At 42.4% G+C, this 144,179-nt stretch overlaps 1 protein-coding gene and 1 pseudogene across 2 annotated transcripts; both read right to left on the bottom strand.

The window, feature by feature from the left end:
• Nucleotides 1-900: 900 nt before the first annotated feature.
• On the bottom strand, nt 901-72,937 carry RAB2A (RAB2A, member RAS oncogene family). 2 transcript variants are annotated; one of them, XM_070382364.1, is made up of 9 exons: nt 72,613-72,937; nt 60,438-60,493; nt 45,387-45,458; nt 36,043-36,110; nt 29,045-29,127; nt 28,524-28,616; nt 22,382-22,493; nt 4,233-4,301; nt 901-2,223 (listed from the first exon to the last, which is right to left on the bottom strand). In XM_070382364.1, exons 2-9 carry the CDS (start codon nt 60,454-60,456, stop codon nt 2,128-2,130), a joined length of 612 nt encoding a protein of 203 aa, XP_070238465.1. In that variant the 5' UTR covers nt 60,457-60,493; nt 72,613-72,937; the 3' UTR covers nt 901-2,127. The 2 variants fall into 2 exon arrangements, with proteins under 2 accessions (XP_070238465.1, XP_070238463.1); XM_070382362.1 differs by lacking the exon at nt 60,438-60,493 and having other exon boundaries at nt 72,613-72,936.
• Nucleotides 72,938-79,868: 6,931 nt separating this feature from the next.
• LOC102282603 (elongation factor 2-like) lies at nt 79,869-82,922 on the bottom strand (annotated as a pseudogene).
• Nucleotides 82,923-144,179: the final 61,257 nt, after the last annotated feature.

Below are 144,179 nucleotides of genomic sequence, written 5' to 3' on the forward strand. Positions count from 1 at the left end.
AGGGGTTGCATTTGAGGGCTCCAGCTCTTCTTAGGGCTTTCCTGGTGGCTCAGATGGTAAAGAACTCGCGTGTAATGCAGCAGACTTGGGTTCAATCCCTGGGTCAGGAAGATCCCCTGGAGAAGGGAATGGCAATCCACTCCAGTATTCTTGCCTAGAAAATCAGAGGAGCCTGGTGGGCTAGTCCATAGGGTCACAAAAGTCGGATGTGACTGAGCGCACATGCACGCTCTTCTTAGGTTATTAAAATACATGTGCTTTGTTGTTGTTTTTTACCATTACTTTCTGTTTTTATACTTGATTTATAGAAGAATTAGAGGAGACAGTGTGGAAAAGGAATATGTTAAGCTTCTGGAAAAATTAATGGCAGCTGAAGAATCATCCTCTTCCTGGTTGAGGGGAACAAGTCCTCATTGTTTCAACTAGTCCTGCCCACCACCGATGAGTGAATGGGAAGACTGGGAATTTGGTAAGACCACTTTCAGGGAAAAACAAGCATAGTAAGAATACTCAGGAACCTCGATTTCCCCTCACCTTCCCCTCTGCCCTCGAGGAGCTCGTTAAAACTAAGATAGCATTAGGTGACTTCTCTGAAGAGCAATGTCAAAGCTTTGACAGAGCATTGCTGAATCTTCCAGAAAGATGGGCAGAAAGCTGAACTCAGTGAGTAGATTGAAAGTAGCTGGTTTCATTCTTAAAAATACTTGCTTATATACGTCATCAATGACAATGAATTTCAATACTGTTGAAAAGATTTTTATCACATTCTAGCAAAATTTTTAAAAAGGGTAGTGTTAAAACATTCTGACCCTTTTAAAAAATATGCTTAAATACACATCAAAGCTGTGGATGGACTAAAAAATTAACTTCTAAAAAAGGATGTGGTCGTAATAAAAAAAAGAACATTTTTATACATAGGATTTTATTTTGCACTGCTATAACAATTTCATTATAGACCAAGGGAGATAAAAGAAAAAGGGTAAAACCACCACACTGAGTAAATTACTAAAGCTTTTCTACATTTAACAGGATTTTCCATCTGGTAGATTTATTGTCATATCCCCTTCAAAACAGACAAGATGCTTACCATATTTTAAAGATTATAGGTTGCCACTGAAAGAAAAATTTTACACAGTTCACTGTACATCAAGGTTGAAAAACTGTCCTGCATGAAAAATAGAAATCATGTGAATAAAAGGAAAAGAAAACATTATTGTTGAAAGAAAGATTAAAGTCCTCGAAACGTGCCATCTACACGTGGACGCTCGATCCTCCTGGAGTCACTCGGTGGAGGAGTCCTTGCTTCTGCCCAGCTCTCTCATCATACTGTGTTTCTACCCAATGGGATACATTAAGGCAAACAAATCCTTCTCTGAAGAGGTCTTACAGAAACTGTGGACAAATAGCAAACTTTTGGCATTAAACAGGTTAACACACACACAGCCTTTAGTAATAATGTACATTTAAGCATATTTCTCTTGGACTAGTGACAAGGAAAAATGAACATGCTTGTTAACAATGTCAAAAAGTTTTAAAATCAGTGTCCAAGCAATTCCTAATGATGCTTCTGTAGCTTTAAGCTCTAAACAGTATAGAATTTATGCAAATGCATTAAAGAATTCAAGCTTGGCAAATTACACCCAAGCAGGTTATTAAACTATATATACAGAAAGTAAATGATAAATACAGAATTAAAAGAGTCCTTCTGTTTTCCTTAGAGCCTTGAAAACTGACAAACTTTTGAGGACAGTTCTATAATATTAAACATTAGGTAACCACGCGTGTGGGGAAACCTAACTCCACAAACTGATTTAAAATACTCAGTATGACTCTGTAGTGTTTCATACAATTCAGTTCGTTGGTAGGGGCACGAGACAACATTTAACAAAAATAATCACATCAATTGACCTAGAAATCAAATGCAAATAGATATGAATACAATCTCCAAAATCTGTCTTTTTAAGTGAACATTAACCATTTATTCAAAGTTATACAAGAATTTGAAGGATTAAAGTCTTCTGTGACATAAAGCCATTTCAAACAGTTTCATGTCTCAGCGGAGCAGGAGGAGAGGGTGGAAGGATAGGTGAGAAGCCCCTTTCGGGCAGCAAGGCGAGACAAACAGACTCAACAGCAGCCGCCCCCGGCCTGCTGTCCTCCCTGGCTGCCTGCGTGTGTGGCATTGGTAGCAGCATGCTGAGGGCCAATTTTAATGCCGTTTGCCTGCAATAAAAGAGAAAATGATAATATAAAGGTCGAGTTTAAGAAATCCTCTGGTTTCTTAATGATACAATATTACCAAACAACTAAAATATATTTTTAAAACACATCTATTAAGCAAATTTTTGGCAACAATTAAGACAGTATCTCTCAGGGAATGTTTCTTTCTTTTAAAGTAATACTGTGGAAATATTCCTGAAGACAATTCCTTATCATGGTCAGGTACTAGGTTAACAAAAACCGGAGTGCTGCTTTTAAGGGAATTCTCACAATGGAGAAACTGTTTAAAACAAAAGCATTAAAGGAGGAAAATGTGCAAATCTTATGCCGCTCTCACACAGCGGACAACCTTTCCTCTAGACAGCGTTTCTGCTCCATGTTGAATCAGCTGTACAGGCTAAGGGCACATGAGTGTTCTGTGTCATCAATAATTTCTATGATCCCCAAAGACATGGCAGCTTGCCAGGAACCCACACACAGAGTGGTTCTTTCATTCATCAAACTCACACTTATGTCTTAACCCTCACTCCCTCAAGTGGATTTTACCTAAAAATACAACGCACGGAGAAAAGTAATACAGTAGCTTCAGAAATTAAGCTCTTAAGGAAACTTGACGTCACAGTAAATCTCAGATTTATAGTGCTTGGCAGTTGTTCTGCAACAGTAGTAGCCTTGGGGTTTCTGGCACTGGCTCAGTATTGACAGCAGCTGATGTGGTTTCTTTTCGCTCTTTTGACTCCTCTTTAATAAAAAGCATGCCCTATGGCTCATTGGTTTTGCCCCCTCTGGGCTGGTAGCAACTTCTTGAGGAATCAAGGAGTCAGACTTGGCAGTAGGCCAAATAAATCGCACGGCCTGTTGGCTCCTGACAGCACGTTACAATCAAAGCCGCACCAGGCACAGTAAAGCAGTCAGCTACTATATGAAACCAGACAGACACGATGAACGTGCCCTTTTTCATAGAGGCCCAATTACTGTTCAATTTATACGGCATTAGTCTCCGAACGGTGTTGCCGCGAAATTAACTCAAGCTCTACTGCCATAGAAACTTTATCACTACAGATTAAACTTTATCACTACAGATTAAAAGAAATTGAAAAATCAAGTACTTTTTGGAAACCTTGGGTGAACTGTTGCTTGTTTTAGCAAAGAATATTGAGGCAAATAAAAAGAGCCTCTTGTGTCCTGGCCAGGAGAGACACACATATAATGTCCTTCCAACACAGGGCCTTCCTCACTGCACCTGGGGGAGGTAGAAGGGGTTTTCTCTCAGAAGCAAGAAATCCTAACATGGACTGGCAAAAACATTTATGTAAAAGTAATATACCCTGTTCACATAAAAATTCTAAAATAAATAAGGATAAATGCACAGTGGGGATTTAGGTCAAAATGATGGCTTCTGGTAAACACTCTGAATTATTTGCTTCAAATTTTTATATTTTATCCTAATCATGTTGATCAAATCGGGCTCAGAATATTTTACAAAAAGAGAGAAGAAAAGCTACCCACAAAAACCAAACAACCAGCGCCAACTGCCAATTACATGTATTAACTCGGTCTCCTGAAAACACGCTATGCTGAACTGGGAGTAATTTCCAAATTGGGCATCTCCCTCTTCCGCACCAGACACCAGAGAGCATCCTGCACTAGGAACACTGCACATGCACATTTACACACTAGGAAATTATTCCCCAAAGCAGGTGACACCACATGGATGTGTGGATCAAAGTGGATTTTCTTCTCTTTGGAGGATTTCTATTATTTTGCACTGCTTGCAAAAAATGGATAGGGTCACTTACTTTAATCTGTTTTCATAGATAAACTGATGCTTTACAAAACATAAAGATTCAGCTATTAAACAACATACAACAAACTTTCAGTTACATGATGATAAACTAATGTTTAAATGACAGCATAGATCCATTTTAGGAATTTTTAAAAATATAAATTCTTGACTCCAAGTAATTAAAATTAAATTCTAGATTAATTATTAGCCAATTATATGTTTATACCTCATTATTAATGTCAAAGACTCCTTCTTGGATTTTTTCATAAATTTCTTTTGCTGTATTAATAAATGCCTGAAATATAAGATAGAGAAGTTAATTTAAATTATTTAAAACCACATAGTAAAAGAACATTATATAAAAAGGTCTATAAAATATCACAATGTTCAACATAAGAAAATCAACCAATGTAACACATCATATTAATAGAATAAAGGACAAAAATCATATGGTTGTTTTAATAGATGCAGAAAAAGCATTTGACAAAATCCAACACCTTTTCACAATAAAAGCATTCAACAAACTAGATATTGAAGGGGACTTCCTCAACCCGATAAGCCACATCTAAGAAAACCCAGAGCCAGTATCAGACCCAGTGGTGAAGTGTGAAAGCCTCGCCTAAGATTCAGAACAAGACGAGGATGTGTGGGAACCAACACAATCAGTCATAAAGTGGAAACAATACACCTGTTCACCAGCTGGTGAATGAAAACAAAATGTGGTGCAACTCATACAACGGAATAATATTCAGCCCTAAAAATATAAAGCGCTGATTCATGAGACAAGGTGGATGAACTCTGTGAAGTAAAGTAAGCCAGGTATGAGGGGTCACACAGTACGATTCCATTTACGTCAAACGTGCAGACGAGGTCAACCCACAAAAGGAAAATAATTATTGGCTGCCAGGGATTACACGAAGGGAGGAATGGAGTGATGAAAATATTCTGGAAGACAGTGGAGATGGTCGCAGGACTCTGAACATACTAAAATCCACTGAATCATACCCTTTAAAAAAGGGTGAATTTTATGATATGTGAATTATATTTCAAAAGAAAAAAAATCATGGCTGGGGAAAGGGGAGACCAAAACATAAGAACAGCACACATGTGAAAAACACATCAACTAGGTAAGCTGCATAGACACCCATGATGTAACTAGCTTATTCCTGGAGGTCACCGTTCCACATAGTATGCTGTTTGCCAGACAACGTGTTACTTAACATACAGTTCAGGGGGGAAAGGATCAAAGGGTGCTTATTAGAAAGAGATAAAGGCAGTTCAACTTCTATGTCATGTTGAATCAAGTTTCATCCTTTTGCCATGTAGCATACTACCAAATTAATTCAGAAACAGTTTATATTTATGTTAAGATAATAAGATATTTTACACATTATTCCCAGTGCTACAGAAGATGTATATAAACTCAGCTTTTAAACCACCAGATTTGAGAGATAATAGTGTTAATATTATATTCAATTAGCAGTCTATGAAAACTCATAAAAGAAGGTTGTTCTCCACTACTACTGATACAGACAATTCAAAATTTAAAAAGTAAACAGGTCCACGGAGCAGAACACATCATACCTTCCATCTTTTCTACACTGGAAACAACTGACTGCTGAACTTGCCACCAGAGCTTTTGTTTCCTAATTAACAGGACTGATATGTTTTCACCTTTAAAGGCCTTACAGCTCCCCAGAGTAATCAATCTCCTGCAGCTCAATTACTGCACCAAGAACACACCAGTCGGTGCCGGGACGTGCGCGACAGTGGCGGGGGCACAGAGGTATGAATATGCATCAGCTCTAAGTGGCTGATCGAATCATCAGAGAGGGTCATGAGAACTTGCAGCAAAATAATGAGAAGAATTAATCACTGCAGATTCACAAGGCACTCAGGAAACCAATGTGCTTTTCATGTGTGCACATTGGAGTTAAAGTGAAGGAGAAATTGGCTTTCAGCCAACTATGAATTGATTCACATTCCTCAAAATGGAGGTTATCCTTATAAGTAAGGGAAAACCTAACTCTATTTCCAATAACATGTCAATTACAGTGATGGCGGGGCTAACCAAACATTGAAAGTCAACAGATTCATAAATTCACAGGGTTGGAATCCTTTTCAGGGGCACCCACACTGTGTACGTTTCATTAGAACATCAGACAGAATTACAAGGTCACATAAATGAGCTATAACTTCATATAAACAAGGATTTTTATTATGAAGATCATTACACATGCCGATGGATGTAAATACATTGACTTTTTTGCCAATCTATTGATCAATTACTTAAAAAACTGGCTTAAGATAGCTACATTTTTATTTATGCTAAATTTTCTAAATCACTATTAATTTTATCACTTAAACAGTACGTTAAGCAAGCACCTTCAAGAACAGTTGTACCCAGTGGACGTAGGATGTATTTTATATCTGAAAGATATGCAGTTAACTCAATTATAATTAAATATAACAGTTATCTTTTATAATTCCCATCATCTCAATGAAATACTATTTGGACAATACAACATTTACTTGTCATCCAACTCTGATTACATATTAAAAACACTGAAATAATATTTTCCACTTCTTTCAGCACATTATAGAGAGCATACTATATAAATGGATTGGTTCATTTACATCATAGCAATGATTAATAGTTAATATATATTACTAAGTGATTAATGATTAATTTTAACGATACCTTAAGAGTTTAAAATCAATGTAACAGATGTAGGCAGTAGTATACTCTTTTATGCACTGAAATTGAGTTCCCAAATATAATGACACATTAACCAAATACTGTTAAGGTTTAGTAGAGACAAAACAAAACTTCTAAGAGAAGAGCCTTGTCTGTCACAGACAGTAACTGTCCACTAAAGCTGCAAAGCATTTCAAAACTCAGGAAGACAAGAGATACATATCTGTTATAATAATTGACTAGAATTTTCTTTCATTGCTCATTTCACTCCAGTCACTAAAAATCAATCTCCACATATATTTTCCTTTTTTTACTGGAGGATAATTGCTTTACACTGCTTCTGCTGTACAGCAGCGTGAATCAGCTGTATGTATACACATACCTTCTCCCTCATGAACCTCCCTCCATCCCTCATCCCACCCCTTCATATATATTTTTTAAGGAACAGATGTAATAGTCTGAAATACCTCTAGAACACAGAAAAAAAAAAATCGAAGTAATTAACATAAAATCATTACAAAGCCTTTACACCAGGCTCATGTTTTGCCTTTTATTTTTTTTTCAGTTGCACTGCATAGCATGCACAATCTTAGTTTCCTGACCAGGGATTGAACCCGGGGCCCCGGCAGTGAGCGCGCCAAATCCTAACCATTGGTCCACCAGGGAACTCCCTAAAGCTTATGCTTTAATAGGACAGTCTTAAATTGAAATTCCTTCCAATTTTAGACATCATTTTAACTAGTTTTACTTTTTCTATTCCCCAGGCTACTGAAGCAAATTATGAAAAGGAGGGGAAAGAAGACTGGCAAAGTGAGTGAGTGAGAAGGGTGTGTCTTGAGTGGCCGGTGGGGATGCGCATGCACAACATTGGGGACCAAGCCGCACTCTGGATTGGCTGCGGAGCCATGGGCCTGTGCAGACCAGGCTCACAGCTCCTGATGGAAGAGGATACCTGTTGACCAAGATGGCCCAAGTCATCAAGGAGAAAGAAGCTCAGGATTTAACATAAAACAAAACACATTTTTGAAATACCTTCATCATTCTTACAGATTTCAATGTTACCAGGAAAAGACTGTGTAACAATTAACTTATCTGGAATAGTTATTTCCTTACGCTCAGAAAAATGAAGCAAGATGATGGCAGAACTCCAGAAATTTTTCAGCACTGGTTAATTAACATAATACTTTGAAAACATGACATCCTAAAGATCATTGCAGCTTTCTGTGACACATTAAGTCAGAACCACAAATGTTACATTCATCTCTATTCCATGTTTCAAATAGTCGAATATGAATAAATAGGTTACAAGATAGGAAAAAAAAACCAGCTGAGAAACTGATGTGAAAGGATTTCATTAGGCCTGTGAGACAATCCAGGCACATCCATGGTTAAGAAGTATAAACAGATTTCCTTGCAGCCAACCTACCCTGGCGAGGCCTGGCCTCCCATGCAGCGCCCATGCCGGCACCTGAAGCCCAACTCTCTCCGTTTCCCATTAGCTCTCTGCTCTGCTCTCTGATTAACTGCCGTGTCCAGTTCCTTACCTTTATTAGCCATTAACTGCCTTCCACTTCAGACACTAATCTTTCAACCCCTGGCAGTAGTTACCTGAGTGATGCTTGATAATACCTTGCCTTACTGAGGTTAAGTTTTCAGGGACTTCTATAGCACAAATTAAAATATACATAACCACAAGAAATAAAGTGTATATCCCACCGACCACCTGGCCTTTATCCAAGGGTGAAAGTGAAAGTGAAGTCGCTCAGTCGTGTCCGACTCTTTGCGACCCCATGGACTGTAGCCTACCAGGCTCCTCCGTCCATGGGATTTTCCAGGCAAGAATACTGGAATGGGTTGCCATTTCCTTCTCCAAATTATCCAAGGGTACCTACTCCATTGTTGACTGAGCTGGTACTTCTCGGGGTATGGATGAAAAGGTTCGGGGATAAGGATGATGTAGATAGATACTACTGCTGCTGAACTGAACCAGGTTAGTCAAAAGGATCTCAGCACGAGTGCTGATATTTCAGCTGCAGATGCAGGAAACGTAAATGCTCTGCCCTGACTGACAGAGGGAGGGTGTGTGCAGGGCAGGACGGGGGCAGGGCCGGCTGTGGACAGTGCGCCCAGAGTGCCTTCTCAGCCAACAAGAGGGAGCACAGACAAAGGGGAACACGGAATCATGGTTTGTTTTCATTAGGGGTTTTACAGTTTTTAAGGCAAAATATTGAAAATAAATTGTCTATAACAGTAACATTTAAATTATTTCCTTGTGTAACATGCTGCCACCTGGTGGCTAGATAAAAGTTACAGCATCTGTTAGGTGAGAATTCAAAATAAATAGAAGTATCTCAGTGGAAACAGTGTCAGACTATTTTTTTGGGCTCCAAAATCACTGCAGATGGTGACTGCAGCCATGAAATTAAAAGACACTTACTCCTTGGAAGGAAAGTTATGACCAACCTAGACAGCATATTCAAAAGCAGAGACATTACTTTGCCAACAAAGGTTCGTCTAGTCAGGGCTATGGTTTTTCCAGTAGTCATGTATGGATGTGAGAGTTGGACTGTGAAGAAAGCTGAGCACCAAAGAATTGATGCTTTTGAACTGTGGTGTTGGAGAAGACTCTTGAGAGTCCCTTGGACTGCAAGGAGATCCAACCAGTTCATTCTAAAGGAGATCAGTCCTGGGTGTTCTTTGGAAGGAATGATGTTAAAGCTGAAACTCCAGTACTTTGGCCACTTCATGCAAAGAGCTGACTTGTTGGAAAAGACTCTGATGCTGGGAGGGATTGGGGGCAGGAGGAGAAGGGGATGACAGAGGATGAGATGGCTGGATGGCATCACCGACTCGATGGACGTGGATTTGGGTGAACTCTGGGAGTTGGTGATGGACAAGGAGGCCTGGCGTGCTGTGATTCATGGGGTCGCAAAGAGTTGGACACGACTGAGTGACTGAACTGAACTGAACTGATCTCAGTTTTACTTAGACATCCAGAATAGATGTTGAAGGGCAAAGTGCCCTGTAAAATAAGCGACTCTTTGGTTCTCCCTGAGAACTGGGAAAAGGAACTAGAGTGTTGCTAAATTCTCATCTCCATTGCTTAATCAATGCCATGGACAATACTGGTGTTCATTTGCCAAAGCTTATATTAACCCATATTTACCAAGTATTTACTGTATGGGTCGGTAACTATGCTAAGTGATTTACACAGGTTCTCATTATTTCTGAAAAGAAGTTCAAAATATGTGTAAAAATGAGGAAGTTAATTTTGTGGGTTGAATCTGTACCTGTAAGCTTGTTAGCAGAACAGAAGGTGGGGCTCTGAAGCAGGCTTGGGGATGGGTGTCAAAGGCCAGTGTCGCCTCTTACCACATGCGACCTCTCTGTAAAACGGGGGCCACGACGATGCCTATGCCACAGACTTGTTGGAAGAAGAAGGTTAAGCACTGAGACCAGCGCCTGGCTTGTAGGCAGACCTTGGCGCAGCTCCCACCACCACAAGGATATGAGGGCAAGATAGCTATGGGAACCACAGGAACAGCAGGTACATAGCAGCAGAACCCCTGGTGAATTAAAACATCCTGATTAAATAAAACTAAGTATCGAAAGGTAAACTAGCAACACATAATGTGTACACAGTGAGCCCTCAAGAAGAAAGTGCACTGAGATAAGACTCTGGTATTATGCAGAGATAGGACAGTCTTGTGAAAAGGATATCAGACTAGAATTCAAGATGGGGCAGTTTACACACGAAGCTTCTTCAAATCCTGTGACTGATTCTGTCTGCTTTCGCTTCAAGGCGAGAGGCCTCCCACACACAATGACTCCTGTGTTTCACAGACACCCCCCGCAGGGGCCACCCCTCGGGGGATGAGTGAGGAAGGAGGCGGCCACTGGCAGGAGAACCAGGGCACAGCCCCCATTCCACAGTAGAGCCATTCTGCTCTTCTTTCCTTCATCTAGTTTCCTCTGTTCTATTAGAAGAGAGAACAGCTGCTGGATCTACTGACCTGTAATGATTCTCACTGTACAAACACCACAGACTGAGCTGCAAAAGGAGAAACGACTTGCCCAAGAACAGGCAGGCAACACTGGAACAGAAGCAGGATGAAGATCCTGCCCACATTTATCCTCTTTTTATTACGATTTCTTATCTTCACTACAACTCAAAGGAATTTTCATTTATTTTGCTTACATGGCCATTAAAACTAAACATAAAAAGCACACACTTCTCATATCCTTAAAAAAACCTTCTAGCTAGCTAGAAGTTGTTTTGGATGGCTAAGTTTGTTTCTGTGTTACTTATAACACAGAAATATATTTAATTCTGTGGTTAATTTAGTTCTTCCATTCAACAAGCATGCTGAACACCTGAATTATACCAGGCACTGAGCATGCAGTCGCATCCTCAGGTACATGCACGTTTTGATCTCAAGGATGTGGTAACACAGGACAGATGTAAACCCAAGATTGGAACACAGCACAGGAACTTCCACAACAGTTGTTCAGAAGGGTAATGTGGCATGACTGCTTCTACTGGTTAAAAAAAAACAAAAACAAAAAACTGTCCAGAGAGAAAGCCCTTTGAACGAAGGCCTGAAGGATAAGTAAGCTCCCACTCATTTTTTAGAAAAATCAGGGGAGGAAAGACCACGCTGGACAGAGGGGCAGATTTTAAGCTTAGTTAACGTGGAAGCTGGGGACAGTGAGCCATGGGAGATGAGGATAAAGAGGTACCCAGGGAACTCTTAAAAGTGAAGAAGTCTGGGGACAAAATCAGAGGGTAATTTAGAGGAGGAGTTAAGAGGAGGCAAGGCTGGTGACAGGAAGGCCAGTAAGGAGTTTAGGACAATAATCAAGGTAAGAGGCGAAGGCCTGACAAATTGTAACAGCGGCAACCAGAATAGAAAGCAAAGATCAAACTTAATATCTTCTCTTGAGAAATTAATAGGACTTGATAAAGAACAGGAATAAGATGATAAGATGTTTAAGGATGACTCCATTTTGGCTTAAGTGACTGAGATGGAAGGGTATATCGTGAATCAGGTTTTAAGGAGGGAATGCAAAGTGTATTTTAGACACATGGAACTCTACCGCTGATGGGAAAGCCTTGAGAGCTGGTGATCTATAGAGTTGTGTGAATGTGTAAGTGTGTGACATGCACATAGCAGCATGACTGTCTTCAGAAATGTCTAGCTCCCCTGGTTTAGAAGTAGAGAAATTGGATGTAACTTTGAAAAGTTAGTCTGGTTCTGATCATTCCTGAAGTTCCCTAGGATGATGGCCAAACAGGGGGGTGAGGGGTGGGGGGAGTGGGGGAAAGAGGAGAAACCTTCTAATCTTTGGAAGGGAGCAGTAAACATTTATTACACTAAACCCCCCTAGAACGATGCTGGAAACTTGCTAAGGTCAGGTCAGATTTACAGTGAAAAGCCCTATGGAGAGTACATCATTCGAAGTGCCAGGCTGGATGAAGCACAAGCTGGAATCAAGATTGCTGGGAGAACTATCAATAACCTCAGATTCGCAGATGACAACACCCTTATGGCAGAAGCGAAGAAGAATTAAAGAGCCTCTTGACGAAAGTGAAAGAGGAGAGTGAAAAAGTTGGCTTAAAGCTCAACATTCAGAAAACTAAGATCATGGCATCCAGCCCCATCACTTCATGGCAATCAGATGGGGAAACAGTGAGAGACTTTATTTGGGGGGGAGGGGTGTCCAAAATCACTGCAGATGGTGACTGCAGCCAGGAAATTAAAAGACACTTGCTCCTTGGAAGAAAAGCTATGACCAACCTAGACAGCATATTAAGAAGTAAGACACTATTTTGCCAACAACGGTCTGTCTAGTCAAAGCTATGGTTTTTCCAGTAGTCATGTCATTGATGTGAGAGTTGGATTATAAAGAAAGCTGAGCGCGAAAGAATTGATGCTTTTGAACTGTAGTGTTGGAGAAGACTCTTGAGAGTCCCGTGGACTGCAAGGAGATTAAACCAGTCAATCCGAAAGGAAATCAGTCCTGAATATTCACTGGAAGGACTGATGCTGAAGCTGAAACTTCAATACTTTGGCAACCTGATGCGAAGAACTGACTCACTGGAAAAGACCTTGATGCTGGGAAAGACTGAAGGCAGGAGGAGAAGGGGACAAGAGAGGATGAGATGGTCAGATGGCATCACTGACTCAATGGACATGAATCTGAGTAAGCTCTGGGAGTTGGTGATGGATAGGGAAGCCTGGTGTGCTGCAGTCCATGGGGTCGAAAACAGTCGGACATGACTGAGCGACTGAAGTGAACTGAACGACCCTGTAGAACTCACGACACTGAGTACAGGCCTAAGGGGACAGCAAACCCCTCAGTTTACACCCACATTCCAGCTCTACGAAACACCTGTTCTGCCACTTGCAACACAGCCCAAGGCAAGGAAGGTGTCATCTCATTTGGAATTCAGTCTGTAGATCTCCAAGTACCAGGAGCAGACACCAGTATTAACAAGAGGCCTTGAAACTGGTCTTCTTGGTTACTGAAGTCTTATCGTCACATGCTTCCCCCCAAGACACAGAAATCCACTGATCCTTCAGGTTAGATGTCCTGGCAGATTACTACAACCTGTCTCTGGGTTAGCATGCCGTGTTTTCAGTTATCATCTTGGCTCTTATCTTTAGTACTTTAGCAGCTAAGTCAGGAATTTCCAGCCCTGATTTTTCAATAGTTTAAGATATTTTTAATTACTAAATTTTTGCCTCAATTTTTTTCACATTTATGTATTTTTCCTGGTTTCCCACAAATTTCCAATCTTAACTTTAAGCAAAACTGATGAATATAGGGAAAAATCACCCATCAAATGTCTAAGAGACTGGGAAGAATATCTGACACAGTGACAACAGTTTGACAATATTTCATTGACAACACCATCACCTTTGGGTCCTAGAGGGAATGCAATAATGTCAAGTTTTGGTAATTACAACTCTGAGAAAAATAAATTTTAGTGTAGAGAGGAAATACAATGAGAAAAACAAGGTAGGAATTAACAGAAACAAATATATCTTTTTCTTCTAGAGCATTTGGACATCTTTAGAAAGTTGGCCTGCTGCTTCTGGGAAGGGGTACTTTCTCTCGCCTGCTGTAATCTTTGAGGCAGTTATTCCTGGGTCTATAAAAAACCCTTTCAAACCACAAAGACTCCAGGTAACTACCAGAGGGAGCTCCCAATCGAACGATAAGCCAGTCTATTCATCAGTGTTTTCAAGAATCTCACAGGTTTTAGAACACTTAGGGCAAAGAAGGTTTTGGACAGAATTCCATCTACAGATTAACAAGTGGGACCAAAGCAGAAGTTGACTAAAGACTGCAGTGAGAGGAGAAGGGCTAAAGAAATTAAGGAAATACTTAACCATCCACATTTACCTACTGTGTGGGGAAAAGTCTGTGCTAGATATCTGGAGATGCCAAGATAAAAAGATGGTCTAGGTTTTCAAGGAATTCTGTCCTTATGTTGACCCAGTGTGAAAAACAAGAGTCATGACAGAGTCATGAGAGTGTGAAGATAAAGCCATGACCAGAATGACACAGGAATGAATAAGCACAGAGAAACAAGCACATAAGAGGGACTGTGTGGATGGTGGGTGATGGTGGAAGGGGCGGGGGGTGTGTGTGTGTCCTGTGTCACAGCATTCCATGAGGGGCAAGGAGACTCGATGACATAATTGAAGGCTCAGGTTGGCAAGAGGGCATTTCAAGTGCTGAGAAAACTTTCTGTGGATGCACTCCCACTTTAACATGAAGAGCGAGGAGGGAAGGACTGGCAAATGAAGGGCCTGTCTTCCAAGCCAAGGAGTTTGATTCTGAAGTGGTGGGGAACCACTGGAGGGTTTTAATAAAGCTGGAGGGTGACATTCAATTTTCCTTTTTTAGAAAGGTGTTACAGGCAAGAGTGTGAAGGACTGAAAAATGAAGATGGGGAGTCCAGTTAGTAAGCGATCATAGAAGAGGACAGTGTGGAGAGATACTTAAATTAACAGGCAGAAATAGTAATACACATGTGGAGAGCAACACATAGTAACTGAGTGTGAAGAGGCAGGGAAGGGGGGTGCTCTGGGATACAGGAAAGCAGACTTCACAGACTAGAGGAGAGAAGGGGCAGCAGCGGTCAAAGTGGAGCTGGACACACAGTCTAAGAAGGGTATTCCTGGATTCAGGTGATAATTTCAACATGGAAATAACAGACAGTAAAGGAGTCTGGGAGGCACAGATAAAAAGAAGATTATGATATCATGAGCTAAGAAAAAAGAAAGTTTACAGAAGACTGAGTGGTCGGAAGTACCACATACCCTTCAGGGACTGTTAAAGGTAAGAAGAAAAAGGAGTTGTTAGGTGAGGCAACTAGGAGGTCCCAGCAAGACCCCGGGTGTGATGGCTGAAGTCAGATTGGGAATCTAGCTCTGAAAAAGAATGAGGCAACAGAGTGTGGTGCGCAGGCTGCTCACCGCAGTGGCTTCTCTGTGGCAGAGCACAGGGTCTAGGCCCATGGGCTTCAGCAGTTGCAGCTCTCGGGCTCCGGAACACAGGCTCAATAGTTGGGGTACACAGACTTAATTGCTCCATGGCACATGCAATCTTCCCAGACCAGGGATCAAATCTGTGTCCCCTGTATTGGCAGGTGGATTCTTATCCACTGTGTCTCCAGAGAAGACCCCTTTTTGTGTGACTATAGATGATACTGTATTTTAAATTTTGGTGTTCACTGTAGATATATGGAAATACAGTAGATTTTATTTATTTATTTATTTTTATTAGTAATACCACATCTGAATTTATTCCATAATTATTTACTTGCATACAGGCAAAATGCCAGATGTACAAGGTACTTCATTGTAACACTGTTACAAAAATGAAAAAACAGAAACAAGTCAACAGAGAACTGGTTAAATAAATTATCAAAGGGAAATCATACAAAACAAAAACTATATACTGGAAAATGAAACAAAACTACTCTACAGGGAGATCTTCTGTAAAGATCTCCATTGTTAAGTAAAAAACACAACATACAAAGGGAAGGGTCGATTGTTAAGTAAAAAACACAATGTACAAAGGAAAGGGTAAGAAGACCAATCTGCAGATCAACAGGTGTAACACCGTACTTTTGGAATCGGTGACCTTTTTGGATAGACAGGAAAAAGTGTCTCTATTTTTATTGCCTTTATTTATATATAGAAATTCTAGAAGACTACATTGCTAACTGATTAAGTCACTTCAGTCGTATCCGACTCTGTGCGACCCCATAGACGGAAGCCCACCAGGCTCCCCTGCCCTGGGATTCTCCAGGCAAGAACACTGGAGTGGGTTTACAGTAGATTTTAAAAATATGCCTTGTATACTATCAAATCAGATCAGATCAGATCAGTCGCTCAGTCGTGTCCGACTCTTTGCGACCCCATGAACTGCAGCACGCCAGGCCTCCCTGTCCATCACCATCTCCCAGAGTTCACCCAGACTCACGTCCATCTAGTCAGTGATGCCATCCAGCCATCTCATTCTCTGTCATCCCCTCCTCCTCCTGCCCCCAATTCCTCCCAGCATCAGAGTCTTTTCCAATGAGTCAACTCTTCGCATGAGGTGGCCAAAATACTGGAGTTTCAGCTTTAGCATCATTCCTTCAAAAGAAACCCCAGGGCTGATCTCCTTCAGAATGGACTGGTTGGATCTCCTTGCAGTCCAAAGGACTCTCAAGAGTCTTCTCCAACACCACAGTTCAAAAGCATCAATTCTTCAGTGCTCAGCCTTCTTCACAGTCCAACTCTTACATCCATACATGACCACAGGAAAAACCATAGCCTTGACTAGATGAACCTTTGTTGGCAAAGTAATGTCTCTGCTTTTGAATATGCTATCTAGGTGGGTCATAACTTTCCTTCCAAGGAGTAAGCGTCTTTTAATTTCATGGCTGCAGTCACCATCTGTAGTGATTTTGGAGCCCAGAAAAATAAAGTCTGACACTGTTTCCACCGTTTCCCCATCTATTTCCCATGAAGTGGTGGGACCGGATGCCATGATCTTCGTTTTCTGAATGTTGAGCTTTAAGCCAACTTTTTCACTCTCCACTTTCACTTTCATCAAGAGGCTTTTTAGTGCCTCTTCACTTTCTGCCATAAGGGTGGTGTCATCTGCATATCTGAGGTTATTGATATTTCTCCCGGCAATCTTGATTCCAGCTTGTGCTTCTTCCAGTCCAGTGTTTCTCATGATGTACTCTGCATATAAGTTAAATAAACAGGGTGACAATATATGGCCTTGACAAACTCCTTTTCCTATTTGGAACCAGTCTGTTGTTTCATGTCCAGTTCTAACTGTTGCTTCCTGACCTGCATACAAATTTCTCAAGAGGCAGGTCAGGTGGTCTGGTATTCCCATCTCTTTCAGAATTTTCCACAGTTTATTGTGATCCACACAGTCAAAGGCTTTGGCATAGTCAATAAAGCAGAAATAGATGTTTTTCTGGAACTCTCTTGCTTTTTCCATGATCCAGCAGATGTTGGCAATTTGATCTCTGGTTCCTCTGCCTTTTCTAAAACCAGCTTGAACATCAGGAAGTTCACGGTTCACATATTGCTGAAGCCTGGCTTGGAGAATTTTGAGCATTACTTTACTAGCGTGTGAGATGAGTGCAATTGTGCGGTAGTTTGAGCATTCTTTGGCATTGCCTTTCTTTGGGATTGGAATGAAAACTGACCTTTTCCAGTCCTGTGGCCACTGCTGAGTTTTCCAAATTTGCTGGCATATTGAGTGCAGCACTTTTACAGCATCATCTTTCAGGATTTGGAATAGCTCAACTGGAATTCCATCACCTCCACTAGCTTTGTTCGTAGTGATGCTTTCTAAGGCCCACTTGACTTCACGTTCCAGGATGTCTGGCTCTAGGTCAGTGATCACACCATCGTGATTATCTGGGTCATGAAGATCTTTTTTGTACAGTTCTTCTGTGTATTCTTGCCACCTCTTCTTAATATCTTCTGCTTCTGTTAGGTTCATACCATTTCTGTCCTTTATCGAGCTCATCTTTGCATGAAATGTTCCTTTGGTGTCTCTGATTTTCTTGAAGAGATCCCTAGTCTTTCCCATTCTGTTGTTTTCCTCTATTTCTTTGCATTGATCGCTGAAGAAGGCTTTCTTATCTCTTCTTGCTATTCTTTGGAACTCTGCATTCAGATGTTTATATCTTTCCTTTTCTCCTTTGCTTTTCGCTTCTCTCCTTTTTACAGCTATTTGTAAGGCCTCCCCAGACAGCCATTTTGCTTTTTTGCATTTCTTTTCTATGGGAATGGTCTTGATCCCTGTCTCCTGTACAGTGTCACGAACCTCATTCCATAGTTCATCAGGCACTCTATCTATCAGATCTAGGCCCTTAAATCTATTTCTCACTTCCACTGTATAATCATAAGGGATTTGATTTAGGTCATACCCGAGTGGTCTAGTGGTTTTCCCTACTTTCTTCAATTTAAGCCTGAATTTGGCAATAAGGAGTTCATGATCTGAGCCACAGTCAGCTCCCAGTCTTGTTTTTGTTGACTGTACAGAGCTTCTCCATCTTTGGCTGCAAAGAATATAATCAATCTGATTCGGTGTTGACCATCTGGTGATGTCCATGTGTAAAGTCTTCTCTTGTGTTGTTGGAAGAGGGTGTTTGTTATGACCAGTGCATTTTCTTGGCAAAACTCTATTAGTCTTTGCCCTGCTTCATTCCGTATTCCAAGGCCAAATTTGCCTGTTACTCCAGGTGTTTCTTGACTTCCTACTTTTGCATTCCAGTCCCCTATAATGAAAAGGACATCTTTTTTGGGTGTTAGTTCTAAAAGGTCTTGTAGGTCTTCATAGAACCAGTCAACTTCAGCTTCTTCAGCATTACTGGTTGGGCATAGACTTGGATTACTAGACCCAGCGTTTGAGGCCAGGGGCAGTGGCCGGGAGGAGCTACCCAACGTCCCCAAGCCCGAGGCCAAGGGCGGCAGCGCGAAGGAGCAACCCCACGTCCAAGGAGCCATGGCTGCACGGGCGCAGGAGGGCCTAGAGGAGCTATCCCACATTGAAGGTCAGGAAGTGGGGTGGTGAGGAGATACCCCTCGTCCAAGGTAAGGAGCAATGGCTGCACTTGCTGGAGCAGCCGTGAAGAGATACCCCACGCCCAAGGTAAGAAAAACCCAAGTAAGACGGTAGGTGTTGCAAGAGGGCATCAGAGGGCAGACACACTGAAACCATAATCACAGAAAACTAGTCAATCTAATCACACTAGGACCACAGCCTTGTCTAACTCAATGAAACTAAACCATGCCCGTGGGGCAACCCAAGACAGGTGGGTAATGGTGGAGAGATTTGACAGAATGTGGTCCACTGGAGAAGGGAATGGCAAACCACTTCAGTATTCTTGCCTTAAGAACCCCATGAACAGTATGAAAAGGCAAAGTGATAGGATACTGAAAGAGAAACTCCCCAGGTCAGTAGGTGCCCAATATGCTACTGGAGATCAGTGGAGAAATAACTCCAGAAAGAATGAAGGGATGGAGCCAAAGCAAAAACAATACCCAGCTGTGGATGTGACTGGTGATAGAAGCAAGGTCCAATGCTGTAAAGAGCAATATTGCATAGGAACCTGGAATGTCAGGTCCATGAATCAAGGCAAATTGGAAGTGCCATCTCTAAACAAGAGATGGCAAGAGTGAATGTCGACATTCTAGGAATCAGAGAACTGAAATGGACTGGAATGGGTAAATTTAACTCAGATGACCATTATATCTACTACTGCGGGCAGGAATCCCTTAGAAGAAATGGAGTGGCCATCATGGTCAACAAAAGAGTTTGAGATGCAGTACTTGTATACTATGAACTTGCTGAACTAACTTACTAGCTCTAATTTATTTTGTAAATCCCTTGGCCAGAGGACTGGAAAAGGTTAGTTTTCATCCCAATCCCAAAGAAGGGCAATGTCAAAGAATGTTCAAACTACCACCCAAGTGTATTCATTTCACATGCTAGCAAGGTAATGCTAAAAATCCTTCAAGCTAGACTTCAACAGTACATGAACAGAGAACTTCCAGATGTACAAGCTGGATTTAGAAAAAGCAGAGGAACCAGAGCTACCAGAGATCAAATTGCCAACATCTGTTGGATCACAGAAAGCAAGGGAATTACAGACAAACACGTACTTCTGCTTCACTGACTATGCTAAAGCCTCTGACTGTGGAAAACTCCTAAAGAGACAGGAATACCAGACCATCTTACCTGCTTCCTGAGAAACCTGTATGCAGGTCAAGAAACAACAGTTAGAACCAGACATGTAACAATGGACAGGTGAAGGCAGGAGAAGGGGATGAGCAGGAGATAGTTGGATGGCATCAATGAAAAAAGGGACATGAGTCTGAGCAAATTCAGGGAGATAGTGAAGGACAAGGGAACCTGGCATGCTGCAGTCCAGGGGGTCACAAAGAATCGGACACGACTGAGAGACTGAACAAGAACAAATTCCTGGGATTTCTACAGAGATAATCATATCGTCCACAAATATAAACAACTTATTCCTTCCTTTGTGAGCTGTATGCCTTTATGCCATGTACTTACATCTTCTGGAAGGAACAAAACAGAAAAACAACACAACTTTCTGGATTGCCACTTACTCTCGAACCCAATCTGAGGTATATGAGGCAAAAATAAACCAAGGGAACCCCTGCTGCATCATTCCTCAGATCCCAGGGTCTCTAGCTGGTTGGCCTTCTTCTTGCCACCCTTCTGTCTTCTTATAATTGTTTTACATATAATGCTCAGAGTTTTAGTCGTACTCATTAGGAAAAGCAGGTGGGAAGTCAGTCTACTCCATGTTCCCAGATGCAGGAGTCCTTTGGTTATTATTTCCATGTTCAATTAGTTTCTAAGTTGTGTACAGATTCAAGTTTGATTTCCTTTGGATCATAGAATGGACTTCCATCTTCTTATTTTGTCATGAAACATTTTTAGCTTTTAGGTAAGATCTCACATGTTATATTATGCAATGCTTATCTATGAATCCTTTAAAAATGGAATTTAAAAAGATTATCTCTTAATATCCTTTGCTTCTGAGAGGCAAATTAATTTACGTGATTAAGAAAAGTGCTGTTCTCTCAAGAGTATGGACAATTCCTGCCCTGATCAAATTTAAACAATTATTTTCATTATTAACCACAGATACAGAATTTTTGTAATAATGCTGCCAAAACATTAATGAAATATACTTCATTTAAATGTTCAGTCAAATGAACAGTAATTTTTTACTTATAAATAAATACCTACTGTGACTTGTTAAAAATAAGAAAATGAACACAAAGGCTTCAGAGTTAAAACGAGAAATTCATAATTACTTTCCGGTAGTGGCTGTCTTGTCATTTGACTTCATAGGACAGCTCTTTCATAAAATACAGATAGTTCTGGTTTTAAGGTTCTCAAAATCAACAGAAAATACACTGTTAATAATCAATAAGGACATGTTTCATATGTCTTGAAACCACCACAACACACTAACCCCTCCAGTTTCAAATCCAACACCTCTAGGAAAGGAATGCATCACTGAAACAGGCAACTTTCTATTTTAAGTTAAACAAGAGGACAGAATGGATTTCTCTCTGGGTTTGCTGTGTAAAGTAAAACATTTTCATATGTCTTCAAGTTGCAATTAATTGGTAACACAGGTAAAGCATTAGCTGGAGCCTGTAAGAAACATATTAAGGACAATCACAGAGCACCTCACTAAGTGGAGATGAACAGGATATCTTACCCAAGAATTCTTCAGTGAAAATACCAATGCTGCTGAACTACTATGGTCAACTTCCGAGTTCAACAGGTAATTAGACGAGTATTATTCCTAATCAATATGTACTCACTGTTTACTATGTGGAAGGCACAGTGCTAGCTGTGGCCTAGGACCCCTATCCTTAAAGCAAGTGCTTCTCCAATCATTTGCAGAATCCCTTTCTGCAGCTGCTTTTAAAATTCTTATGCAGAAGGCGGAAACTGCAGCATTACTCTGTACAAACTACATATTTTCTTAAGTCTCATTTCTCCTTTTTATGAACTAGAGTGTAGTCATACATTTACCTTAGAGAGGATTAACTGCCTACTCCTGCATGTGTAGTAAATAAATGCCATATCCCACATACACAAAGCACAGAAAAATATGGTGTGTTCAGAAAACTTCCACAGTTCAGGCTGACAACAGAAATAATTGAGATACCACAAATCTTAGTTATTAAATATGGCAGAATTCCCATGTTGTATATAATGTTACATAGCAATAATGCTTCCTCTATTTAAGCGGAAGTGGATGCAAACAGCTACAAATGTTTAGTGTCTTGAAACACTTCCAAATTTCATTACTGTTCTTTTTTTCCCCTCTTCAGCCACATTAAAGAAGATTTTAGGGAAAGTATATACAAAGTATATATCTGTTAAATCATTCTGACTTCAAGAGAAGGGTCAGAATATAATTTAAGAATCTGATATAACATGAATGTTACAAGGTATTTCAAAGGAAAGAAATTTTCTACTTTCAACAACTATCTGTGTGTAAAAAGCTTATGGGGTATAACCAACAAATGATTAACAAATGATTGCTATTATGTAGAATGATAAACATTTTTAAAAGGCCTTTTATTTACCTCTTCTACATTAGAAGCAGTCTTAGCAGAAGTTTCCATGAAGATAAGTCCGTGTTCTCGTGCAAAAGCTTCACCTTCTTCTTTTTTTACTTCTCTTCTAGATTCTAAATCACTGAACATGGGAAAGAAAGGGCTCAGTTATCAACCATCACAGTACAATTAGACTCAAAGTTATGCTGACCATTTTTCCAATTAATTTTTCCACACATTAATAATCAACTGCATTATCCTTCATATTATGAAAGTCAAAGTGCACACTGCTGAGCTTCAAAGAACTAACAATCCAAGCAGAAAGATTCTAAGTTAGAGTCCTAGAATGCTAAAACCAGAGAAACTCAAAGGGAACATCAAGCCTCAAATCCCACCTTTGAGTACAGCAGGTTCCGAAAGAAGGGAACTGTCTTACTCAACATAATGAGAGAGCAAAATTACACTAGACTCCTCATCCTTCAGCCAGACTCAGAGTCTGAATATGATTAAAAATTAGTCACACAATCCTCAGAAACTACAGAAAGTTGACTGATAAAATTCAAAGTACTACTGAAACATTAATTATTTATCCTAGTTGGTTTAATTCCCAATAAAACTGTTAATGAAAGAAGAGAGAGAAAAATAGAAGTCTAATTTAGAAATTTTGGACAAAAGTACGGTATTCATTTTTATCATACTGGAATTGTATTATTAGTTAAGGCAGGGGTAAAAAGTAGCTGTCTCTTCTTCAAGTATGTTTTATTGTTAAAAAAAAAAATTAAACTCAGTCTGAATAACTGGATGAAGATAATCTATCTAACTGAAATCTGGGGCCCTCCTGTGTGCGAAGCCATTTCCAGGATATGGGGACAGACCACTCATCAAATCAGACATAAAACACTTCCCCCCGACCCACCCCGGCCACCTCATGGAGCTTATATTCTAGCAGGAATAAAAAATAACGGTTGGGGTACACCCTCAACAGTGATACGGCCATGTGCTACTGAAATTCAGCTCCCTTATCTGACAATCATCCTTAAGACTCTTGTTATCTGAAATTAGCCTTAAATTACACAAAATCTTCAAGCAAATACTTTCCCTTAACTGCCCTTCATCCCATTTTATGTGTATCAGTTCAGTTCAGTTGCTCAGTCGTGTCCTACTCGTGCGATCTCATGAACCGCAGCACGCCAGGCCTCCCTGTCCATCACCAACTCCCAGAGTCCCCCCAAACCCATGTCCATTAAGTCGGTGATGCCATCCAGCCATCTCATCCTCTGTCGTCCCCTTCTCCTCCTGCCCTCAATCTTTCCCAGCATCAGGGTCTTTTCCAATGAGTCAGCTCTTCGCTTCAGGTGGCCAAGGTATTGGAGTTTCAGCTTCAACATCAGTCCTTCCAATGAACATCCAAGACTGATCTCCTTTAGGATGGACTGGTGGGATCAAAAGGGACTCTCAAGAGTCTTTTCCAACACCACAGTTCAAAAGCATCAATTCTTCGGTGATCAGCTTTCTTTATAGTCCAACTCTCACATCCATACATGACCACTGGAAAAACCATAGCCTTGACTAGATGGACCTTTGTTGGCAAAGTAATGTCTCTGCTTTTTAATATGTTGTCGAGGTTGGTCATAACTTTCCTTCCAAGGAGTAAGCGTCTTTTAATTTCATGGCTGCAATCACCATCTGCAGTGATTTTGGAGCCCAGAAAAATAAAGTCAGCCACTGTTTCCCCATCTATTTGCCATGAAGTGATGGGACCGGATGCCATGATCTTACGTTTCTGAATGTTTGTATATGCCACGTTTCATTTAAATAATCCCTTATTTGGGGATATTTCAAGTTACTCACAAGTTTTCCCTACCAGTATCTCTGATGATGTCTACATTTACAAATATTATATTAGCAGAGGGTTAAGGATGTGTACATATAAGAGGTTGTTGGAACGAAAGAAAGTGGCACTTCAGTGTTCAGTTCTGTTTTAGCACTCATTTCTTCAGTTTTCCAGGCATAAAATCATCTTGTTGTCTTCGACTTTTCATCCCATTAAACCCACTCAAATCACTTTTACTACTTAAGTATCTTTGTTTCCTAAACCATTTTCTTAATTTATGCTTTCTTGTTTAGGGTATTCTAATCCTTTAACTATTAAAAACTTTCATCTTTATACTCTGCTTTCTAATTTCTTGTATAATCAATGTCAAATGTCATCTGTCATTCTGACTAGGTCACTATCTCTCTCAAATGGTTCCACTGGCTCCCTACAGCTTAATTCACCTAACTCAAAAATGGCTTACTCTCTGTCTCCAGGTTTACCCCAATTCCCCTTATCTGATAATAATCCCATTTATCTCTGTTCATTGCCCATTCACTCTTTAAATGTCATACTTTTTTTTTTCTTAGTTTCTTCCCTAAAATGTCTTTCCATAGCTAGTGTATCCTAAAGAACTACCCTTCTACAATCATTAGAAACATGTTTGGTATACACTATATTTTGCTCTTGCTTTTCACAACTCAACTACAGGCAGCAACCAAATTTAAGCCACCTAAGTGGCTTCCCCGGTGGCTCAGTGGTAAAAAGCTGGCCTGCCAATGCAGGGTTCGCTCCCTGGGTTGGGAAGATCCCCTGGAGAAGGAAATAGCAACCCACTCCAGTGTTCTTGCCTGGCAAATCCCATGGACAGAGGAGCCTGGTGGGCTATAGTCCATGGGGTCCCAAGAGAGTTGGACATGACTTACTAACTAAACAACAAGCTGCCCCAGTCTCGTTTTAGACACAAGAAAAACACTGGTAAGATAAAAGTGTGAAAATTTTCTTTGTTCCTCAAATATTCTCCTCTTATTATTTCACACATCACCACTGAATGGTAGTATGAATACTTCCATATTACTGAATACAAAGACCAAAGCTTCCCTCCAATAGCCTTAATCTTAAAAGAATTTTGATATTTGAGGGGAATGACAGAATCAATCCCCCATGGATACGGAGGGACAACTGTATGTTCTCTTAACAGCAAACCTCAATTAAAATAACACTAAAAAAATTTAATCTACTCAGTATAATATTTACTTGTTATGTTACTTTTTTAAAAACAGCTTTATAGCAATATAACTAACATTAAAAAAACACACATTTAATAGAAAACTTGATGAGTTTGATATGTGTATACCCTGTGAAGCCACCATTCCCCACTGTAATTCACCTTTTCCTTCCCCTGTGCCCTAAGCAACTAATGATCTGCTTTCTGCTACTAAAGAATAGTCTGCATCTGCTAGGGTTTTATATAAATGGAACAACATAACATGTCTCCTTTTTCATCTTTTTTCTCGGGTAAATACTTAAGAGTGAAATGGCTAAGTGGTATAACAAATGTGTGTTTATTTTCTAAAGAAACTCCTAAATTGTTTTGCAAAATCATTGTATGATTTTATTTTCCCACCAGCAGTAAGAGAGTTTCAATTTCCTCTAAATCCTTGACAATACTTGTTAAGTTGATCATTCTCTATGTAAGTAATGTTTGACAAAATCAGAATCCCTAAAATTTCTATGCTTTCTTCTAGAGTTTTTTTTTTTTTTAATACCTTTAGCTCTTACATTGAGGTCTATAATCCATTTCCAGTTAATTTTTGTATATGGTGTGAGGTAAGGATCAAGGTTAATTTTTTGCACATGGCTATACAATTGTTCCAGCACCATTTGAAGAAAAGATTACCTCTTCCCCTACTGAACCATGGCATCTTTATCAAAAAACAAACTATATACATATAGATTGACTTCTGATTTCTCACTGTTTCACTGATCTATGTCTATCTATGCCAATATCAGACTTATTACAGTAGTTTTACAATAAATCTTGAAGTCACTTTACTGAAACCAGCAAATCCTCCAATATTAGCTATTCTATGACCTTCACATTTTCAAAAAAATTTTTAAATCAGCTTGTCAATTTCTACCTGCTTAAAAAAGACTGAAGCATTTTGATTGGGATTACAATGAATCTGCAGATCAATTTGGGAAAAGCTGACATCTTAAAAATATTTATTTTCCAATCCATGAACATGGTATATCTCTCCATTTATTTAGATTTATTTTTTGGACTAAAAGATTCTACAGATAAGAAAGCAGTCATCTAATAGAGGAAGTTTACAAAGACTATGGTAACTACAGTTAGAACTGGGAAATCAAACAGCTGTGAAAAAAATATATTTTTTAAATTGTTTAGGGATTACTTATTTTTTGAGACACAGCTGACTTATAACACTGTAAGTTTAAGGGACACAATGTGTTGATTTGAAGCATTTATATAACACAATATGACTACCACTGTAGCATCAGCTAACACTTCCATCACATCATGTATCATTTTATTTTATGCTAAGAATGTTTAAGATCTCCTTTCACAGCACCTGGTACACAGTGCAGTACTGTTAACTATAATCACAGTGCTGTACATGAGGAACCCAGAACTTACTCATCTTCTAACTACAAGTCTGCACTCCTTTGACCAACATCTCCCCAGTCCATTTGTTTACACTACTCTCTCACTATCCCTTTAATATCTAAAGGATCTGTGGTGATGATACTCTTTTATTCCCAATATTAATAATGTATGTCTTCTTTTCTCAGTCTTCTCAAGAGCTAGCTTTTAGTTTTACTGGTTTTCTTTTTATTAACCTCCTTATTTATTTTTGTTTACCTTAGGCTTAAATTGCTCTTATCTTTCTAGTTTTAATCTTAAGGTAAAGTTCAGGTTTCTGATTTGAAACTCTTCCCTAATACAAGTGTTTTGTGTTATAATCTCCCTCTAAGCACTGCTTTAACTGCACCCCTCAAGTTTTCAAGGATTGTAGATATAGTAAAGAGAAACTAACTTATGAAAAACAGATACTAATGCAAGTAATTCTTGTCCATGGACATGCAAGCTGAGCCCTGGTGGAATACAGCTATCAGTCTGTGAATTTTGTTCAGTTTTGTATCCATCTGTAAATTCATTTCAGCATTCCTTATTTGATTATCAACGTGTGGTATTTTGAGTTCTCTTTCGAAACAACTGTATTATCTTACTGGTTCCCTCATTAATGGATGAAATAAATAAAAGCTTTGTTGTGTTCATTACCATATAACAGTCATGCTTTTACTTTTCTTAAAATATTATCTTTTAATACTATTTTATAAACCTGAAGAATGAATGAATTCTGTATCTGCCAATTTAAAAATACTAGTTTTAATTGTTACCACTGTAATTTTCTACTAAATTAGTGAAAACTTTCCTATACTCTTAAACTTTATAGAAACTATGGTCAAGAAACTTTTCTGATGTATTATACTATCATTTAAAACATAAACCCAAGGACATTCACTGCAATTACAATATCTAGAAATATAAAGTAAAATAAGATTGTAAAAACAATATTAAGATGACACTAATATGTAAGTCCTAGAGGTAAGCTTAAAAGTACTAAATATGGTATCTATTAAACAATATTATTAATAAAAGTGCTTCGGCCTTCAAGTAGAAATACACCTGATTAATCCATGTATTGCATTAATTCATATAATACATATTAAATAATTGAAAAAGGGAAAAATGTTTTTCTGGGTTCTGCATAGAGTCTTATTTCCACTGCCAAGTATTTTGGATAATAATGAACCTAGCCACCAAACAAATCAGTGGGTTTTATTTTAAATTACTTATCAGATCTGGTGGCTCAGACGGTAAAGCATCTGCCTACAATTCAGGAGACCCAGGTTCAATCCCTGGGTCTGGAAGATCTCCTGGAGAAGGAAATGGCAACCCACTCCAGTATTCTTGACTGAAAATCCATGGACAGAGAAGCGTAAAAGGCTACAGTCCATGGTGTTGCAAAGAGTCGGGCACAACTGAGTGGATTCACTTTCACTTTCAATCAGATAAAATGCCATAAAAATATTCTTTAAAATACAGCTTCCAACAAAAACTATTTCAAATAATAATAAATTCCAATAAAGCTTATGATCTGTATTTTAAAAACCAAAAGAAACCTCTTAATATTCTAAAAATTTCATAATTTAAGAAATCAATAACTTACATTTTGGACAATGTACAAGACAGGCACTTTAACAGTTACCACATAAACAGCTATCCAGTCTTCACAATTATGCAATAAAGATTTAAAGATATAGTCTTTTTACCTTTTATTTCCAATAAGCATAATGACCATGTTGGAATTGGAATGCTGGCGGGCATCTTCTAACCAGGTTGTCAAGTGGTTGAATGTGTCTCTCCTAAACATAAGTGATAATCCGATGACTATTTTCAAAGTATTTTCCCTAGTGCTGTACAATGAACAGTATACATTCCATTAAAGATTATTTTTAGCCATATGCAATGAAACAAGAAACAGATTTTAAGTACAATATCTGGAGTCACAGCTCAATGACTATAGTTCAGTTTAAGAATTAAATGTAACCTCACTTAAGGAAATTCCAATGTATAAATATCATTACCAACCAAACTGATCAACTTGGGATGCTTATTTATATAAGAGAGAAACTCAGTTACAGATTTCTGTAGGAAATTTAAATTTAATTCAAGATACACAGGTTTTAAAGGCAAGCAGTCAGGACATAAAGGCAAAGTTATACTTTTACTACTGATACTTAGAAAAATTCTCTGCATTGACCACTGAGCCAAACAATCTGCAAGTTCTCACCTTGTAATATCATACACTAGCAAAGCCCCTGCTGCTCCTCTGTAATATGACCGTGTGATGGAACGGAAGGACTCTTGCCCTGCCTGTGAGGAGAGAAGAAAAGGTTGAGAGTTCCCTTTAATAAGCAGTCCTCTCTACGTTTTCTTATTATTCATATGTGGAATATATGGACAGGGAGAGAATGAGTACATTAAGGAAAAGAAGAAATCCTAACTTCACCAGTCTTAGGAAAAAGTCACATTAATACCACTACTGCTCAAGTCAACCAGACGCACATGCAATCCACACCCCCCACCCCCCAAAACAAGACCTCGAAACCTTTTTTGGCAATCCCTGACAACCCAATTTACTGAATGGCTTCACAATACATGAATCATTATTAGAACACAGAATGGACTCCTAGCAACTAAGCTCTGAAGACAAATTTGAAAGGAAGCAAATAACCCAGAGCCTCACATTTGAATTCAATAACCCACTCCCTGGGGCAGCTGTTGACACTAGAATAAATAAAGTCCATTGTAAATAAATGATGAATGACATCTTTACGCCCACCATCTGCTGGTGTAAAGGTTGTTGGAAGGCCAAGGATGCAGATTTTATCAGTTATATCATAAACTGCAGTGAGCTTTCAACAATGATCAGATGGAATTCTTTGAGCAATCATTTTATTATGAAAAACAGAAAATGGCTCGGAATTTATGAAATTCTTTTCTCTACACTTAATCAATTTTCTCTGTATTTGATATATAATGCTTGTCAAAAGGCAAGAGGACATGAAAGTCATCTTAACACCCACTTGTGAAAACAGACCTCAGAGATACAGTTAATCTCTCTCCGCTACTAGTGGCACTAGTGTTCTGCTCTTTAAGAGGCTGGTGTGGGATATGCCTTTTGCCTCTGGGTTTAAAACTGAGGCAGTTCTTATCGAAAATAATTTTTCATTTTTAATCATTTCAACCTTTGAGAAAAAAATGGCATGTAAATTAAGTACACAACAAAGGCTGTTTACATAATTTTTTAATTAAAAATCTACTAACTCCTTGCATTCTGAGTTCTGATCTTCCAGCGTAAATATTCAGTCCTTCCCACCCTCAGAATGCACACAGACAGCTCAGGTTCTGCCCTGTTCTAGTAGTAATACTCAAGTGCTGTTACTGTGGTTCTTCCTATCCTCCCAGGGCCTAGCACTGGGTCTGGCACACACCAGACATGCAGAGAAAGCTGAATTCTAATGTCTCAGGCAAATGCACCAAACGATTATCACTCTATCCTGCTGTCACATCCATACTGATGTCCACCTAAATGAGTGGACATCAGTAGGTCTTGACATACTAAGATGCAGTAAAAAAGAACTCCTCCCAGTGGAAACTAAAGAATGAGACCTTCTTTTGGTAACTTGAAAGTAATTCTGGCACTATGTCTTGTGATAAATTAGATACTGAGAAAGCCATCACATCAAAGGGCTGTAAAAAGAGCCAGCTCATTTCACAGAGTTTGAGGTTAAAACACTAGATACTAGCTGGAAGTATGAAACTACTTATAATTATTTTTACATAATTTATTGGGACACAGCTTTCAAAAAAAAATTCTCTCAAATCCAAGTTCAAAAGGCAAACCTTATGGGAATTTCCTCTTTAACTGCTTAGCATGGGAAAACTAAGGACTAGATTTTTAACAGATTTACTTCACTGTGAATGATATATACCAAGGAAGGATTATGTGGTAAACAATACAAAAAAGGTAAGTATTTTATGTGTTCAAGACAAAAATCACATTTAGAGCTCTTCTATCTCCCAAGTCTATACAAAGAGCAAACGTAAAAGTTCTTTAAACTGATCTTGGTGGGATCTTTTGTGGGATGAATTAAAATGAATATAGTTGACCCCTGAACAACATGGTTTTGAACTGTGTGGGTCCACTTATATGTGGAATAGTCTGAGGTTGGTTAAATCCACAGACATGGAAGAACCAGGGATAGGAAGAACCATGGAGAAGGGCCAACTATATATCCAGATTTTTGACCGTGGAGGGTTGTCAACCCTAACCCCACACTGTTCAAGGGTTAACTGTGCATTGCTACAGACCATACAGAAGAACTTTTCTAAGATCTAAAACTTCAGGGTTTATAGTTCAAATAAGAAATAGTAAAATGGAAACAAACTTAGGAAAGGCACATATCTGTATATCATTCCCATTCCTCCTGAATTGTTTTACAAAGAACAAACATGTTGCAATATGGAAATAATGTATATTATGCATCACTTTATACTAAATCCACTGAATCTGGATCTTGCCATAATTACAAAATCAAACAAAAATTCAAGCAAAAAAACGACAACATTCCAAGTGATTGTTATGAGCACAGCTATGCATCTTAAAATCTATGATTACTTTGTAATAAGCAAAGATCAGTATTCAGAAGTTTTTTGAGACCTGACTTGTAGGAACAACATTCCATACTCTGGCCTACTAAACAACTAATTGCAGAAAGCTAGCCCAATAGTTAATTATCTTGATCATACTGAAGCAAAATAATCTAGTCTTTAAAAAACACTTTAAGATAAACCTGTTCGAACTATGATCAACTGATATGTTTTAAGTGAAAAGAAAATCAATTTATGATATATAGATATTTTTCATCCTCTTCACTATAAGATGGTGGCTTAAAGAGATTTTAGAAGTTTGAAACTGAACAAGATATAGCATTATTTGTAGAAAGGGACTCCTAATAGCAGCTAAGGATATAAAGATTCCCCCAAATTGGCTTCTCTATGTGCCTTTCCATTGATAACAATTTTTGTAGTAACCCGTTTGGTAATTTAACTCCTCCTCCTCTTTTTCTTTTAATTAATTAATTTATTTTTTAAATTTTATTTTTAAACTTTACATAATTGTATTAGTTTTGCCAAATATCAAAATGAATCCGCCACAGGTATACATGTGTTCCCCATCCTGAACCCTCCTCCCTCCTCCCTCCCCATACCATCCCTCTGGGTCGGCCCAGTGCACTAGCCCCAAGCATCCAGTATCCTGCATCGAACCTGGACTGGCATCTAGTTTCATGCATGATATTTTACATGTTTCAATGCCATTCTCCCAAATCTTCCCACCCTCTCCCTCTCCCACAGAGTCCATAAGACTGTTCTATACATCAGTGTCTCTTTTGCTGTCTCGTACACAGGGTTATTGTTACCATCTTTCTAAATTCCATATATATGCGTTAGTATACTGTATTGGTGTTTTTCCTTCTGGCTTACTTCACTCTGTATAAAAGGCTCCAGTTTAGCAAGGTGAAAAGACAGCCTTCAGAATGGGAGAAAATAATAGCAAATGAAGCAACTGACAAACAACTAATCTCAAAAATATACAAGCAACTCCTACAGCTCAACTCCAGAAAAATAAATGACCCAATCAAAAAATGGGCCAAAGAACTAAATAGACATTTCTCCAAAGAAGACATACAGATGGCTAACAAACACATGAAAAGATGCTCAACATCACTCATTATCAGAGAAATGCAAATCAAAACCTCCTCCTCTTCTGTTACCTCCATTAATATACAACTCTACACGCATCAAGCTAGTATTATTCAAAAATCTTTACCCTGAATGTAAATCCTAACCTCTTGGGCATCTGATTTCTATTTGTTTCTCTAGAGTTTTATATTATTATTCAATAAAAGTCTTACAGCCATTTTTTTTCCTACTGGTATTCTATCCATATTCTGAATATTCCTGCTTCTGTGCCTCTGTTTTAACTCTTTGTCTGAAAATTTTTCTCCTCTTTCTACTTCCCCAATATCTATTCCCTCTGAGGACCAGTTCAAGCTCCATAATCCTCTCACAAGCTAGCAAGCTTGTCCACCAGAACCTATACTTAGCCTTTTCCCCTCACAAATCCAAAAGCAACTTCATGTGATCATTTGGGTCTAATACTATTGATTAGATAGAATGAACACACTACTCACATGCTTATCTTTTTCTCCTCCTTAGATCTCCTTGAGGGATAGCCCAATTCAGAATACTGAAGTTTACTTATAGCAGACACTCAAATACGTCACCTTGAATGATCCCAAACAGCCAATAAAGTTAGAAAATTAAAATTTGTGAGAATCAATACTACAGTAATACCTTTTAGTTTCACTGTTAGTCATTTATCTTACAACTCTAGTTACATGGAACACAGCTGAGAGCCAAAAAGAAAAAAGGATTTCTAAGTAGCCAACTGAGCTGTCCAGGGCCCAAACATGGAATCTCAGGTACTTTACTCAACTTAAAAATCTAGACCTATGATCAAGGACTGCTGTTATCAAGGAAAAAGATTCTGAAGTTTACATGCAAGAGGAAGACTACTGGTTTGGATGACGGCAGGATTAACAAGCATCACAGTAATTTTTCGGCTGTCTTAGTGTCAACAGCAAGGATGGAGAAAAAGTCAACCAGGACTATTTAATTCTAGGTTTTTTAAGGGAATTTCATATAGAAACTTAAGAAGATTCTGAGAAGAAAAACAAAGGTTGCAAAGATCTAGGAAAGAAGAGATGTTGGATGCTTTAACAAATCTAAGCATATTTACTTTGCAAAAAGACTTAAGAGGATGTAAGTGCTGACTTCAGATTCTTTTAACACTGTCATGTAAGAAAAACGGGAGACACAGGTGGGAGGGAGACATTAATGTAGAGTGACCTCAAGCAAAGCATTTATGCAAGGCACAATGTATGAAAAACATATTAAAGAATAGTAAATAGTTTAGTTCACACTACAGTGAAGGATTTGGGTTGCACAAAAATGTTTTATTAGCTAAGGAAGCCAACTGGTTTCTGTAAAACAATCACTTCTGGAAAAGAAGAGAAACTATTAATACAGAAGTAGAAAAATTTCCTTTTGGTTAGAGATCATTAATTAAAATCTCTAGGAAAGAAGGGAGTTTTCATATTTTACTTTCTTTTTTCTATGCAGTTTTGAAGTCTCGTTGCTTGACAGAACATAAATCCTGAAAGTTATGAGATGCTACAGGTTGGGGGTGGGGGAAACACTAAGAAATGGTGAATGCATAAATTTGCACTGCAGAAAGAGGAAACAAGAAAGCATAAAAACACAGAGTCCCATGTATGATTCTGGAACAGAGCAAGACAGATTTAGGGTTTCCCATTTTGGGATGACTGTGTGGCACACAGGAAACATGAGGAAACCTAGGTCTCACAACAGCCTTCAGAAATTCGCTCAGCATTCTTGAGAATCCAGTCTGTGAGACTGAATATTCTTCAAGGTACCTTCCTTCAGTAATGGCATTAAAGGTGACAGGTGAGACAGTAAGACTGCAAGATTAGGAAGAAAAAAAAAGACCAGAGGCACGTGGCAGTAAAATTCCCTGTATTTTCCATTTCATTTACTAGTTTAGAGTTATGCTGTTTGTCGTCCTAAACCTTTTGGGTTTTCTCAACTGGGGTTCAGTGAAGAATTAAGTCCTAATTGCCCTAAGGTAGTGGTGCTTACACTGACCTGGACCCCTGGGAGTCCCTGAGACTCCTGAAGGGTCCATGAGGTCCTCCATTCCCCAACTATCTGTGTGAGGTTGTATTCTCTTCATCAGTTCAGTTCAGTCGCTCAGCTGTGTCTGACTCTTTGCGATCCCATGGACTGCAGCACGCCAGGCCTCCCTGTCCATCACCAACTCCCAGAGTTTACTCAAGCTCATGCCCATCGAGTTGGTGAGGCCGTCCAGTAGCATACTAGGCACCTACCGACCTGGGGAGTTCATATTTCAGTGTCCTATCTTTTTGCCTTTTCATACTGTTCATGGGGTTCTCAAGGCAAGAATACTGAAGTGGTTTCCATTCCCTTCTCCAGTGGACCACATTTTGTCAGAACTCTCCACCATGACCCATTCATCTTGGGTAGCCCTACATGGCATGGCTCATAGTTTCATTGAGTTAGACAAGGCTGTGGTCCATGTGATTAGATTGGTTAGTTTTCTGTGACTGTGGTTTTCAGTCTGTCTGCCCTCTGATGGAGAAGGATAAGAGGCTTATGGAAGCTTCCTGATGGGAGGGACTGACTGGGGGGAAACTGGTTCTTGTTCTGATGGGCAGGGTCATTCTCTTCATAGACTTCAAGAAAACAACACACAAAAGACTTGATGCAGAGGGCGACACAAGAATCCAGCTGTCTTCTACTAAGCAGAGTGTAAAAATTTTCAAAATGTAACAAAATGACACTCTTCACACTGGAAAATAGCTTTTTGTCTTGGGAAAACGGTCAATTTCCATAAAAATTGCATTGTTTATGCTAATATACAATGAGTTTATCAGGGTTATTCTACAATCAATTAATAATGAACTGTTTAATAAGTTTCTCAGCTTTAATCTCTAGTGATAAGCCACATAAGCAAAGGCTCTTTGAGGTCTCTACATATCAAATGTATACAATTAAGTACTTATCTTTTATGCAGAAGATGGGAAAATAAAGAAAAATAGTCATGCAAATAACTTTCCGTGGTTCAGATGAGAAACTGCCATTAAAATCTATGTGACAGGATACTGAACTGGCATTCGATGAACGTAAACGACAGGATCGGGAGCAAGGTAGCGTCAAGTGCTCAGGACTAAATCATACTTTTAGAATAAACTAATAAACTATCAGATCAAGTGACTATGGTATTGACATTCATATATTTTAATTCACATGTATACTTTAGACATACTGCTTGTTTTTCTTAAAAACATAGTTTCTGGAGCATTTCTATTTAGATCCCATAGCCTGAGAATTTGCTCAAATATGTTCCCCTACACCTGACACCTAGGGTACCTCTGCTGAAAATACTGCATGATAAAAATGAATCTTTTCTGTTACCACATTTTATGTCATGGTTGCAAGAACGTCAGTGTCTAACAAACCATAACAGTCATAAGATAACAATAAAACTGCACACACACACAACAATGTACTTTTATAAAATGACTTTACTGAGGTCATACAAGGTATTTTCGCTATACTTACCGTATCCCATATCTGAAGTTTTATCTGTTTTCCATCAATAGTTATCATTCGAGCACCAAACTCAACACCTGAATAAAACAGAAAGTGTTTTGTTAGGCACATTAGTGGGAATATACTTCACATTTAAGGATTTTTTTTAAAAAGGGTATTTCTAGGACATGCTATGCCAAATAATACACAGATTAACAAATACAGCTCCCATCCTTAGAAAATGTATAAGGCAGAGATATTCATAAGACACAGGCTAAGAATATAATTAAACACTAAGATATCTGAGTCTTGTGTAGTCAAGACATCAACTGTGCCCTTCATGTTTTGCAGGCTCAATAATATTAAAAATAATTAGAAATGAGATTCAAGAACCAATTTCTTAAAAACTGTTAATGTGGTTTAACAATCACTAAAATGGACAGATGAATTTCAACATCATAGTCTTAGTTCCATCATGGGTTATCAACTAGGAAAGAAATCTCCAAGTTCATTCACTAGAGATGACCACTGTTTAAATATATTTTCAGAAATCTCACCATGAATAAATACACATAGAAGCATACAGTTTTATATAAATGGGAATACACAAATGCTGTCCTGCAATTTTTCAGTCACTATGTCATAAACATTATTCCATACCACTAAGTACTTTTTCAATAAAAAAATTATATAAAACTATACTATTATTTTTAATGGCCACATAATAGTCCTGTGTGTTATGTATCTTTAGATATACATGCATTTTATTAAGCTGGTACTCTACTGCTACAAATTTTGGTTGTTTCCAAATCTTCACTAAGTAGTTAATGCTGAAATGAATTTTCTGCATATATTTTTCAACTTATGATTATGATTTTTGGCAAATTACAGGAGACAGGATTGCAGGTTAAGGGAATACAAACTTTACACTTATCAGCTAGCTTACAACTTTGGCTTTTTCCCTTGCATTTACCATCTTTTGAAAATACTCATTCAATCATCAAAATAGGAGGAGGAGAAAAAGAGGGTATAATTTCAGAAGAGCAAACAGCTGTGAAGGAGACTCTGCAAGAAGTCTATCACTTACATTACACCAAATCATTACTGCTTGGAGTGTGTTCTTTCAGTATTTAGATCAGAGTCAGGGTGACGGGGAGACACACATGGTCCCCAGAAACCAGATGTCATCCTGGCAGAAAAACAGCTTTTAGTTGCCCAGGGAAGGGCACATTGCCCAGTGCCAGAATTTCACTTCAGCATCTCCTATAATTCCCCCAACTGTGATCAGGAAGGTGAGATAGAAAGGTGATTTACCCTTTCAGGATATGTAACTTGATTGAGTTTTTATTCTGTATTTTATTATTTATTCCATACTAGGGGCAAAGTCAATACAAAGAAACTAATGGTATGTTTCTCAGACTCAGAAATACAGGAAAAGCACAGAGAGAAGACCTAGGAGTCAGGATGTACTAGAAAGAAAAATGCAAAATTGTACAATTAACCTCATAAAAAACCACTACAGTGTTTACACATCTACCTATCTATATGCATATAGTCATATACCGTCTATGCCACAGGGTGGGGGGATACCCAAAACAACAGTCCACCAGCTTACTCAGTGACATGAAAATGAGTGGCTGAGGAAAGAAACTAGCAGCTAAGGACAGTACAAATGCTCTTGGAAATGCCCACTATTTAAAAGGAATGTCCTAAAGTATAAAATTCTACAAATCAGCAAGATAGTTGACAAATTGGAAGCCTTTTCAAGAATCTATTGTAGCCACAGAGAGAAATCCTGTTTTACCTCCCATTGTCATGGAAAAGCTTTTAACCACAATCCAAAAACATCTGCATTGCTCAGTGGGATTTAAGATTTCTTAAATCCAATATGTAACGTCAAATTTGATGAAAAACAATGGCAAATTAGAAACAGACCCTTGACCGACACCATGGATGGGTAGGCAAGCCAAGCAAGGACCAGCACCCTGAGCAGAGGGATGAAGGTACTCAAACTGACTGGCAAACCATTCCGTCCTTTGACGGGAGGATGGCTGTTATGTTTTCTGCTTTCCAGCCTCTTAGGATGCTTCACTCCTGCCCATTTCCAAGTCCACGTCCCCACCCTCTTGTGGAGTCTACATAAAACTCCAGACACTCTAATATCCCTAATAATCAAGACACTCTAATAACCCCCTTTGCTTAACTTAACCCACAGTTGAGTTTTGGCATATTTAGCCCTTTATTCAAAGTATATAGACAGAGACTCAGTTCAGTTCAGTTCAGTCACTCAGTCCTGTCCGACTCTTTGTGACCCCATGAATCGCAGCACGCCAGGCCTCCCTGTCCATCACCATCTCCCAGAGTTCACTCAAACTCACATCCATCGAGTCGGTGATGCCATCCAGCCATCTCATCCTCTGCCGTCCCCTTCTCCTCCTGCCCCCAATCCCTCCCAGCATCAGAATCTTTTCCAATGAGTCAACTCTTCGCATGAGGTGGCCAAAGTACTGGAGTTTCAGCTTTAGCATCATTCCTTCCAAAGAACACCCAGGGCTGATCTCCTTCAGAATGGACTGGTTGGATCTCCTTGCAGTCCAAGGGACTCTCAAGAGTCTTCTCCAACACCACAGTTCAAAAGCATCAGTTCTTCAGCACTCAGCTTTCCCCACAGTCCAACTCTCACATCCATACGTGACCACTGGAAAAACCAAAGCCTTGACTAGACGGACCTTTGTTGGCGACCTTTGTTGGCAAAATAATGTCTCTGCTTTTGAATATGCTATCTAGGTTGGTCATAACTTTTCTTCCAAGGAGTAAGCATCTTTTAATTTCATGGCTGCAATCACCATCTGCAGTGATTTTGGAGCCCAGAAAAATAAAGTCTGACAGTTTCCACTGTTTCCTCATCTATTTCCCATGAAGTTATGGGACCAGATGCCATGATCTTCATTTTCTGAAATGTTGAGCTTTAAGCCAACTTTTTCACTCTCCACTTTCACTTTCATCAAGAGGCTTTTTAGTTCCTCCTCACTTTCTGCCATAAGGGTGGTGTCATCTGCATATCTGAGGTGATTGATATTTCTCCCGGCAATCTTGATTCCAGCTTGTGCTTTTTCCAGCCCAGTGTTTCTCATGATGTACTCTGCATATAAGTTAAATAAGCAGGGTGACAATATACAGACTTGACGGACTCCTTTTCCTATTTGGAACCAGTCTGTTGTTCCATGTCCAGTTCTAACTGTTGCTTCCTGACCTGCATACAAATTTCTCAAGAGGCAGGTCAGGTGGTCTGGTACTCCCATCTCTTTCAGAATTTTCCACAGTTTATTGTGATCCACACAGTCAAAGGCTTTGGCATAGTCAATAAAGCAGAAATAGATGTTTTTCTGGAACTCTCTTGCTTTTTCGATGATCCAGCGGATGTTGGCAATTTGGTCTCTGGTTCCTCTGCCTTTTCTAAAACCAGCTTGAACATGTGGAAGCTCATGGTTCACGTATTGCTGAAGCCAGGCTTGCAGAATTTTGAGCATTACTTTACTAGCGTGTGAGATGAGTGCGATTATGTGGTAGTTTGAGCATTTTGAGCATTCTTTGGGATTGGAATGCCTTTCTTTGGGATTGAATTTGAAAAGGAGACTGAATTCCATCACCCTTTTCCAGTCCTGAGGCTTAAAAAGTCTTCAAAGATTTTGCCTCTAAAAACATACCTAATTTGAAAACCATGTTATATGAAAATCAAGACTGTTTTACAAATTTTTTAACTTCACTTATTAATAGGATCAGGACAGAGAACAAAAACCATCTCTAAAATTTCTTCAAGATTAACAGTTATTTGAAAAACCATGATTTCTGTTTTCCTATGGAAATAGAAAAGAAATGATTTAAACTTCAAAAATGAACTTATTTATAAAAATGGAAATACAGACAAAAGAAAATGCTGAAAGCTGAAGTGTCCTAGAAATTTTAGAAACAAACAAAAACCCAAAACCTTACACATCTCCACTGGACTGTAAAAATTTTAAATTGTTTTAGTTAAGCATATATTTGTACATGTGTTATAAAAGTTTATTTAGAAAGGGGATGGGCTCTCTTCCCAGATACATTTTCAATTAACATAAATTAGAGTCTGGGATAAACATTTACAGACATTGTCTACTCAAATATTTGAACCTTCCAGGACAAAAATAGGTAAACTAAAACAGAGACCTACTGTAGTAAACATTTATTTAGTATTTAACAATTGATACCAACAGTACTTCAAGATCTTGTAATAACTTCTATAATGGAAAAGAATCTGAGAAAAGAACATTATTTGTATAAGTCTGGGATTCACTACTATTTAAAATGTAAACAACACTTGAAACTAACCTATAATAACATTAGAAAATTAGTTATACTAACTTAACAATAAATTAGTTAAAATAAAAAGTTATCACGTGCCTTAGTTACCATCTACTTACTTCCTGGCACACAGTTAAGTATTTTTATGGATCCATTATTATTTCATACTATACTCCAAGATTTCTAACTAATGATGACACGTCACTCATGAGGTGACTACTGATGGCAATCCCAATGAGAAGGGGCCCACTGCCAGAGCCAGGGCACGTGGAGGTGCAGAGGCAGGGTGAGGCTGCTCCCCCGAGATGGCACTGCCAAAGCAGACAGCAGGGCTGGTATCAAGTTAACAGCCATAAGGAGCCCTCCTTAGACCGTCTTGAGAAAAAAAAAGGATCTACTCCTGGAACTCAGAAACTGCAGAAGTTCAAAACAGAGACTGGTGGGGAAGAAGGCTGATACTCCTAGAAACAAAACTATAGATACCAGCAAAAACAAAAGGTATAGATATTAGCTAAGAAAATATTATGACTTACAGATAAGGCCAAAATGTCTACCTAGAATATGCAAAATGATTAAACAATAATAATGGTGGGAAAAACCTGTTTACAATAGCAACAAAATCCATAAAATACAAAAATAATGTAAAAGCACAAGACCTTATGTAAAACTTTACTGAAGAGCATTTTAAAAGCTGGAATAAAAGAAAACATCTTATGTGTATGAATAGCTAATCTTTATATGGTAAAAACATAAACTGTCTCCAAACTAGTCCATAAATTAATATATTTCCTACCAAATTTTAAAAGCCTCACTAAAACTTTTGCAATTTGGCAAAGAGACTAAAGTTCAACTGGAGAACAAATACACAAAAATACTTAAGAAATTCAGAAAATTTTTTAGAAATTCAGAAAATTTTTAGAAAAGGAAAACCGTCAACCACACATTAAGTAATTAGAAAGTGACTGTAAATGCCAGTATGATACTGCCTCATGAAATAGGAAAAAAAAAAAAAGGAACAGAGAGTCCCCAAACAGGCTGATATATATACAGAGATTTAGCAGATAAGAAAGGCTAAATCAAATAGGAAAGAAAGAATGGCTTATTTAATTAATGGTGTGGGGCCACAAGTTATGTAGGGATTAAAGAAAATAACCTACATGGCCATATACCAGATGAAGTATAAATTTATAGTATGAAAAGAATATTTTAAAGAATATGTATATAATTCATACACACTAAAGGGGATCCCTTCTTTAGTAAGACTTGAAAGTCATTACAAAAAGCATCAATGAATTTGACTAAAGAAAACTATTAGTGGAGAGGGCAAAGATAAAAACACATAATTCAAAGCAAAGACACAGAATGTTTCTTAAACATATTTTTAAAAGTTCAGCCGTACTTAAAACTAAAGAGTTAAAAAGTCAAATAGCGACTTTTCTCCCTCCAATTCACAAATATTAACGTCATTCACAAGCCGCAGTCAAGGCAAAGGTAAGAAAGAACAGGTACTTTAGTATATCTGAGGAGGAAAAGCAAATGAGAACAGTTTTACATGTGTGTTTATAATATATTTAAAAACTCTAGAAGGTGATACACATACCAAATTCTTCACAGTGGTTGCTGGAGGGCCAAAGGCAAGTTTACATGGGGAATTTAACTTTCTTTGGATTTTTACAGTGTTTTCATAACAATCACATGGAGAAGGCAATGGCAACCCACTCCAGTGTTCTTGCCTGGAGAATCCCAGGGACGGAGGAGCCTGGTAGGCTGCCGTCTATCGGGTTGCACAGAGTCGAACACGATTGATGCGACTTAGCAGAAGCAGCATTAACAATCACAACCTGTCAGGAAAGTATGCTTATGTTCTAAGATCAGGAAAAGGGTCTTTGTGAGATCTGAACCGGATGTTTCACAAGGTCTTTTAAGCTATCTTCCTAGTTCTCGGCAATGACATTCTAAATAACTTTATCAGAAAGGTGAACCCCAAATAAATGAGGCATGCTTTTAATTGATCTCTTGTGGGGCACGTGATATGGGAAACAACACCACCTTTTCTCCAAGAGTATACTTTCACTTTCAGCAGTCACTTCTTAGAGGCTGATGGTTTAAAGTGGGGGAGAGAGGAAGCAAGGTGTAATGAACATGTAAATAGCCTAGCTTCTGGATCAGTATTTGTCAAATTGTCCACTAGTAGGAAGTAAAATAAACACAGTGGGAATGAGTGGGCTATAACTAAGAGCGGGGACAAGGCAGCTGAGGGTATACACAGGAGTAATTATAATGACATAACTATAAGGCTTAGAATTAAAGCTGGGTAAGGGGAGAAGTAAGAAAGCAAGAGAGGTGAGAGTACAAAGATGGCAGAATCAATGGATTTTACACCTGATAGGGTAAATAAACTTTTAGCATTAGGAACCAGGTGTGTGAGCTGAAAGGATGGCAGGGGTGGTCAGATAGCCAGTCACATGAATCCAAGACTCTGGAGTAGTTCCAGACTCTGGTGACAGGTCCTGGGCAGGACTGTGCAGGTGAGGAGCTGAGTGGAAGCAGGATCTCAGAAGAAGTGCAAGTAAAGGAAGTGAGGGGCCAGGATGTGTGTGGGCGTGTGCACAGGGTCAACAATATGAAGCCTATTTCCACCTGGGGAATCCACATACATACTCACAAAAGCCATTGATCCAGTGATTCTCAGCCTTGAAGGTTCATGTGAATCACCCGGAGACCCTGTTGAGCTGCAGAATGGGAGCCAGTAGATTCTATAACAACTCCCACACAATGCTGATGCTGCTGGTCCAGAGGAACAGCCCCTGAGCCATCCTCTGGATGGCAAGGCTGGAGTCTGGATCCTCAGTGAAATTGTGCCCAGGAAGCTATTTATAGATGGCTCTTTGATTCCCAGCATAACAATTCTCACTGAGATAGCAGGCAAAGGGTAAGGAACATTTTATACAGTCTTCCCTTGCCTTTTATTTCCTCTTTGCTATCAGTTAATAATTCTTCCTCACGACCCAAACTTAACCTTGTCACCTTCCTCTATTCATCAAGCAAAAGGCAAGTGTGCAGCAGGATCAAGACACTGCCTCATGCCTACTTTAGCAATCATTCTACACTCCTAGAAAAAGTATGTACTAAGGACCTTCTAAATGATTTCTATGTCAGAAAAATAAATTCTTGTGATGGGTGTCTTGAGTATAGTAGTTGGCATCCAACCAGAAAAATAGAAACCATACTTAAGCATTTAAAACAGAGGGGATTTAAAGTGGGGAACTGGTTAAGTTGAAGGCAGGGCTGAGAAACCCAAGGAGCAGAAGGTAACGCAACCCAGAGATCAGCAACAGCCGGAAGCTGCTGCTGTTCCCAAGCCGGAGGGCAGAGAGAGAAACCAGGATTTCCAGAGCCCAGGAACCCGACCACCAGTGACTCTGACAGGCAGGGGCTTGTACTGAAGCCATGGAGGACACACAGTAAACCCTGGCAGAGAGGGGAGAAGACCCTCGGCTTTTTTGCTTTTCTCCTCTGAACTCCCAGGGCCTCCCATCAGCGAGCCCAGAGGAAAGCCGGCCGGTGCAGTTACATGAGTTATGGTTTGCTGAGAACTCCCTCCGACCTACTTCCCCATCTCTCTTCGCAGCAGAGCCTATCCTCTGACAGCAGCGAGGCTCAGGCCTATCCTCCCTACAGGGTGCTTCAATGAAAAGGAAGACGCTTTTGACAGCACCCTATAAAAAAAACCACCGGCCAGCTGTCTCAAGACCGAGTCATGCCTAAGAGGTGGCCTCAAGGTGCAGACCTATTAAAGAACAGATTCTACAAAAAAGGAGCTCACCCAAGTTAAAACTTGAGTATCATGAGAACCAGCATGAAAGAGCAACACCTGCCCTACCCATCATTAGCAGATATAATTAAAATTACCAAGATGAAAATGGAATCTGCATGTTCTTACTATAAGTAGCCAGTAAGGAAAGATGTTTAATATATGCACAAAGTACATTAGGCTTGGGTGAATACCATCAACTGATCTAATAATCTGATTTATAAACTGTATCTTCGATTTGGTACTTTAAAAATACACAGGACATGAGAATCAATTTGTTATGAATAGTGAGTTAATGATACCTATAGAAAACAAGCAGACACTGGCTGAAAATACACATTAAGCTATCAGTTGCAAACTTTAACTGGATTTCCAATTACCTTATTTATACACGGTTGACTAATCTCTATTGCAGCCATAGAAGAAGAAATCTAGACTCTTTAGCTTTTGGGGTGTAATTTTTTAAAAACAGATTAAGAACCCTGAAAGAGCACACTTACTTAAAGTTTTTAGTTTTTCACTTAATTTTATACTTTTGCATATTAATGAATAATATCACTAAAAACAACCAGTAGAGCTAACAGTAATAATAGCTAAAATTTGTTGACCATCTCTTACCAGGAACTCTCATTTATTCCTCATTTCACAATTGAGGAAACTAAAAATTGCTTGATGGTAGTTTTTCTGGGTTAATAATTACAGGCAGCCCTGGAGCACTTACCACACTGCTAGGCACTGTTTCAATGCATCACATTTATTAACTCACTTACTGTTCTTAACGATTTTGTGAGATGGTCCTACTACTTTTCTCATTTTACAGACAAAGAAGCCGAGGCATGGAGTGGGGAAGGGGTGTGTCCAGCTAGTGGCAGAGCCCTGATCAGAACTCCAACAAACCGGTCCACAGTCTCTGCTGTTACCCACCCGTCTTGAGATACACTGAGATACACTGTCTCTCAATCTTCTGTTCCATCGTCAAATACAATCAAGATAAGTATGACTGTCTGCTGCATTCCAACCACTCTTATAGAGTTGTGTAGTATTATTTTTACTGTAGATACAGTTATTTTAAACCCAGTGATGGAGACTAGACTCCAGTACAGCAACAGATCTAGCTTCACTGATTTCTGACTCCTTACTAATGCAATGAGCCCTCTAGCATATTCCATGTCCACTACCCCAAACTTGTGAATGCATCTCATCTCTTTACAACACTTACCAATAGTAAGGTCATGCACTGGCTGAAACCTCTTGTCTGTAAACTGTAGCAATAAGCATGATTTACCAACACCTGAAAAAAAAAAAAAAAAAAAAGTTAAGAGAAAAATTCACAGAAATTAAGAAATATTTCATAAAAGCACTTGGAAGAGAGACATTCAGGGTTCCCAGTGCTCTGAGAGCAACGTGCCATGCTTTCTTAGTGCTCTACCACTGATCTGAGTGAAAGGTGGTGACCAATCCAGAACAGCCTTTGCATCCTTCATGTTCATTCAGCATTTCAACCTGAAAGATGGGAGTGGCAGGAACTCCCGGAAGACAACCAAGCAGCCCCTACCCCAGGATTCATGCAGGGAAGTGTTCCTGCACTCTTGCTTTTTCTGTAGTAGTGAATACATTTAAAAAACACAGCACTTTCCTCTTTTTATAGTTTATTTTACCTTGGTCTCGGAAAACAAGAAACAAGAAGTAAGTGTCTGGGATCTACTTTAGTGGGAAAAGCTGCTTGTTCTACCTTCTGGCTGATTCACTTTGAAAGTGAAAGTCGCTCAGTCGGGTCCAACTCTTTGCAACCCCATGGACTACACATTCCATGGAATCCTCCAGGCCAGAATACTGGAGTAAGTGGCCTTTCCCTTCTCCAGGGGATCTTCCCAACCCAGGTCTCCCACATTATGGTGGATAGATTCTTTACCAGCTGAGCCACTAGGGAAGCGCTGATTCACTTTGGAATCGACTTTAATCTGAATGGCATTCCTTCACTCTTATCATTGAAGTCTTGAATAACTTCTCAATTTTCAAATTAAAGGCAAAATTTCTATATATATATGTTACTTGCCCTCTGAAGAGAACTGAATTTCACACCACTTCCTACTCATTTTCAGGCCTATAACCTTACAGGAGACCAAATCTGCTTACTTGGTAGCATAGTGCACTTATGAAACACAAAGGCAGTCATCATTCATTCATCCATTCACTTATTCAAAAAGTCACTGCTGAATGCTAACTATGCACATGGAAAACTGATTCGCTTGCTTCCTTACAGTCTAGCACAGGGAGAGAAATCAAGCAGAACAAATGCCCAAATAATCTGTATGAACCGTAACTTAGAATAATCATAATAACTGCCATCTGAAAGAAAAAAATAAAGTACTATGAAGAAGAGTAACAGAACAGACTTCATTTAGACTGAAGGGCTGAAGAAGGTCTTTTTTAAGTGACAAACTGAATGGTTCAATGTCTTCTATGTTATTCACTCAATGAGAGAAGGACAATGAATACCTTGTCACTTGCTACCTGTCTTAAGGCAGAGAGAAGTCACTCAATTATTTTGCTGAATGACTGGCCCTAGTGTCAAGTGTCAAAATGAACACTAACAAATCAAAGATAAATTCTGTGTGTGTGTAAGTTATATAAGTTCTGTGTGTGTGTGTGTGTGTGTGTGTGTGTGTGTATAGTGCCTTTTTTTTTTTTTTTTTTTTAACTTTTGTTTCTTTTAAAAACTGTTTTGGCCTTAAGGGGCAGCATATGAGATCTCAGTTCCCCTTGCGGTGGAAGCACGAATTCTTAACCGCTGGACCACCAGAGAAGTGCCCCATGTGGCTGTGTTTTAGGAAGTATTTTATTTGTTCAAAGTTTTTTGAATCTTTTAAGATTCTAGTTAACTGAAAATAAGTTGGAATTTCAAAACACTTGACTTTTTTTCTCTTGTATTCACAATTTCTCTTTTACATTACAGAAGGCACAAACCCATCAGATTTCTAATACCGCTTCAACAGCCTTGCAGGTCTAGGAGAGAAAGGAAAATTAGTAAGTATTAAAGTACAAAATAGGTGAGCAACTGAGATATGAATCTTCCGTTCTGCTTTTAAAAAGAGACTTTATTTTTAGGAGCAGTTTTAGGTTCATAGCGAAACTGAGCACGAAGTACAGCAAGATCCCATAGCCTCCCTCCCCACGGGAGCACAGCCCCCTTCACTACCAGCCTCCTGCACCAGAGCGGTAACACTTGTCACAACTGATGAACCTGCCTTGACATACCGTCACTCAAAGTCCACAGTTCCTATCTGGGTTCATTCTCGGTGTTCTCCACCCTATGGATTTTGACAAATGTATCATGTATTCACGGTTACAGTGTCACACAGAACTTTCACTGCCCTAAAAATCCCCAATGCTGCATCAGTCCTGCCCCCATACCACTCATCTTTTTACTGCTCCATAGTCCTGCCTCTCTCTGACTGTCGTATGGCTGGAATCATACGGTATGTAGCTTTTCCAGATTGGCTTCTTTCACTTAGCAATATGCACTTAAGATTCTTCTTTTTTCTTCATTTCTATTTTTAGCATTCAAAATTTCCCCATATGGTAGAGAAAAAAGTTATAATTAGAAATCACAGATTTTATTACTGAGGGAGCTCAAGAATCATCTCACAGTCTGGTAATTACTTCAGTGATAGAAGAACCTGAAACCTTCTTCTTATCTCACAACAGAGTATGGACTGCTCTGGTAATAGCAATACCACTTACTCTGGCCAAGTACTGACGTCACTTTTAAGACACCACATTCTTTCTTCAGGTAATCAAAGGATCTTTTAAAGCAGAGAATATATCCAAGTGCCACTATGGTGTTTCCCAGGTCTCCTTAGTCACCCACCTATTGATCATTTGTCAGGATCAGTTAAGTTTCCAGATAGCTTATCTTATTCAATATATGTTGACTTATACTATTTTAATTCTGGATAAAATACTTGGGGGTTCTGGCTCACAATCACGAACACTTTTCTAAACTGCCAATTTGAATTAGCTAGGCTTTTTCTCAGTTCTCATTTATTTGACCCAGAAACATGATCTATTTATGCCATAAAATATTTCTATAAAATTTATCTACCTACAACCTTCTTAAAAATGACCACTTCTGGCTTTTTCAGGCTGTAATCATCTCCTTGGTCACTTAATTCTGTGACAACTGCTCCTCTTCTTAAATACTGGAGGTTTCACAACCATTTCATCTTTGGTTATCTTTTCTCTTCAACTGACAGAACTAACCCAGTCCTATAGGCCCAACATACATCTATAAATTAGTGATTACCAATTGGAAGTGGACAAACAGGAGATGGCAAGAGTGAACGTTGACATTCTAGGAATCAGCAAACTAAAATGGACTGGAATGGGTGAATTTAACTCAGATGACCATTATATCTACTACTGCGGGCATGAATCCCTTAGAAGAAATGGAGTAGCCATCATGGTCAACAAGAGTCGAAATGCAGTACCTGGATGCAATCTCAAAAACCACAGAATGATCTCTGTTCGTTTCCAAGGCAAACCATTCAATATCACAGTAATCCAAGTCTATGCCCCAACAAGTAATGCTGAAGAAGCTGAAGTTGAACGGTTCTATGAAGACCTACAAGACCTTTTAGAACTAACACCCAAAAAAGAGGTCCTTTTCATTATAGGGGACTGGAATGCAAAAGTAGGAAGTCAAGAAACACCTGGAGTAACAGGCAAATTTGGCCTTGGAATACGGAATGAAGCAGGGCAAAGACTAATAGAGTTTTGCCAATACAATGCACTGGTCATAGCAAACACCCTCTTCCAACAACACAAGAGAAGACTTTACACATGGACATCACCAGATGGTCAACACCGAATCAGATTGATTATATTCTTTGCAGCCAAAGATGGAGAAGCTCTATACAGTCAACAAAAACAAGACCGCGAACTGACTGTGGCTCAGATCATGAACTACTTATTGCCAAATTCAGGCTTAAATTGAAGAAAGTAGGGAAAACCACTAGACCACTCAGGTATGACCTAAATCAAATCCCTTATGATTATACAGTGGAAGTGAGAAATAGATTTAAGGGCCTAGATCTGATAGAGTGCCCGATGAACTATGGAATGAGGTTCGTGACACTGTACAGGAGACAGGGATCAAGACCATCCCCATGGAAAAGAAATGCAAAAAAGCAAAATGGCTGTCTGAGGAGGCCTTACAAACAGCTATGAAAATAAGAGAAGCGAAAAGCAAAGGAGAAAAGGAAAGATATAAGCACCTGAATGCAGAGGTCCAAAGAATAGCAAGAAGAGATAAGAAAGACTTCCTCAGCAATCAATGCAAAGAAATAAAGGAAAACAACAGAATGGGAAAGACTAGAGATCTCTTCAAGAAAATTAGAGATACCAAGGGAACATTTCATGCGAAGATGGGCTAGATAAAGGACAGAAATGGTATGGACCTAACAGAAGCAGAAGATATTAAGTAGAAGTGGCAAGAATACACATAAGAACTGTACAAAAAAGATCTTCATGACCCAGATAATCACAATGGTGTGATCACTGACCTAGAGCCAGACATCCTGGAATGTGAAGTCAAGTGGGCCTTAGAAAGCATCACTACGAACAAAGCTAGTGGAGGTGATGGAATTCCAGTTGAGCTATTTCAAATCCTGAAAGATGATGCTGTGAAAGTGCTACACTCAATATGCCAGCAAATTTGGAAAACTCAGCAGTGGCCACAGGACTGGAAAAGGTCAGTTTTCATTCCAATCCCAAAGAAAGGCAACGCCAAAGAATGCTCAAACTACCACATAATCGCACTCATCTCACACGCTAGTAAAGTAATGCTCAAAATTCTCCAAGCCAGGCTTCAACAGTACATGAACCGTGAACTTCCAGATGTTCAAGCTGGTTTTAGAAAAGGCAGAGGAACCAGAGACCAAATTGCCAACATCCGCTGGATCATCGAAAAAGCAAGAGAGTTCCAGAAAAACATCTATTTCTGCTTTGTTGACTATGCCAAAGCCTTTGACTGTGTGGATCACAATAAACTGTGGAAAATTCTGAAAGAGATGGGAATACCAGACCACCTGACCTGCCTCTTGAGAAACCTGTATGCAGGTCAGGAAGCAACAGTTAGAACTGGACATGGAACAACAGACTGGTTCCAAATAGGAAAAGGAGTCCATCAAGGCTGTATATTGTCACCCTGCTTATTTAACTTATATGCAGAGTACATCATGAGAAACACTGGGCTGGAAAAAGCACAAGCTGGAATCAAGATTGCCGGGAGAAATATCAATAACCTCAGATATGCAGACATACACCACCCTTATGGCACAAAGTGAGGAGGAACTAAAAAGCCTCTTGATGAAAGTGAAAGTGAAGAGTGAAAAAGTTGGCTTAAAGCTCAACATTCAGAAAACGAAGATCATGGCATCTGATCCCATCACTTCATGGGAAATAGATGGGGAAACAGTGGAAACAGTGTCAAGACTTTATTTTTCTGGGCTCCAAAATCACTGCAGATGGTGACTGCAGCCATGAAATTAAAAGACTCTTACTCCTTGGAAAAAAAGTTATGACCAACCTAGATAGCATACTGAAAAGCAGAGATACTACTTTGCCAACAAAGGTCCGTCTAGTCAAGGCTATGGTTTTTCCTGTGGTCATGTATGGATGTGAGAGTTGGACTGTGAAGAAGGCTGAGTGCCGAAGAAAGATGCTTTTGAACTGTGGTGTTGGAGAAGACTCTTGAGAGTCCCTTGGACTGCAAGGAGATCCAACCAGTCCATTCTGAAGGAGATCAGCCCTGGGTGTTCTTTGGAAGGAATGATGCTAAGGCTGAAACTCCAGTACTTTGGCCACCTCATGCAAAGAGTTGACTCACTGGAAACACTCTGATGCTGGGAGGGATTGGGGGCAAGAGGAGAAGGGGATGACAGAGGATGAGATGGTTGGATGGCATCACTGACTCGATGGATGTGAGTCTAAGTGAACTCCGGGAGTTGGTGATGGACAGGGAGGCCTGGCGTGCTGCGATTCACGGGGTTGCAAAGAGTTGGACACGACTGAGCTACTGAACTGAACTGAAACCCATCTCTCTAGCCACCATCTTAATTAATTTCATTCTCATTATATCCAACTGCCTTCTGAACATGTCCACTTTAACTCTTTCAGGTTGGGAATGCAAACTTGTAAAACCTAATCCATTCTGTTTCATGTTCCTGCCTACCATTTTCCCAACAACTCAAAGAGTCACCTTCAGTATTTCTTTATCTCTGAAGTTGGTTCCCAATGGATCACATCAACAAGAAAATCTCGTAATTCCTTTTCTTCCTACAGCTAATGGCTCACAAATCTCATCAGTTTCCTCAGAAATACCTTGAATTCCATGCTTTTCCCTCTTAATCCTCAGTGCTCCAGTTCTGGCTCTCAATAAGATATGGTCTTTCTGCCTTCAACCTTTGCCTCAAATCTATTTGTATAAACCTCTGAAAATTTTTGCTAAAATGCACATATATAAAATTTAAGATGTCCGAAATAGTAAACAACGTTCTTTGAGAAATTGTTATCCTAACAGATCATATTATCACACCACGGTCTAGAGAGCCTGTGGTGAAGCACAACACATCACCTTCTGTCCTCTGAAATGACACCACATTCTTCCTCTGGCATCTCTTACCAAGGAACTTGTCACTCCTTGGCAACTCTAAACTCATGCTTAGAGATTCCAATGCTTTCTTCACTAAAGCCTTCCTGTTCCAAAGATGCTATCAATCCCCATGCAGAATTAATGTGGGGATTAGTTCCTTGGGTTTCCATAGTATTTCCTTTATGCCTCAAAACCATGGTTAGAATCCTAGTTCTGTCACTTATGAGCTGTAACATGGAGCAAGGAAATTGACCTTTCTGGGCTTCAAAATTCTATCTATAAAATTGGGGAAATTCCTATACTATTTTTGGTGCACTGTTACAAGAATCAGATGAAATAAATGTAAGAGGGCTCCTGTATAGTAAGAGTTACCTGTGTCCAGTTTACAAACCTTCTCTGAGCTATATATTTAGGACATGTGCCTTTTTCTATAAGTACAATATACTTCAATAAAAATGAAAACACTGTGATGGGTCTTTCTGATGCATCAGCTTGACTAGGCCCCTTCCAATTACTGGGTGCTGCTGTGAAGGCATTTGGTTAAGATATAATTATAAGTCCACCCTCAGTTTCATATGGTGTAAGTTTCACTCTTCTGTATGTGGCTGTCCAGTCTTCCCAACATCATTTAATGAAGATTGTCCTTTCCCTACTGTATATTCTGGCCTTCTTTGTCATAAATTAATTGACCACATATGTATGTGTTTACCCCTGGGTTCTTTATTCTGTTCCATTGACCTATGTCTATGCCAATACTAATACCATACTGTTTTGAGTACAACAGCTTTCTAATATAGCTTGAACTCAGGGAGCATGGTGCCTCCAAATTTGTTCTTCTTTCTAAAGACTGCTTTAGCTACTCAACCACTCTTTAATAGAAACTGCTGCACTTAACAGCTGTTAAGAGTTTCTACTGTGAAGTCACCTTACCTTCTTCCTTTACTCAGGGTCCAATACACTGTCCTCAGTAGGCCTAAGTGTTGTGGTGAGAACTGACTACCTGATTACCACATTAATACCAAACAATTACAAGTAACACTCATTAAAAATGTAGATTCCTAAAACCTCACCCCAAAAATTCTGATTCAGTCTTTGGTTAGGCCCAAGAATCTAATTAATACACCGCCAGCGATGTTTTTAGGCAATGGCGCCTTCTCCACAAGGAGTATTGGTATGCTGCTGCTGCTGCTGCTGCTAAGTTGCTTCAGTCGTGTCAGACTCTGTGCGATCCCGTAGACGGCAGCCCACGAGGCTCCCCCGTCCCTGGGATTCTCCAGGCAAGAACACTGGAGTGGGTTGCCATTTCCTTCTCCAATGCATGAAAATGAAAAGTGAAAGTGAAGTCGCTCAGTTGTGCCCGACTCTCAGCGACCCCATGGACTGCAGCCTACAAGGCTCCTCCATCCATGGGATTTTCCAGGCAAGAGTACTGGAGTGGGGTGCCACTGCATTCCCCGAGAGAGATGGCAATGTGGTATAAATTATTTGTGGCTTATTTTGCAAAGAGAAAATTTTATTCTTCATGTTCACATTCCAAACCAAGAAACCCGTGAAACATGACAAAACAATGAGGTCTGCTCTTTTAAATAGAAAATTAATAAACTCAGCAAGATACGTTAAAAAGAATATAAACTTTACAGTTGTGACACCAGTGTTCATCTGTATTATTTCATAACTTGTAACCTCAGACAAAATTTATTATAGAAACTAAGCTCCGTTTCCACATTTGTAAAATGGGAAAAAGAAAAACATGGCATTTCTACTTCACAGGAATATCATAAGGTTCAAATTCCAAAATTTTGAGTTTTGCATATTCAAAATTTTTAATGAAAACTTTAGAGGATTCTTCAAGATGAATACAGTTGAGGAGCAAAATCTCCAACCAAACTGATCTGACCTTGAGTTCACATTTTTAAATATCTAGTTTCTACAACTGCAGAAAATATTCACAATCTATAATTATCTTTTAAATAAAATGACTTCAGAGTTGTTTCCATGCTGCTGGTTTCCCACACATCATCCCCCTTGCATCTGAGACAGCAATCCTCTCATTTACTGCGATTAGATACTCATCTGTTGCTGACTGGAGTGGGTTAAAGAGACACGTCTAAATCCCAACTCCTGGAACTTCTGAATGTGACCTAACTTGGAAAAAGATCTCTGCAGGTATAATTAAGGGTTCTGAGATGTGATCAGCCTGCATTCAGGTTGGGCCTAATTCCAGTGATAAATGGATACACAGGGGAGAAGGTTGTCTGAAGACAAAGGAGACTAGACTTGCACTGCCACAAAGCAGGAGCCCCCGAAGCCACCAGAAGCTGGAAGAGCAGCAAGGATTTTCCTTGGAGCCTTCAGAGGCCCTGCCCATCCCTAGATTTTGGACTGCTGACCTCCAGAACTGTGAGAGAATAGGTTTTTGTTGTTTTGAGCTCTGAGACAAGTTTCTTAAAATTATTAAGCAGTCCAAGAAAACCTACAAAAATGCACTTGTGAGGAGCAATTTTTCCTTCCTCCTTTTCCTTGGACTCATTGGTCTCTCAGTCTTGTTGACTCTGTCTCTAATGATTCCTACTGTAATCAGTAAAAAATAAAGAGACTCAAACACCAGAAATATTAAAATAAGGGAAGAGGAAACAAGGAAGACAGAGCATTTATTTGAGAAACCTCTCAGTGAAGGCTATGAGGGCAGGGAGGAAAACACTCTGGACCCTTCTATGAAATGGCCAAGCCTTCTCCATCTCCAGAGCTCTGATGGATTCTACCAGCACTGCCAGACCAGCAACCCCTAAGCACAGGAACACATCTAATTCACTTTTGAAATTCTTCTCAGAAATGTGCTTTATATTTGGTAAACTTTCACCATTGCAGCCTCCTGTATTTCAATGTACACCACCAATTTAAGAGAGAAACACTGGACTATATTTGGATCCCATGTGTGACAATGGTAGAAAAAGTTGTTTCAGGTCTCAAGGCCTTGGTTGCTTATTGTATCACAGTAATCATACATTCACTTTACTCAGAAGGCTACTGCAAGGAATAAAAGAAACGGCATGTAAAGAATAAAAGGTAAAAAACACATCTATGCTTCCTTCCCTTTCCTGGCACAAAGTCAGACTAACACTTCATTGCACACTTCGGCCATAGTGCTCTCTACACACTTCATTAAGCACCTCTTGTATCATACTTCTGTTATCAATTCACACATCTACCTGCCTCCCTTAGGAGCAATAACATTCTGCATTTAGAAAACCACTCTGCTCTGTGGCCTGGCTTAGAATTAATAGATGCTCAGTGAATGCAGAATTTATGTACTGAATGCTTGCTGAAAAGATCTAACAGTGACACACTTGTATTTTCTATATAATGACAAACAAGTCTACATTTTAAAAAGTCAATTTCTCAAAAAAATTTTTATTCCCAACAGTGGGTTTTTCAGGTAGAAAAATGATGTTGAAGAATGAAATCATGACCACGTGACATTAAGAACTGCGTCTCTGACACTATCGGCCCCTGATTTAAGTGTAATTTCCCTCTGAAAACGTTAAGTCTCCAGGGAGTGTTCCTTCCTTCCACATTCTGCCTCTGTCTTAGGGACAGTGGCTGGGCCCTCCACCTGCTGTTCTGTATTCTTTAGAATACTCTTAGTCCACTTCCCCATTACTCTAACCCCACATCAGAGTCAGTGGTTCTTTACACCAGACTTTCCCTGTTCAAACTTCTGTTTCTCATTTCCATCTCCTACCTGGACTCTTAGAACTAGTGTGATGAATACATTCTTCATTAGAAGAAAAATTTAATTCGGTGAAGCTGAGGGTTTTTTAATATAAGCTGAGTTTAGATATTCTTAAGAAAGACCTAGCTTGTACAGTATTTTCACGAAAACAAAGCTAGGTGCAATTCATAACTTTTTAAAATTTAAAAAATAAAATGGAGCACTACCTAATTTACATAGAGAATAAATGACAGAATATTAAATTTAATAGCAAGTAACATAGCAGAAATGTGGTTAAAAATAGCATCTCTTTCCTTTTTCTCCTCCCATTCTTGGGATTTTCTCGAACTAGTTTGTTTTAATGGTGGAAAATGGCTGAGAGTGAGAAGAATCAGAATGAAGGAAACTGAAGTATACCTCTCAGAATCTTAGGAAGTCACAGTACGTAGGAAGCAAAGGGGTCCTCTGCGCAATGTTCTCTAAACAGTAGGCTGTAACCAGTGAAATCAATTTACTCGGTTACAACTAGCATTAAAAAAATGAACTAGAACAAAATAGCAAATACTAGACTGCAGGGACTCAATAAAGATAGGACAAGTGCTATATGCAAGCTATTGCCTTACACACACACACACACACACACACACACACACACGTATGCACTTACATACATATTTAAACCCTGGGCTGCAATGTAAGAAGATGTACCTATTATTGTGCTGATAAGACACAAATTTGGAAATTATTCTCCAGAATCTCATCCAATTACACACCCAGTGAAAGAACCCATCCACATCATTTATGCTAGGATTCACGGCAAACAAATCAGCTAAAGAATCTAGAACACTTCTGTTCTCTTTTAATGAATATTTACAAGGACAGGGATCAAGGAAAAAACCAGACTAAATCATCACAGTTGGGAATTTAACATAAAAATCAATCAACCAACCAACCAACCAGCCAACCAGCCAACCAACCTTGGGTACCCTGAGTCATCTGCTAGGTGACAATTCTATTGCATAACCCTCTTTGTAAAATGATTTTTCGAATAGGTAAAATGAGGATGACACTGTATCCTGGTTTGCCAGGGACAGGCTTAGTTATCCCTGGTGTCCTGATGAATTAGGGATCACCCTGGATGATGAATTACACGCCTTCACTAAAGCGCTGATTCTCTAAAGTGTGCTCTCCAGAACAGCAACATCAGCAGTACCTGGAAACTTTTAGAACGCAAATTATCAGCTCCACCCCAAACTTAATGAGTCAGAAACTCTGGGGTGGAGTCCTTAAATCAGTATTTCACCAAGCTCTTCAGGTGATCCTCATGTGCCCTGCCTGAAGTCTGAGAATCACTGGCCTAGCTATAGTCGACTAAAATGCTGGTCTCATTCTCCGATCCTCTTTAGTCTTCCAGCTACAACTAATATGACACCATTACCTGCTTGGTGTAACAGATAAGTAACAGAAAACAGTGAAGATGTGCTGCTGCACCTCGGTACAGGTTAAGTTCAAAACACGGTTATCCTGGTTTCCACTTAGAATCTCTGGCGATCACTGAGCTTAGAATAGTGAGACTACCTGATACCTGCCTAATACCCAAAGGACCCACTTCAGTATGAACAAGTAGTTTTTACTGCAGCTATGGACTTCTATAATTGAGTTCAAGCTAACACACTCGTCTTATGTAAAATATATGCATGACTTTTGACATTTTGAAGGTGAAAACAAGCTCTCTCTTCACATACAATCTTATTTGACCATAACAGTAAGCCTATGACATCAGTAAAGCAGGAATGATAATCTCATTTTTTTTTTTGCCACACCACACAGCTTGTGGGATCTTAGTTCCCCAAAAAGGGATTGAACCCAGGCCACAGCAGTGAAAGTACTGAGTTCTAATCATGGACTGCCAGGGAATTCCTGATAACCTTATTTTAAAGATGAAGGAACGGAGGCTTAAATGACATGCCTCAAGTTAAAACACAGTGAGAAGCAGAATTGAAACTCAAAATAAGGTTTTTAAATTTACAATATAAGTCATATTTTTCCACTGTACCACCCAACCTCCTGAGTTTGTTCTTCTCAGATACATATTACTACTTGCAAACAATACCTCCCCTAACTAAAAAGAAGCTATCTCACTTACCACGTATTAGCATCAACAGTAAGATAAAGAAAAGAAATATTCTATAAGCTTAAAGACTCTGACGGAGCAGAAATTTAACAAACGAAGGTTTTAAAAAAATAATAGATCAGGTGTGTCAACATATTTTAACCTGACCATTTTCCTGACTGTTTCATAAAGATTCCAAATAAGAACTTAGCATCTCACAAGTAAATTTCAATGAAGTAGCTTGAAGAGGATACTTTCTCAGGATGTTATAAAAGGAAGAAGGTGTCTGGATATAAACATACACTATAATCACCATACAGTAAGTTTACTGCACATGATGTCTAAGTAGTATGTTATGATGTAAATGAGTATCAAAATCAAAGACTGTAAGCAGAACGATCCATTTCTTGCAGTGCTAGGTTAATAAGAAGTACATGATAACAGTAACTAAATCAAGCTCCTTAAATCCCTGAAGACTTGGTATCAGTCAACACAGACAATGTTAAGACTAGCCTGTTGAATTTAAGTATTGATACATGAATACTTAAATTCACAATTAAATACTAATATTCTTTCTAAATTCCTATTCTTAATGGAAGATGATTTATGACATTCCATTGTGGTCACATTTGACCTCGGCTGAACCAATCAGATGCGCCTGTTCAGAATTTGGAATCTTGAAGGAATGCGTCAATATCAGGAACCAGAAAGAATCCACAGTGGCTACAGGGGAGGTGCCGGACGACTGGCGTGCACCAGCATCTGCTTCAGCAGGTTGTACTGACAGCAGGAGTCTGGCTGTGTCTTGCCTTCTGTGGTTTTGCCATTTTCAAGCTTGATTATACTGCCTTCCTATCAGTTCTATGGAGCATCCTATCTTTACAATAAAACGCTGCTCTGCTTAAGTTGACCACAGCAGGTTTCTGCTGTCTGCTAGCACAGATCAGGACTAAGAAAACTGAGGACTGACTGAAGTACTAATGGTTCAGCTATGCAGATTTTTTAAAAGAATGAGATAGATTTATTTGTGATATGTTAAGACACCCAAGATTTACCCTTAAGCGAAAAAAAGGTGAAGAACAGCAATCATATTGGTGGGGCTGGGACGGATGGACACACACACACATACATGTTTAAAGATGCACAGAAAATTTCCAGAAGGATACACAAATCATTACTATACTATGTAAAATGGTGGAGTATTTAAATTTTCATTTTTCACCATAAACATTCATCATTTTTATAAAAAAAAAAATCTGAGTTTTTCAAAAGATCTATTTTAACATCAAATACTATATAAGCAATACTTTCACTAGCCCCATCCAACAACCTCCAGTGTGATGTGGCATTTAAATAACTAGCAAAACTTCTAGTGTGATTATAAATAGTCACATTAAATACTGGTCTGCTAAGAAAATTAGAAGCCTGAAAGTAAAATAATGCGTTGTGAAACTGAAGATTTTTATTTCCTTTTTTAACTCCTTAAAGCCACTAAAGAATAACTAATCAGTAGTACTTTTAAATGGAGAAGGCAATGGCACCCCACTTCAGTACTCTTGCCTGGAAAATCCCACAGTGGAGGAGCCTGGTGGGTTGCAGTCCATGGAGTCGCTAAGAGTTGGACACGACTGAGCGACTTCACTTTCACTTTTCACTTTAATGCACTGGAGAAGGAAATGGCAACCCACTCCAGTGTTCTTTCCTGGAGAATCCCAGGGACAGCGGAGCCTGGTGGGCTGCCGCCTATGGAGTTGCACAAAGTCGGACACAACTGAAGCGACTTAGTAGCAGCAGCAGCAGTACTTTTAACAAGACTTACTTTATGGCTAAGGCTCAACATTCACAGATTCACATTCAAATCCAATATGATTTTTCCATTTCTTGGGTAAATTCTCCAAGAAAGGAAACTGTAAGCCAAAATGGATGGGGGGGGGGTGGGGAGATTAAGAAAGAAAAAAAGGTTAAATGGTGGAAAGGCCTCAATAACTCCTGTCAGAAGTCTGAGTGAAGAGTTAGTTATCCCATTCAGAGATGGGGAATAAAGCTTCTTTTATGAAGCTGTAACCACAGCATATGAAACCAACTCTTTATACCACACAATGCTCTTCATAGTGTGGTCCCAAGATTCCTGTATTCCTGAGCCTCCACAAATCCCAACAAAAAACTCCATAGGACCACACTCTGCAGAACATTCCTGATATAAAGTCATCCCACCTTCCTGGCAAAATCAAAGACTGAGGAGCTCAGTTCCATTCTCTGTTCTCCATACACAACAAATACCCAAACAGAGGCAAAAGCACAAACTGATTCTACAGGATTATCAGGTGGGGAAGTTCTCAAAGCGTCTGATCGTGTCACATCTGATCTATCATTTGTAAAACGGGGTCAAGAGCTATCTAGGACTACTGCTAGAAATGTATGAAAGCTATAGCACAGTCCTCAGCATACAGTGGGTCCTCAATAAACGTTTACTGAAAATCTGAATGTCATGAGCTGTTCACTCCAGGTAGAATGAATGAGTCTTCTCCATGCTCCTTCAGTACTCTGCATAGACAAGTCTCTATTACACCATCTTGTCATTGTGGCAAACTTGTCTCCCCCTTAGGGTAGGGCAGTCCTGCTCATTTTTCTTAACTCCAGCACCGGGAATGCCCACATAATACCTTAACTTTCTTTAAAAAGAAAAAAATATTTGAATCCAATCCCCTACTGGTTGCATAAATTTCATCTTCCATGTCCTAATGTGTCAATCAAACCTCTGCCTGAACACCCCAGTAACCGACCTACTCACCACTTAATACTCTTTCCATTTCACAGCGAGTCGTCTACTTGTAGTCCTGATTCTGTCTGCAAAAAGCCACAAAGGGTAAGTTGAAGCCCCCTTTTAATATGACAGTCACCTAAGTATTTGAGGTCATTGTTATATTCTCCTTTAAGTCTTTTTTTGTTAAAATGTTTCAGTTATTCTTCCTTTCCTAAATATGTTGGGAAATATGGTTGACACACCTTTGTACCACCCTGACTGGTCTCTGAGCACAGATTCCAATGCGCAGATGTCCCTCTGAAACAAGTTCCCATAACTGAACTGCAGTTGAGTCCTGACTAAGCACAACTACTACCTGCCTTGTTTGTACATTACACTTTTACTGAGAGTCACATTTCTTCCTTTGTGGACTCCTACTGGACTTAGTTATGTAAAACTTCTAAGTTTTTAGACATGTGTTGCTATTTAACCAGCTACCCATCCATCTTATATATATATATATATTTTTTTTTTTTTTTTAAAAAAAGTAAATATAGGGCTTTCACTTCATTTTTTATTAAACTCCACTTTGCTAAATTTAGTCAGCCATTCTGGATTCTGTCTGGTGTAATCCACACATTAGCTCTTTCAACCAAAGTGGAGTTTATCCAAGTTGTTGCCAATATAAAATGTAAAAATCTAGGATTGAATATAGCAGCATGCTCTCTCCAGGTGGCCTACATGGACAGTACTTAAGTTATTCAACCAGTTAAAAATCCACTTAGCTGCAAAACCAGAAGAAATTCTTCACCCCATACCAAAGGTCATCTGGGAAAAGTGTAACAAATATTTTTCTTAAAGGATTGGTCAATTATCTCACCAGGCAAACAACTACTACTGCTTCAGTTTATAACCTAGTAACTAATTTCCCTATTTATTAATATTTCTATCAAGTAAAGCATTTAACATAAGTAGTTGTGGACAAATGTACTTTTACTTTGCCCTTTGAAACGGTTAAAACTGAACCAACAATACTTGGGCCAAACAGAGAAGATAACTTTTGATCAATAGATTCATTTATACTGAAGACTCCTGCAGATCTATAGAACCGCCTCTTTCCAAAGGGGTTCAAAATTAAGAGAAACTTTGGCAAGGAACCTGAAGACACCATGAGTGAGTATAGGAAACAACTCTCCGTCTTACAACCTCTTTTCTGGAGACCAGTGAAAAAGAGCACCTCCTACCCAATATTCTTCTCATCCGAGTCTGGAAAAGACTTTTTCTTTTATAGAGTCCAGAGAGAATTTCAAGATCAAAGAACTGCCATTTTGCAGGTTAACATGTTGTTTTGCTTCTTTCAACTCAAGTAATTATAGTTTTAAAGTCAGCATAGTGAATACCTTTTTCCATAAGCAAAAAACCACCCCCGTCCAAACCCGCAACTTAATTTTAGGATACTCAACATATAAGAAAAATTATCTCTAAAATACTGCATTAATAAAGCACCCTGCAGCTTCAAAACATCTGTGTACAATGTTTGTTTCAAGCTAACAAAAATCCTGTGAGGTAGGTAACTTAGTACTACTGACATTTTCTAGATGAGAAAACTGAAGCTAAAGATGTCTGAACTTTACCAAAGCAATGAGTAAGCAGGAGCCACCATGCCAATCCAGATATTTTTCTAATCACAAACAGCAGGCCCTTAAGAAATTTTCAAGAATGCAGTCTAAGCTAAAATACCCAAGAGAACTTAGAATAACGTATTATTTGCCTCCTAGATGCATAGTAGTTACTGCTGCTGCTGCTAAGTTGCTTCAGTCGTGTCCGACTCTGTGCGACCCCAAAGACGGCAGCCCACCAGGCTCTGCCGTCTCTGGGATTCTCCAGGCAAGAACACTGGAGTGGGTTGCCATTTCCTTCTCCAATGCATGAAAGTGAAAAGTGAAAGTGAAGTCGCTCAGTCGTGTCCGACTCTCAGCGACCCCCCGGACTGCAGCCTACCAGGCTCCTCCGTCCATGGGATTCTCCAGGCAAGAGTACTGGAGTGGGGTGCCATTGCCTTCTCCGAGTAGTTACTGCTAAAGGTGGACCAATGTTAAGGGGGAGCTATCCATCAATGTTAATAATGCCAGAGGTTGCAGAGCAGGTACAAATGCACCACTTACACTGGTTTATCAACTGTACATAAATGAAGGGAAACAAACTACTGACACTTGAGTTTCAAAGACAGCTCCAAAGTTAGAGGAAAAAAACCCCAAAACTTACAACACTGGTGGACACCTCTATAGAGTGCACTAAGCCAGAGTACTACACACATCTTACAGAGAGAAAACGCAGGAATTTAAATGAATTGTTCATTTGCACAAGTAACTTATGGGCAGGCATGCTCTTTCAGATTGTCCTATAAGGACACTACACAAGCCTGGGAGATCTGTCTACCATACTGCTTCCTGTGTGGGACAAGTGTGCCTCCCCAGGAAGTCCAGAGTAAAGGGACAACCTGGGACCTAGGCCTTGACCCCTGCTCATGACTGAACTAGGCCGGTGCCAGATGGCAGGAAAAAATTCAAATTCACTAATGATTACATTCTCCTGGTAAAAGACAGCCTCTCAGATTGAATTTAAAAAAAAAAAAAAATAAGAGTACTGGGCTGTACAAAAAATAGACTTCAAAAAAAGTGACACAGTAGGGCTGAAACAAAGATGAGAGTTGCCGGATAACCACTCTGGAGAAATGAGAGTCAAAGATGGCAGACTCTTTCAAGTTATCAACTGGCCATAAATGAGCAAGCTACACAAGAAAGTGAAGAAAAAAAAAAAAAATCAACATATTAACATATTAGTTCACACGGAGGGTGAAAGAAATGATTTTTGCTATGAACAGCATAATTCAAACACTATATAGCATTGGTCAAGTTTGGTTTAGTTTTTCAAATGCATATGGGGAAATTCTTGAAGACATTCAAAGAAGTATAAAAATGATAAAAAAGATAAAAAAAGAACATGAATTATTAACCATTTATTTAGTCACACATAAAATCTCACTTATTTATTCCATTTTATAGATGAAGACACTGAGATTCAGAGACTGAAGAGGCTGCCCAAGCTCTCAGAGCTGCTGAGGAGCAGTAAACAAGACTATCCTTGTTTTATTGATAGAATATTTCTGCTCAGTTTTGCAGAGTGGAGGTAGTTTCTGTTTTAGTAGAAAAGCGAACTGAGGGACTGTGTACTTCCACATCAACTCCACAGACCAAGCAGCTGATAAGCCAACACAAGAGGTATGATATGGAATATGTGGGAATTAAGAAATGTGTATGACATGGGAGAGAGAGCATGGCCTTTGGAGTCAGAAAGATCTGGGCTCAAATTCCAGCTTGGTCAGTTAACTAGCTGTGTGATGTGACAATCAGTCCACCTTCCTTCACTGTAAAGTAGAGCCTTCCTCATGGATATAATTGTTCAGATTCAATGAGTTATACCCCTAGAAAAGGCCCCATATGTTCAAATATGCGTGTGTGCATGCTAAGTCACTTCAGTTGTGTCTGACTCTGTGAGATACTATGGACGGTAGCCCGCCAGGCTCCTGTGTTCATGGGGATTCTCCAGGCAAGAATACTGGAGTGGGTTCCATGCCCTCCTCCAGGGGATCTTCCCACCCAAGGATCCAACCAGCATCTCTTATGTCTCTTGCATTGGGAGGCAGTTCTTTAACCTTAGTGCCACCTGGGAAGCTCATGTTCAAATATACTACTTGTATATTTACATTTTTCACCATACTATATTTTTTTTAAGGGAACCAGAAGAAAATGTCTTTCAAGACTCAATTAAGGAATAAGTATATGAGTACACATACTTTTAAAAAATTGATCATTACTGTAAGTAAGTAGATGAGAGAGAGTTCTCTGCAGTGCAGTTTAGTTTAGCCCCCCAGTTGTGTCCGATTCTGTGACCCAATGGACTGCAGCACGCCAGGCCTCCCTGTCCCTCACCATCTCCCGTAGTTTGCCCAAGTTCACATCTATTGCATCGGTGATGCTGTCCAACCATCTCATCCTCTGACATCCTCTTCTCCTTCTGCAGTGGTGCTAAATACAGTGTCCACTTCAAAAAAGTGTACACAGCATGGATATTAATGCTATTTCTGACTTCAATTTATTGTTTCTACCTACTGCTTCTCCTCAGCCTGCTGTGGTAGGGAGGATAAACTCCCCCACTGACCTGCTTCAAGATACACACACTCTAATCAATCCCTAGAACCTATGGGTATGCTACCCTACAAGGCAAGGCGGCCCATGCAGATGTGATTAAGATTACAGACCTTGAGATGAGGAGATTATCCTTGATTATCCAGGTAAACCCAATCTAATTATGTAAGTCTTTAAAACATAAAACCTTTCCCGGCTTCAATGAGAGATTGGATGATTCAAGAAGAGTCAGAAACACACAGAAGAACCTAACCCACTTTTGCTTTGAAGATGAAGGAAGGGGGCCAAATCACATGACTAGGTGGGTAGACTCAGGAAGCCAGGAACTGATGACACCAGCAAGAAAATGGAGACCTCAGCACGGAACTATTCCACCAACAACCTGAATGAGCATGGACCCTCCAGAAGGGAACCCAACCTGCCAAGAACTTGATGATAGCGCACTGAGACATACATCGGACTTCAGACATGTAATGCCATGTACATGAACTTATGCAGAACTTCAGAACTCTAAGATTTGCATTGCTGGAGCTGCTAAGAATATGGTGGTTTATGTTAGCAACATAAACTAATACACTCTCTCTTACTTGCATTTAAAACTGTAGAAAATTTGTATGTGAAGTCACTCAGTCGTGTCTGACTCTTTGTGACCCCATGGACTATAGCCTATCAGGTTCCTCCGTCCATGGGATTTTCCAGGCAAGAGTGCTGGAGTGGGTTGCCATTTCCTTCTCCAGAGGATCTTCCCAACCCAGGAATCGAACCTGGGTCTCCCGCATTGCAGGCCAACGCTTTACCATCTGAGCCACCAGGGAAGCCCAATTAAATCCTTTTTGAAAGGAGAAATAAACTGGTCAATGCGTGCAGCCTAACCAGCAGAGGCTACCTAGTGTACATTCATCATGTTCTGAGGCACTAACTCTGTGCCTTCAAGAACTTCACTCATCATCCATCAACATTCATTTTCTTGTTTTTTCCCTCAGATTGGACCAGTAACATAGTAACAGTCAGCTACCCCTGAAAATGGCAACACTTTCAAGAAAGAACTGGAGAAACTTAGAGGTACATCATAGCTATGAAAAGTAGAAGAGCTTGTGGGAGAGAAGAAATAGTTTTTCCCAAAGGACACAGCTCAGTTTCTTCATTTATGAAATGGTTACTTCCCACAAACCAGTTAAAGGATTAAAAGCTTTCCATATCGCAGATGAACTACAAAAAGTGTGGAAAATTCTTCCTAAGAATCCACTAGGTAGACAGAGTGCCAAAAACTAATGTGATAGAGATTTCTGTATAAATTCACCCAGGATATGCCTTAGTAGAAGTAGTGTTAGTCGCTGAGTCATGTCTGACTCTCTGTGACCCCACAGACTGTAGCCCACCAGGCTCCTCTGTCCATGCGCCAAGTAAGAATACCAGAGTGGGTTCCATTCCCTTCTCCAGGGGATCTTCCCAACCCAGGGATTAAACCTGGATATGAAGGAGAGTTGGGCTGTGAAGAAAGCTGAGTGCCAAAGAACTGATCCTTTTGAACTGTGGTGTTGGAGAAGACTCTTGAGAGTCCCTTGGACTGCAAGGAGATCCAACCAGTCCATTCTAAAGGAGATCAGCCCTGGGTGTTCTTTGGAAGGAATGATGCTAAGGCTGAAACTCCAGTACTTTGGCCACCTCATGCGAAGAGCTGACTCATTGGAAAAGACTCTGATGCTGGGAGGGATTGGGGGCAGGAGGAGAAGGGGATGACAGAGGATGAGATGGCTGGATGGCATCACTGACTCAATGGACGTGAGTCTGGGTGAACTCCGGGAGTTGGTGATGGACAGAGAGGCCTGGCGTGCTGCAATTCATGGGGTCGCAAAGAGTCGGACACAACTGAGCGACTGAACTGAACTGAACTGAACTGCTGCCTCAGCAATTACTTAAAATCCCAGAGAGCAGAAAACCTGAAAGCAGGAAAGAATTAATTTTAGAAAAAGTCAGGCAGAGAGCCCACAACTGACATGGAGGGGAGTGCCACACACCACTGCAAAGGATGTTTTTTAAAAAATACAGATGTCCAGGACTCGCTGCAGATCCACTAAAACAGTATCTCCAAAGGTGAGACCCAAGTTGTCTGAGTTGAGGAACACTGCATGCATTAAAGGAGAAGGCAATGGCAACCCACTCCAGTGATCTTGCCTGGAGAATTCCAGGGACGGGGGAGCCTGGTGGGCTGCCGTCTATGGGGTCGAACAGAGTCGGACACGACTGAAGTGACTTAGCAGCAGCAGGCATTAAAAAGGGTGCCTATGGGGATCCCCTGGTAGCTCAGACGGTAAAGCGTCTACCTACAATGCCGGAGACCCGGGTTTGATCCCTGGGTCAAGAAGATCCCCTGGAGAAAGAAACAGCAACCCACTCCAGTATTCATGCCTGGAAAATCCCATGGACCGAGGAGCCTGGTGGGCTACAATCCATGGAGTCGCAAAGGGTCGGACATGACTGAGCGACTTCGGTGTGTATGAGTGTATGACAGCAGAGGGAACTCTGCATCTCTTTGCTGGGTGTCCTTTACTTACAAGTGAGGAATAACAGCTAGAATGTGGAGTATTTTAAAACCTGCAAATGAATGCGACTGATGAAAACAAATGGGGAAGTGTCACAGAAAATGAGAAGTCTGAGAGAGGGACGGGGGCAGTCAGTACGCGGTTGTATCTTTTGTGGCAAAAGGACACAGCCTCCCAGACTGAAGATGAGCACAGAATAACAAAATGCAGCAAGCACAGCTGGGCCAGAGTGAGAGGGAAAAACAGCTGAGCTGGCAAAATTAGGATCTGCTCAAGTCAAACATCAAAACGACAGGCTAAGAGGAGGAGAGCTGTGGAGATAACATGGGGGAGGGGGAGCAGGGGGAGAGATAAAGGAGAAAATTAATTTCATGTTGGAGTGGGAGCAGCAATGGAGTGGGGACAGAAAGGACATGAGCACCAGAGAGAAGAGTGGGGCATGATTGGAGATGAGGAGGCAGTTTCACCAGGAGAGGAGAAAGGGGCAAAGGGATGAGAAACCCAGGGCCGCGGCCTCTGTGGCTCAAAAGGCAGTCTCAGGACCAATATAAATATTAGGGGAAGCAGGCAGCAAATACTCTGGCTGGGATGGAAAGGGGAAGGGGAGTCAAAAATCCTGAAGGACAGGAAATAACATGCAGAAAGCGAAAACTTCAAGTAAATTCTGGGTGACATTAAAAGATATGTTTCAGGAACATAGCTCTCTCATTTAATAAAACAACTAAACACATCCAAAAATGGGCAGAACTAGGCACTGTAGTTCAGGGATGTGTTAGGTGAGACGTCTATGAAGAAAAGCTAAGGAAGGACTAATACAGAATTCAGGTGAGAGAAAGCCTTGTGGAGACTCAAGTGATGAGGCTCTGTATTTCTCTCACATGGGTTATTTGATTCAACTCTATTCCTTAAACTGTGTTAACATATACATTTGAATTTGTTTTACATGAATGATATATCTTATAATTTTTAAAAAGTTAATGGAATTTTTCTACCTCCCAACTTCCCAGTTTGTTTTCCTACTGTGTGTTTTCCGAAACAGTCTAACAAACTTGCTCATATAATTATATAAAATGATCATTGTTTCTGGCCTTAGGTTTTGCAACATGAAGCTCCACTTCAGATCGAGTGACTCAAAATCACTGAGGGTTAGGCCCTCAGTGAATCTTTAAAAGAAAAAAAAAAAAAAAACACCAAAAAACCAATACACCAGGTGACTCATAAGAATGTAAAGAAACTCAAATTAGAGTGTCCCAGAGGAAGAAGTCTTCCAGCTGTTACAGTTCCAAACCTACAGAGAATCAAATGCTGTTCTTTCCCGGAATCCTCTGGGATTTAGCCCCTGCCCTTTCTCTAGTAATTTCAAACTTTCGACCTCAAGTCTCCCCTATCCTAATACACACACACACACCAGCCAACTTGATCTTGCAATCAACTTTAAACTTCTCACTCTCTCCTTCTCTTTCACATGCAAAGTCTTCAATAAAATGGCCCATGGTACAGCTCTGTTTTCAACTTGCCAGTATCACAGGGAGGTCTGGCGTGCTGCAGTCCATGGAGACACAAAGAGTCAGACAACAAATGTCACTATGTTTTAAAAACATCAACGACTGAGCTACAAACATGTACTTGCAATTATCTACTAGATATTTCCCCTTTGCCCACCTGGCAAATCAAGTATTATCTTCCAGGTAGTGCAGCACCTCCCCCAAGAGCCCATCCACTTATCTATTGAACATGTCTGATACTGAATGCCTACCCTCACTTTTAAAACAAAGTCAAAACCATTCCAAACAAACAAAAAGATTATTTAAGAGGCTGTACTAAAGGTGATCAAAAAGTACAAACTTCTAGCTATAAGTCCTAGGGATGTAATGTACAGCATGATGAATATAGTCATCAACACTGTATGGAACAGCTGAAAGTTAGGAGAGTGTATCTTAAAAGGTCTCATCACAAGGAAAGAACAACTTTCTTGCTATGTGTGGTGATGGATGTTAACGAAACTTATTGTGGTAATCATTTCACAACATATTTACTTACCAAATCACTTACTTACCAAATCATATGCCTGAAACTAAAACAGTGTTATACGTCAATCATATCTCAAATAAAAAAATACATTCAGATGTTAGGATAACGTGTGTTCAGCCTTGTCTTGTTTATTTCAACTCCACTGACTGTACCCACCAGGCTCCTCTGTCCATGGAATTCTCCAGGCAGGAATACTGGAGTGGGTTGTCATTCCCTTCTCCAGGGGATATTCCCGACCCAGGAACTGAACCCAGGTCTCCGGCATTGCAGGCAGATTCTTTAATAACTAAGCTACGAGGGAATCCCTTCTCATACAACACTTGTCCTTCAAAGTTTTTAAGCAAAAAACAGGCAAACCAAACTGTGGGGGTGGTTAAATAAAGAAAGAAGAGAGGAGGAAACTAGTACAGGGAGCTAGGCAAGGGTGGGGTTTGTTATCACCTTGAAAAAATGAATGAATGAACAGGAGCTGCTAAGGTAATCAAAAACTCTGACCTGATTTTCACTTTGGCCGGAGTGGGATTTTGGGGAGTGGTGCTCAGAAGAAAGGGTATTTCAGATAGAACACAACTAGGTTTGTGCTTCTGTATACCAAGATGAGAGGCAGGAAACGAGAAGGAGGGCAGTGATGAGATTAAATGGGAGGCAGATGCCAGAATTTAGAAGCAACAATTATAGTTTTATTATAATTTTTCTCTCCTTCTGCATTTGATAATTATCTGCTTATGATATTAGTCCAGGCTTGTTAAAAACCAATTTCCACTTTATATCTAGGTTTAAATGACACATTTTCCTAAATGATTTTTCAGGAATAAGACATTACCCATGAAAAATTTTAAAGCTATATTTTAACTGCACTTGGCCATATAGTAAGAAAAGGAACATTTCAGCAGTATCTTGATCACGTGCAGTGTTTTTATATCTGTCCTTACTTAATCTCACTATGGGGGGGGGGGGGCACGCTAATAATGACTGTTTCAATAGGTAGGAAAACTGAAAACCAGGAAAAGGAGTGATTTTCTTCATTTTAAAAATGCATGTTTTCCACACTATGACGTTAAAAAAAAAAATTAGGATGGCTCTCCCACTATTGATTTACTATCATTCTTGCATGTGTGGGGAGGGCACATTAAGTGGGTCTACTTTGAATTAAGAAAACATGGCAAAGGGGTCTGGTCAAAGTTGATATCAATAGAAAGTGGCAGAACTCGGCTAAAAAATTCTTCTGTCAAGTTATCAATGTATACTAATAGGAACATTATGGCCTGTTTGGCTATTCTTTCAATAATGTAATTAAGTATCGGGGCCTACCTTCTACTAAGATCTTCCTGGCATACAAAACCATGCAAAAACACCTTTTCTGCCCATAAAAGATAAGTAATTAAACACAAATGCCCACCCAAGTATCTACAAAACAGGAATTAATACAAAGGGGGATACATCCAGATAAGGAGGTGTAGTCACTTCCAGTTGGGATACCAGGAATGCTTAACACATCAAAAGAACTTAATAAACGCTGACTGTGAAACCATTATGGAAGACTCTAGTCAAACTTTGAGGACAGACAAATTTGGACAGAGAGACACTCCAAACAGAGTGCAGGAGCAGCAGTGACCAGGTAAAAGCACAGGGCCTCAGCGGCAGGAGGAAGGCAGGGACTAGTGACAGTGGGAAAGAAGACCAGCGTGGGAAGTCATGCATAGACGTGGAGGTCCCTGAAGGTCAAACGAATGAATGGAAATGGAGGAATGGCCCCTAAGAGCCCTGTGTGCAGACGGCTGACCCGACAGTTACTGGAGGGGGGAGAAGGCGGCGCGGTGGACAGTCTACTGCCAAGTGTACCTGGACCAGGTGGCAACAGCAGCAAGGGCAAGGATGAATGTCTTCCCTCTGAACTGCCTGGACACTGTTTTGGCATGAGGGCAAATTCCGAAGAACCCAGCACCAACTTGCTAGTATTTGCAGCCCCACTACTCCCAGCAGAACTCTTCACCCACAGTAGATGTTCAGTAGGTATGCTCAAAGAGAGAAACCTGCAAAGGCTAATTTCAACTGTCACTACTGCTGATGTCCATAATCACCCTGCTACTTCCCAAACCCATTCCTATTATAGTTATTGTGAATTTCCTCTTCCAATCTCACTGTTACAACCTAAATTAAAATGTACCAGTAGGCCACTTCCTTCAGCATTTTAAAAAGTATATAAATTTGCTACTGAACATGTGCAAAACATTGCTTTATCTAGGATTCTGCATAGAGAACCACCAAGTTTCGACGCGCACGCCAAAAAACATTGCTGAAACACTATTTACAGCAGAAAATCTTTCTTTTAGGCAGCAATCAACATGCCTCTAGTGTTACTTATTCAACCTGACATATCACTAGTACAACCACAAGCTGCCGCTTACATTTCCAAAGTTGTGCAAAGGGTCCAAAGTTGTGCAAGAGTCATCACTGAAATCAGACTCTGGTATATTAATAGTTTTAACACCTGAACACGTCTTAGTTTTATTATTAGATTCACAGTAATGCCATAAAATCCATAAATAATTTAAAAATATATTTTTTCAATGAGTTTGACTACTTTGCAAAATACACTGGGATGTCATTTTAAGTGAAAAACAGCTGTATGTCTTTCTGCTTCAAATGGACATCAGGTCACCTGATTAATTGGCAGTTGTGGGCCTGGATTTCATGTATCGGAAAAAAAGCCAGTGTCCCCAACACGCACACGCACCAGAGAGCACTGAACGGCCTTGCATTACTATCAAATAACGCCAGTTTACACGTGGCAAAAGTCGACAGAGACAGAACTCTTCCGCGTTTTAATGACCTCGAAAAGCATTCCCCAGGCGTCAAGTAATGGGATGTTACTTATTCTGGCTTAGCAGTTGAGAGTGATAAAAATACATATATACACACATATATATCTTTTTTTTTTTTTTTTTAATGTCTCCTTCTCAGCTAGCTGTCCCACGCCGGGGAGCGCTTTGCCCAGGCCATGGCAGATGTGAACGGGTCGGAGAAGGTGGGATGTGTCAGGGAAGCCAAGACCCTCCTTCCATCCCCTTCTGCTCTCCCCGGGCCCCCCTTTTCCTTTCTCGGGGGCGGCGGCGAGGCCCAAGGTGAGAGGCTCCGGGCAGAGCGTGCAACCCTCAGAGCCAGGCCGGCTCCCCTGTCATCTACTCCCCAAACCAGGTGGTGAAACGGCTGCCGCGGCCCCCGGCTGCAGGCCCGGCCGGGGCCGGGGCGGGGGCGACGGGCCAGGCCGCGGCCGCTCGCAGTGCCCACGTCACCAGCTCCAGCACTGCGGAAATGGAGCGGCGGGGAGGCGCCCGGCGGCGACCGAGCCTGCGCCGCCGCCCGACGCCGTTTGCCCCTCGGCCCCGGCCCCCGGGCCGCCGCCTCCCGCCCGGCCGGCCGCCGCGCCCCGGGCCTCACCTGTGTCGCCGATGATGATGTACTTGAAGAGATAGGCGTACGCCATGGCCGCGGCCGCTCGGTGCCAGGGCACACGGCTCCTCCTCCTGCTGCTGCTCCTCCTCCTCCGCGCCCCTCACCCCGGCGCCACTCGGCCTCGAAAAGCCAGGCCCCGCCCGCCGCAGCCGCCGCCGCCGCCGCCGCCGTAAGCCGCCGGGAGTGAGGGTCCAAGGGGAAGCTGAACAAACTGACACCGACCGAGCCGAGGGAGACAGCGCCCGGCCGAGCACACTCGAACAATAACAGCCGCCGCGGCTCCTCCGCCCCGCCTCCGCGCCGACCCGGAAGTGCTGCGGCCGCCGGCGCCGCCGGAGGAAAGGGGAGGAGCCCTGCTCGCCGGCCGCGCCCCGCCCCGCTTGCCGGAGCCCCGCCCAGCCAGAGCCCCGCCCCCGCCGGAGCTCCGCCCAGCGCCGCGCCTAGCCGGCCGCGCCCATCCTCCCGGTCCACCCAGAACCGGGCGAGGCCAGGCGCCGGTCGTTCCGGGCCCTCTGAGCGGGTGGCGCCGGCGGCCGGGAGACGCTAGGGGAGGGGAGGGGCCGTGCGGCTCCGTCGCCGCGACGCGCGCGGTGCCGCGTCCTTCCGCTCTGCGGCGGGGACGCGGGGTACGCGGTGGAAGGCGGAGGTCGCGTTCGGCGCTGGGCCTGCCCTGGGCTCGTGACAAGGGGTTTGAAAATGATGGAGCCGCTGGGACGGCGGGCGTGGGGGAGGGGTTGGAGGGTGAGGGTATTTCTGCGCTGGGGGACGGGGCTTTGACAGTGAAAATAATGGAAGTGTAAATCTGAAACCCTAAATCAGGGAATGTGAGGGCAACCTTGGTGTACCCCTGCGGTGGAATACTGCGTGGTCTTAATTAAAAGGAAAGAAAAGAAAGCCTGTCTTCTGCCAAGTAAAAATAAGGCACAGGACTCAGTCTATAAATACATACTTCTGCTATATATATGTAATAAGTGATACATATATATAATATACATATTTGTATATAAGCTGTATTGTTATGCAAATAAAGATAAATTTCTTTTTACTATTGTGTAGAAAAATGACAGGAATGCACTTAAATACCCTTATGTACATAGTCTGAAAGGACACAACTGGGACCAAGGGTCAGAGGGAATATAGTTGGGGGGAGATATACTTTTCACTGAATTTTTCGAGTGCAGTTTGGATTTTCAGTGCTCATGAATTACCTATTGAAAAATGCACTCAAAAGAACACAGTGACTTCTTCATTCATTCAACTAACACCAAGTACATACTGTATTTCCTGCACTGCTGGGCATTGGAACTGAAAGCAAAGTCTGTTCTAAAAGAGCACAGGTTTTGGAAGAGGAGATGGAGAACAGGATAGTGTCAGAATAGGTTATCTAAAGTAGATCATCTCTGAACTAGACGTAGGAAGGATGAGTAAGTTTGTCAAAAGGACAAAAGGTTGGGAAGGGAACTGAAATTTAGGCGCAAGAAACAATGTGCAGGGTCCTGAATCTGTTGAGGGAATTCAGAGTTGCCTAAGGGAGCTCATTTGCTAACCCGCGGCTTCTGACCTTGGCAGTGGAAGGAGAGTTGTTAGGGCAGAAGTGACTGGGAGACAGTGGCCCTGGTTCCTGTTGCCTAACACTTTCCTCTCCCTTTTGAAATCTGTCATTCTACTGTCACCTTCATGCGGGGCTGGCAGTGGTTGGCTGGTATGTGGTTGAATGGCCTTTCCAAACGTCAGCTCAGAGGGATTTTTCTTCAGTGTTTGGAAGTGATTTTCAAAGATAGCACACAAAAATTTGACATGAAAAATTACCAGGCATTTCATAACCTGGTTCACTTATCTTTGGTTTGGGAGGTGGGAGAGAGGGTTTCTGCCCTAGTCCTCCAGAATTTCAAAGGTCATTTTGTCCCTCCCAGCTGAGTGCCTTCACTCAAATCTTTCCTAAAGACAGACACCTAGAAAGTCCCCTCCTTCCAGAAGAGACTCAGTTCCCTGCTGTTCCCAAAAGTATGTTCTTTATCCATAGTCTGCACGAGACCACTCTGAGGATGTTACCCAAAGGACTAGCATCCTTACAATCAAAAGCATTCCCATGCAGTTACAGGAAGTGAGCAGTGGGAAAAGTCACTGGTGTCAGGTCATTCGGGGGCTACCAGGGTTGGTAGCTGGGTAGTTGGCATGCAGCAGTTTACTCAGTGAACACGAGAAGAACTGGGGAAAGAAAGGTCAGAATTGTGTCTGTAAAAAAAATTATAGAAAGGGTATGTATGGAGCTATAGAGAATAAAGTGTAAAGAGAAGGATTCAGGAAACCTGCCTTTGACCCTGGCCCTGCTACAAACAGAATGATTGTGACAAATCTTTTGGCTTCCTAGAGAGTTTTGATGTGATCACAATAAAGTGATCAAGTTACCTGAAAGGTCTATTCCAAGTCTGAAGTCCTTCAATTTTATGTCTGTCCATCTCCAGATCTAAAGCACCTATAAAGAGGTAGTAATCCTCTCATGAAGATGTCATGGCCACAGGAATCAAGTGTTTATTGTTCTTCCACAGAACTGAGAGGCATCAGTTATTGGTTCACAGGAATTGTAACAGTGGCGTTGAAAATAACAAGGACTAGATTTTCCAAGTCCCTCCCTGAGCCTTGGTTTTCTTTTCTGAAAAATGTAAAGAATAATTGCCTCAAAATTATTGCCTTTTCAGTTTGGGATCAAATGAGATAATGCATATGAAGGTATTTTGTGAATTCTGAAAAATATATACTTAATATGAGAAACCCTTCAGTTTAGCTCAGTTCAGTTGCTCAGTCGTGTCTGACTCTATGTGACCCTGTGAACTGCAGCACGCCAGGCCTCCCTGTCCATCACCAACTCCCGGAGTTCACTCAAACTCATGTCCATTGAGTTGGTGATGCCATCCAGCCATCTCATCCTCTGTCGTCCCCTTCTCCTCCTGCCCCCAATCCCTCCCAGCATCAGGGTCTTTTCCAGTGAGTCAACTCTTCACATGAGATGGCCAAAGTGCTGGAAAAACCCTTAGTGCTGCATAATTTTTAAAAATTACCTTGAGGAAGTAGAGGCCTTATCAGTATACAAATTCATGTTGTAAAATCAGCTCCACTCCTGTCTCTCTAGTTTATGTCTCTACGTTTATTTTTTTCTATGTGTAATTCATATTTTATTTTATTTTCTCTAAGCCTATACGCTATCTTGAATTCTCTTTGAAATAATACAGAATATAAATAAAAACCACACAAACTTCATCTCAAACATTTTATTTAGCCCCCAAAATCCAAAGACATTTTTCAAGAAAAATTTCATTGGCAAAAATGATAGAAATAAACCTTTCTTACCTTAAATCATAGGATTTTCCATTCAGTTTATTTTCAGCTATTTCACTCCCCTGAGGATGAATTCTGATAACCTCATCTCTCAGTCTTACCTCACATGTGGTCTGAAGATCATGACTGTGAAATTTAAAGATAGTCTTCATTCTCCAAGGTCTCCTTGTTCAAATTTTCCACAACATTTTTAAGTAAAGTATTATATTAGAATTTTGAATTTGCTCTTCCCAATCAAACTTTTCATGTGTTTAAACTTTCTCTGGTTTTGATGGCTCTCAGTCTGTGGGAAGAGAGGTAGCGGGGAATGGGATAGAAGAGTGGTTTGGAATACTGTCATCATAGGTTCTTACTTTGGTTTCCATGGTTTCCTTGGCTAGCCCTTGATGCGCTCTGGGAGCCCTGTGATCCTTGTGAAATGGTATGCACAATGTTGTATGTATTTGCATATATGTAATTTCATGGGAGAGATCTCTGCATGAGCCCATGACCCAGAAATAATTAAGAACCATGGTAAAATGCTTTCAGCCATTTCTAAACACCATGCCAGAACTAATTTTCCTGCAAATACTAATAAGCTCAGTACCAGTTTTGGAGGCAGAAAGAGGTTCAAATCCTGAATTTACTTCCTATCAGTTGAGTGACCTTGGGTAAATTACTAAACTCTCTAAGCCTTAGATTCCTCATAAGATAACACAAGTGCAGTGTCTAGCAAAGTGTCAAGATCCATGGAGACACTAAGTCAACACTGAAGTCATTTCTGCCTTCCCTTCATCCTCTGCCTGTCCTTCACCTCCAACTCGTCGCTAAGAACTGTAGGAGTTAAATAAGCCCAACAAAGACACTGCCTGGAAGAAGATTAGAGTCTCTTTGTGCTAAGTCATGGGTAGTTTTGGCTTGATGAAGGCTAATGGGAGAGCTACAGTGTTATCTTAGAGGACAGAATTTTGTTCTGGGAAATAAGGGTAGATTTTACAGGACAGCCATCTAAACTGAGCCTCAAAGGACATTATCTTTCATGGTTACTGCTTTAAACCTAATCATTCTAAATGCTTCAACAGCCCTCTCCACTGTACTTCATTCACCTTACCCATCTCACCAGCCATTTATATTCTTGCCGGGTAACACACTTAGTACTCCCTATCTTACTTTTCTACTTGTGACCTATTTCTGACCACTTGTCAAAGCCAAAGATGACTGTTTTCTCTCTTCCATTCCATTCTGCTCCTTCTTCAAAGGTTTACTTGAAGAGTCAAAATGGAATGATTGCAAATTCACATCCTTAATCAAAGTGTGTGCAGGTAAGTGAAGAAACTTTCTTTTATATGTTGCTGTTGTTCAGTTGCTCGGTCGTATCTGCCTCTTTTCAACCCTGTGTACCGCAGCATACCCAGCTTCCCTGTCCTTCACCATCTCCCGGAGCTTGCTCAAACTTTGTATGTAGGTTAGTTTTTTAAATCAGTGGACTTAACATTAATGATAGAATGGAATCTCTGTAGGTGCATGAATGAGAGAAACAATGAATATTAGAATAATAATAAGCTCATTTTATAAAATCATGGATTAAAAATATTATATAAACTATTTTGAATTAATACAAAATTTAAAAGCAAATTAAAAACCAAAATTGTGTTCTTAAATTACCCACTTTTCTAAGTCCTTAACAGTGGCCTGGGGAAAGGCCCTATATTGGATTCCAAGAGGTCTAAATTATAGTCTTTCTTGCCGCTAACAAGCTGACCCTGAGAATTTTTGTCATATACTCAATAGATATAATAATTCCAGTTGCTAACAGAATTGCTGGCAGGTAGATGTGAGGGAACTCTGAAAAGTACGTTATTCCTGGTAGAAAGTCTACATACCAAATCTCAGTTGAATGATTTTCTGCAAATGTATCTAAGTACATTAGAAGACTGACCCTTACAGAACCACATTAATGTCAGCAATATTTTACTCTCTGCATTGCTGGGTTTTGTCAGCAGAGACTAGACCATGCAGTTACTTCAAACCCTTCCCTCCACTTATCCTTGCTATGTTCTATGTCCTGTGTGTATTGGTAGGGACCCTTATTTTGGAAAAGTCAGGATCATTATAAGAATGAGGAACCATGAGGTGAATACCTCATGTAGAGTGAAGAGAGAACCAATTACCACTCCCATGAGTACTTCAATTTATTTTAATCATTACCCATAAAGGTCTTTAAATTTTGATAAAGGGAAAACCATTTCTCTCCATTTTTGAGGACATGATAAGCTAGCTATGTCCCAGTGGGAGGTGTGGACACACAAAACCTTCTGTCACTGATATCTTTTGTTAGAGATGGGTGCCAGGAACTATGAGATCACATTTCAACCTTCTTCCACCTCCCCTTCCTCCTGTATCAGAAAGATCCCCTAGAGAAAGGAATGACAACCCACTCCAGTATTTTGCCTGGAGAATTCCATGGACTGAGGAGCCTGGCATGCTGCAGTCCTTGGGGTCTCAAAGAGTCTGGACATGACTGAGTGACTAACACTATCCTCCTGTATACTCTTTATCTCTGCATCTAGCGATCTCATTATCAGAATTTTCAACCCGTGGAGTGAGAGAGGAAAATGATATCAAAGAATCACATTTTCACTTCTAAAATGGAGAAAATAGAAGTCTATTTTTTCCAGCTTTTTGATTTAAAAAAGTTATTAAAAGAATAAATCTTTTCTTCCAAAATTGAGATTACCTCTAAAGACTCACATTTAAAAATCTGCAAGGTTAATTTAGATTTGCCTAAGAATCATTGCTGCACTTCTACTCTTTTAAATTTCTCAATTTAAGGAATCTGGGGATCAATTCTCAACAATTTCTTCAAATAAATAGATTATTAAAAACTACAGTATAACCTTAAAACAGCAATAAACATTTATTCTCACACAAGGTTTGTGCATCAGAAATCTAGGAGCAGCTTAGCTCAGTGGCCCCGGCTTGGAGGTCTCTCTGCTGCTGCTGCTGCTGCTAAGTTGCTTCAATCGTGTCCAACTCTGTGTGACCCCATAGACAACAGCGCACCAGGCTTTTCCGTCCCTGGGATTCTCCAGGCAAGAACACTGGAGTGGGTTGCCATTTCCTTCTCCAGTGCATGAAAGTGAAAAGTCAAAGTGAAGTCGCTCAGTCGTGTCCAACCCTCAGTGACCCCATGGACTGCAGCCTTCCAGGCTCCTCCATCCATGGGATTTTCCAGGCAAGAGTACTGGAGTGGTATGCCATTGCCTTCTCTGGGAGGTCTCTCACGGGGTTGCATTTAATCTCTCAGCCAGAGCTGTAGCCTGCAGACACCTGAAGGCTTGACTAGGGCTGGATGGTTTATTTCCAAGGTGGCTCACGCACATGACTGAGGCCTTAGTTCTTTACAATGTGGACCTCCCAGAGAACTGCTTAGTATCTTCGTGACACAGAGGCTGATTTCTCCCAGTGGGAAAGAGGTGAGAGAGTGAGCAGGAGGCCAAACCCTCAGTATCTTTTATGACCTATCCTTGAAAATCACTTCTGCTGTATCCTAGTTGCTCAAATGAACAGCTGGACATTTGGGTCTGGAGCTTGGGGGAGTGGTCTGAGCTCCAGGCAGAAATACCATATAGCTGGTATGGTTATTGTGGCCAAATGTTTTTTCAAGTGTCTGGTAGAGACTTTTGGTTCTTCTATTTTTGTTTTTAAACCTCTTAATGCGTTTATTTTAAACTTTTTTTTGGACATTAAGTTTCCCTCTCAACAAAAAAGTATTGGTTGTCCCATCCCCTCCCCCATCCCCACTGGCCAGATCAGTCCCTGCTGCAAGGGCACTTCTGTTGCCCCTGAAATCTGGAAATAAATATCGAAAGAAATGGCATCAAGTCTTCATGTTGAGCGATGGCACGAAGTGGGCCCCAGAAACCTGTCATGCAGAGTGTTACCAGATCTGGACAGCCTCGAGGTGGCGTGGAGAATGTGGGGGCTTGTTGCTGTGGTCACCTGTCCCTGGGCCCGGGGGCCGCGCCGAGTCCCACCAGATGGCTGGCTGCGCGGAGGCCGCCTGCAACCTGTCCAGGAAGTTATCCAGGGCTGGGATGCCTTCCTTCAGGCGTTTGTGCTTGCGCGTCTCCACCACCACTTGACTGGGGCAGCTGGTGTTGTTGAAGGGGTCCCCCAGAACACACACTGGGGGAAGGCCTGGCCGCCCATGTTGGACCTCCGGTCAGTAGTGAAGCCAAAGGACTCATTAACAGGCAGGTAGGCCTTCACGACAAACATGGTGCCAGCCAGCTGGGTCTCCTCGAAGACGTGGCCCAGCTTCCTGTTCAGGACACCATCAGATCAGATCAGATCAGATCAGTCGCTCAGTCGTGTCTGACTCTTTGCGACCCCATGAATCGCAGCACGCCAGGCCTCCCTGTTCATCACCAACTCCCGGAGTTCACTCAGACTCACGTCCATTGAGTCAGTGATGCCATCCAGCCATCTCATCCTCTGTCGTCCCCTTCTCCTCTTGCCCCCAATCCCTCCCCGCATCAGAGTTTTTTCCAATGAGTCAACTCTTCGCATGAGGTGGCCAAAGTATTGGAGTTTCAGCTTTAGCATCATTCCTTCCAAAGAAATCCCAGGACTGATCTCCTTCAGAATGGACTGATTGGATCTCCTTGCAGTCCAAGGGACTCTCAAGAGTCTTCTCCAACACCACAGTTCAAAAGCATCAATTCTTCCACTTGTTCTGGACACTGGATCTCCACAAGGTAGATGGGCTCCACGAGCCGGGGCTGGGCGGTCAGCACACGGGCGTACAGGCAGTGCCGGGCCATGGGGATGCTCTGGTCACCCCCACAGTGGGTGACATTGGTATGCAGTGTCACATCATGAACGTCAAAGCGCACACCACACATGTACTTCTCGCACAGCGCCCCCTCCTTGGTGGCCCACTGGAAGCCAGCCACCACACTATCCTTGATTTCATTGAGGTATTGCATGCCCCTGGTGATGTCCGTGAGGATGCTGGTGCCCATGCCGTCAGGGCCAAAGCACCAGGTCTTGCGGGTTTGGCCACATCCCACTTATAATTCTTGGCCAGGTAGCGGGCCCCCTGCTTGAGCTACTGGTGGGCAGACCTTGTCGATGTCCTCGGCTAGGCCATCAGGGAAGGGCTGTGCCTTCATATAAAGCCTATTGTGCTTGTTGGGGAACTTGGACAGGCAGAGCACGTTTGACTCCTTGCTGACAGTCTCCTAGTATGAGACAACTGGGTCAGATTTCTCTTGATGGGGATGCAGGCATGATCCTCCTCCCCGTCCTTGAGGCAGATTTCCAAGTGCAATTCCCCAGCCCCCAATGATGATGTGCTCCCTGGACTCCTCAATGATACACTGCATCATGGGGTCCGACTTGGCCAGCTGCTTCAGGCCCTCCACCAGCTTGGGCAGGTCTGCTGGGTTCTTTGCCTCCACAATGACCCTGACAACAGGGCTCACACTGAACTTCATCACCCGTGTGTTGTGGCTATGTTCAAAGGTGGTGATGGTGTCAGTCTTCACCAGGATCTGATCCACGCCCACCAGGCCCATGATGTTGCCACAAGGCACATCCTCAACGGGCTCCACATAACAGCCCATCATCAGGATTGTCCTCTGGATTGGCTTCAGGTACAGGTCCTCCTTCTCCATGGAGTTGGGTCCCATGATGCAGACCGTCAGGCCAGTGTACACCACCCCTGAGAAGACCTGGCCAAAGGCATAGAACTGACCTTTGTCAGAGGTTGACACCATTTTGGAAGGTATATCATGAGAGGGCCTTTGGGATCACAGCTTTTAGTGCCCATGGCTGCCTCCTCACCTGGGGGCCCCTCATACAGGAGCTCACAGTGGTACTTCTGGGCCATCACAGGGGAGGGCAGATGGATGGTGATCATTTGCAGCAGGGTGTCCCCAGCAGACAGCTAGCGGCGCATCACAGCCTTCAGAAGTGATTTGCCCTCCTTATCCTTATCTTCACTGTCCCACTTGATGTCCAGTTTTTCAATTAGTTTTGCCGTCTCCTCTTTCTTGAAGTTCATGATTGCATCAGACACCTTGAAGATGGGGTCCAGGATGAGCTGGTAGAATGTTAGCAGCAGCTTCTTGTCATTGGGTTGTTGGCTGACTTGCTGAACTTGCTGGTGGGTGGATCAAAGTACCGGTCTCCCCACAGCTTTTTCATTATGTCCTCCACTTTCTTGGCCCACTCAGCAGGCCCCAGCTGGCCTTCGCCCTTGGCAACAAACTTGGCCACATACAACTCTGCAAACTACTTCAGGGTAAAGGCCCAACTGTGGAGACCAGACCCGAAGCCAACAGTACTGAGGACAGGGTTGATTATGACACTGCCCATGGGGCCGCTCTCGCCCTTGCCATAGGTGGAGACAATGCCGTTGATGTTCTCCGCAATGTGCTGGAAGGGCTTGTAGAGCTCCTTGGGCTCCTGCTGCAGTTCAGCAGGGCCCAGTCCATCTTGTTCATCATCAGCACCGGCTTGATGCCCTTGGTGACAGCCTGGCACAGCACCATCTGTGTTTGCACACACATGCCCGACATGCAGTCCACCATCACCAAGGTGCTGTCGGTGACATGGAGCGCAGCTGTCACCTCTGAGGAGAAGTCTACATGCCCAGGGGAGTTGATGAGGTTAATGAGGAAGCCAGAGCCATCCCTGCTCTGCTTGATGAAATTTAAGTTGTTCTCTGAAGGCTTGTAGAAAAGGAAGATGGCCATTGACTTGATGCTGATGCAACGCTCCTGCTCATCCTTCCGGGTGTTAGTGAAACAGGTCTCCCCAGACCGGGCAGAGGCGATGACACCCGCCTTGCACATCAGGAAGTCCATCAGAGTGGACTTGGCATGGTCCACGTGGGTGATGAAGGCCATGTTCCTGATGTTGGCCTTCTTGTCCATGATGGGCCGGATCTGGTTTACTGTGAAGTTCACCATGTTGGTGGATGGTGGTGGTTTCTCCCAGGCAGATCCAAGTGAGCTAGTTCATGCCGAGGAAGGTGACGATGATGTTAGAAGAGAACCAGGTCTTCTATTATATGTTATCTATATGTATACTCTGTGTATCTATTAAGTATCTGACAATTATTGTTAAACTTCACATACATCTAATACAATTGAAAATGTGTAACAAACTACCCAAATCATCTAATCTTAACAAATCTGGTAGCTTTTAATTTATGTATTTTTATTTTTTGCATTTTACCCTGAGAGTTTTATTTTAAATTGGAGTATAATTGACTTTCAATGTTGTGTTAGTTCTTGGTGTGCAGCAAAGTGGTTCAGTTATACATACATATGTTCTTTTTCAGATTCTTTTTCCTTACAAGTTATTACAAATATTAATATAGTTCCCTGTTCTAAATAGTTCCTTGTTGGTTATCTGTTTTACACATAGTAGTATGTGTATGTTAATCCCACTGATACTATTTTTTTATTTAAATATCTATTTAAAGAAAAACAATAATAATCAGAAATGAAAAAAATGTGAGAAAGTGAGAATTCTTTTGTAAAACTTGAAAGGGAAAATTGATTTTTACAAAGATAGTGAAATGAGTATCATAATGCTTTAATATATACAAACTCTTTAACCTAAATTTCAAAGTTCTGATAATATAGCTAAAAAATACAAAATAAATATACAGAGAAAAAAATTTTTTGATAGAAAAAGAGACTGAGGCTTAAAGAGACTAAGTAATTTCTCATATCATGATAGCTAGTAAGTGACAGTGCTGGGGGAAGCTGCTTGTGTGGGTCTAATGAGAGTTCTGACCTCTGCATACAAATTTAGAAGTCATTAGCATATAACACATAAGAAAAACATATTTGTCCTCCACAAGGAATTGATGAAAGCTTTATGTCCATGAAAAAGGGTTATATTCACTGTCCCAAGAGAACTCACAGGATGGTATATATAGTAAATCAGGCTTAGAAACCTGATTTCTCTGCACATCAAGAGTGAATCCATCTTTCAGAAATGGCTCACATTAACCTAGTTTATGAATCTGATTTTTAAAAGTAGAATGTCAGTTGCAACGAGAAATCACTCTCCCAGAGATGGGAATACGTAAAATTAATGCCACTAATTTTTTCTTATCCTAGACAAAGAGTGAAATGTATGGAAATATTTGATGACTTTAAGCAGAGGGAACATGAAACATTCATCTTATGTTTGGGATGGCCTTTCTGGGGACAAGAATCTGTGACTCCTAGTGCCTTTCATTCCCTCACTCATTTCATCAGCCCGACTATACCCTGATGTCTCATTCTGATCAGAAAGCTGTATCTGTTTGGCCTCCAAAAGCATTTGTAAACCTTGTCCAATGGCCTTATGCCTGGGTGCTCAGTCTCTCAGTTGTGTCCAACTCTTTTCGACCCTAATGGCCTTACTCAAGTACCAAATACTTGGATGAGTAAAAAACTCCCCTAAGTAACATTTCAATGAAAGTGAAAGTGTAGTTGCTCAGTCGTGTCTGACTCTTTGCCACCCCATGGACTGTAGCCCACCAGGCTCCTCTGCCCATGGAATTCTCCAGGTGAGAATACTGGAGTGGGTTGCCATTCCCTTCTGCAGGGGATCTTCCCAACCGAGGGATCAAACCTGGGTCTCCTGTACTGAAGGCAGATTCTTTGTCTTCTGAGCCACCAGGGAAGCTATAATATTTCAACAGAGTATATCAATTTTTATCTCCAAGATTTTCATTTTTTGAGCCTCTAAGACTGACTAATCCTCCTTCTGATGGACTTAGCCAATTCAATCAAATTACCATCAAGTTCTGTCCCCAGGATTCAACCTGTATTTTTAAGTCTCTCCTGTAACTTCCTTTTGCAGTATATTAAGCCCCCAACTCATTAATTACCTGCCATCTGACCTACCAAAGACATGATCCCGTCTGTTCTTGAGTTCCTTAGTCTGTAGAATGGGAAAAATAGTATCAGAGTCATAGGATGACCGTGCAGCGCCTTGTTCATGTGAAGCTACCTGTGTGTTATCAGCCCATGGTTGTCATCATTGTTAACATGTTGAATTGTTAACATTAATTCTCAGAGCACAAACTTACACCTAAGTTCTTAGGTGAATCCTTGCTGTAAAACCCAATGGTTGTAATGTCAGTCATATGTAGTTCTGATGCTAAGAAAAAAATGGCACAGTGGGCTCTGTAACTTGAGCTTCAAAACTGAACTGAAAAGCAGTAATCAGAAAGATTTTTAAAATTAGGAAACATGGTGTTTTGGTGTTTTCATTTTTCTTTTAGCAGTAGATCCCATTAGTATTCAAGTAGAGTTCGTGGATAACTGCTCAGAATAATGCTTTAAAAGGTACAAAAAAAATAAGGATTACAGAAAAAAATTATATTAGAATTATATTAAAATATTCCCCAAATAAATTTCTGTTAGAGTAATATGTGCACTTCTTTATGACTATATTAAAAACCAAGATCTAAGAAGAGATCTAATAATGACCATAATTCAGCAGTTGGGATGTATGTAAATGATACAAGATATTTGTATCGATTGTACTGTTAGATGACAACATGCATATTCCTGTTAGTGACAAAGCCATAGATACTGCTAATATACCACAGTGTTGGCAACAATCATAACTGAATAAAATGTTGAATTTCAACTACAGTTAATACAAATAAAGATCCCCTCATCCAAGGGGCATGTTCTTTACAGAGAGACAGCACGACCTAAGAGCCTAAGAAAGATATTATATCAGGTAGGTTACTTGCTGTGGTAAACAACAGAAAATCCAACATTTTGAGATTTATTATTGACTTAAGGAATACAGGTGATTTATAGCCCTCGCTCAACAGAAAAACTCCAGAGAGGAGCAAAAAGTTCTACATGAAAATTTCCAGGGTAAAAAAATCTATTTCTTCCAGATGTACTCTCTCCAGAGAGCTCCCTAGCAAACCTCCGTTTACACTTCATTGACCCAAACTGCATACTTATTCCTGGACCATGCCCTGTGGCAGAGAAATTCCATTCCATTGGCTTACCAACCACTGGGTGAGTTCCTGAACAGTCATTCACAGGAAGCACCTGCTCCCTCTGGACCCGTTGCTCAAGCAGAGCTTTGGCATTCGGTGTGTGTGGGGCATTTTAGGTTGCTAGAACAACTGCAAGAGGAAGTTAGGGGTGCAGAACACCCCAAGATGCCTGGGACAGTTCTGCAAAGAGTTGCCCAGCCCCAGATACCATTGTGCTCGAGCTAAGAAATACTGCTGTAGATACCACCCTTGAATGTCACTGGCTTCTTATGGAGCTGTGGTATAATAAGAAATACTTTTGGTTTGTCTCCATTTGTGGCACATAGCTCCTAAAACCCTTGGAATTTCCTGAGTGATCAGAGAGTCCTTTGTTATTCATGTGTGTGTGTGTGTGTGTGTGTGTGTGTGTGTGTGCTTAGTCACGCACACACTCTTTGCCACCCCATGGACTGCAGCCTGCCAGGCTCCTTTGTCCATGGGGATTCTCCAGGCAAGAATACCGGAGTGGGTTGCCATGCCCTCCTCCAGGGGATCTTCCCAACAAGGATTGAACCCAGGTCTCCTGCATTGCAGGCAGATTTTTTACCATCAGAGCCACCAGGGAAGCTGTTGTTATTCATAAAGAACTCCTTTTTTGATCCCCTGGGATTTTAAGCTAATGCGATGACTTAAAGCTGTGTCCTTACATAGCTTCAGAATTGGGCTGGTCACCAGAAAGACTGAGTGGTTAGAATGGTTGGAACTTTCAGGCCCACTCACAAATCTCTAGGAAAGGGAGGGGGTGCTGCAGATTAAGTTCTATACAAATTTTTGTTGTTGTTGTTAATTTTCTTTGGAATAGAGATTGCTTTACAAAGTTGTATTAGTTTCTGCTGTGCAGCAAAGTGAATCAGCTGTATGCATACAGGTACGTGTGCATGTGCTCAGTCGCTCAGTCTTTGCAACCCCATGGACTGTAGCCCCCCCATGGGATTTCCCAGGCAAGAATACTGGAGTGGGTTGCCATTTCATTCTCCAGGGAATCTTCCCAGCCCAGGGATTGAACCCATATCTCTTGCATTTCCTGCATTGGCAGGTGCATTCTTTACCAATGTGCCACCTGGGAAGCATACATATATCCACTTTTTTGGGGGTCTCCTTCCCATTTAGGGCACCACAGAGCATTGAGTAGAGATCACTGTGCTATATAGTAGACTCTGATTAGTCATTTATTTTACACATGAAGTGAAGTGAAGTGAAAATCGCTCAGTTGTGTCTGACTTTTTGCGACCCCGTGGACTATACAGTCCATGGAATTCTCCAGGCCAGAATACTGGAGTGGGTAGCCTTTCTCTTCTCAAGGGGATCTTCCCAACCCAAGGATCAAACCCAGGTCTCCTGCATTGCAGGCAGATTCTTTACCAGCTGAGCCACCAGGGAAGATTTTATACATAGTAGTAGTTGCTGCTGCTGCGGCTACTAAGTCACTTCAGTCGTGTCCAACTGTGTGCAACCCCATAGACGGAAGCCCACCAGGCTCCCACATCCCTGGGATTCTCCAGGCAAGAACACTGGAGTGGGTTGCCATTTCCTTCTCCAATGCATGAAAGTAAAAAGTGAAAGTGAAGTTGCTCAGTTGTGTCTGACTCTTCGCGACCCCATGGACTTCAGCCCACCAGGCTCCTCCGCCCATGGGATTTTCCAGGCAAGAGTACTGGAGTTGGGTGCCATTGCCTTCTCCGACACAGTATTAGTAATAGTATATATATGTCAATCCCAACCTTTTGAACAATGAGACATTGATGAGCTTCTGGGTTGGTGAACACATGGAGATGCTGGGAGGGTAGGGCACGGAGAGTGTGCCCCTTTTTCATCCGGCTGTTCCTGAGTAGCATCCTTTTATAAAAGCCAGGTAAATGTTAAGTAAATGTTTCTCTGAGCTTTGTGAGTCATTCTAAAAATTATCAGACCCAAGGACCCCTTGGCTTTCTGGGAACTCGTTTATGACTGGTGGGTCAGCAGGAGGCCCCTGGACTTGAGATTGGCGGTAATTCAAGTGGGGAAATCTGGTGGGACTGAGCTGTTAACCTTGGGATGTAATGCTTTCTCCAAGTTCAGTTCAGTTCAGTCGCTCAGTCATGTCCAATTCTTTTTGACCCCATGGACTGCAGAATACCAGGCTTCCCTGTCCATCAAGTAGAGAGAATCAAAAGTGTAAGTTTTACCCCTCAGCCTTGTCTGATTCTTTGTGACCCCATGGGCTGTAACCTGCCAGGCTTTTCTGTCCGTGGAATTTTCCAGTTAAGAGAGAGTCAGAATTAAATTTGTAGGACATCCAGTTGATTATCCACTGCACCTTGTAGAATTGCTCAGAGGTGATGGAGACCACTTTGGAGGGGGAGGTATGGATATCTGAGCAAGAGTGTGGAAAGAATGGTTAAATGGGTTCAGGGAAGATAACTGACTACAGCTGCTACAGATATTATAGATTTCAGAAGCAGAGAGCCTGGGGTTTAAATCCTGGTTCTGCTTCTCCAGCACTATGTGATCTTGAGCAAGTTAATGAATGTTTAAAAGCTGTATTTTCTTTAATAAGTAAAAATGGAATAGTAAAACCTACCTCTGAGATTTCTGAGAGGATTGATTAGAGAATGTATGCAAGTCTGTCAAACGTCCTGGTCCCTGGAAGGGATGCCATAGAGTGTCAGCTTCCTTTCTCCCTGCTCTTATATGCCTGAATTTCCAGGATAGCTATCTGATAGGATCCAAAGGGATCAATGCCTTGCTGTTTCCAGCAAATGTTTTCAAGGTGCTAAGATCTTCTAATGAGAGCACGAGCTGTCATTTAAACCATTAGATTAGGAACATTACAGATGGTCCCAGCACAATGTGTTCAATGTCACAGATGGCTCATAACAGCAAGTCAGTAGTGATAAGCAAGAAGACACATATCAGTTTTAGCTCTGGGCTTTCAACTGCTTCTTAAATATACTAGTACTGTATAAAATAAATAAAATATGTATGCACACGTATGTTTAACTTTCTGTATACTTCACTTTTAATTATTTTTTATTATTACTATTATTTTTTGGCTGGGCTATGTGGCTCATGGGATCTTAGTTCTCCAAGGAGGGGTTGAAGCCAGGCCACAGCAGTGAAAGCTCTGAGTATAACTACTGGAACACCAAGGAATTCCCTCTATATGTTTCATAATCAGGTGAAGATGCATAGGAAAATGAGCTTGGTTCCATTTTATTTTTAATTGGAGGATAATTGCTTTACAATGTTACACTGGTTTCTGCTGTACAACAACATGAATCAGCTGTAAGTATACATATGTCCCCTCCCTCTTGAGCATTTCCGTTTTGAAGGCATCTTCTTTCCTTCAAACAGAAGTCTTTGTGCACCCTGCAGCCTGACCTCCCTGTCTGGAAGAGAACCTTTATTTTTCTTTTAGAGTCCACGTGAATGATCAGTTCCTCTGGGAAGTCCTTCTGATTTTCCAGACTAGGTAGGAGCTTCTGTTTTTGTTCTCATAGCCTCGCTGAGAACTGAATGTAGTCGTGGTTTAAATACTCACAGGCTATTATTTCCCATGATTCTTTGGGTTGATCCGGTGGTTCTTCTGCTTTATGACACTTTGACTGTAGTGCAGAGATAGCTGGAAGGTCCCGAGGCCGGCCTATCACGCTGGACACCAGCTGGGAGCTCAGTTGGAGTTGTTGATCAAGGCCCTTGGTGATCCTCCGTAGGGACCGTGCATTTCCAGAATGGCAACTGGATTCTAAGAAAGTGCATTCTAAGAGGCCCAGTCCCATTGAGCAAGTACTCATCAAACCCCTGCTGGTTCCATGTATATAATGTCCCAACAGTCACAGTTAATTATGTGGCCAAACCAATGTCAACATGGAAGAAGTCTGCACAAAGTTCGGTTCACTGGGGGCGGAAGTCTGCCACATCCAGTGAAACTTTCCTTCGTAGGACTCATCATTGTTTGCAATCATGTATATATGTATATGCCAATTATTGTGGAACAGAACCTTAAATGCAATTGAAATGATTTGCTGAAGCACATGCATGCATGGATTCTCAGTCACTTCAGTCATGTCCCACTCTTTTTGACCCTATGGCCTAGCCTACCAGGCTCCTCTCCAGGCAAGAACACTGGAGTGGGTTGCCTTTTGCTCCTCCAGGGGATCTTCCCGATCCAGGGATTGAACTCATGTCTGCTGTGTTTCCTGCACTGTAGGCAGATTCTTTACAGCTGAGCCACCAGGGAAGCCCTGCAGAAGTCCAAGTGACTGAGAAACTAAAGGGCGGTGCCACCGTGCAGGTCTTACAAAAGGGATTGTTCCTGTCAACTGTTAGCTGGTCCCACCACACTATTTCGAGGATAATTGTAGGTATTCTGTGTTCCCTCTCATCTCAAGCCAAGGGAGAAGGATTTCAAAATTTATTTGGAGAACTTAACGTGTGATCCTTGAATTTTGATGCACCATTCCTGTGAGCATCCCAGTGCCTGCAAGCACCGGGATTGTTTGTGGGCGTCAGACCCTACAAGGGGATTGGCTCAGGATTGTCCCGCCAGGCAGCCCCTCTGAATAAAGGAATCTGTATATGTCCTTGACAGACACCCAATGATGTTTTCTACCAAAAGACATTAGCTGCATTTATCAAGTGCTTCTCATTCCAGGATATCACATACATTCTTTTCTAATGTGTAGGACAACCCTGCAAGGTATGTAGATTTTATTCATGTTTTACAGATGAGAAAGCAAATTGAGATTGAAATACATGCCACCATCATATAGCTGATAAATACCAGAGCTGTGTTTCCACCCTAGGTCTGTCTGTCTTCAAAATTCCAGTCCTTTCACCAGCGCCCCACTGTCACAGTTCAGGCAGACTAGGAGAAGACAGCCCACATGCAGCAATGAAGACCCAGTGTGCTGGGTCTTCTCCAGTTGTGGTGAGCAGGGGCTACTCTCTAGCTGTGGTGCGTGGGCTCCTCATTGCGATGGCTTCTCTTGTTGCAGAGCACGGGCTTTACGTGTGTGGGCTCAGTAGTTGCGGTGTGCGGGCTTAGTTGCCCCGAGGCAGGCGGGATCTTCCCAGACCAGGGACCAAACCTGTGTCCCCTGCTTTGGCAGGCTGATTCTTCACCACTGGGTCATCAGGGAGGTCTGGCACATGTCTTCAAAGGCTGACATGGAGGACAAGTTTGAGGTATATTTGATAGGGATCAGTGCCTATAAAAAGAAGGGGGTGGAAGCAGCGTTGGGCAGATGGAGAAGCTGCAGTGCAGGCATCAGGACCATGTAGCAGCTTGGACACGTAGTGCACACTGTGTGCCGTCCTTCTGGCTGGAAGACTGGACCTGATACCTCTGCCTTACGCAGGTACAGGATGCGCGTTGCCCCCACGTGATAGTTAATTTTGTCAACTTGATGGGGACATGGGGAGCTCGCATACTTGGCTAAATGTTATTTCGGGATGTGTCTGTGGGGGTGTTTCTGGATGACATTAGCGTTTGAACTGGTAGAGTAAGTGAAGCAGATTGCCTTCCCCATGTGGGTGGGCATCGTCCCATCAATTGAGGACCCGAATAGAGCAAAGGTGTGGGTGAGGGGTGGATTTGAGGTCTCTGCCTGGTGGTGAAGCTGGGATATTGGTCTTGCGTACTTGGACTGGGACTTACATCATCACCTCTTCTGGTTCCCAGACCTTGTGATTTGGACTAGAATTGACACCGCTGTTTTTCCTGCTTGCAGATGGCAGATCATGGGGTTCTCATCATGTGAGCCAATGTCTTGTAATAAGTCAATCTCTCTCTGTGTAATTTCTGTCTTTTTCAGGGCTTTTCTGGTGGCTCAGTGGTAAAGAATCTGCCTGCTAATGCAGGAGACGAAGGTTTGATTCCTGGTCTGGGAAGATCCTCTGAAGAAGGAAATGGCAACCCACTCCAGTATTCTTGTATTCTTCCCTGGAGAATCCCCACGGACAGAGGAGGGTCCCAAAAGAGTCAGACACAACTTAGCGATTGAACAAAAACAACAATCTTTTTCTATCTCTATAACCTATTGACTCTGTTACTCTAGAGAACTCTAATACACCCAGGAAACACCTGTCCTCAGGCAGGGTTCTCTCTGCAGCTGAGACCAGCCCCAAAGTGCCCGACAAGGGGTGTTATCTGCTATCTGCACACCCCACAGCTGGCAGCTCGTCCTTCCTGCACTTGGCAGCACATCTCCACGTCTACCACACATCTGAGCTATTCATTTGTGGCATTTTTATTTTTTGACTTAAAATTATACCTTATTAGCATTTATGTTTTAACAAAAATTATCTTGACATTCATTTACTATTTTATCAGATTTGAACAAGTGATTTAAAATCTGACTGCTGGTTAAATTATAACTTTCATGTTATGTATATTTTATAACAGTAAAATAATCTATGACTCCTACATATTACCTATATGAGAGTTTAGATTCCTTATCATGGTCCATGAAACCTATCAGAGTCAGATCTGAAACTACATTTACAAGCTTCTATTGTTGATCAGTCTTGCCCCATTCTCAGCCTCCGTTCCCTGACTGCTCCTGCTTCTGGACAATGCTTCAGTGATATTCAACTTTTCACTGATCCCCAAACAGTCCATCTTCTTCATCTAATTAGCCTTTTTACACAGCCTAGATTATTTGCATTATGCTTCCCTGACTTCCCTGCCTGATGAAATCCTACTAATACCATTCAAGACAAAAAATAAAGGGGGCTTCCCTGGTGACCCAGAGGTAGAGAGTCTGCCTGCCAATGCAGGAGACATGTGTTTGCTCCCTAGTCTGGGAAGATCCCACATGCTGATGGGCAACTAAGCCTGTGCGCCAAAACCAGTGAGCCCGGGAACTGCAACTTCTAAGCCCATACTCCCCAACTACTGAAGCCCGCACCCTAGAGCCTGTGCTGTACAACAAGAGAAGCCACCTCAATGAGAAGCCCATGCACCGCCACTACAGAGAGGCCCACCACAACCAGAGAAAAGCCCGCACAGCAATGAAGACCCAGCACAGGTGAAAATAAAAATAAATAAAATTACATCAATAAGACAAAATATAAATATTATTTGACTCTTGGCAAATTTTCTATATCCTTGTGCTTTTCTGTTATGTAGCTTCTAAGTATTCTTGACTTACATATACATGCATGTGTATGACTGCATTACACATACATGTCACATCATTGCATTGTGGCAGGATGGTTTTGGCTGCAAGGAGTAGAAAAATAGAGAGGTTTTGCTTTTCTATTGGTTCCATCCCTTTTAACCAATGATTCTATTTAATGTAAACATTGGATATCTAGTGGCTACGTGACACAGTTTGGTACCCTCCGTCTAAGGTCATCTTCAGTGAAATCTGGCAAATGTCGGTAAGGCACCATGTTCCATCCTGTGTAGCATATGAAGAGCCTAGGAAGTCAAGATGAATGAGGCAGGGAGGAGTCCAGACAACCGAGCAGTGAGCCAGGTGACTGTGTCACAGAGATACAGGATTGCTGCCCTGTGCAGGGAATTAACCGCTGCTTCTCATCTGAGAAGCAAGAGGGATGGGGGGAGGATTCCAGGTGGAAGGAACACAAGTAAGGCATGGAACAGGAGTTCAGGCTGCGGTTGGGGATGATGAAACCTTTGGCTAGAGCACAGAGCATATGCAGGTGGGCACCAAGCAAAACCACTCAACAGAAATCTGGGGCGGCATGGTGGAAAGCATTGTTTAGAGGGAGCTGAGTCATTGAGGCTTTTGAACAGAACTGAGGCTTACTCCCAGTCCTGCTCCATGACTGTCTCCCAAGGAGCATCATGTCAGCCCTTGACTGCATGGGCATCTTATTCTCATTCTTTCTTGACAGCAAAGCCTCCTTTTAAAATAAAAAACGAAACAAATAAACCAAAAAAGCCCTGTCCTTGAACTGAATCTCTTTCTAATAACTTTCTCCTAAACAACCAAGCCCATGAGAACAGGCCAGAATCTCTGTGTCGGAATCCCTTGCTTTTCTGTGTGTTTTTATTTTTGAACGGGGGCCTCAGCTGGTGGCTTGGGGGTTCCCAGGTGGCCCTAGTGTTAAAGAACCTGACTGCCAATGCAGGAGATGTAAGAGACGTGGGCTCAATCCTTGGGTCAGGACGATCCCTTGGAGGAGGGCATGGCAACCCACTCCAATATTCCTGCCTGGAGAATCCCAAGGACACAGAAGCCTGGCAGGCTACAGTCCACAGGGTCGCAAAGAGTTGGACACGACTAAAGTGACTTAGCATGCATACACTGTGGCTTGTGGATGTTTATTTGTCCCACAAGAGGTTGAGCCAAAACCCTCGGCAATGAAAGCCTGGAGTTCTAACCACTGGACCACCAGGCGGTTCCCACTCCCACTTCTATTATAGCTATATATCTATCGATTATCTATGCGTGTGTGGTTAGTCACTCAGTGGTGTCTGACTCTTCATGACCCGATGGACTGCAGCCTACCAGGCTCCTTTGTCCATGGAATTTTCCAAGCAAGAATACTGGAGTGGGTTGCCATGTCCTTCTCAGGGGATCTTCCCAACCCAGGGATTAAGCCTAGGTCTTCTGCGTTGCAGGTGGATTCTTTACCGTCTGAGCCACCAGGGAAGGTGGCAGATTATCTATCTATTTATATACCCCCCCTCACACACACACACGTGCACGCGTGCGCACACACACATCCTACTGGTTCTGCTTTCCCTCTCCATTTCCTTCTCCAGGGGATTTTCCCTTTCTCTGGACAGCCTGAACCAACAGCAGGGGATCTCAAATTCCAGGTGTGTTAGACTCACGGAAGGTGTCTTTCTCATAATCCCAAAGATGCAGTGAGTCCCTTTCTCTCAGTTTGGCTTCAGTAAGTCTGGGATGGGCCTGAAAATGTGCATTTTCACAGTCTCCTCAGTTGATTCTCATGCATATGGCGAGAGAGTCACATTTGAGAAACACTGCTCTGCATACTCTTTCTGGAGGATCTCATCAATTCTCCTGTCTCTAACGTTGTCTATGAGATGACTACTTTCAGATCTATTTCTCTTGGCCATAACTCTCCTGATTCCAGGTTTCTATAACTGTTTCACATTCAGCTACTTGTTCCTTAAGCAACTAATCTCACTATTTCCCCTATAACATCTTTTCAATTGACAATTTCACTTTATTTTTAATATTTATTTTTACTTATTTATGTATTTGTCCACACTGGGTCTTCGTTGCAGCACATGAAATCCTCCATCTTTGTTGTGGCACGTGAGATGTAGTTACCTGATCAAGGATCGAACACGGGCCCCCTACATTGAGAGCATGGAGTCTTAGCCACTGGACCACCAGGGAAGTCCCTGTAACATTATTTCAGTGAAGGACACTAACATGTATCTGTTCATTTAAAGGAAGAACCTGGGAGTCCTTTTGAAACCCTTCCTCCCGCTTCTCTACTTCCTTAGTACCTTTTGTATCTTCCCCATCTTTCCACCCCACTGCCATTGCCATGGTCTGAACCCCCAAACCTCTGGAGCCTGGGCAGTTGTAATTAACTCTACCCCCTACTCATCCCCTACCCTCCCGATCCAATCTCCCCTGTTTTGCCAGATCCATTTTCTAAAATCAAATCTGACCACAGTTAAACCCTTTAATTGCTTCTACAGCCCACAGGATAAAGCCTCAATTCCCAGGATGACGTAATATCTGCCCTCTTCCTTTAGCCCTGCTCCCCTTTAGGGTAATGCCTCCCTTCCCTCTCAGGCTTGTGCTGTGCCCAGCCGTTTGCAGCTACCAAAACACACAAGGCTGTTCTTGGCATTTTTGTGATACTGTTAACCTGATTCATCTACCTAGAATGTGCTCTCTGTTCACACAAAATACATTTCACTCATCTCACAAGACTCACGAATCATCTTTGCCATCAAGCCTTTTCTAATATTTTCAGGTAAAACCAAACGTTTCCAGTCTTCCTTTGATCATATCACCTGAAATATTTTTTTGCACATATTTATTCACATTTGTGGTGGTGGTGGTGATTTAGTCGCTCAGTTGTGTCCGACTCTTTGCAACCCCATGGACTATAGCCTGCCAGGCTCCTCTGTCCATGGGATTTACACGGGTAGCAGGAAACAAATGGCAAATAATTTCCTATCAAATTGGGAATTAATTATTCACTTTTAAATCCTGGGCACCCAGTACAGAGTCAGACATAAGGTACAGATTATGTGTGTGCCTGTTGAATAAATATATTAATTAAGTATAGTGGAAAGTATATTGTTCTAAATAAGGTCTGAGGATCTAATATATACCATCATGGTTATGGTTGATAATACCATATTGTATAACTGAACTTTGCTACAGAGTAGATCTTAAATGTTCATACTCCCTTCCAGAAAAAGAAAAATAATATATAAGTATGTATATGAGGTGATGGATATGTTCATTAATTAGGTGGGAGAAATCTTTTCACAATGTAAATACATCAGGTTTTGATGTACACTTAAAATATCTTACAATTTTATTTGTCAATAAAACTGGAGAATAATTAAAAAAAGAAGAACATTGTTCCAGAAGTTCAATTTCGTGAGTCTACTCCTGGCTCAACACTAATGAACTTACTGCCTAGGACAAGTCATTAATTCTCATGCACTCCGGGTAGCTTTGTGGTTTGCTGGAAAGGACATAGTAAAAACAGCAAAACGATGACAGAAATGGCATGTGATCCTGCTGAGACTGTCATAAGCCCCTCTAAAAATTATTATCGATACGGGTTTATGTACCAATAATCCATGTTCTGTGATGTCATAAGGTTTTTAGTGCTAAAAGGATTGGGGCAAAGAGTGACTCATGGTGCAGAAGTAATGCAGATCTCCTTCCAATCGATCTAGAGGGTATGAAAGGAGAGACACGGGGGTCATCAGAAGTCAGGTGGGGGTGTTCAGCCCTCAGAAGGATGGAGGGGGCCTCTGCATCACACAACGTGCAACTGGTATAGCTGTGGGGAGGGGCTCCCCCTTGTCTCCCACACAGGGCACATGACCGCGAACTGCCCGTCACTGATTATGAATTAGAGACCCTGGGTGGCAGTTGGGTTTTCTGATTCTATGCTGGGTTTAGGGTGGATCTATTGTTTGAAAAGAACCCTGTGTTCAAGCTTCCTTTTGCTCAACCACTGGAGGAAAAGCAAATAAAAGGGAGAACTGGGATTCTCAACTAATCATTGTTTTGATTTCTTTGATTCGATTCAGGCACAATCCCTCTGAAAAGTTAAAAAACACTTTTTACTCGAAGCATGAGTAGGAATGTCCCCCTTTCTTTGGGAGGGGGCGGGGAAAGGTGGTTTAGAATTAGCTGTTAATGTAACAACAACAACACAACACAACAATGGTAGCAGCTACTGTTTGGGGGACAGATACTGTTTTCTAGGCTCGGTACTAACCACGTGGCACACATTACTCACTTAATATCTGTGATAATCCCATGTGATAAGGTCACTTGTTGCCTCCCTTTACAGAAGAATAAATAGGCTCAGATGGAGTAAGGAACCTACCTGAAGCCACACAGTGAGTTAAGAGGCAGAACTGAGAAACAACCCAGATCTGACTCCAAATTCCTCCTAACTACAGTCTTCTATGAAAGTATCCCAATCCATAGCATATGCTCAAACATTTATATTGAGGATTTTGTCAATATATTCTTTGAATTTCATCTTTGAATTGATTGAGCAGTTATATGCATAGACATGTATATGACATATAAGAAGATACATGACAACTGGAAAATATGGGTCCTTGGATTTTTCTGATTAAAAAATCCCCCAAATGTGGGACCTCCCCAGCGACTCAGTGGATATAACTCTGCCTTCCTATGTAGGTGGCATGGGTTTGATCCCTGGTTGGGGAACTAAGTTTCCACATGCCGCAAGATTCAGCCAAAAAAAACCAAAACCACCACCAACAAAAACCAACCAACAAACAAAAAACCCCCAAAACAACCAACTAACCAATCAACCAACAAAGATCTCTTATGATAGAAACTTTCTCAATACTGGTGAAGCCACAGGTTCATGGACTTGTGAGTCATCTGTTGAATCATTTTTACCCTCTAAAGTACACTCCATTCTCAAACACTTTATCAGTGAAAGATTAATTCATGAACTCTAAAAATCTTAAGAATTATTTACTTTACATCTTACTTGCTCATCAGCTGTTTTCCCCACTTATGGGTCTGAGCAATCATTGCTTCAGATATGTTATATTTCCAGTGATAATGTTGTTTACTCACGACTCATACAAGTTCATTTCTTCTGAGCCCTGTCTTCTACTGAGTGCTTCTTTTAAACATTGTTCTTGTGATTAATAATTTTTCACTGCCAACTGCTGTGATTCATGGGTAATAAGCCTGGGAGTTGAAGATATTCTTTTTTTTTAATATTTATTTGTGGGCTTCCCCTCTGGCTCAGTGGTAAAGAATCCACCTGCAATGCAGGAGACACAGGAGACATGAGTTCAATCCCTGGGTCAGGAAGATCCCCTGGAGGAGGAAATGACAACCCAGTCCAGCATTCTTGCCTGAAGAACCCCATGGACAGAGGAGCCTGGTGGGCTACAGTCAAAATATTTATTTGTATTTACTTATTTATTTGTTTGACTGCACTGCATCTTTCTTGTGGCATGCAAACTAAAATCAGTTGAGGCACGTGGGATCTAGTTTCCTGACCAGGGATTGAACCCAAGGCCCCTGCATTGGGAGCGCTGAGTCTTAGTCCCCAGACCATGAGGGAAGTCCCAGGAAAGATATTCCTATTTTCCCCTTAATGTGGCTATTCCAACACTGCCTTCTGGTTCACCCCTCTCACCCCCACGCTCTTCTCAGAGCCTGGTTGTTGTTGAAATCATAAGCTCTGTGAGTTATAGAGAAAGATCGTTCCCTGTCTAAACACTGCCTCCATCCAGACGCAGATGATTCATCCGGAAGCACTGGCTATATCCGTCACCCCCAGGACCAGCTATTACTCCCCAGCCTTGGGAATCGACACCTCCAGGCTTCAGACATTTGTGGCTCATCTTTATTCTCTTGAAATTAGGAAGCCAGGTTCCACGCTGCTGCCATCCATGACAGACCCTAAATTCCCACGGGACACCACCATAAAAATTGCTTCCAGGCAGAGCCCTAGGCTTCCCTGGTGGCTCAGTGGTAAAGAATCCACGTGCAAGCCAGGAGACTAGGGTTCAAACCCATGTTTCTTAGGTCTCCTGCATTGGCAGGTGGGTTCTTTACCACTGAGCCACCTGAGTGTGTGTGTGAGTGTATTCACAATGTGTTTCTTATTATATTTTGTAGTAATAAATGGGGGTTCTCAACTTGCAGGTGAAGATTATTATTTGGTGGATTGTATCGGGAAAATATCGAGTCCCTTGAACTGCAAGGAGATCCAACCAGTCAATCCTAAAGGAAATCAGTCCTGAATATTCATTGGAAGGACTGATGCTGAAGCTGAAACTCCAATACTTTGGTCACCTGATGCGAAGAGCTGACTCGTTAGAAAAGACCCTGATGCTGGAAAAGATCGAAGGCAGGAGGAGAAGGGGATGACAGAGGATGAGATGGTTGGATGATATCATTGACTCGATGGACATGAGTTTGGGCAAGCTCTGGGAACTGGTGATGAACAGGGAAGCCTGGCATGCTCCAGTCCATGGGGTTGCAAAGAGTTGGACATGACTGAGTGACTTAACTGAACTGAAAGGCATATCAGTCTCTGGAAGGATTGGGGTAGGTACGTGTATTTTATTTTATATAGTTGATTACAAAGTTGTGTTAATTCTGCTCACAGCAAAGTGATGCAGTTATACAAATACATACATTCTTTTTCATATTCTTTTCCATTATGGTTGATCACAGGATATCGAATATAGCTCCCTGTGCTACACAGTAGGACCTTGTTGTTTGTTATATGTGTAAAGTTCCTGATTATAACATAGTTCTCTTGCTACTTCACCAGCACTGGCATGGGTGTGCATGCACACACACACACACACTTATACATACACACACTGCTGTTTTTGAAAACAATCATGTCTTATGCATCTGAATAGTCCCCTATTCCTGAAACAGTGCCTAGCACTTGGGGGTACCCAGTCAATGCTTATAATCGTCAAATGGCAAAGCTTTGAAGGTTAAAAGGTGGAATCTATGTAGTTTTCTTTCACCATGCCCGGCACATACTTGGGACTTGATAAATCACTGGGTGTGATCGCGATGACTTAGTGAAAACAAAAATAAAGCCATGAGAAGCTATATGAATCAAGGGCACAGGTGTGATGAACAGCCGCAGAGCGGGGTCGGCCTTCACAGCAGAACAAAGCTCTCTTTACCCCTCAATGCACTTCAACAAACCCATCCAAACCAGGAAACCTCAGGGACAGAGTGGCTGTCATCTCCCTAAGTAATAGAGCCTATCTCCTCTTAACCTTTGTGACCCTCAAAAACCAGTAAATTCCTTCTTTTATCTATCCCAAATCCTTTATATTACCCTCTAAGCCAATTTTCTGTTGTACTGTATTCAATGGGAATTGAAAACAGCTGGTCACCATCTGCTGTAGATTAATTCTTCATGTACTTGAAGCCTCTAATTAGGTCATTGCTCAGCCTTCTCTTCTCCAGGCTAAATATCTTATTTCCTTTAGCCCTTCCCCAAAGGTTTTATTTTCCAATTATTCAATTGTCTTCCTAGTGTTACTCTCAACATCAGGCTTTGTGTTCTCCGCACACCTCAAGTGGAGGGGGGCTGATCAGTGTGAAGGGTTATAGGTGTTGAAGGTCACCCCTGCCACTTCTGAGGAGCTTTTTTTTTTTTTTTTCCCTGTGAGTTGTTTACTTTCAGAGGACCATTTAGAAATGAACAGCAGCCTTTGACTGCCATGCTGACATTGGAAACAGAGGAATCAGACGGTTGTGCTTTGCTTCTACACTAACTTCAGACAGGCTAGCCCATCACCTTGACGGCACACCCCGAACTATGAGATGGTCATTGCAAATTTATAAGCAGTAACTTCACTCCCGATTACAGATGCATCACTAGAACGGCACTGTGGAAGTGCCTTGGGAGCCTGGAAGGTCAGTGACAGCTGGAGCAAGAGTTTTAACTTGACCAAGCTCAGGAAACAAGAGTCTGGTAGGGAGAAATGTCCTTGCTCTTAAGTTCAGGAAATAGCCCGCACAGGGAATGACCCAGGTGTCCAAGCACCATTCTCCAAGGCAGCGGTTCTGTTACCTGTCTCCCTTCTGGAATTACATATATACAAGGCATTCCCTAGTGTCCAGATTTTTTATGAAATTCAGAAATACTTCATGGATTGATTGATTTTTGAAATGATTGCAATCGTATCTTCACTTCTGGAGCTTTCTTACTCTGTCTCTCAGAAGTGTGTTGAGGGCCTTTCCTGGTGGTCCAGTGATCAAGACCCTGCCTTCCAGTGCAGGGGGTGTGGGTTCAATCCCTGGTCAGGGAACTAAGATCCCTCATGCCTTGAGGTCTAAAAATGGAAACACAAAGCAGAAACAATATTGTAACAAATTCAATAAAGGTTTAAAAAATGGTCCACATCAAAAAATAAAGCATGTTGGACTTTTGGTTGGAAGAAGTTATCCCCTGTTTATCTGTCCTTTAAAGAATCCACCATTACTCAGAAATGATGACCAGGCTAGATGGTGTACTTTGCTTAATGCTATAGGCCGTCCCTGCCAGCTGAGAGCACCAGGGCTGGGTCAGAAACAGCCCCTAATGCGTGGATTCTGTGATGTAATGGGCACAATCCCTTCAAGAGGTGAACAGCATCACTCTCATTTTTACAGATGACACAGACACAGAGAAATTGTCTTTAAATGTGTTTCAGTTCAGTTCAGTTCAGTCGCTCAATCGTGTCCGACTCTTTGCGACCCCATGAATCACAGCACACCAGGCCTCCCTGTTCATCACCAACTCCTGGAGTTCACCCAAACTCATGTCCATGGAGTCGGTGATGCCATCCAACCATCTCATCCTCTGTCATCCCCTTCTCCTCCTGCTCCCAATCCGTCCCAGCATTACATCTCTTTCAATGAGTCAACTCTTCACTTGAGGTGGCCAAAGTATTGGAGTTTCAGCTTCAGCATCAGTCCTTCCAATGAACACCCAGGGCTGATCTCCTTTAGGATGGACTGGTTGGATCTCCTTGCAGTCCAAGGGACTCTCAAGAGTCTTCTCCAACACCACAGTTCAAAAGCATCAATTCTTCGGTGCTCAGTTTTCTTCACAGTCCAACTCTCACATCCATACATGACTACTGGAAAAACCATAGCCTTGACTAGACGGACATTTGTTGCCAAAGTAATGTCTCTGCTTTTTATATTTACGATAGCTTAGCTTCCCAGATCGGAGAAGGCGATGGCACCCCACTCCAGTACTCTTGCCTGGAAAATCCCATGGATGGAGGAGCCCGGTAGGCTGCAGTCCATGGGGTTGCTCAGAGTCAGGACAGGACTGAGCGACTTCACTTTCACTTTTCACCTTCATGCATTGGAGAAGGAAATGGCAACCCACTCCAGTATTCTTGCCTCGAGAATCCCAGGGACAGGGGAGCCTGGTGGGCTGCCGTCTATGGGGTCGCACAGAGTCGGACACGACTGAAGCGACTTAGCAGCAGTAGCAGCAGCAGCTTCCCAGATGGCTCAATGGAAAAGAATCTGACTGCAGTGGAGGAGATGAGGATTTCATCCCTGGATCCAGACAACCCCCTGGAGGATGAAATGGCAACCCACTCCAGTATTCTTGCCTGGAATATCCCATGGACAGAGGGGCCTGGTGGGCTGAAGTCCACGGGGTTGCAACGATTTGGACATGATTGAGCCACTCAGCATGCACACTTGGCTGCTTAGGCGGCAGAGCTGAGATTTGGTTCCTGGTCTGTTTGGTCTCTAGTGTCATTATGACCTCTTCCGCATGTTTGTTAAATTTCAGACCTCAGGATCCTGTGCTCAGATTCTGAGTCAGGAGACGGGACCCAGGAATCTGTATTTTCAATCCAGTATTCCAGCAGAGCAGATGCAGGAAACCCAGGTCCCATGTGTACAAAAATACTGTCTAACTTGGTCCCCGGATGAGGAAATCTAGGTCACTCTTCCTCAGACTCTATTGTACATCTGCCCAGGAGCTGGTTGAGAAGAGGCTTGGATTCCACTTCACAGCCACTGAGTCAGAAGCAAGGAAGGGTTGAGTCCAGATGCTGTATTGTTACTGTGCAACCTGTGGTCTATTCTGTTGCTATTCAGTCTCTCAGTCGTGTCCGACTCTTTGTAACCCCATGGACTGCAGCACGCCAGGCCTCCCTGTCCATCACCAGCTCCTGGAGCTTGCTTAAACTCATGTCTATCGAGTCTGTGATGCCATCCAACCATCTCATCCTCTGTCGTCTCCTTCTCTTCCTGCCTCCAATTTTCCCAGCATCAGGATCTTTTCCAAAGAGTCAGGGTCTATTCTGAGTCATGCTGAATATTGAAAACTGCTTCTGTCAGTCTTCCTGCCAGAGATTTCCTATCCCCAGCACTTTCAGATGCCTTTGTGGGAGATGGAGTCTGGTAGGGTGAAAGACAGGAGGCTGTGGGCTTAGGGGTCTTGGCTTCCTGATTGTGGAAGGAGCTCTTGACTAAGAGAATAGTTGAGGTAACCCCTGAGAATGCCTGTTGCCTCACCTCCCATGGAAGAAACCTTTACCCTAAGGATGAAAAGCCATGGTTTTGAAAGTCAAGTGTTGTATTTAATATCAGAAGTCCAGCAAAGAGATAGCCATTCCTTGCGGTGATGTAGCAGGTAGTGTTGCCTTGGCAACACAGCAGGGGACTTACCAAGAAGACAGACGACAGATGAACAGATGGGCAGGTGTCATTTCTTGGAGAATGCAGGGTTTACTAAAATGAGCAACTTGAAAAAAAACTTGGCACCTTCAGAAATCCAGTCATCGAAGATGAAAACTCAGTTTTGGTTCTATGAATACATTTTAAATCTACAAAATATGTTTTAACAGCAGGGGCAAAAGTGTCATCACAGATGTCTGAGAAGTCTTCATTCTATGGACCTCCTTTGCAAGTAGCTTTCTAGTAAGTCACGTTTTGTACCATGTGTGGGGAAAATGAGTGGAGTGTTTGCACTTAAAAGCCAGAGCTATGCCAAGATAATTAAACTGTCACTGGGTGACCTGAAGAGAATCGATTTGATTCAGCACAGCAATTTCTTGAATTAGTATTTATCAGGTAGGTAGGTGGTAATAAGTTTGAAGGTTCGTGTACACTTATATTTAAATTTCAGTTTTATAATATTCTGTTTAAAAACAGATCTAATTTTAATTCCCTTGATGAATTCTGACTCCTATTTATTTAATTCATTCTTACTTTGAACTAAGAACTTGAGACTTCAACATTTATACTCCATCAATTTCCCAAATACATGATAACCAAATCAAGATTATTGGGGTGAAGGGACCTCTGGACGTCAATAATTCAGCTTCACTAGTTCTTAAAGTACCACATTTAAAGTATTTAAAGAGGAAACATATGCATTCTATACAAATGTTTATCTCATCACTTGATAAAGATCAAGCAGGGTTTTCTGCTAAGTTAGGCAGTAAACAGATGCTGACCTTATAAGCTAGGGCAGGGGAATTCCTTACATTTTTCTCGTTTGAATTGGTCCCTGAGCTCTAAGGATGGGAAAAAGAATGACACTTTACACACGTGAATGAACGCGCCTCTGAACGCTCCTTGGGATACACGGAGCGAATGCTTCCTGTAGAGAGGTGCGTTGGGCTGCTCCTCAATCCTGTGCAATTGTACTCTTCTTCCTCCTGACTCGCTGTAATTTACCTGTTCAAAGTCTCCCTTTGCTTCGGAGAAATGAAACCCCTTCCAATCAGAGCATCTCTCTGCCTTGCGTGTCTTTGGGGGCGTTAGGTACTGCCCTGGGTCCCTGTGTTCCACGCTGCCTCACAGATCACATCTGCAGCTTTCAGGGATGACTCTCCCTCACTGCTTCTTCCTGTGAGATTTGGAGCTCTTCAAATCCAATTCTGAAACAGGCAGACTTGCTCAGGACATCAACGAAGAGCGGAACTAGGCTCATGACTCTGTGGGACCCACACTGTCTGTTCCCAATCATCAACCCCACCCCCCACCCCCAAATCCCACCCTTTCTTTATGTCAGCACTGAGGAGGGTAGTCATGGTGAAAACTGAGACCAGCTTTTAAGGTGTGACCGAGTGAGGAAATTGTAGTTCCATGACACAAACAGGTTGGGATAAAGATGGTCAGAGTGAGATTATGACCTAATTAGTGATCTAACATGCTCCGCCTGTCTTTTTAGTGAGTCTGTTTCTAATCATGCTGAATGGCTTCAGTCGTGTCTGACTCCTTGTGACCCCATGGACTGTAGTCCACCAGGCTCCTCTGTCCATGGAATTTTCCTGGCAAGAATACTGGAGTGGGTTGCCATTTCCTTCTCCAGGGATCGAACCCAGGTCTCCTGCACTGCAGATGGATTTTTTCTAACCACTGAGCTACCAGGGAAGCCCTTCTAATCATTCCTGTAGCCTTAAAAGTCTCAAAATGGAGCTTGTTTCTACAAAAAAAGGAATGTCTCAAATTCCGGAATGAAGCTCTTTGTTACTTAGGACTCTTGCTTGAAAATCATAAAAACTGATTAGAGCTAGCCTGGGCAACAGGAGATTTTGTTTTCAGGGTGAGGGAAATCAAAGGGCAGGGCTGCAACCTGGGACTTGGGTGGGTACAAGAGAATGGAGTCCATCGAGGGTCAGTCTGTACTGGCCCTTGCTGGTCTACATTCTTGCTCATCCCTTTCTCTGTCGACTGGTTTATGCTGCTTTTCATTCTCCACATTGGAAGTGTGGGCATGGCCACGGTCAAATTGTCCAGTTTTGTTTCCTCCATTCAGGTGAGAGCCTGGCTGAAGTGAGCACGCATCTGGCACAAAATGGAGGAGGGAAGATGGGACTTTGTTGTTATTTCGTTGCTAAGTTGCATATGACTCTTTGCGACCCCGTGGACCATAGCCCTCCAGGCTTCTCTGTCCATGGCATTTCCCAGACAAGAGTACAGGAGTGGGTTGCCATTTCCTTCTCCAGGGGATCTTCTGGACCCAGGCATCAAATCCGCATCTCCTGCATTGGCTGGCAGATTCTTTACCACGCCACCAGGGAAGCCCCAAGATTGGAATAGCCTCAATAAAAAACCTCCCACTTAGAACACAGAAAAAGAAGAGCCTTCACTGGTAAAGAGTCCAGAGCCTGTGCCTTCTATCTCTAAATAAGAGGATCTCAGAGTCTCAGGAACATCAGTGCCACCTCCATGCTGGTGGTGGTGTGAGTTCTCTGCTCAGTGGGTCTGGAGGTCCTGAGCAGGTCCTGACTGCTGGGTGCCCGTGTCCAGTGCCCTTCCAACCCTATTGTGGAGGCACATGATGTGTGTGTTCAAAGCAGCCCACTTTCTGTTGGTGCAAATACTTGGGCTTTGGGAGTGGTTTAGAAACTGAGAAATTGTGGGGCCTCCTTCACTTATTTTTTGTTCAGTCGCTCAGTCATGTCAGACTCTTTGTAACCCCATGGACTGCAGCACGCCAGGCTTTCCTGTCCTTCACTATCTCCCGGAGCTCGTACAAACTCATGTCCACTGAATTGCTGATGCCATCCAACCGTCTCATCCTCTGTCATCCCCTTCTCTTCCTGCCCTCAATCTTTCCCAGCATCAGGGTCTTTTCCTGTGAGTTAGCTCTTCCCACCAGGTGGCCAAAGTACTGGAGCTTCAGCTTCAGCATCAGTCCTTCCCTACGACTGAGTATTCTTGGTTTTTGTTTTTCTTTCCTGTTAACAATGCAACTCCCTCAAATCATTCTTTTAAATTCTGAGGACTCCATTTGCTAATAACACTGGAAGAAATCCTATGTGTCTGTCTCCTAGCATGGGGGCAGGGCACACTCTCCCTTGCCCCTGGCTTTCAACTGGAGTGATGAGTTTCCTTCTTAATCTGCCCTGGAATGTTACCCCAGCCTAGTCTGTGAGCTCCATCACCTGCGTCTGCCAGGGGAGATTGGATCTAATCCCCCGTTCCTCAAAGGCTGTCTTTGGAAGAGTCTATCCAGGTCTCGGGAATGAAGGGTTGAACAAAGAGCAGTGATTATTCATTCACTCCGCTCCCCAGCCCTGGAAACTGGACAGACTGGCCACATACCACGAGTGGGGTGCCTTTCCAAAGCAGAAAGCACATGGTGCTGGTGGAAGCAGTCACATATTCTAAACAATATAACAATATCCACCATTAAATACAGTTTAAAAAGACTGAAGGCCCATCTAGTCAAAGCTATAGTTTTTTCCAGTAGTCATGTACAGATGTGAGAGTTGAACCATGAAGAAGGTTGAACGCCAAAGAATTGATGTTTTGGAACTGTGTGCTGGAGAAGACTCTTGAGAGTCCCTTGGACAGCAAAAAATCAAACCAGTCAATCCTAAAGGAAATCAACCCTGAATATTCACTGGAAGGACTGATCCTGAAGCTGAAGCTCCAATACTTTGGCCACCTGATGTGAAGAGCTGACTGATTGGAAAAGACCCTGATGCTGGGAAAGATTGAGGGCAGGAGGAGAAGAGGCGGCAGAGGATGAGGTGGTTGGATGGCATCAATGACTCAATGGACTTGAGTTTGAGCAAACTCCAAGAAGATGATGAAGGACAGGGAAGTCTGGCGTGCTACAGTCCATGGGGTCACAGAGAGTTGGACACGACTTGCTGACTGAAAAATAACAACAATGACAACAATAAGATTTAGAGACACTTCTTTGGTGATCCAGTGCCTAAGACTTTGCCTTCCAATGCAAGGGGTGAGGCTTCAATCCCTGGTCTGGGAGCTGAGATCCCACATGCCTCATGGTAAAAAAAAAAAAAAAAAAAACCCAGAACAGAAGCGACAGAAGTGATATTGTAACAAATTCAATAAAGACTTAAAATAATAATATTTAAATAATGTTCTCTCTTCCTCCTCCAAAAGTCTGCTCACACTCACTGTCTGGTCTTCTGGGCTGAACTCTTAGCCCTGGAGTCAGAATTCATCCTCTGTGTCCTGTAACTCTGGGCTCCTTTCTTGGCCGTGTGAGTGGTGGCATTGCTGTGTTTCCATGTTTGTCTGTTGCTCCATGTTGTTCCCTCATGATCTCTGATCTCACTCCAGCCTTATAACCCAAGAGATTTTGAGCATCCTCAGGCTTGGGGTGAGGGGAGGGAAACACACAGTGGGGAAACACTTCCTTGCCTTCATTTTTGCTGAGTCTGTACTCAGCACTCAGGTATTGGGTCCTCCCTACTGTGGTCAACCTAACTGTTCTGTCCTTTTTAAAAAATATATTATTATTTTTTTAATCTTTGACTGGGCTTGGTCTTTGTTATAGCACATGGGCACGTAGGATCTTAGTTCTCTGACCAGGTATTGAATCCACATTCCCTGCATTTGAAGGCAGATTTTTTAACCACTGAACCACCAGGCAAGTGCTTAGGTTGTCCGATTTTAAAAAAAGACAAGGGTGTCATAGTTTGGTTGTTGTCTCCCTCCTTCCCTCTTTAACATGTTTCTTCTTCTAAAGATTTGTGCTAAGTCACTTCAGTCATGTCCAACTCTTTGCAACGCCATGGACTATAGCCCCTCAGGCTCCTCTGTCCATGGGATTCTCCAGAATACTGGAGTGGGTTGCCATTCCCTTCTCCAAGGGACCCTCCTAACCCAGAGATCAAATCCAGGTCTCCTGCAATGCAGGCAGGTTCTTTACCACCTGAGCCACCAGGAAAGCCCATCCCCATTTTACAGTTAAGGAAATGAAGCCTTAAAAGAGTTTAAGTGGGGACTTCCCTGGTGGTCCAGTGATTAAGAGCCTTCCTTCCAATGCAGGGGATGTGGGTTCAAGCCCTGATCAGGGAAGTGGAACCCCACATGCCATGGGGCAACTAAGCACGTGCACCTCAACTAAAATAAGATGCAGTCAAATAAATACACATTAAAAAATTAAAAATGGGATAAACTGAGACAGTAGCATTGACCTATATACACCGCCACGTGTGAAATAGCTAGCTAGTGGGAAGCTGCTCTATAGCACATGGAGCTCAGCTCAGTGCTCTGTGATGACCTAGAGAGGTGGGCTGAGGGGGTGGGAGGGAGGCTCAAGAGGGAGGTGATATGTGTATACTTATAGCTGATTCACTTTGTTGTACAGCAGAAATGAATACAACATTGTAAAGCAATTTTACCCCAGGTAGAAAAAAAAGAGATTAAGAAACTTAAGGTCACTTAGCTAGCAAATGATGATGGTAGCCACTCTTGCAGCCATCCATAGAATCTTTATAGTAGGACAGTCACTGTTACAAAGCCACATTCTGTGTTTCTTGGCTTTAATTATAAAATAGGTCAGGCGTGTGCTTTTTTCGGACGGTGGTTAACAGTGTCATTCATACTGTGACATAGTCTGTGACTGAAAATATGTGCATTAGTCGAAAAAAATGGGAGAATATCTTCAAATCTGTAATAAAAGTCACTCAGAAAATATCTTTGAAAAGTCAACTCTCTTTTCAGAAATCATTTAACATTGTATACAAATATAGCTAGAAACTTGCATGGCTCTCTAGTGGTTAAGATTCCCCCTTTCAAGGCAGGGGGCATGGGTTTGATCCCTGGTTGGGGAACTAAGGTCTTGTAGGCTGTTGGTGCAGCCAAAAAAAAAAAAAAAAGAATAATCTGGAGAGTAAGGCACACTTGCAACAGTTGAACTGTGTTCTGTTTCAATTTCCTCAAGGATTTCACAGTTGTACTTATGGATATGATTTCACATTGAAGTATTTGCATAAGAAAAAGCTTGTGATTAATTACATATGGACTGAGGTTCATCTGTGAACTCGAAGAATCGCTGTTTTTACTTATTCCTTGCTTCTCAGTAAAACAATCAAAATCCACTTGGGGACCACATGTACACATTTCTGCATAAGTACTTCTTTTCCTTCCTACCGCCAAAGAGATAACTCAGAAATCACTCCAATTAAACTTTTCCAAAATGTTATCTGTGAACTGTGATTCAGAGTGCTTCACACACTCCTGTAGCACTCTGCTTTTAAGTGTCTAAAAGTATGGGAATTGAAATGCAAGATTTTAATGGTTTAGTGGGAAGAAGGCGAGATTTATAATCAGAAAATTAGTCTTTGCATTTTGGCTCCAATATCTACCGGCTTTGTGACTTTCCAGCATCAGGTTCCTTTTCTGTCAGATGGGGACATACTTTTTTTTGTTAGTTTAAAAATATGGAGTCTAGGGAAATAAGGAGTTGATAGAAGCAGGGGGTAGGGAGTGGGCGAAATTGGAAAAGGTGGTCAAAAGGTACATACTTCCTGTTATAAAATAAATAAATCCAGGACATTAATGTACAACTTGGTGATAATAGTAAATGAGACTGTATTTATATTTAAAAGTTGCTAAGAAAGAAGATCTTAAAAGGTCTCATTACAAGAAAAAAATATTTGTAACTATGTGAGGCGATAGATGTTAATTAGACTTACTCTGCTGATCCTTCAGCAATATATACAAATATCTAATCACTATGTTGTACACTTGAAACTAATATAATATTTTCTATGAATTACAGCTCAATAAAAATCCCATTAAATATATATATATATATATACACATACATATATATATTAAAGAAAACCTATTGTCACATCACTTTTGGCGGATTAGATACCTGGAGAGTTTCCTAACCACAAAAATTCTTCATAAAAATATAGTGTATCTAACCAACAAGGACCTACTGGATAACACAGGGAACTCTGCTTCAATGTCAAGTGACATTGATTGAGAATTGATGCATGTATATGCTTGGCTGAATCCCTTCACTGTTTACCTGAAACTGTCACAACATTGTTAATTGGCTATAAGTTCAGTTCAGTTCAGTCGCTCAGTGTTTGTGACTCTTTGCGACCCCATGGACTGCAGGACCCTAGGTTTCCCTGTCCATCACCAGCTCCCAGAGTTTGCTCAAACTCATGTCCATCGAGTTGGTGATGCCATCCAACCATCTCATCCTCTGTCGTCCCCTTCTCCTGCCTTCAGTCTTTCCCAGCATCAGGGTCTTTTCCAATGAGTCAGTTTTTCACGTCAAGGGGGCAAAGTATTGGAGCTTCAGCTTCAACATCAGTTGGCTACCCTCCAATTTTTTTAATTGGCTATAGTCCAATACAAAATAAAACGTAGAAAAAAATATAGTGTATCTGTATTAAAGAATAGAAATATGGAGGTCTGGGGAAAGAACAAGTATTTCCTAAAGACCCATGTCAGAAACATCCCCTGTTAAGTCCTTCACATCTGCAATGACATTAAATCCCCACGACGCTCCTCCATGGTGAATAATGTTATCCTTTACTTATAGACCAAGAGGCAAAGGCTAGGGACTTCCAGACATACATGTACTTATTAACAGGCAGGATCAATGGTGAAGAGCATCCGGACAACTTCTTGGTAGGAGAAGGAAGCTCACACAGCTGAACTGTGTTGTGCAATCTTGTGTTCCTTTGTCCTTCTCAGACCAAGTTTGTCTTCAGCGCACAGCCCAGGACAGTGTCCCGCAAAGGCTTCTGTCCTGTCCTGGTCTGAGTCGTCCTCCTTGGGGGCTGCAGATAGAGGCAGGCCCCTCGGCTAAACCTCTTCCGGTTCTTGTTGGCCCAGGTTTGTTATCCCTCAGTCCACACCTGGGGTTGTATGTTTGCATCCCTTTCCTCCTGAGTCCCATCCTCAGGCAGATTTCCTTCTTGTCTGGAACTTCTTCCTTTATCCTGAGGTATCCGTTCAGGATCACTATCATCTTACAACATTGTCTGAAAAACAGACACGTGTACATACAAAAACACCCCCTCTTTCTTTGTGTAAATAGAAAATTATACTCTTCTAAGTTTGTGAATTTATCTTTCCAACTCTTTACTTGACCCTCCCCTCTGGGTAGCTTTAGAAAGTGGGCTTCCCTGGCAGCTCAGTGGTAAAGAATGCAGGAGGCGCAGGAGACACAGGTTCAATCCCTGGAGAAGGAAATGGCATCCCACTCCAGTATTTTTGCCTGGGAAATCCCTTGGACAGAGGAGTGACATTGGGTTTCAAGTCCAGTTGTAGTGCTGGGGTCTGTGCGTGGCTTTATCCACTCCCTTCATGAGAATTCGTGTGAGTACCACCCCCAGCGCATCTTCACATTTCCTTGTTGTGTGTGTGAAGTTGGCTGTGCTTTCAAGCTCACCATTTCTCCAGGTAGGGTTCAATATAATTGACTAATTCTCCTGATTGGCTAATTACAGTCACACCCCAAGTTGGCCTCCTGTGATACTTCTCAACTCCTCTTGGATTGGCGTTTTGGGTGTTTCTGATCACATTTCAACAGTCTCTTGGATTAACCAGATGACTAACCTCTTACATGGAACATAGACTTGCCAGCAGAGCACTTTGGGGACAACTTTTTCCCATGTTCTGGGAGTGGGGGGCCACTCCATATTGTCCCCCCGGCTTTATACACTGTGGTCCAGGGAAAATGAGGGGTTTTGGTCCCTCTGTCCGTCAATTCCTGGCATCTTCTTGCTGCCCTTCTTGGGAATTTTCCTCCTTCAGACAGCTGGCCTTCACCTTTCTTGGCAAATGTCAAGCAGTGCAAATTTAGGTCTTGGTTTCCTTCCTTCAAAAGTCACACGTGAGGGAATTCCCTGGTGGTCCGGGGTTAGGGCTCTGCACTTTCACCACAGGAGGCTTGAGTTTGATTCCTGGTTGGGGAACTAAGATCCTCCATGCTGTGCAGCATGGCCAAAAAAAAAAAAAAAAAAAAGTCCCAGGTGAGCCCTCCCGAGCTAACATGAGTGGCCCAGACTGACCTGTGGGGCTACGCCGGCCTCCAGCTGCTCCATCTCAGCGGGGTTTCCTGACTGTCCCCACACCTGTCTTCTGCTGCTCCCCTCTGCCGGGCCACCCTGCCTGCCTGCTCTCTTTCTGGGTCGGATCCTGGCCTCATGCCTGGCTCCCCAACCCCAGAAAAGGTCTGCCAGCTGCTCTCTGATGGATGATACTCAAGGACACGCTGGCAGTTTGGCCCCATCCCAGGACGGTCTTTGTTAAAGCCAACAAAATGAAATGCGCCCGAGTAGACAATGAGTTACTTTGGGGAAAAAAGTTCAAGATGTTTAAAAGTATGTTAAGAATAGTACATTTCACAATATTTCACAATGCCCGGCACAGGCCCTGGGCTAATAAATAAAGAAACAAAAGAGCAGGAGTGAATCGTTTTTCACTGTAAAGACATATCCACTGCAGTTAACTCTTCACAAACATCATGCTGAGCTTCCCCTCTGGCACAGCGGTAACCTGCAATGCAGGAGACACAGGAGATACAGGTTTGATCCCTGGGTTGGGAAGATCCCCTGGAGGAGGAAATGGCAACCCATTCCAGTATTCTTGCCTGGAGAATCCCATGGACAGAGGAGCCTGATGGGCTACATTCATAGCGTCTCAAAGAATGGGACACAACTGAGTGACTGAACACACACACACACACACACATCCTTCCAAAATAATAGCATTTTTGTTATCAGAACTCTGTGAATTAATCAGAAATTTATAAAACTTATCAAATGTTGCAGCTGTAAAGTTCACCTCCTGATTCTATTATTTTGTTAGTGAGAACACAGCAGTGGCCAGAGCCAGGTCATCTAGAATGCAGATCTTCTTGTTCTGAGTTCAAGGCTCTTTCTGTTATAATTGATGACACAGAATCACTTCCTTCAGTGACCAGCACCTCAAAGGCAAGTGTGTGTGGAGGCAGAGGTGAGCAAATAATTGGCTTAGAACTCAGCCCAACCTGAGATCAAACCCTGGTTTTACTGGTGCCAATGAGGGACCACGAGCAAGGTAATTCTCCACTCTGAGTATCAGTGATTTTCCAGCTGAGATGTCTAAATAATAATAACAAATAGTGAGAATTATCGCTATGTAATATATTACATGGTGATAATGTACAGGAAGTACACAGAGATTTCTCAAATAATAGCTTTTATTACATATATATTTATTACATCATCATATATCCACCGTTCCATCAGCCTAATCAGTGGAGACAGCAAAACTGGATGGTTGGTCAAGGCTCGTGAGGATGAATAAGAATTCTGTCTCTCTCTCTCCTTTTTTTTTTTTGTTTGCCTCGCTGCACAGCATGTGGGATCTTAGTTACTCCACCAGGGATCGAACCCACGCCCCCTGTGTTGGAAGCACAGAGTCTTAACCACTGGCTCACCAGGGAAGTCCCAGAATTCTCTTATAGAATAGTGCCATCGCATTAACTGGTGGCTTTCAGGAAAGCTTTTGGTTGGAACCTCACTCTAGTGACACTGATCTATATATTTCATGGTATTGGCTCCAATCAGGTTTCTGTCTGGATTCCTGAAAAGTAAATGGTGAACTTGCAAAATAAGTTGGAAAAAAATAATTAGATTGAATGTAGGTCATGGTGAATCTGACACCTGTTTTTTGGAAAATGTCCCTTTTTTTGAGAATATAAACAAATCCTATATTTGTATAGGACTTTGAGTGTATAAGGGGCTTCCCTGGTGGCTCAGATGGTAAAGAATCTGCCTGCAATGTGGGAGACTCAGGTTTAATCCTTGGGTTGGGAAAATCTCCTGGAGAAGGGAATAGGAACCCACTCCAGTGTTCTTGCCTGGAGAATCCCATGGATAGAGGAGCCTGGCATGGGGTCGTAAGGAGTCAGACTAACTGACTGAGCGACTAACATTTTCACACTTTTTCACTTGAGTGTATGAAGTACTTTACTACGTATGATCTCATTATATCCTTATGATACCTTACGAAATAAGTGTGTTAGTTACATCTCCATACATGGAGCAATCGAGCTTCAGTTTATTTTTATTAGATTCCCATCTAGGATGCTAATTTCAGGGCTTTCCCTCCACATGGTGACCAGCCGTGGAGAAACGATGCCTGTATGTGGCTAATGAAAGGCAGGCTTCTTACAGACACGTACTTTTCTTGCCAAGAGCCTTTTTATTGGGCTGTTATGTTTCATGGTCAACAGTTGCAATGACGCGTGAACAGAACACCTCCAGTCTGTCTGAGACAGTGTCAGTGTTTTCGTGTGTGTGCGCCAGGCGTTGTCTGCTTAGACCCAGTGTCATTCTTGGTCTCTGCTCTGTTATCTCCAGAAACCACCCTTCCTAGGCCACTCTGTCTTCTGACTTCCCCGTCCTCCAGGCGGCGGAGGGGAGGCGGAGGATGCCTTCTCTCTGCTCGCTTCCTTGTGTGGACTCTGTCTCCATCTCAAGCTAGTTCTTTTCTGTGGCATTAGTTCTCCCATCCCACTGCAGCTCTGCTGCTGCTGCTGTCGCTTCAGTCGTGTTCGAGTCTGTGCGACCCCATAGACGGCAGCCCACCAGGCTCCCCCGTCCCTGGGATTCTCCAGGCAAGAACACTGGAGTGGGTTGCCATTTCCTTCTCCAATGCATGAGAGGAAAGTGAAAGGGAAGTCACTCAGTCGTGTCCAACTTTTAGCGACCCCATGGACTGCAGCCTACCAGGCGCCTCCGTCCATGGGATTTTCCAGGTGAGAATACTGGAGTGGGGTGCCATTGCCTAGCTCCTGCTAATTGATAACCCTGACTCCTGGGCTCGTACAATCCCCACCTTCCTTTGACCTGCCAGCAGCCAGTCTCAGGATGACCTCTTTATTCTATTTGGCTCTGTAGCTCTTCCATCTCCTGTGGAACCAAATCCCCTCCTTGAATCCCAGCTATTTTGTTTCATGACCAGTTCATGCAGCTACAACATGATATTATTACCTCTTACCTTTACAACATTTCAGGGAGGAGGTTACACTATCATCTCCATATACAGTTAAGGAAATTGAAGCTCGAAAGAGACAAATGGTATGCCAAGCCTCATATGATCCTTAAACAGGAGCTCTGGGGCTTGAAGACAGCATCTCCAGCTGACAAGTGACTCTGACTGAGTGAATTCCAGTGTCAGTTCCTGGGACCCGAGTGTGCCTGTATATATCACAGCCCTCAAAGCATCTCCCTAGTTACAGATGAGGACACAAAGCTCAGAAACATTAGCTCCACAAAGGCGTGAAGCTAATAAGTAGCAGAGATGGAATTCAGACCAGATCTGTCTGACTCCAAACTTGTTTTTTTCTACCACTGCCAGTGCTTTCCCCAAAGTTAGGGTATATCACCACTGTGGAGGTGTAGCCTGGTTGAAATCTAAACTCCTAGTCCCCACCCCTAGAAGTTCCAGTTCAGTAGCTTTGGGAAGGGGCCCTGGAAACAAGCATTTTGCACACCTGCCCTAAGAGATGCTGAAGCCAGGGAGTGTGGAAACTTTAGGAGGCCAACCCTGGTTATCCTCCATGCCTCTCCCCACACCTGTGACACCCTATGTAGCCTCTGTGTGCCCCTCCCGCCTGCCTCTTTTCCTCATCTGTAAAATGAAAAGTTGGGTTGGATAATCTCCAGGATCTCTAGGTCTATGCTGGGTCCCCTATACTTGTGTGCTGGAGGAGTGCAAGACACGTGGTGTCATCTTCCAAGGGGACCACTACCATGCCACTGAGCCCTCCAAGTGTACCGCTGAGCACCAGGGGTCTGGGGTTTCTCAGGGATCCCCCAAGCTGTGAGATCTGATCGGAACCCTGTGGCTTGAGAGTAAAGGAGAGCCCTGTTTATCTGTTTGCAGTGGTTGGCAAACTGGCATTTTAAAAAGGAAATGAATTGTGTGGGGTGGGGGTTTCAATTCAGGGAGATATTCGAAGACTTCAGTGTTTGCTCTGAGAGGTCATTAAATAAGTTTTGTTCCCACACCCTCTGGAAAAATGATGCTTCATTAAAATGGCAACATGAGGTGTAGAGAAAACGGTGAAACTGGGAACGCTGAAAAGACACATTCACCAGATTCCACTTAAAATGTAAAAGGAGTGTAAAGAAAACAAATGGACATTTTCTTGAGGCAGCTGAGCGATACAAAACACAGGCATCTTTGTCTCCTTCTTGAAAACTTCCACAATGTGCTCTCCTTTCTTCCTCTTGACTAATCTCTGCTTCTAAGAGGTGTTGAGTTTCGGCCAAACTTTCTGCTCCGCTCGCATCAAAGGCTGCCATCCAGTGAATGGCCAGCTCTCACCTACCGATCCTCTTACTCACTCCTGCCCAGCAGACGCAGGCCATTCCCCATAATTAGCTCACAGACAGAATTTCCAGGCGGGGTCCGGGAGCATCAATCACAGGATGAATGGGAGATCGGTCCGTGGGAACCTCGGGAGGAGCTGGGTGCAGAGCTCCAGTGGTCCCTGCGACCGCCTCCCTGAGATGCTGAGATGTTTCTTCAGTTCCCCTCGGGCTACATCTGTGCTTGACAGACAGGTTGTGCTCGTTTCCACACAGACTCAGAGGTGCAGAATACCCCATAGGAGGGAGGCAGGAGAAGTTTCTGTTTTTGCTGTATCATGATGTGTGTGTGCGCTCAGTCGTGTCCAACTCTTTGTGACCCCGTGGACTGTAGCCCACCAGGCTCCTCTGTCCATGGGATTCTTCAGGCACAAATACTGCAGTGGGTTGCCATGCCCTCCTCCAGGGGATCTTCCAGACCTAGGGATTGAACCCACGTCTCTTATGTCTCCTGCACTGGCAGGGGGTTCTTTACTACTAGTGCCCCTGGGAAGCCCACCTGGGAGACTGGGCTTCTGTTTTGTCCTTGTTGCCTTCTGCTTAATGCCCTGATTTCTCAGGTTTCAATTTTTCATCTATAATACGAAGGTGATGGGTCAAAACTATTAGCTATAATGAATAAGAGCGAGGTCAAAACACTTTGAAAATACAAAATAACGCCAAGTATGACATCCTCGTTTGCTCTTTACTAATATCCTCTGCCAGTGGTCTTGCCAAGGCAAGTGCCCCAGGCTGCCTCTTCCTCCGGAAGCTGGTTCCTGCTCACCGGATGTTCAGGAGGAACAAGGGCCTGGGAAACGATGAGTTCAGCGCCAACCTCAATTTGGTCGGTTCTAATGTCTGGTGTATATTGTGCATTGATCCGTGTGCCTGACGTCTTACTTACCCCTGTTCTCGGGGACCACCTCTCCACCTCTCGCCATCACCTGGTTCAAAGGTTGAGTTCTTTGCTCTGTGTAGGGCCGGAGGAGGGGCTGGACCCCTGCCCAGGGCAGCTCCCAGGGGCTGTGGGCCGAGGTGTCTTGGGCACTTCTGATCCTCCAGCACAGAAAGGCTTTCCTGGGGGAAGGGAGGGCACTTTGACACTAGAGAAAGGCAAGGGCAAAAACCTGGTGAAGTCTAAAGCAGCATCAGGTCTATGCTGCCCCCTGGTGGTCACGTGTTGTGCTACAGTCGATCCCAGAATCGTAAAATTACAATTACCCTTCTATCTCTGTCCTACAATGTGGAAGTCCAGAGCCCTGAGGAGCCAGTCAAGATAGCTTAAGGGCAGTGGAAGCATAGATCTTATCTTCTCGCAGGACTGAAGACAGAACTTTTATTGTGGGAGCCATTTAGTCTTTACCTGGTAATGCGTATAAACTAGTCAATAAGGCCAGAATAAAAATCATACATTGAATGGATTTAAATTGTTTTTGACAGTTAAAAATTAAAAATTATAATATTTCATCTATTTTGACTTTTACCAATTTGTTTTCGAGTTCCATCTCATTTTTACAGTTTACAGTAGTTTGGGGGGGGGGGGAGAGAATAATGTAGTTTTTTTTTTTTTTTAGCTTTTTATATTGGAGTATAGCCAATTAACCATGTTGTGATAAGTTTTAGGTGGACAACGAAAGGACTCAGCCATGCATGTACATGTACCCATTCTCCCCCAAACTCCCCTCCCATCCAGGCTGCTGATATCATTGAGAAGAGAGAACAGTATAGCTTTTTTTAAAAGATAAAACAATTTTCCTTCATTCTAACTTATAACAAGGACCTTACAAAGTTGTACTGTGATGATTGCTTTAATTTTTGCATTTTTTAACTTTTTATTTTATATTGGAGTATAGCTGATTAACAGTGTTGTGAGAGTTTCAGCGAAGGGACCAGCCATTCATATACACGCATCCATTCTCCTCCAAATCCCCCTGCCATCCAGGCAGGCACATAACACTGAGCAGAGTTCCTTGTGCTGTACAGTAGGTCCTCGTTGGTTATCCATTTCAAATAGAGCAGTGTGTAAGAGAACAATATAGTTTTAATCCCTGTTTCGCTGACGTGGAAACAGTCAGGGCCTAAGATCTCTGCAGAGTCAGGGCTGTGGGTCTCTGGGCCCTAGGTCAGAAGTCAGACGTGGGGCAGGGCCGTCAGGGCAAACCCAGGGGGCTCGGCTCTCAGATCCAGGGCCCCGCCCCCTCCACTTCTGCTCACTCCTGTCACTCGCACGAGGAGCGTTTCTAGTCAGCTGTGGACGCTATGTTAGGCATTTCACATATGTTTCTGGAAGTTGTCAGGGCTGTTCTCTATGAGGCCTGAAGGCAAAATTCAATGTTTGTAGTAAATAAGTACTAAAATTATACCAGCTCTTGAGAGAATGGATTATTTCCAGGTTGCTTAGCCATATTGGCTGAGTGTTGAATTCGGCAGTGGTGTCAACATGTTATGCACAAGAATCTCGTATTCCTGGACTCTGAGGATCACACTGAAGGTGACAGTGAGGAATCTGCTCAAGGTGCGGTCAGCAGCGTTCAAGAAGGAGTTTATGAAGATGCAAGAGAAGGTTCTGGAAACTTTGCTGGGATGGCACAGCCCTTGGGCTAGTTGCAGCATCAGAAGCTAGATGGTGTTTTACAAACAGTGGGCTCCAAGGAATGTTTGTTCCTGGAATCAAAGCCACCTCTATATGAGATTCTCTCTTTCCATCTCTCAGGGTCTCTGTTATGGACTGAATTGTGTTCCTCCAAAGTTCTTGTGTTGATATCCTAACCCCAGTATCTGAGAATGTGATTTTATTTGGAGAAAGGGCATTTGAAGAGGTGATTAAGTTAAAACGAGGTCATTAGCATGGGCCCTCATCCAATATGGACTTATAAGGACTAGGGGAAATTAGGAGGGGGACATGCAGAAAGGGAGGGCCACGTGAGGACACGATGACAAGATGGCCAAGCAAGCCAAGGAGAGAGACTTCTGAGCAAACCTACCCCAGGGACACTTTGATTTCAGACATCCTGTGTCCACAACCACAAGGAAATGAATGAACGTTGTCTAAGCAGTCGGTGTGTGGTATTTTGTGATGGCAGACTGAGCAACTAAAACGGTCTCTATTTGAATTTAGGGAACATGGAGTGACTGGCCCATCCACTCAGCATCCACAGCAACCAAGTGAAAACCATCAAAGCCACTCCGTAAGGAACTAAAACATCTTGAAAAACAGGAAAGTGACTTGTGAAATAACATCTGGTTGGAATGGCATCCTGTATGTTTTGCTAGACAAGATATATTAGCCTGATTTCTGGAGAAAAGCCCAAATACATGCCACAAATATGTGCACCATGGCAATGATTGAATATAAATCTCCCCTCCTCCCCACAGCTTTCTGGTGTCCTATGGAAGGAATCCAAATAGTATGAAAAATATCTTCAGGTCTAAGTGAATCATACAGCCAAGCTTAATGGAACCAAGCTACAAAGTTATTACAAGAAAAAAAATATTCACCTATGTTACCCTTAATTTTTCTATAGGCTGTTCTGAGATATCTGATGTTTAGTGTATAGGTTACATTATTTTTAAAAATAATTATTTATTTTTGGCTACACAGGGTCTTCATTGCTTCATGCCGGGCCTTTCTCTTGTTGTGGAGCACAGGCTCTAGGTGCATGGGCTCAGTAGTTGCAGCTCCTGGGCTCTAGAGCACAGGTTAACAGTCATGGTGCACTGGCTTAGTTGCTTTGAGACGTATGGGATCTTCCCGGACCAGGGATCGAACCTGTGTCCCCTGCATTGGTAGGGAGATTCTTAACCATTGGACCACCAGGGAAGTCCATCGGTTACATTATTTGATGGAACTCTACAAAAGACTTACTACAAAAAAGCAAGCTGAGAACCCAAGGCTTGGAATCCAAGGAAGGCAGGTGTTATGCAGAGTATCAGCAATGACGGCCATGAGGTTGACACTGGAGATGAGCTAACTTTTACTGAGCATTTCTCATGACAAAGGCACTAAATGCAGTGCTTGGATCAGGTCACTTAGGTCTCACAGAAACACTAGTAGAAGAGATATGGTAGAAGCTAGCCATTCAGTCTTGGTCACTGCTACTCTTCAGCCTCAGCTTCTTGAGCAAACTACTTTACTCTCCATGACTCTGTCTTCTCATTTCAAAAGGTTGTTACTGATGTGGTTGAAAGTGCTTGAAATAGTACCTGGCACCAAGTAAGGTCTTGGTAAGTGTATGTTGCAGGTATTTTTGGTTTTATTTTTATTCTATTGTAGTATAGTTGATTTACAATGGTGTGTTATTTTCAGTTTACACAGCTAATTGATTCAGCTATCCATACACGTGTATCAATTCTTCTTCAGATTCTTCTTCATGTCCTCATATGAGGAAACAAAGGACAATAGAGATGTGAAGCCCTTTGCTCGGCACCTCGGGTACCATTATGCGGAGGACGTCCAGGCTGCCACATTACGCCAGCACATCACATTTGGTGACATTGTCTTTTGCAGATGTTCTTTTTGTTGTTCAGTCAATAAGTCATATCCGACTCTTTTGCAACCCCATGGACTATACCACGCCAGGCTCCTCTGTCCATGGGATTTCCCAGGCAAGAATACTGGAGTGGGTTGCCATTTCCTTCTCCTTCTCCTGAGCTAGGAATCAAGCCTGAGTCACCTGTTTGGCAGGCTGATCCTTTACCACTGAACCACCAGGGCTTGTGACCTTTTTTTTTTTTTTTTTTATTCTTCCAATTTTATTTTATTTTTAAACTTTACATAATTGTATTAGTTTTGCCAAATATCAAAATGAACCGCCACAGGTAGACATGTGTTCCCCATCCCGAACCCTCCTCCCCCTCCTCCCTCCCCATACCATCCCTCTGGGCCGTCCCAGTGCACCAGCCCCAAGCATCCAGCATCATGCATCAAACCTGGACTGGCAACTCGTTTCCTACATGATATTTTACATGTTTCATTGCCATTCTCCCAAATCTTCCCACCCTCTCCCTCTCCCACAGAGTCCATAAGACTGTTCTATACATCAGTGTCTCTTTTGCTGTCCTGTTTGGCATTTACCATCTTTCTAAATTCCATATATATACTTTAGTATACTGTATTTATGTTTTTCCTTCTGGCTTACTTCACTCTGTATAATAGGCTCCAGTTTCATCCACCTCATTAGAATGTGACCTTATTCTTGACCTTACTCATGCTGGGACACACAAGAGGGTGTTCTTAATATGTGTGACACGTGGTCCTTTAACCCTAAGTACTAAATCAGTGTGCATTTTCTAAACATAAGGACATTCTTTTACAGAACCACAATAAAATGGACAAAATCAGGAAATTAACATTGATTTGATAATGTCAATCTATAAACTTTAATCAAAATTTGCTGGGACTTCCCTTGTGGTCTAGTGGTTAAGACTCTGAGCTTCTACTGCAGGAAGCAAGGGTTTAATCCCTGGTTGAGGAATTAGGATCCCGCATGCTGAGTGGGGTGTGGCCAAAAATAATTGCCAACTGTTTCATTTATCTCCTTTGTAGGGAAATCGAGTAACCTAGCTTTAAAATTTAAAAAAAAATTTTTTTGCTTTTCATGACTTTTGACACTTTCAGAGCACAGGGTTTTTATTTTGAAGATGACCCTTCAATTTGAAAACAGACTTATTTTTAATGTGCATTTCTTAGAAACACAAATTTACCTAAAGAAATGAAAAAATAGTGGGAATATATGGACATCACAACAGACACCAGGCGGGAATATGTGGAGGTAGGTGGATCTTCTGACAACACTTAAACTGAAATAATTGGTGGATATCATGGTTGACACTGGTACAAAAGCTGTTCACTGTTAGTCTTATTAAGTCAGTTGCTTCATACCTAAGATTCAGTTCAGTTCAGCTCAGTTGCTCAGTTGTGTCCGACTCTTTGTGACCCCATGGGCCACAGCACGCCAGGCCTCTCTGTCCATCATCAACTCCTGGAGTCCACCCAAACTCATATCCATTGAGTCGGTGATGCCATCCAACCATCTCATCCTCTGTCATCCCCTTCTCCTGCCCTCAATCTTTCCCAGCATCAGGGTCTTTTCAAATGAATCAGCTTTCACATCAGGTGGCCAAAGTATTGGAGTTTCAGCTTCAACATCAGTCCTTCCAATGAACACCAAGGGCTGATCTCCTTTAAGGTGGACTGGTTGGATCTCCTTGCAGTCTAAGGGACTCTCAAGAGTTTTCTCCAACACCACAGTTTAAAAGCATCAATTCTTCGGTGCTCAGCTTTCTTTATAGTCCAACTCTGACATCCATACATGACTACTGGAAAAACCATAGCCTTGAGTAGAAGGACCTTTGTTGACAAAGTGATGTCTCTGCTTTTTAATATGCTGTCTAGGTTGTTCATAACTTTCCTTCCAAGGAGTAAGCGTCTTTTAATTTCATGGCTGCAATCACCATCTGCAGTGATTTATGGGTTTGATTTCTATGGTCTCTAGCATTGCCTCTGGCTCTGGAATTCTTGTAATACTTTGAGACTGTGAGATCTGTGACTGTTAATGGTGCTGTTTGCATACTTTCTTTATGTGTTCCCTCACTGATTTCCCCTGGGAAAGGAATATCCTGGTTAATATCACTTATCTCCAACCCATTCAATTCTCTCTTCCTCTAACCTTTACAATTTTTATTCCATTTTCTTCAAGCACTCAAATGCCTTATTTGGACTATGCTTCTGCCACGTGGCTGCTCTTGGAGTGTAGAAATGCCTCAGATGCTAGGACTGCGATTCCAAAGCATTTCCTCCATGGAGGAGACAATCAGCTCCCAAGGAACAGCGCCACCCCTGGATCTCAGCTCACCGCCACTGCCCTGGCTGCTGGTGGCTTGTTCTTCCCAGGAAATCACTTGCTGCGTATACACACCTGGCAGGAGCAGAACTGGGCTCCCAGGTGGTTGCAGTGGTAAAGAATCTGCCTGCCAAAGCAGGAGACGCAAGAGATGTGGGTTTGATCCCTGGGTCAGGAGGATCCCCTGGAGGAGGAAATAGTAACACGCTCCAGTGTTCTTGCCTGGGAAATTCCATGGACAGAGGAACCTGGTGAGCTACACTCCACTGGGTTGCAAAGTCAGACATGACTGAACACACACACACACACACACACACAGGAACAGAGCTACCCGTGAATGGCAGTGTAGACAAGGAGTGGTTGCAATGCCATTGTTCCCTGGGTGGTGGATTTCAGGCACACTTTCTAGATGTTATTTCCAAGGGCTCTATTTGCTCCATTTGGGGTAAAAGAAAGACACAAAAGGCCCATTGGAATGTTAGACTTTGGAAGTGCGTCAGAGAATAATGATGGCTAAAAAGAAAGATATCATTTTGCTAACAATGACACAGTGAAGGTGTAGAGTTTCTAGTTGCTGTTGAAATTTGAAAGAATTGTCTATTCACTTAGAAGGTAAGAAGAAGAATGGCTGTCTACAGGAAAAGGGGCTTGTGAGTTCCAGAGAGCCATCTGTGTGTTGGTTACGGAACAAATGGAAATAGAGCCATTTGTACATTATGTAGCACTTGTAAGCTGCTCATGCAACCTAGGCACTTGTCCATTCGTTTTTCTACTTATTCAGCGTGTCCCAGTTTCCATCCTAGGCTCTGAGAATGCGGAGGTAGAAAGAGGAGAGCCTCAGTCCATTCACGGGGGAGGCATCGAGAAGGGTAATTACAATGTGGTAGGAGCTGTAAGTCAGGAAGATCCCCTGGAGGAGGGCATGGCAACTTACTGCATTATTCTTGCCTGGAGAATCCCATGGACAGAGGAGCCTGGTGGGCCTCAGTCCATGAGGTCGCAAAAGAGTCGTATACAACTGAATTGACTTAGCAAGTATGCATGCAGCAGCTGTAAAGGGGCCAGGGATGGGATGTTGTGGGGCATAGAAGAAGGACTAAGTCAGGAAATGTATATGGAGTGGGAACATTTAGTTAGGATCTTGCAGTATGTGTAGGAGTTCGCTGTGTAGATGAAAGATTGTACTTCAGGTATATGAAAAGGCCTGGAGTTACAAACAAAAGGGAAATGATTTTTGTGAGATCAGGGGAGGCAGAGCCCTTGGTTTTGACTGACTCTGAGGGTACGTTCAGCCAAGCAGCATCTGATTAGGCAGAATCAGCCCACGTAATTTCAGGAAGGGGAGACACTCCCTGAAGCACCTCTGTGCACCCTCCTGTGTCTGCCTGGATCTTCCTCCTTTGATCTGTTGGAGGGAAAGGGCTCTGAAGGATCTGATTAATGAAAGAGAAAAATGAATAACAATTCAAGAGAGCTGTTCTTACCCAGACCGCACTTGAGGATCTCCTTGGGAAATTTTTGAGATTTTCGTGGCCAGGAAGCTCCAACTCAGGGACATCCCTGATGGTCCAGTGGCTAAGACTTTGTGAGCTCCCAGTGTAGGGAGCCCAGGTTCGATTCCTGGTTAGGGAACTAGATCCCACATGCAGCAACTAGGACATGGAGCAGCTAAAGAAAGTCCAACTCAGAGGCCTGGCCCCCTCAACAGAGCTTCTCAGGTGAGTCCTTGGTGGAGACCATCTACTGTAAGCATCTCCTCAACATGGAGTATCTGCCCACGGGAAGAAAGGACTGGGTGCCGTACATCCACCTCAGACAGGACCTGCGGACTCTCCTGGACGAACCACATTCCTTATCCCGCTGGGCTGGGAGTAAACTCTAGTGACAGGAATGTCACCCAGCCTCCCCAAGTGCGGCTCAATTTCAGGAGATGCTTCCAAATAAGATTTTCTAATCTCCTCTAGAGTCTCAGACTCTATTTGTGTCATATTTTCTGTTAATTTTTATCATGAAGTTCGAGGCTGGAGGGGGCACATCCAGGGCTTCTGTGCTGCTTTAACCCCACATGGTGACTGAATGCTGATTACATGGGGCCTTTGCCTTGCAAACATTCAGCGTGCTGCTCACTTACCATGTGTGTACTTCTGTAAAATACCTTATTTATTTATTTATGGCTGTGCTGGGTCTTTGTTGCTAGGGTTTTCTCTAGTTTCAGTGAGTGGGATCTGCTCTCTAACTGCGGTGCCCCGCGGCGTGTGGGATCTTTCAGACCAGGACTGAACCCGTGTCTCCTGCATTAGCAGGCAAACCCTCCACCACTGAGCCACCAGGGAAGCCCCAGGTGTGTACTTCTCAGTCAGTATGTAATATAGTATTTTTTCCAGTTTCTTTTTTTAAATCAAAGAAATAGGGCTTCCCAGGAGGTCCAGTGGTTAAGAATTTCCCTGCCAATGCAAAGGACACGGGTTCAATCCCTGAAGATCCCACATGCCTTGGAGCAGCTAAGCCCATGTGCTGTAACTACTGAAGCCCTCGAGCCTAGGGTCTGTGCTCTGCAACAAGAGAAGCCATTGAAATAAGGAGTGCTTACACCACAGGGAAGAGAAGGAAGCCCCCTGCTCCCCTCAACTAGAGAAAAGCCTGAGCAGCAACGAAGACCCAGCACAGCCAAAAATGAATAAATACATCTTTTAGAATGCATTTGAATCAGTTCTAATGAGGTGGATGAAACTGGAGCCTATTATACAGAGCGAAGTAAGTCAGAAAGAAAAACACCAATACAGTATATTAACGCGTATACAGAATTTAGAAAGATGGTAATTTAACGATGACCCTATATGCGAGACAGCAAAAGACATACAGATGTATAGAACAGTCTTTTGGACTCTGTGGGAGAAGGCGAGGGTGGGATGATTTGAGAGAATAGCACTGAAACATGTATATTATCATATGTGAAATAGATCGCTAGTCCAGGTTCGACGCATGAGACAGGGTGCTCAGGGCTGGTGCACTGGGATGACCCTGGGGGATGGGATGGGGAGGGAGGTGGGAGAGGGGTTCAGGATGGGGAACCCATGTACACCCATGGCTGATTCATGTGAATCTATGGCAAAAACCACCACAGTATTGTAAAGTAATTGGCCTCCAATTAAAATTTAAAAAATTAACTGTTAGGAATATACAAAAAAAAAATCTTAAAAAAAAAGGAAGAATAGTTGATTAACAGTGTTGTATTACTTTCAGGTGTACAGCAAAGGGGTTCCGTTTTTCAATTTCTTTTCCATTGCAGGTTTTTACAAGATACTGAATATAGTTCCCTGTTCTATACAGAGGGTCCTTGTTTATTTTATATAGAACAGTGTGTAGCTGTTAATCCCAGTTTCCTACTTTATCTCCACCTCTTTCCCTTTGACAATCATAAGTTTGTTTTATGTCTGTGAGTCTGTTTTGTAAATAAGTTCATTTGTATCATTTTTTTTTATTCCACCTATAAGGGGTATCACATATTTCTCTTCTTCTGACTTACTTCATTAGTATGATAACCTCTAGATCTATCCATGTTGCTGCAAATGGCATTATTTCCTTAAACAAATCATGCTGCAATGAATGCAGAGCCCCTGTTTCCCTTGATCAAACCCCTTGCTGCGAGTGTATTCCCGGGATGCGCCTGGGCTCTCCGCTTGGCAAGGATGCAGCTGGGGGTCCAGGCAGAGGCACAGTCCCCAGTGTGTGGACCACTCCGCAGGCTGTGGGAATAGCAGTCTTGGATTTCCTGGCTTTTGTGCATTGACCGTCTCACTCACAGAGTTGCATTAACCCGGTTTCGTAGCCTGAATGAAACCATTGGCAACTTTCTGATTTGTGTTTCATCTCGAGTCCAGGCTGGTAACGGAGCCAGGAGTCCCCAAGCTTTCCCAGGCGGGCGGGCATGGAGACACACTGGGACTCCTTTTTCCTCTCCTCCGTCCATCTGCAGGCCAAGTGCACCTCGGTCAAAGGCAAAGTCTGAATCGAGCTTTGTGTCGGGCTCTGGAAAGGCGCTGAGGAGTGTGCGATGGGGGAGAAGCGACCGTGCTGGTGGCAACCGCATCGGCGGGCCAGCCCTGTCACTATCGGCGCAGGATGCCGGCGGGCACGCTTCATGAGAACGGTCCACCCGCTGGAGAATGGGGCTTTTGACATCAGCTGAGGCCCCGGCTGCCTTACAATGAGAGGCCTGTTGGTGAGAGCCAGACTGTTTAATGAACTGAGAATCGGAGGCCAGCTCCAGCCATCTGGACTGAGCATCTCTGCAGAAACTCTTCACTGTAACAGGCCACTCTGAAGCTCACGGCCTTTCTAAGAAAGGAACCGCAACAATAAATGCATATTTCAAAGTCATGCACAATAAATTCATATTTCAAAGTCGTGCACAATGAATTCATATTTCAAAGTCGTGCACAATAAATGTATAGCAACGCTGTGAACTTTTAGATACTTGTGTCTGTGTGTTTGTGTGCGTGTGTGTGTGTGGCACAGTGGTAAAGAATCCGCCTGCCAATGCAGGAGATGCAAGGGATGTGGGTTCAATACCTGGGTCAGGAAGATCGCCTGGAGAAGGGAATGGTAACACACTCCAGTATTCTTGCCTGGAGAACCCCATGGACAGAGGAGCCAGGTGGGCTGCAATCTGTGGGGTCACTGAGTCGGACATGAGTCACACGAGCAGCAGGCTCGTGTGAATGTGTGTGATGGAAAATGTTGTATAAATGTTAGATATTATAGTACCACCTTATTGGCACTAAGCCTGAAAAAGCATCTCACTCTTGGCTCTGAGATCAACAACGATAATGGCTTTCTCCTGACGTAGGGTAGCGATGCCCTGTCAAGGATGTGGAAACACTCTCTGAAAATGAGACCCGTGAAAGCCCTAAAGATCAGGTGAGGAAGACAGGTGATCACAATTGTCACCACTTGGCTGGTGAAATGCAGAGGGCCAAGGGGGGAGGCTGACTCGTGGCCAAGGTCGAGTGGCAGGTGGGAGGTGGGGCTGACATCTAACTGTGTCCTCCAGCCCCTGGCAGGGGAAGGACACGTAAGGCTGGCGCTAACTTTTCCTGGCAGGCTCGCTCTTCCCAGCCAGAAGGCAGGTGGCAGTGTTGTGATTGCTGGCCTAACCTTCAACGCGTCAATGATCCTCTCGGCTGGCGCCAGGCCCCAGCTGAGTGTCACGGCGCAGCGCCCAGGCATAAGCGATGCACGCCGAGGTTTTCCTAGCAGCGTCTCATTGATTAGATGTGTTGGAAAGAAATCTCTCACGGCTAACTGGGTACCTCTGGATTTTAACAGCTGTGGTTTACAAGGGATGGGGAGGGGGTTGTTTTCAAAGTGCCTTTCAGAAAGTATCACCTGCGATGGGAGTTTTCCTTCTATTCTGGGAAGAAGGACGGTTCTCTGCTCAGAAAATCAAGCCTGCGAGAAAGATCGGGCTCTGCTTTCTTACAAGCCATTTTAGCCAGGGTTCATTCACGCCATCTTCCTGTCTTCTTCACTGGCAACAGCCTCCATGCAAGGACTTTTTTGTTTTTAAACTATTTATTTTATGTTGGAGTAGAGCCGATTAACAATGCTGTGATAGTTTTAGGTGGACAGCAAAGGGACTCAGCCATACATACACACATATCCATTCTACCTAGACTACTTTTAGCTATAAATATGTTGTTATGTCAGAAGTCACTCTTCTGCAAAGGCCAGAGAGCAGACATTGGGGCAAAGGCAGAGACCAGGAGAGCAGTTCAAACACAGGAAGCCAGGAGCCGACCGTGGCCTGAACCACCGTGATTCCTGGAGACCTGGTGAGAGGTGGTGGAGTTCTGGAGGGGTTTTAACTATGTTGTTGACAGGATTTGCTTGTGGATTGGATTGGATGAAGGGGTGAGAGGAAGAGGAGTCAAGGATGATTCCATGTTTTTGGCCCTAGATACTGGAAAAAATAAAGTCGACTGGAAGTCCGGGGGGTGTCAGAAGCCCAGTCCTGGGTGCTCAGTTGTGAGCTCGGGTTGTCAGGCTTGAACTGGTTTCCTGTCACCTGGATTCAGGTGGTGCTTACACAACGAGGCACACAGTCCGGGATGTGTAGGGAGATTCAAATCTGGGATGCAGAGCGCAAAGAGGAGACTGGGGGAAACCCATGAGCGTGGGAAGGAAAGAGAAGTGGTCCAGGACTGGGTGGGTCACTCCAACGCTTAGAGGTTTAGGAACCGGAGAACTGAAGGCGTCTGAGAGGGAGCAGAGGTGGGGGAGGCCAGACAGCCTCCTTGCAGGGGCTGCAAGGCCAGTGCGGAAGGTTCCAGGTTTCCACATGCATCCTTCAGTGTGCTTATTTCTTCCCTTCCATCATTTCTTGCACTTCCCTGGTAGCTCAGTCAGTAAAGAATCTGCCTGCAATGTGGGAGACCTGGGTTTGACCCCTGGATTGGGAAGATCCCCTGGAGGAGGGCATGGCAACCCACTCCAATGTTCTTGCCTGGAGAATGCCCATGGACAGAGGAGACTGGTGGGCTACAGTCCATGGGGGCGCAAAGAGTCGGACACGACTGAGTGACTAAGCACATCATTTCTTATTACATATGAATTACATATTACATAGGAAATGTAGGATTCTTCCCATTTGCTTTGTCTTCCTCATTTCATCACCTCCCCTTGGGGTGACAGTTTGGGTACAAAAGATGGGATTTCAGAGTCCATTCCATCCATCACAGGTGTCCTGGCCCTCCCACCTCCATCAGCTCATAGCTATGTTGCATGGGGGGACAGGAATGCCTTTGACCAGCTGAGGAGGAGAATCAGGGCCAAGCTTAGTTCAGCCTGGAATAAGCTGCTGGCTAGGAATGGACGGTGCTGTCCTCTGGCCCCATGTAGGCAGGCCCTGAAGGACAAAGGGGATGGGACATCCTAGGGGCCCAGAGTTGGATGGAGCACCTGATCACTCCACTCAGTGTGTAAGGAGAACAGCCGAGGCTCATGGCTTCCCAAGCAGTGGCTGATGGCCTGGAGGGCTGTCAGAAGCCTGCGAGGGGAAAGCCTGGACCCTCAGGGCTGAGCGAATCTGGGGAAGAAGCAGATGGTCGAGCACCCGGTAGGAAGGGCTTTGTTCTGCAGGTGAGATCTACAGACTGGAGCCACCCAGCCTCCTCTCCCACCAACCTCCCCAGGGCTGGCCATGTGGCCTGCGGATGGAGCAGTCCGGCTGGCAGGATCGGAGGTGAAGTGTGGGTCATCAGTGGGCTCCCGGTCACCAGACCACTGGCTGCAAGGGTCCAACCAAGACTGATGCTGAGCCCTGATGTGGCACCTCCCCTCCAATCGGCCTCACAGGAGCGGGGTGCGCTGGCCTCACAGCCCAGCCCTCTCCTCTGTCAAGTGCTGTTCTCTTCACTCCCCTTCCTTTCTCTAGAGCACCCCCCAAGGAACGCTCAGCAGGCAAACATCAGTCTTTGGGGCTTCCCAGGTGGTACTAGTTCTAAAGAACCCACCTGCCAAAGGAGACTGACCCAGACTTGCCCGTGAGTGTCCAGGAGTCTCCATCAGAGGCATGGGTTGGTGGTGGCCTGCAGCAGGGTTGGGGGCACTGAGTGTAGCAGTCTGTACATGGGAAGTTTTGAAGGAGGTCGCCATTATCCTCATCACCTGCACCATAGTTTGGCCTCAGGTCAAACAACAGGGAGGGAACACAGCCCTGCCCATCAACAGAAAATTGGATTAAAGATTTACTGAGTATGGCCCCGCCCATCAGAACAAGACCCAGCTTCCCCCTCAGTCAGTCTCTCCCGTCAGAAAGCTTCCATAAGCCTCTTATCCTTCTTCATCAGAGGGCAGATAGACTGAAAACCACAATCACAGAAAACCAATCAAACTGATCACACGGACCACAGCCTTGTCTAACTCAATAAAACTATAAGCCATGCTGTGTAGGGCCACCCAAGATGGATGGGTCATGGTGGAGAGTTCTGACAAAACGTGGCCCACTGGAGAAGGGAATGGAAACCACTTCAGTATTCTTGCCTTGAGAACCCCATGAACAGTATGAAAAGGCAAAAGATAGGACACTGAAAGATAAACTCCCCAGGTTGGTAGGTGCCCAAAATGCTACTGGAGAAGAGTGGAGAAATAACTCCAGAAAGAATGAAGGGATGGAGCTAAAGCAAAAACAACACCCAGTTGTGGTGACTGGTGATGGAAGTAAAGTCTGATGCTGTATTGCATGGGCACCTGGAATGTTAGATCTGTGAATCAAGGCAAACTGGAAGTGGTCAAACAGATGGCGAGAGTGAACATTGACCTTTTAGGAATCAGTGAACTAAAATGGACCAGAATGGGTGAATTTAACTCAGATGACCATTATATCTACACCGTGGGCAAGAAGCCCTTAGAAGAAATGGAGTAGCCCTCATGGTCAACAAAAGAGAATGTCTAAATGCAGTACTTGGGTGCAATCTCAAAAATGACAGAATGATCTCTGTTCATTTCCAAGGCAAACCATTCAATATTGCAATAATCCAAGTCAATGTCCCGACCAGTAAGAAATACTGAAGAAGCTGAAGTTGAATGGCTCTTATGAAGACCTCCTAGAACTAACACCCAAAGAAGATATCCTTTTCATTATAGGGGACTGGGATGCAAAAGTAGGAAGTCAAGAGATACCTGGAGTAAAAGGCAAATTTGGCCTTGGAGTACAAAATGAAGCAGGTCAAAGGCTAACAGAGTTTTGCCAAGAGAATGTATTGGTCATAGCAAACACCCTCTTCCAACAACACAAGAAAAGACTCTACACATGGACATCACCAGCTGGTCAATTCCAAAATCAGATTGATTCTATTCTTTGCAGCCAAAAATGGAAAAGCTGTATACAGTCAGCAAAAACAAAAGTGGAGGCTGACTGTGGCTCAGATCATCAACTCCTTATTGCCAAATTCAGACTTAAATTGAAGAAAGTAGGGAAAACCACTAGACCATTCAGGTATGACCTAAATCAAATCCCTTACGATTATACAGTGGAAATGACAAATAGATTCAAGGGATTAGATCTAATAGACAGAGTGCCTGAAGAAATATGGATGGAGGTTTGTGACACTGTACAGGAGGCAGTGATCAAGACCACCCCCAAGAAAAAGAAATGCAAAAAGGAAAAATGATTGTCTGAGGAGGTCTTACAGATAGCTGAGAAAAGAAGAGAAGCTAAAGGCAAAGTAGAAAAATAAAGATATACCCATTTGAATGCAAAGTTCCAAAGAATAGCAAGAAGAGATAAGAAAGCCTTCCTCAGTGATCAGTGCAAATAAATAGAGGAAAGCAATAGAATGGGAAAGACTAGAGATCTCTTCAAGAAAATTAGAGATACCATGGGAACATTTCATGCAAAGATGGGCTTGATAAAGGACAGAAATTGTGTGGACCTAACAGAAGAAGAAGATATTAAGAAGAGGTGGCAAGAATACACAGAAGAACTGTACAAAAAAGATCTTCATGACCCAGTTAACCATGATGGTGTGGTCACTCACCTAGAATCAGACATCCTGGAATATGAAGTCAAGTGGGCCTTAGAAAGCATCACTATGAACAAAGCTAGTGGAGATGATGGCATTCCAGTTGAGCTATTTCAAATCCTAAAAGATGGTGCTGTGAAAGTGTTGCACTCAATATGCCAGCAAATTTGGAAAACTCAGCAGTGGCCATAGGACTGAAAAAGGTCAGTTTTCATTCTAATCCCAAAGAAAAGCAATGCCATAGAATGCTCAAACTACCACACTATTATACTAATCTCGCACACTAGCAAAGTAATGCTCAAAATTCTGCAAGCCAGGCTTCAAAAGTAGAACTGTGAACTTCCCGATGTTCAAGCTAGATTTAGAAAAGGCAGAGGAACCAGAGATCAGATTGCCAACATCCACTGGATCATTGAAAAAGCACGAGAGTTCCAGAAAGACATCTACTTCTGCTTTATTGACTATGCCAAAGCCTTTGACTGTGTGGATCATGACAAACTGTGAAAAATTCTTCAAGAGATGGGAATACCAGGCCATCTTACCTGCCTCCTAAGAAATCTGTATGCAGGTCAAGAAGCAACACTTAGAACTGGACGTGGAAAAACAGACTGGTTCCAAATCAGGAAAGGAGTACGTCAAGGCTGTATATTGTCACCCTGCTTATTTAACTTATATGCAGAGTACATCATGTGAAATGCCAGGCTGGATAAAGTACCTGCTGGAATCAAGATTGCCAAGAGAAATATCAATAACCTCAGATATGCAGATGACACTACCCTTATGGCAGAAAGTGAAGAAGAACTAAAGAGCCTCTTGATGAAAGTGAAAGAAGAGAGTGAAAGGTTGACTTAAAACTCAACATTCAGAAAACTAAGATCATGGCATCTAGTCGCATCACTTCATGGCAAATAGATGGGGAAATAATGGAAACGATGACAGACTTTATTTTTTTGAACTCCAAAATCACTGCAGATGGTGACTGCAGCCATGAAATTAAAAGACGCTTGTTCCTTGGAAGAAAAGCTATGACAAACCTAGACAGCATATTAAAAAGGAAAGACACTACTTTGCCGACAAAGGTCCATCTAGTCAAAGCTATGGTTTTTCCAGTGGTCATGTATGGATGTGAGAGTTGGACTGTGAAGAAAGCTGAGCGCCGAAGAATTGATGCTTTTGAACTGTGGTGTTGGAGAAGAAGACACTTGAGAGTCCCTTGGACTGCAAGGAGATCCAACCAGTCCCTTCTAAAGGAGATCAGCCCTGGGTGTTCTTTGGAAGGAATGATGCTAAAGCTGAAACTCCAGTACTTTGGCCACCTCATGCAAAGAGTTGACTCATTGGAAAAGACTCTGATGCTGGGAGGGATTGGGAGCAGGTGGAGAAGGGGACGACAGAGGATGAGATGGCTGGATGGCATCACCAACACGATGGACATGAGTTTGAGTAAACTCCAGGAGTTGATGATGGACAGGGAGGCCTGGTGTGCTGCAGTCCATGGGGTTGCAAAGAGTCGGACACGTCTGAGTGACTGAACTGAACCGCCAAAGGCAGGAGACAGATGATGGTTCAGTCCCTGGGTTGGGAAGATCCCCTGGAGGAGGGCATGGCAACCCAGTCCAGTGTTCTTGCCTGGAGAATCCCATGGACAGAGGAGCCTGGTGGGCTACAGTCATGGGGTTGCAAAGAGTCAGACATGACTGAAGCGACTTAGCATGCACCATCTGTCTTTGAGTCGTCCCTGGGGAAAGACATGGAGGGACACGCAAGAAAGTGGAAAATAGAAAAAGAGAAAATGAGCATCCAGCATGATGTCATTGACTGATACAGAAGATGCTTCTTTCTGTCTGTATCTTTCATTTCTGCAGCCAACAGGGGTACATGCAACTTTTATTTTATTGAACATTTTGGAGATATGCACTAGGTGGCGCACTTGCATAAAGTTTACCACCCAAACGGTGCCGCCCCGCTTGTCCATCAAGGGAGCTGCCATTTATGGACGCAGTTATTTCTTTACTTAACCATTATTGAGATGAAACGATGGGTTCCAACAGACAGTGAGATGCATTTATGGCTCTTCTTAGTGGCCTAAGCTTTTCAAACATTATAGGCCTGAAAACATTATATAGAATTACATTTCTCTTGTGATTGACTGTTACTGTGGAATGTTTTTAAGAGAAAAAGATTCACTGGGAGAGGAAAAGCTAAAATTTCTACATAATCATTTTTGTTGAACGCTGACTCTTGATTAGTTTGTTATGATTTATTCTTAGCTATTTTAGATTTTCAAGATTTTTTTTTTTTTGCATCTCTGTAAGTGAGTATTGATTGAAAGATAACTGCAGATTAAGGAAATAATTTTATTCATTAAAAAGCTTATCCGCTCAGGTGCTTTGTACATTTCAATTTTCAACTACTGGGCAAAAGAATTTCTTTTTGTATGCATTGTTATTCTTGCTGATTATTGAGAGTTTTATTGAGGTCACAGAAGGTAGGTTAATAGAATTGAGTATTCTGTGCATTCTTGGTTGTAGCTCTAAACTGTAGGGGTGTGTTCCTCATTCACCTGCCAGCCAGCCCTGCCCTGGGACCACGGTCCCAAGAATCCTTGCTGCCCCCAGATGAGGCTTCTGCATGGGCTTCTCTCCTACCACCAGGGTCAAGAGCCCTGCACAGCTGTAATGGTGTCCCAACAGGGCCTCCCTAAAATAGTCTAGACCAGAGTCTTCCTCCGAGGGCAACTTAAAGCACAGATTAGCAAATCTAGCCCCCTGTCTGGGTTTCACAACCATTGCACTCAGAGTGATCTTTACAGTAGGACATTTTCAATCAATTAGACGATAGGAAATACTCACTTTGAACCTCAGTGTGATCTCAGAGAGGCAGCAATGAGCAGTGGCTTGAATCAAGATCTTAGTTCCCTGCCCAGAAGTTGAACCTGGGTAGCCTGGATGAAAAACCAGGACTTCTAGCTGCTAGTCCACTGGGGGCTAGAGGATAGAAGCAAAGTTCCCCTGCCCTTGCCCTCCATGAAAACTGCATTTCTCAAGGTGGCAAAGACTGTGCAAACAAAGTCTATCCTTAAAGACACAACACAACAAGTGGGAGAGCACACAGACAATTTGTGTAGTTAAGACAGAGCAAGGCAGTAATACGCACCAGGACAGAAGGGGTGCAGGCGTCCCCCGTAATGAGGAGGAGCACAGTAAAGAGCTGGTTAAGTCATTTATATAGGACAGTTCGTTTGGGTCTTTGTTTACCCTTGGCCAATTATCTGGTATCGTTTTCCACACCTGCCCTGCCCTAGGACCCTTCCCAACATACATGTGCAACTTTTTTCCAAGATGAATTCCAGCCCAGAGGCCTATGGGGGATTTTGGCATCACCTACTCAGGGTGGTGCCCCTCCTTTTTGACCCCTAAGGAGCCTTTCTGTGTATATGCAGTGTCTCCTTTGTTCCAAGGATGGGAAATATATGACCTCTTGATCTTTTACTCAGACAAGATTTAGCCCCTCTCTCTTCTTGCTATGACTGGTATCTTAAAAATGTCTTCAGGGGACTTCCCCGGTGGTCCAGTGGCTAAGACTCCAGGTTCCCAATGCAGGGGACCCGAGTCTGATTCCTGGTCACAGAACTAGATCCCACATGGTGCAACTAAGAATTTGCATGCCACGTCTAAAGATCCTGAGTGCCTCAGTGAAGACCCAGCCCAGCCGAATAAATAAATGAATATATATTCTAGAAGTACCTGCTCCATGTTAAATAAGGTGTCCTCCAGAGACAATGCCTGGCTATTAACCTGTTTCTGTTGTTATTTCTATTTTGAAGTGCAAACAGAAGGCTGACTGAAAATGTCTAACCCGGAGCCCACCTAGCTCCTATCTCAGGAAATGCAAACAAGAGGCTGGTTTTAAGTATTTGGCCTGAAGCCCACAATTTTTCTGCCCCAGGAAATGTAAACAGGAGGCTTAGTTGTAAATGTCTAGGCTGGAGTCCACATATCTTCCTCCTCAAATGAAGTGAAACATTTTCCTTTTTTCCCTCCTTACAAACTCCATTCTGGGGAAACTGTGGAAACAGTGTCAGACTTTATTTTTTGGGCTCCAAAATCACTGCAGATGGTGACTGCAGCCATGAAATTAAAAGACGCTTACTCCTTGGAAGGAAAGTTATGACCAACGTAGATAGCATATTCAAAAGCAGAGACATTACTTTGCTAACAAAGGTTCGTTTAGTCAAGGCTATGGTTTTTCCTGTGGTCATGTATGGATGTGAGAGTTGGACTGTGAAGAAGGCTGAGCACTGAAGAATTGATGCTTTTGAACTGTGGTGTTGGAGAAGACTCTTGAGAGTCCCTTGGACTGCAAGGAGATCCAACCAGTCCATTCTGAAGGAGATTAGCCCTGTGATTTCTTTGGAAGGACTGATGCTAAAGCTGAAACTCCAGTACTTTGGCCACCTCATGCGAAGAGTTGACTCGTTGGAAAAGACTCTGATGCTGGGAGGGATTGGGGGCAAGAGGAGAAGGGGACAACAGAGGATGAGATGGCTGGATGTCATCACTGACTCAATGGACGTGAGTCTGAGTGAACTCCGGGAGTTGGTGATGGACAGGGAAGTCTGGCGTGCTGTGATTCATGGGGTCGCAAAGAGTTGGACACGACTGAGCGACTGATCTGATCTGATTACAAAACATCATACTCAGTTATGATATTTTGGACTTTATAAGTTAAAATCAGTGGGAATCTGTTTTCTTTTGTAACTGTTGTTCAGTCACTAAGTCGTGTCCCACTCTTTAAAACCCCATGGACTGCAGCACGCCAGACTCCTCTGTTCTCCACTACCTCCCAGAGTTTGCTCAAACTCATGTCCATTGAGTCCTGGATGCTATCTAACCATCTCATCCTCCGTCTTCTTCTCCTTTTGCCTTCAATCTTTCCCAGTAACAGTCTTTTTCAATGAGTCAGCTCTTCACATCAGGTGGCCAAAATATTGGCGCTTCAGCTTCAGCACCAGTCCTTCCAATGAATACTCAGGGTTGATTTCCTTTAGGATTGACTGGTTTGATCTCCTTGCCATCCAAAGAACTCCCAAGAATCTTCTCCAGCACAATTAGAAAACATCTATTCTTCGGTGCTCAGCCTTCTTATAGACCCACTCTCACATTCGTATATAACTACTGGAAAAACCACAGCTTTGACTATGTGGACCTTTGTCGGCAAAATGATGTCTCTGCTTTTAAATCTGTTGTCTAGTTTTGTCATAGCTTTCTTTAGAAGAAGCAAGCATCTTTTAATTTCATGGTTGCAGTCATCGTCTGCAGTGATTCTGGAGGCCAGGAAAATTAAATTTGTCACTGCTTCCACTTTTTCCCCTTCTATTTGCCATGAAGTGATGGGACCAGATGCCATGATTTTAGTTTTTTCAATGTTGAGTATCAAGCCAGTTTTTTCACTCTCCTCTTTCACTCCCATCAAGAGGCCTCTTTAGTTTCTCTTCACTTTCTGCCATTAGAGTGGCATCATCTGCATATTTGAGGTTGTAGATATTTCTCCCAGCAATGTTGATTCCAACTTGTGATTCATCCAGCCTGATATTTCACATAATGTACTCTGCATATAAGTTAAATTAGCAGGATGCCAATGTACAGCCTTGTTATACTCTTTTTCCAATTTTGAACCAGTCTGTTGTTTCATGTCTGGTATTAACTATTGCTTCTTGACCTTCATACAGATTTCTCAGGAGGCAGGTAAGGTTACCTGGTATTCCCATTTATTTAAAAAATTTTAATCCACACAGTCGAAGGCTTTAACGTAGTCAGTGAAGCAGATGTTTTTCTGAAATTCTCTTGCTTTCTCCATGACCCATTTTGCATTTTGATCTTTGGTTCCTCTGCCTCTCTTCGAGACCCAGCTTAAACATCTGGAAGTTCTCAGTTCATATACTGCTGAAGCCTAGTTTAAAGGATTTTGAACATAACCTTCCTGGCATGTGAAATGAGTGCAATTGTGTGGTAGTTTGAACATTTTTTGGCATTGTCTTTCTTTGGAATTGACCTTTTTCCAGTTCTGTGGCCATTGCTGAGTTTTCCAAATTTGCTGACATATTGAGTGCAGCACTTTAATAGCATCATCTTTTAGGATTTTAAATAGTTCAGCTGGAATTCCACCACTTCCACTAGCTCTGTAATGCTTCCTAAAGGCCCACTTAACTTCACCCTCCAGAATGTCTGGGTCTAGGTGAGTGACCACACCATGATGGTTCTTTGGGTCATTAAGATCTTTTTGTATAGTTCTTTTGTGTGTTCTTGCCTCCTCCTCTTAATATCTTCTGCTTCTGTTAAGTCCTTACCGTTTCTATCTCTTATCCCATATAGTCCATCCTTGCATGAAATGCTTCCTTAATAGTTCCCATTTTCTTGAAGAGGTCTTTTGCAATGTAAGTTCCTAAATAAGACTCCCATTTTGCCTCCTGATGCACAAAGCTTAAAGTACTTACTATCTGGCCTTTATCGAGAATGTTTACTGACTCCAGCTGTAGAAGACCTGTCTACATAAAGTAGTGTTTGAAACACGTGACTTGTTTCTAAAGACAGGATTCCTGGTTTTCTTTGATCTGAAAGGTGAATGTGATCATTGAAATGTGAAGAACCACCAGCCTTACTGGATGAGGTCCCATCACTGCCCTTAATAATAATAATAATCATGGTGATAATGATTATGATTATATGATGATAGCTTAAAGCATTATGAAGCCAAGGTACAAATAATGATCAAAATATTGCCATGTGAAGTTTTAAAAAATTCATTTATTTTAATTGGAGGCTAATTACTTTAAAATATGTATGGTGTTTTTTTGCCAAACGTCAACATGAATCAGCCACGGGGATACATGTGTCCTCACATCCTGAACACCCCTCCCACCTCCCTCCCTACCTCATCCCTCTGGGTTGTCCCAGGGCACTGGCTTTGAGTGCCCTGCTTCACGCACTGAACTTGCACTGGTCACCTGTTTTACATATGGTAATATACATGTTTCAATGCTATTCTCTCAAATTATCCCACCCTTGCCTTCTCCCACATAGTCCAAAAGTCTGTTCTTTACATCTGTGTCTCATTTGCTATCTTGCATATACAGTTGTCATTCAGTACAGTTCAGTTCAGTTCAGTCGCTCAGTCGTGTCCAACTCTTTGCGACCCCATGAATCACAGCATGCCAGGCCTCCCTATCCATCACCAACTCCCAGAGTTCACTCAGACTCACGTCCATTGAGTCAGTGATGACATCCAGCCATCTGATCTTCTGTCGTCCCCTTCTCCTCCTGCCCCCAATCCCTCCCAGCATCAGAGTCTTTTCCAAGGAGTCAAGTCTTCACATGAGGTGGCCAAAGTACTGGAGTTTCAGCTTTAGCATCATTCCTTCCAAAGAAATCCCAGGGCTGATCTCCTTCAGAATGGACTGGTTAGATATCCTTGAAGTCCAAGGGACTCTCAAGAGTCTTCTCCAACACCACGGTTCAAAAGCATCAATTCTTCGGCACTCAGCTTTCTTCACTGTCCAACTCTCACATCCATACATGACCACAGGAAAAACCATAGCCTTGACTAAACGAACCTTTGTTAGCAAAGTAATGTCTCTGCTTTTCAATATGCTATCTAGATTAGTCATAACTGTCCTTCCAAGGAGTAAGCATCTTTTAATTTCATGGCTGCAGTCACCATCTGCAGTGATTTTGGAGCCCAAAAAATAAAGTCTGACACTGTTTCCACTGTTTCCCCATCTATTTCCCATGAAGTGATGGGACCAGATGCCATGATCTTCGTTTTCTGAATGTTGAGCTTTAAGCCAACTTTTTCACTCTCCTCTTTCACTCTCATCAAAAGGCTTTTTAGTTCCTCTTCATTTTCTGCCATGAGGGTGGTGTCATCTGCATATCTGAGGTTATTGATATTTCTCCCGGCAATCTTGATTCCAGCTTGTGCTTCTTCCAGCCCAGCGTTTCTCATGATGTACTCTGCATAGAAGTTAAATAAGCAGGGTGACAATATACAGCCTTGACATACTCCTTTTCCTATTTGGAACCAGTCTGTTGTTCCATGTCCAGTTCTAACTGTTGTTTCCTGACCTGCATATAGTTTCTCAAGAGGCAGGTCAGGTGGTCTGGTATTCCCATCTCTTGAAGAATTTTCCACAGTTTATTGTGATCCACACAAAGGCTTTGGCATAGTCAATAAAGCAGAAATAGATGTTTTTCTGGAACTCTCTTGCTTTTTCAATGATCCAGCGGATGTTGGCAATTTGATCTCTGGTTCCTCTGCCTTTTCTAAAACCAGCTTGAACATCTGGAAGTTCACGGTTCATGTACTGCTGAAGCCTGGCTTGGAGAATTTTGAGCATTACTCTACTAGCATGTGCGATGAATGCAATTGTGTGGTAGTTTGAGCATTCTTTGGCACTGCCTTTCTTTGGGATTGGAATGAAAACTCATTACAATCTTTCTGAATTCCATATATATGCATTAATATACTGTATTGGTGTTTCTCTTTCTGACTTACTTTGTATAATAGGCTCCAGTTTCATCCATCTCATTAGAACTGACTCAAATGTGTTCTTTTTTTATAGCTGAGTAATACTCCATTGTGTATACATACCACAGCTTTCTTATCCATTCATCTGCCGATGGACATCTAGGTTGCTTCCATGTCCTGGTTATTGTAAACAGTGCTGCGATGAACATGAGGGTACACGTGTCTCTTTCAATTCTGGTTTCCTCAGTGTGTATGCCCAGCAGTGGGATTGCTGGGTCATATGGCAGTTCTATTTCCAGTTTTTTAAGGAATCTCCACACCATTCTCCATAGTTTGCCATATGAATTTAAGGGAACCTAGAGTAGGGCTGAAATGAATTATTAGAAATTTGTGAGTAATTCTTCAGTCCCAATCACCAAACTTCTATTTTGCTGGGAATAGGGTAGGTACTTAGTAAGTTTTTGTTTGGTCAACTTTACGACATAATGTGGAACCAGGAACCTCCTTCCTGATGCACTTGAGAAAAGCATGGCGCTTGGCACTGGATGTTTAATTTGGGCCCGTGACTGAGTGACCTGCATGAACACAATTAACTGGACATTTGAACTGTCAAAGGCACATAATTTGGGTTATGCAATCATTTATTCTTATGAATTTGAAGCTAATTAAAATTTGTCTTATTGGGGTATAGTTGCTTTACATATTGTTGTGTTAGATTCTGCTGTACGGCAAAGTTAATCAGGTATTTGTATACATGTGGAGCACTGAGTAGGATTCCCTGTGCTAACAGTAGGTTTTCATTAGTTATTGCTTTTATACATAGTATCACTAGTGTATATGTGTCAATTTCCATCTCCTAGTTCATCCCCTACCCCAAAGAAGCTAATTAACCAAGATGGAAGGACTGAGGCTACAAATAGTATTTTGGGGCATTCCCTACATTTTGTCGGGCCCACTCTGTTGTTTAGGTAGTGACTGCAAGATCCGAGGAATTAGCATCTTTTAGAAAACAGAGAGGGGCAGAGAACCTTCTGAGAACCAACAGTGATTCCTTAGAATGCAAGTTCGATAATTTAATTCCATTCAGTTAGAATTTCTGGAAGGCTGTCTTACAGCCTTTTCAGTTCCTGTCCATGTGAGTATTCAGATACGTTAAATGAACCCTGGCCACACCAAACACACCCTTCCTTTCTTGCTGCTGCTGCTGTTGCTGCTAAGTCGCTTCAGTCACGTCCGACTCTGCTCCAATTCATCTGCTCTGCAAAGCAGGTACAAAGCCCCACCCACTGGAAAGAAGAAAGGTCTGAAAGGAAAACAGAGATGAGACCACAGTCTGGAATCACAGCCAGCAAATTCTTGCTCAGCAATCTGGGAAGTGCTTCTCAAAGGACTGTCCTTCTTCTCCCAAAAGGATGCTTGGTCTAGTTATTTTTATAAAAAGGAGGAGGATTCAGACACTTTCTCCTTTGATTAAGCTGTTTGTGTTGTTGTGAATTCTGGCAAATGTCTCTTAGGGCTTAGCTGAGTGCTTTGAGTACATCATCACTGACTGTTCCAATTTAAGAAACTCTCCCGAGATTGCAGGGAGACTAGAGGCTGCTGGGAGCGCAGCCCCTAGCACCTGGATGCTCTAATCTGAGCACTGTTCCCACAGTCCTTTCTAATCTTCTTGTCCCCGCTGCGGCCAGCAGCCTAGGGAACGGCAGCTGGAGCGAAAGTTGCAGGATACAGATTTAATTCAATCTAATAAATGTTCCGCAGGTGGTGCAGTGGTAAAGAACCTGCCCGCCAACGCAGGAGATGCGGGTTAGATCCCTGGATCAGGAAGATCCCGACCTGGAGAAGGAAATGGCCACCCACTCCAGTATTCTAGCCTGGAGAATCCCAGGACAATGGGATTCCCAAGACAATGACCCAGGACAGAACAGGTACCATTAATTGACATTAGGTTTTCATCTAACGCAAACTCACATCTCACCAAT

This window comes from Bos mutus, chromosome 14 (assembly GCF_027580195.1).
Source record: "Bos mutus isolate GX-2022 chromosome 14, NWIPB_WYAK_1.1, whole genome shotgun sequence".
Lineage (NCBI taxonomy): Eukaryota > Metazoa > Chordata > Mammalia > Artiodactyla > Bovidae > Bos > Bos mutus.

Excerpts from the sequence above, each read along its gene's own strand:
- RAB2A (XM_070382362.1), bottom strand. The coding sequence starts at position 72,658 with ATGGCGTACGCCTATCTCTTCAAGTACATCATCATCGGCGACACAG. Across the intron at positions 36,111-45,386 it reads AGTGCATGACCTTACTATTG|GTGTTGAGTTTGGTGCTCGA; the intron begins GTAAGTGTTGTA and ends TGTTTTATTCAG. Across the intron at positions 2,224-4,232 it reads TCTTTGACATTAATAATGAG|GCAAACGGCATTAAAATTGG; the intron begins GTATAAACATAT and ends CTTTTATTGCAG.